Source organism: Schistocerca piceifrons, chromosome X (assembly GCF_021461385.2).
Source record: "Schistocerca piceifrons isolate TAMUIC-IGC-003096 chromosome X, iqSchPice1.1, whole genome shotgun sequence".
Lineage (NCBI taxonomy): Eukaryota > Metazoa > Arthropoda > Insecta > Orthoptera > Acrididae > Schistocerca > Schistocerca piceifrons.
The window spans coordinates 38,361,828-38,506,006 of NC_060149.1; positions in this window are offsets into that span (position 1 = coordinate 38,361,828).

Here is a 144,179-nt window from a genome sequence, read left to right on the forward strand (position 1 = left end):
CCAGCTATCGGTTGGTATCGTCGCTATTGGCCATCGAATTTGACGCCTCCACACATGCGCACTTCCTGCCTAAGACTGGCATAAATAGGGGGCCCTGGTCCTGCCTTAGCAGTGTGATCGTCGTACCTGAAGATGTCGGCCAGTTGCGTTGACGAAATATTGTGGAGTTTTCACTATGACATCCGACGTCTCGCCCGAGAACCATATATACAACATGTCCGTCGGGAAAGCCTCAAGCAACATATCCCAGGCATGTATTATAGGGCTCATGTCTGGAAAATATGCTGTCCACTCCAGTCGACCGATGACGTTATCCTGAAGGAAGTCATTCACAAGATGTGCACGATGGTGGCACGAATTGTCGTCCATAAAGACGAATGCCTCGCCAATATGCTGCTGATATGGTGGCGTTATCGGTCAGAGGATAGTGTTCACGTATCGTACAGCCGTTACGGCGCCTTCCATGACCACCAGCGGCGTACGTTGGCCACCCCCTCCCCTCCCCCTCCTATAATGCCACCTCGTCCGCCCCGATAGCTGAGTGGTCAGCGTGACGGATTGGCGTCCTCCAGCCCGGGTTCGATTCGTGGCTGGGTCGGAGATTTTCTCCGCTCAGGGGCTGGATATTGTGTTGTCTTCATCATCATTTCACCCCCATCCGGCGCGCAGGTCGCCCAATGTGGGGTCGAATGTAATAAGACCTGCACCAAGGCGGCCAGACCTGCCTGTCAAGGGGCCTCCAGGCCAATGACGCCAAACGCTCATTTCCTTTGCCAATGACATCCCAAAATAGCAGGGTACCTCCACCTTGCTGCACTCACTGGACAGTGTGTCTAAGGCGTTCAGCCTGACCAGGTTGCCCCCAAACACGACGATTGTCTGGTTGAACGCATATGCAACACTCATCAGTGAAGAGGACGTGATGCCAATCCTGAGTGGTCCATTCGGCATGTTGTTAGGCCCATCTGTACCGCTCTGCACGGTGTCGTGGTAACAAAGACGGACCTTGGCAATGAGTCGGGAGTGAAGCTGCGCATCATGTAGCCTATTCCGTACAGTTTGGGTCGTAACTCGACGTCCTGTGGCTGCACAAAAAGGATTATTCAACATGGTGGCTTTGCTGTCAGGGCTCCTCCAAGTCGTAATCCGTATGTAGCTGTCATCCACTGCAGTAGTAGGGCTTGGGTGGCCTGAAGGAGGAATGTCATCTACAGTTCCTGTCTCTCTGTATCTCCTCCAAATTCGAACAACATCGCTTTGGTTCACTCTGAGACTGCTGGACACTTCCCTTGTTGAGAGCCCTTCCTGATACGTAAATAGGAACGCCTATCTCAGACAAAAAGTGTCTGCGGCACATGTTAGCTCGGTTACTGCTGCTGCAATACCAGGTTATCAAGATTTAAGTGATTTGGAACGTGGTGTTATAATCAGCACACAAGTGATGAGACACAGCATCTCTGAGGTAGCGATGAAGTGGGAATTTTCCCATACGACCATTTCACGAGTGTACCGTGAATATCAGGAATCCCCTAAAACATCAAATCTCCGACATCGCTGCGCCCAGAAAAAGATCCTGCAAGAAAGGGGCCGCCGACGACGACTGAAGAAAATCGTTCAATGTGACAGAACTGCAACCCTTCCGAAAATTGCTGCAGATTTCAGTGCTGGGCCATCAGTAAATGTCAGCATGCGAAACATTCCACGAAGCATGGGATTTCGGAGGCGAAGGCTCAGTCATGCGCCCTTGATGACGGTACGACACAAAGCTTTATGTCTCGCCTGGGGCCGTCAACACCAATATCGGACTGTTGATGACTGGAAACATGTTGCCTGGTCGGACGAATCTCATTTCCAATAGTATCGAGCAGATGGACGTGTACTGGTATGGAGGCAACCTCATGAATCCATGGACCCTGCATGCCAGAAAGGGACTGTTCAAGCTGGTGGAGGCTCTTTAATGGTGTGGTGCATGAGCAGTTGCAGTGATATAGTGATGTGATACGTCTAGATACGACTGTGACAGGTGACATGTATGTAAGCATCATGTCTGATCACTTGCATCCATTCATGTCCATTGTGCATTCCGACGGACTTGGGCAATTCCAGCAGGATAATGCGACACCCCATACATCCAGAACTGCTATAGAGTGGCTCCAGGAACACTCTTCTGAGTTTAAACACTTCTGGTGACCACCAAACCCCGCAGATATGAACATTATTGAGCAGATCTGGGGTGCCTTGCAATTTGTTGTTCAGAAGAGATGCCCACCCCCTTGTACTCCTACAGATTTATGGACAGCACTGCAGGATTCGTGGCGTCAATGGCCTCCAGCACTACTTCAGACATTAGTCGAGTGCATGGCACATCGTGTTGCGGCACTTCTGCGTGTTCGCGGGGGCCCTACACTGTATCAGGCAGGTATACCGATTTATCTGGCTCTTCAGCGTATTTATCATGGACGCGGATCGCTGGGTGAAGGTCATCGTGCTCCCCACAGATTACAGAGCGGTGCGGAAGGTGAGGGCGGCTCGGATGCATGGGGCGGGGCCGAAGGTACAGGGTTCGGGAGACCTTACCTCCCCTTCACTGGCGATTGTTTAAATAAAGACACATCCTAAATCGGAGTATGTAGAGCCCATACACCTTTGAGTTAATAGTAGGACTGAGCCAGTATCTTACGTCTGAGCTGGAATTCTACACTGTTATAAACGTAACCCAACAGATCTCAGCAAGAAAGTGACATCATAGGTCTAGATCAGTATGCTAGAATTCCACAACGCTACATAAATATCCTGACAGCTCTGCGATGGATTGTAGTATCACAGAGCCGCCTCATATGCCTCTGTCAACAGCTTGTTTCCAGGTGAGACATCCTGAATTCCGACGTCGTACTAATGCCACGCCCATATTCCAAATCTCCGATTGTGACGTCATGGAGGCTGTGTTCTATGTCAACCAGAATGACAATGTACTGTTTAGAATTTCCCGCCAATTTGTACTTAGTACAACAGGTCTACTTCCACATGAAACACACTAGCACAATTTGGCTGTTCTTTTGCATTTTCCACTATAATTTTGAATTTTCCACCAAAATGGGAATTTCCTGGCAAAATGTGACTTACTCGCCATTTTATACATAGGGCAAATGGGCTGGCCTTTGTTAGATGGAGATGGAGGTGGAGGTGGGTAAACACTTAGTCATCGGCGACATCATCGACGTCATTGGTGACCGACTTTTTGCTAGAACCAGCCCTTTTATCCTACTGAAACAAGTAGTATAAATTATAGCCATGCACTGGCAGACATTGCCTTGCTGAAATGTAAGGCGTGATGGCTTGCCATGAAGGGCGACAAAAAGGGACGTAGAATATCATCCATGTGCAGCTGTGCTTTAAGGGTGTCCTGCTATGAAATGAAATGGCACCCCAGACCATCACTTCTGGCTGTTGGACCATATGATGGGAAGGTGTCTGGTTGATATTCCACTGATGTCTGGAGACGCTCCATATATGTCTTTGCTTGTGACTGCGCCTCAGTTCGAAGTGAAACTTATTATTGAAGATAATTCTATTCCATTAAATGAGATTCGAGGCCAGAGGCGTGTCTGGAGACGCCCTGGGTAGCGGTGGGTTACCAATCAGACTGTCGCCCCCTACACGACCTGATAACTAGGAGTCATGGGCGGAGATGCCATTTCTTTTCATAGCAGGACATCTTTGGTTGTCATCTGCGGAACCCTTACAGCACAGCGGTATGTCGGTAACATTCCAGACCCTATTTTGTTGTCCTTCTTGGCAAGCCATCCTGAGATTAGATTTCATCAAGATAATGTCCGCCAGAACATGGTGTAACTTTCTACTGCCTGCCTTCATAATTGACAAACCCTACCCTGGCCAGTTAGGTTGACGCACAATTCTAACCGAGCCTCCTGGATGTGTTGAATGGCAAACTTCCATGTTGACAGTTTAACCCTCGAGCAGATAACCTGATGCATCAAGCCTTGCTGTCGAAAAAGGCCAACATCATTTGGTATTGGATGTGTCAGCCGACATTTCTTTGGGAGGTGGGGAAGGTGATTAACACCATGCCATTGACTGTCACTTGGTTGCTGGATCGAAGTGGTAGCATCTGGTCTCGTCTCCTGTAATGATGAATTTGAAAAACTGTGGATTACGGTCAGACATGTCGATAAAAGCTCAAGAAGTTTCCCTCTGAGTTTGCTTCTGCTCGTCTGTCAGGTTGTGCAGTACAAACCGGGTACAAATCATCTGCATTTTCAAATGCCCTTGAACAGTAGTGCTCACACTGTCTTCACTATCTTTAACTCTTCTACTATTAGTCTCAAACACAACTGGCAATCATCTGCAAGCATCCGCCGTACTGGTTTGATATAGTGTGGCATTGTGCTTGTCGATCCGAAAGCAGCTCATCTTCGAATACTTCCTTTCCATCTCTAAACCATTTCAAGCACTCTAACACAGATGTTTTACTTACTGCTGGAACACGATACACTTACACTAATATTCCATGTGTCTCCATCACTGTTTTTTCCTAAATTGAGGCAAAACGTCTTGTTAATGTATTGCTACATTTCTCACCCTATTTGACAATGATATGAGTTCACACACTGACTGTTAGCTTGGTTCTCAGCGTGCACCACTGCTTCGCTTCACTGATTGATTGAGGTTATGGGAATAAACGGAGAGGCCATCAGTCCTACGATTCCAATGTTACTAGTGAAAGAAAGAGGGTCTGCTAAAAGTGGACAGATCCAGTCAGAGGAGTTAAACTGTAAAACGATGAAGTTAAAACACACACAACCACACACAACCTCACACACACACACACACACACACACACACACACGAAGGCATAAAGGGTAGACCAAATCTAAAAACGGGGAGAGGCAGAGCGATAAAAAACTGTCTTCACACGGGGGAATGATCGTGGGTCCCAGAGCGAGAAAACATGAAGAGAGACCCCAACCCTGGCCCTATTCTAGGCGTAAAGCAAAACCTTATATCCTAAAGAAAAACCACTTTCGTGGAGGAAACTGAGTACCTGTTGAAACATCCATGAATTGTCTGCTAATATTAAAGATAAGGAATCTTGAAGACTGTACTTAGCACGAAGCACCAAAAGAGGGGTGACATACCACTAACACACATGGTACTGTCACTCTGGCCCCACAACCACATTGTGGGGTGACTCATCACTCAAGCATAAACAGTGGGTGAGACTAGTATGAGCAACATAGGCCTGCCCAGTTAGTCATGCAGTCTAACGCACGGCTTTCTGGTTTGGGAAGGACGCCTGGTCCCCGTCACGAATCCACCCGGTGGATTTGTCTCGAGGTCCAGGGAGCTGGCTAGTCTGTGGATGGTTTTTAGGCGGTTTTCCATCTGCCTCGGCAAATGCGGGCTGATTCCCCTTATTCTGCCTCAGCTACATTATGTCGGTGATTGCTGCACAAGTAAGTTCTCCACGTATGCGTACACCACCATTATTCTACCACGCAAACATAGGGGTTACACTCATCTGGTTTGAGATGTTCCCTCGGGGAGGGGGGGGGGGGAGGTTCCACCGGGGGTGGTTCCAGGGGGCTGAACCACCCAATAACCGTGAAAGAGTCGTTCGGTGTGGTACGTCAGAGGGGTGAAGTGGACTGCGGTAGTCGTCATGGTGTTGTGGACCACTGCACCTGTGGTGGGGATGGAGTCTCTACGTCGTTTCTAGGCCCCTGGTTAACATACAATGCAATACAATAATCAACACATAGACGTTATAGGACAGTAGACACCTTCCGAGAGGAGCAGAAGCAAGAGCGCCAAACCACAGTAGCCTTCTTGATTGTGCAGGGTTTATTACTGATAGCAGTAGCGCACCAGATGTCATTCCACTTCTGGGCAAAGAGAGATTTGACGTAGATTCGCACATCTGCAGCTGGAACTGTGACAGGGAATGAGGGTAAGTATCTGCTTCTCCCGTGAAACGGTGAGATGGTTCATTCCATGGGATGCCCACATGATTAAGGACCCAGAGGAAGACAACTGAGCTGGCAGCACATCGGAGGGCAGAGAGAAGGTCATGGATAGCGGAGACCAAAGGGTGACCAGATCAGCATCAGTCGACTGCTTACAGGTCCTCATTCAGTCAGCACATATAAGAACACTGTGGAGTGAGTACCAAAATGGAGGGCCCTGTGAATGGCTAGGAGCTCTGATGTGAACACACTACATGATACCAGCAATAAATAGTATTTTAAGCCAGAAGTACAAGTGAAAGCATATCCCACTTTATCGTTTTAGAATCACCATTTTAGAAGCTTCTACCACCCTAGAACTCTTCGAGGATAGAACTTAGATGATGCCAAAAGACCATAGGTGCGACGGAGACTTTAGTACCATGGGATAGATCAAACCTAATCCATGGTCATGGCACCATCCAAGGGAGTGTGTGGGAATAAATACACAGGGTACATTCCAGTGAGAAGAGATGAATATCCCGAAAGAAGAAAGTGAGAGACATTCCTGCCGGCAGTCTCACCCATGAGTACTTATCAGGAGGGCGGTATGTCTCGTTTGCAAAAATCACAGGGTACCCAGGATGGTCAGGGAATCGGCGAATGGCGATTGTGTAAGAAACCAGGAGTTGGTTCCATCATATTTGTAGATGAGGAATCCCTGCTTCTGTGAGGAGACTGACAATGGGACTAGCCTCAAGCGCAGCAATAGCCCGATACTTCTCACAATGGTGAACAGTATCAATTATTTTCAGAGTGGAAGAAATCGCTGAGCGAAAACAGTGTCTACCATAATCTAGTCTGGACAGGACCCGAGCATGGTAAAGATAGAGAAGAGTAGCACAATCTGCACCCTAAGATGTGTGGGCCAGGAGGTGGAGAGCCTTAATCATCTGCATAGACTTAGTCTTCAGGTGGCGAATATAGGGCAGCCACATCAGCTTTTATAAAAAATAAGGCACAAGTAACGGGACTGTGTTACAACATCTAGAAGCTGGTCGCCTAAATGAAGTTCTGGATCGGGGTGTACTGTTGGTCAGCTGCAAAAACGCATAACCCGCGTTTTGGAGGGAGAAAACTGGAAGCCATGGGAGACGGCCCACACAGAGGCCCATCAGATGGCGCCTTGGAACCGGTGCTCAGCAGATGCTACAGAGTGAGAGCTGCACCAGACGCAAAAATCTACGTTATACAATGCCGGGCTAACCAGAGACCCAACAGACATTACACGCTTATTGGTGGCTATGAGGAAGAGGGGGGCACTTGCACAGAACCCTGTTGGATACGGTTCACCTGAATCGGAAGCTGAGGCAAGTGCCAGCTTGAACCCGGAAGTGCCGGTGGGAGAAAAACTCGCGGATAAAAATCGGAAGGGGGAACGAAAGCTCCAGTCAGGGAGGGTTAACTAAAATGTCAAAGAAGACTGTGAAAATTTGCTGGAAGTCAGTAAACGCTTGTCAGATTTCTGTTTCCAAGCGGTGGAAATGGTCAGTAGGAGATCGTTGGGTTGTTTTGGCGAAGGAGACCAGACAGCGAGGTCATTGGTCTCATCGGATTAGGGAAGGATGGGGAAGGAAATTGGCCGTGCCCTTTGGAAGGAACCATCCCGGCATTTGCCTGGAGCGATTTAGGGAAATCACGGAAAACCTAAATCAGGATGGCCGGACGCGGGATTGAACCGTCGTCCTACCGAATGTGAGTCCAGTGTCTAACCACTGCGCCACCTGGCTCGGTGTAGGAGATCGTTCTTCCCAGAAGTCACAGAGATACAGAGAGAAAAGGCCCCGAGATTCGAGTACACAATGTAATCAGAAACTCTCGAGCTGTTTACAAAGTATGTTCGTCAGGCTAATAGGGCGGTAGCTATCGAGAGACACTGTGTTCTTCCTAGGCTCAAGGACTGGGGCAAGTGTACTGTCTCGCCAATACGAGGGGAAGGCACCTGTGAGCCAAATATGGTTGAAGACTGAGTAGATGTTGCCTCTAGGTAATGTCCAAGTGTTGGATCATATGGTTATGGATGGAATCCAGGCATGGGACCATGTTACACGAAGAGGTAAGAGCTTGCAAGAATACCCATTCAGTGAAGGGTTCATTACAGGGTTCAGCTTGGTGAGGGTTGAAACAGACGGGGTTCTGTTCAACTCAGCGTTTCTGCCAGAGAAAGGTGGTAGGATAGGAAGTGGACGCCGAAGCTGCCACGAAGTGTGTTACGAGGTGTTCTGCAAGGACCAATGGATCAGTACACAGAACACCTTTGAGGATAAACCATTGACAGTTGATTATCGCTGGTGACCCAGTGGGCTACTGAACTTTGACCAAACCAGCAATGAAGAGGCATACGTCCCCAAGGAGGAAACATAGCGCTCCCAGCATTCCTTTTTACTCTGCTTCATAAGATAGTGAGCCTTAGCACGTTTTAAAGCAACAGGGTTGGTCTGTGAAGGGTGTCGTTAACATGGCTGCAAAACCCGTCGACAGTCCTCGATAGTGACTGCTACGTCCTTGGTCCACCACAATACCGGTCGACGACGAGGGGGCCTGTGGACAGGGGGATAGCAGTGCCAGCAGCATGAGGAATAGTGGCAGAGACACCCTGCACGACCACATAAATGCAATTCGAGAGAGGTGTCTAAGTGCACAGCAGTCTTATATAAAGGTCAATTAGCCCTGCAGAATGCCCAACATGCGGGCCTGTCTGCCTGAAGGCGGCAGGAGAACGATAGAACTACTGGAAAGTGTTTACTGTCTCGAAGATCATCATGGGATGCCCAATAAGAGGAAGCCACGAGAGCAGGGGAAGAGATCATGAGATCGAAAGCAGTAAAGGTGCCATCAGCAGCACTGAAGTGGGTAGGGGAATTGTCCTTGAAGCGACTCAAATCTAAGTCTGTAATTACTTGGTCAATTAACAGACAAAGGGGCGGGAGGTGCTGTATTAAGGCAGACAGTTCAATGTAACGAAGTGGCCTACCTTGAGGGAGGTAGACATTTAAAACAGTGACTGCATGGGTCATTTGCATCGTAGCGGCTATTGTTTCCAGATTGGTATGAATGGTGATCCAGTCAGTAATGAAATCAGTGTGAACCAAAGTGCAGACCCCTCCAGATGCTATACTCGGGCTGGCAAGGTTCCGACAGATAACCATGAAACGTTGGAGACTGGTCATCATGGGAGTGCGTTTCTTGAACAGCAGGACAGAAAACACAATAATAGGAAACCAATGCTGTGCTTCCCGTAGGTGACGATAATATCCGTCGCAATTTCACTGGATTATTGTGAGGTGAGAGTCGCGGTTGACATACGGGAGGAGAAGTGAGGTCAGACTCCGGTTCTGATGGGGGAGATGGCACCTACAGGGGCATGGGGGGGATCTTGTTCTGGGACTCTTGTTTCTTCTTCTCTTTCGGAGTTGGAGGAGCACAGGGCACAAAGGGAGAAAAGCCTTCTGCAAGATCCAGAACCAAAGGAGAGCAGGCGACCTTATGGTGCACAGATTTTGCATCTCTTGACTGAGTTGTGGTTTAGGCTTCCTGTCAGAGACGCTAGGGGAGGGCCCTGGGGCCGTGGGAGGGGGCTCCATCACCAGCAGGTGCCGACAAAGGGGAGAGCAGCTCCAAGAGGGGAGAAGTTCCAAGAGGGGAGCAACTCAGAGAGGGGAGCAGCTCCAAGAGGGGAGCAGCTCCAAGAGGGGAGCAGCTCCAAGAGGGGAGCAGCTCTAAGAGGGGAGCAGCTCCAAGAGGGGAGCAGCTCCAAGAGGGGAGCAGCTGCAAGAGGGGAGCAGCTCCAAGATGGAAGCAGCTCCAAGAGGGGAGGGTGTAGGAACTGTAGGCAAGTGGTAAGGGAAAGGTGGCCAGGGGGGGGGGGAGAGTGGAGAGGGGGACATGGTTGAGGTAAGGAAGAGGTAGGATGGGGGAAATGATGTAAGAGAGACAAAAGTTGAAGAAAGTGCCACTGGATGGAGTCTGTCATATATTTGGCGAGCCTCAGCATAAGCCAGACGATCCAGGGACTTGCAGTCTTGGATCTTCTTTTCTGTCTTGAGAGCTGGGCAATCTGGCAAGTGGGGTAAGTGGCGATCGTGACAACTGACACATACAGGTTGTGGAACACAGGGGCTTCCCTCTTGAAGTGGGCATCCACAGTCACCACACAGAGGGTCCGTCGTACAGTGGGAAGACATATGCCCAAAATACATGCACTGAAAGCACGTCACAGGTGATGGGACGTATGGCTTCACATCACATCCGTAGCATCTAAGCTTTACTTTTTCTGGGAGGTTACCTCCCTTGAAAGTGAGGATGAAGGCGCCAATATTGATGCAGTTGTCTTTATGACCCTTCCGCACACTTCAAATAAAATAAACGCCTAGTCGCTCCAGATTAGCCTTGAGTTCCTCATCAGTTTGCAAGTGAAAAATCACTCCCTGGACCATACTCAGATTGGTGAGGGGTAACAGACACTGGGACATTGCCAAGACGATCACAAGCATGAAGAGCTGCATACTGGATGGAAGAAGAAACTTTGATCAACAGAGAGCCCAACTACATCTTACTAACAGACTCCACTTCACCAAACTTGTCCTTTATATTCTCCACAAAAAGATGGCTTTATGGCTGTGATTGTGTCACCGTCTATCTTAGTACAGACAAGGTAGCAGGGGAAGTGTTTCATCCCAAGACAGCGAACCTGGCCCTCCTCCCAGGGTGTAGCTAGGGAAGAGGAGGCTGCTGGGTCACATGAAGCAGCGTTAATAGGTTCTTTATTGTTCGAAGACATAGCAGTTTGAGAACGGCCAGAATTTTGCAGCTTGATACTATTCATGGGCCAAGCATCTGTCCTGATACCACACACTCCTACCAGGGTCTCCCCCCATAGACGCCACCCAGCCACAGCAAGGGTTGCCTGGCACAGCGGCTGTTGCTGGGAGTTCCTATGCTCCAGGAAGACAAGCAACCACTCCTTGGATTACGTGGGTAGGGATCTTTTCAGGTATCGGTAGTGTGATCTCTATGTTGTCAAGGAGCTCAGCGTGATGGGAACGTAACATCTCCACCACACAGACTGGCTACATGTACTGGTGATCTAGCAGGCAGAGGGGGACTACGACAGGGGAGGAATAGGGGAAGGATGGGTGGGCACAGGAATCCATACTACAGACGCTAGGGAGGAAGTTATTTCCCAAATGGCTCACACTAAAAACATAAAATTGAGATGTGGAGGTTAAACCCCAAGTCAGGTAGGAGAAACAAAATTGCCAAGAATACGTGGAACCAGGTGGATAGCCAGGTCGACATAAATCAGAACTCCAAGAGAGGGGAAGGAGGGGACAGTGGGGAAGGAGTGATGATAGGGAGGGAGGAGCATGGTGAAGGAAATACAGCCAGGGAAGGAAGAACAGGCTCCAATAGCTCGGGGCCATGCGTGCACCATGCACGAATTGACGAAAGAACCTTGAGCCTACTGAGGGGGGGGTTCACTTCAATGATATTCATGGTAGGGGTGCTTAGTGGCATGTCTCAGTGCTTATGCCGAGGAAACTCTTCCTATCCAGTGCATTTTTAACGTATTATGGTACCCTTCACAGAACTTTTCAGATGCCTCTTTAAATCTGTAGGCAAACAACTGTGGAATTTTGTTGTTTTTATGGATATTTCATTCAGTAAAGCAGGTGTTCTTTCAAATACTCTGTCATAGATTTCTGTTGTGTTCTTGGTTAAAGTTTTAGATTGGTTGGTTGTTTGAGGTTTAAGGGACCAAACAGCAAGATCATCAGTCCCTTGTTTCAAATGTGGTCCATTCCGCTAATGTGACATCTCAGGAAAGTCAGAACAATAAAACGGAAAAGGCTAAAAACGTAAAGGAGCAGTCATGGTGTCAATGGTAAAAACAAAACGAGGGAAGTCAGCAAGAGAACGAACCCAACGCTGTGCTGAAGCAGCACAGGCAAGACCACCTGTGACTTAAAAGGTACAACCGCTAGAATGTAGAAGTACGTATGGGAAAAGGAGACTAACCAATCCTTGTTAAAAAAAGGGGGTAAAACAGAGTAAAAGGGGAAGAAAAGAGGATTTCGGTCAGGGAGGTGAATCGGGAATCTCTGAACACTGCTTACAGTGGGAGACACCGAAACACTCACCGCCCTGCCCCAATACCACAGAGAGATTAAAAACCTTAAAACTGAGAATAAAAATCACTTTCCCGGAGGAAACCGAGAACCAGAGAGACCATCTGGGAATCGTCAGTAAACATCAAAGGTAAAGTGTGGGGGAGTATGTACTTAGCACACAGAGCCAAAAGAAGGGGGCATTCAACCAAAATGTGTGCTACTGACTGGAAGGCTCCACAACCACAAAGTGTGGGTGGCTCATCACGCAAAAGAAAGCCATGGGTCAGCCTGGTATGTCCAATGCGGAGCCGACACAGTGTGGTCGAGTCCTTTCGGGAGAGGCAAAGGAAGAACGCCACGGGCCTGGTGTCACCTTAATCGCACGAAGTTTATTAGACAGGGGAGTAGCCTCCCAAGAATTGGCCCATGACTGTGCGAAGTGGGATTTGATTTGAAGCCGTAAATCCGCTGCAGGAGGGGTCACAGAAAACGGGGGTAAGTGACTGCTCCCCCAGCCAATCGATCAGCGAGCTCATTACCCGGGATACCCACATGGCCAGGGACCCAAATGAAGTCAATGGAACAAGCAGCACGGTGAATATCAGCGGGATGGTCATGGATGGCAGAGACCAACGGATAGCCCGAAAAACACCGGTCAATAGCAAGAAGGCCACTCATCGAGTCCGTACATAACAAAACGCGGTTGTGTTGGGACTGTTTAATAAAGGTAAGGGCCTGGGAAATTGCCATCAATTCGGCAGTAAACACCCCACACGTAGGTGGCAGCAGATGACTGTCCGTTCCGACAGGGGACGTGAAGGCATACCCCACATGATCCGCAGATTTAGAGCAATCAGTGTAAAAAACAACAGCATCCCGAAACTCTCATAAAATTTGGCGGAAAAAGGAACGGAACACCACCGGGGGGATGGAATCTTTTGGACCTCGGCGGAGATCCATCCGAATTCGTGGCCGAGGAACTAATCAAGAGGGGGTAGAGGGGAGGGAGCGAGGAAGACAGGACAAAGAAGGAAGCTGAAAATCACGGCAAAGAGACGCAAGGCGGAGCCCAACCGGTAAACCCGCCCGAGGGCGGGAGTCGGGTGGGCGACGTCCATGGTCTGGGAACAGGATAGAATAGGAAGGATGAGGGGGAGAGGAACGGATAGCGAGTGCATAAGACACCAGAAGCTGGGACAGCCGAACAGAAAGGGGGGGGGGGTGGGATCCCAGCTTCAACCAGAAGACTGTCAACAGGGCTAGTAGGGAAGGCACCGGTGGCCAAACGGATACCATGATGGTGGACTGGATCCAGCATGTGCAGTGTGGAAGGAGCAGCTGAACCATAAACTTGACAACCATAGTCCAAGCGAGACAGAACTAGATTCAAATGGTTGAAATGGCTCTGAGCACTATGGGACTTCACGTCTTAGGTCATCTGTCCGCTAGAACTTAGAACAACTTAAACCTAACTAACCTAAGGACATCACAAACGTCCATGCCCGAGGCAGGATTCGAAACTGCGACCGTAGCAGTCCCACGGCTCTGGACTGCAGTGCCTAGAACCGCACGGCCACTGCAGCCGGCAGACAGAACTAGAACACGATAAAGACAGAGAAGGAGGGAACGGTCCGCACCCCAAGAGGAGTGGGCTAGGAAGCGAAGGACATTGAGTTTATGGAAACATCCTACCTTCAGATGTCTGATATGGGGCAGCCAAGTGAGCTTGTTGTCAAAAAGAAGACCCAGGAAACGAAACTGTGGGACCACAGGCAATCGTTGGGCATCGAGATAGAGCTCTGGATTAGGGTGGATCGTAGTACGGCGGCAGAAGTGGACCACCGGCGATTTTAGAGACGAGAATTGAAACCCATGTGAGAGGGTCCATGCAGAGGCAAGCCGTATAGCTCCCTGGAGCTGCCGCTCTGTAGATGCCATCGAAGAGGAACTAACCCAAATGCAGAGATCATCCACATACAGGGCAGGGGCGACCAAAGCACCGACAGAGGCCACAAGTCCATCGATAGCAGTAAGGAAAAGAAGGACACTCAAGACAGAACCCTGTGGGATGCCCGTCTCCTGGGCCCGTGGAGAACTAAAAACAGTACCAACTCGAACTCTGAATGACCAATGGAACAGGAACTGGCGGATAAAAATCGGGAGTGGGCCCCGAAGACCCCACTGATGAAGGGTAAGTAAGATGTAATGGCGACAGGCTGTGTCATAAGCCTTGCGAATGTCAAAAACCACTGCAACCAAATGGCGGCGCTGGGAAAAAGCCTGTCGAACTGCGGATTCCAAGCGAATTAAATGATCGATTGGAGACCGTCCCTCTCGAAAGCCGCACTGGTAAGGGGACAATAGATCCCGAGATTCGAGGACCCAATTGAGCCGACGGGCTACCATCCATTCAAGTAACTTACAAACAACATTGGTCAAACTAATTGGCCGATAGCTGTCAACAGATAGGGGGTTCTTACCAGGCTTAAGGACAGGAACCACAATGCTATCCCTCCACTGAGAAGGAAGTCACCCTGGAGCCAGATACGGTTAAACACCCGAAGATGATGTTGCCATTGTGGAGCACTGAGGTGTTGAAGCAGTTGGTTATGAATGGAATCTGGGCCAGGGGCCGTATCATGAGAAGATAGAGCAGAAAGAAATTCTCATTCAGTAAAAGGTTCATTGTAAGATTCTGACTCACAAGGGGTAAAACAGAAGGTGGAAGCTTCAGCCCGCTGTTTCTGGTGAAGGAAAGCAGCTGGATAGGAGGCTGATGCTGATGCCACTGCAAAACGGGTCGCAAGATGTTCTGCAAGAACTAATGGGTCCGTACAAAGGCCATCTGGGAGGTGAAGGCCTGGGAGGGTGGACTGCCGATGGCAACCTTGGAGAGAGCGAAGTGTAGCCCATACTCGTGACAGAGGGACAGTAGAACCAAGGGAAGAAACGAATCGTTCCCAACATATCCACTTGCTCTGTTTGATTAAATAACGGACTTTAGCGTGGAGGCGTTTAAAGGTAGTAAGGCTGGCTATGGATGGGTGCCTCTTAAAGTGTTGCAAAGCTCGACGGCGATCACAGATGGCAATGGCAATAGCCGTACTCCACCATGGGACTTGCCGGCGACGAAATTGTCCAGATGAGCGCGGGACAGCAAGGTTAGCAGCGCGAACAATCGCGTCAGACACGTCAAGTAGGACGTCATCAATATAACCCGACAAAGAGGGAAAAAACACGACCTGTGCAGTGTATAGAGGCCAATCGGCGCGTTGGAAAGACCAAAGAGATAACCTGTCCATCGGGGAGCGGGAAGGGAGCGTGATAATCAACGGGAAATGGTCACTATCACAAAGGTCGTCGTGTGGCGAACAGTGTAATGAAGGGAGGAGAGAGGGAGAAAAAAGAGAAAGATCAATGGCAGAAAAGGTACCATGACCGGCACTGAAATGAGTAGGGGAGCCATCATTAAGAAGGCACAAGTCGTGGTCTGCAATAAATTGGTCTATAAGAAGACCTCGTCTAGATGGAAAGGCACTGCCCCACAAGGGATGATGAGCATTAAAATCCCCAAGGAGGAGGAAGGGAGGAGGAAGTTGCTGAAGAAGGGCAGTTAAGGCAGCAGGTGTAAGAGTCCTGTCAGGAGGGAGATAAAGATTGCAAACTGTGACCGCAGGGTCTAGGTGGACCCTAACAGCAACCACTTCCAATGTAGTTTAAAGAGTAATCCACGTGCTAGCAATGTCTGTACAGACCAACGTACAAACGCCACCAGAAGCCCGCAGCCATGCAGAGAGACAGCCGCAGAAGAACGGCCAAAGTTCTGGACCCGTATGCGTTTCATTTGCATAGCGTCCGCCCTAATACCACCCTCTCTGATCAGGGGCTCTCCTCACGGGCGCCACCCAGCCACAGCAAGGGCCGTCTGGCACAGTGGCCATTGCCGGGAGTTCCGATGCTCCAGGATGACGAGCAACCACTCCATGGCATGCATGAGGTGGTCACAGCTCAGGTATCAGAAGTGTGATACCTGTGTGTTCAGGGGGCTCAACCAAAAGCGTACATAGCGACCCCACCACATGGCCTGGCTACTGTGCTGGCTATGCACCCTAGCATCAGACAACAACATGGAAGAAAAGGTGGAATGTACTAGGAGGGCACACGTCAGAGACACTAGGTAAGGTGCTCTTCCCCAAATGGCTCACACTACGGAGGAGAAATTTTGTAATGGAGGTCAAACCCCCAGAGGGGGACCAAGGAATGCCAAAAGGAGGAGATGATTACGCAACAAAGCCGAATTGTAAAACCAACAGAACCAGGAGGATAGTGGGGGCCAACATAAGCAAGGACACCAAGAGAGGGAGAGGAGAGGGCGATGGGAAAGGAGCAAGGAGGGGAAAGGAGGGGAAAGGAAGGGAAGGGGAAGGAAATGCAGCACTGGAGAGAAAGAAGGCTGCAATAACTCGGGGCCCCGTGCTCGCCACGCACGTATCTACAAAAGAGTTGTGGACCCCCTGGGGGGTAAATTTATAGAATGAGTACCCAGCATATATCCTTTTTCCCAGCTTATTCCATATGTTCAGTCTGCGAGAATATTGCTGTAGAGTTTATAGACATCATCAGTAGCATCTACTTCGTCTTCTTTAGCTTCAGAGAGTTGTTAGAGAGATTCTGTAAGAGGCCTAAATGTTTCGCAGAGTGACTTGTCCGTTTGAAAATGCTATAACCTAAGCAATCACAGCTCTGCACCAACAACAAGCTTGTGTTCATGAACGACTTTATATTCTGTCGACATATTGTGAAACGTCCCCTAGGAAATATTATGAAATATGAAACGCACCGTTAGAAAATTTTTTAACGACAGTGCTGCTAAACCTCTTACGTTATTTGATTTTCAAACAGCTGAGCAAAACTCAACTTACTCAAACAGTTTTCTCTTTACTCATTCTGATCATCATTAAACTGACACACAATATTTTTAGAGCAACGCAATCAGACTTTCAATAATCCTTACAGAAGTATGGCCCTGACTAACAATGACCTATACCTTTGATGAATCACTCACCTCACAAAAATCTTTGTTACTCGAACTACTACAATACAGCGAGCGCCAATACTGACAGATAAATAAAAGATTCTAACTACTGTAGGCACTAACTACTGATAGGCATGGTTAGCAAATGAAAGATTGATAGAGAACAATCAATGTATTTACCTTAATAATGTTCAAAAGCCATCATATATCTATCTATCAATTCATGACATCCATCTTTACAAAATTCCTTTTTCTGGCGGACACGCGTCCAGAGCGTCCGCTTATAGCAACCTCTCAAAACTCTGGCATCTCTCTCCACATATCCACCATTGATGGCGGCTCACCTCCAACTGCCCAGCGCTACGTGCTGCTCACATCCAACCACCCAACACTACAATACCGAATATTCCAACAGTGAGTCCAACCAGCCACAGACTGCACACAGCACAGTCAGTGATTTTCATACAGAGCGCTACTTGGCGTTACCAGCATAAAAACCTAAACCGCCTACTTACATAGCCCCCATGCGCCCCACAAAAAATTTTGCAAATTGTTTTGGGCAGTGGCCAATAATTATTTGCTAATTTTTTTATATTAACGATAACAAATACATCAAATGCACACACTAATTGATACACTGTTGGTCAAAAGCAAAAATTTCCTCACAATCCATAAAGACAGTCCTGATCATTCATCACAGTAGTAATTACATTGCACAAAGTCTGATCAGTAAAAGAAAATGCGTATGGAAGTAGTGGATTTCCATGCAGTCTTGAAGTAGTGTTGTCCTTCCAGTGGAAAGAAAGTGCTGACTGTTGACATGCAGACAGGTAATGGGCCACAACAAAGCAAACCCACAGCAGAGTCAGTCGAAGTTTTGAAGAATATTGGTAGGTAGATCATCACAGAGCAGACCCACTGTAGTCCTGATAGAGATTTTGGTATTGGTGGGCCACCAAAGGTACAGACTCACTGTAGTCCTTGTAGAGATGCCCAGCAGCCATCCGTTTCAACTGTGTGGGTGCACAATCATCGAAGAGTCTTGCGAATAATATAGCAAGTCCATGAACCACCACTTGCGGATACTAAAAAAAATTTTTGAATTGTCGTTAGAACCAACAGTGCTGTTAATCAGTCCCAGGCTGAATTATCAACACCGATGCTGTAGGGAAGCAGCCTACTCACGCCATATAAAACTCATATGCTTTCCACTGTGTGCCAGCCAAGTCCGCTGTAACTAGCTATGACGTCACCAGTGTTGCGCAATACCTTAAAGGTAAAGTAAATAATCTGAAAAATTAATAGCATGTCAGGAGTGATGCTAAAATAATAATGTGTTAACTTTCAGTTTGGTAACTTAGACAGTTTTCGAAATTTGGACGTTTTACATTAAAATTAATCGGCGCAACAGGAAGGAGCTAGAAACTTCAAAATTTGTATTCGGATTCCCTTTTCATTGTTATTTAATGGAAAGAGAATGCTGGATCTCACAAAGCAATATTTTGGTTGAAATTAATGATTTTCTGATTTTGTGTCCTAAGAGTTCAGAAGCAAGATAGATTAAGTAACTGATTAGAAAATGCTACGATATTTAGATTTAGGTAGAAGGGAGATACGCTATAATAATAAAGATGTGAGAGGTTTCAAAAGGGTAGCTATGAAACTATAGCTGTAGCGTCTCTCCAAAGGGCAAGTTCAGAGCTCATCTATTGCGTGCAGTACGACTAAAACAATTCTCTCGCCGAAAGTATTTAACCTAGCCACATTAGAATTTTATTATGGATACTTACCTGTGTGCTGATTGTACAATTAAATAGAGAGCTTCATTGGCCTTTATAAAATGAAGCCATTAATTATTTAGTAACTTGAAGTGGTGTTTTGCTAGCCTTGTGGCTAGTCAGTAAGGTAAAATGTGTCGGCTGCGCCTTTGGCGGTCCATAGTGCGACTGTATAAATAAGAGCACGAGAGCCAGAGTAAGACTTCACCCTACCTCCTTCATCACTCCGATAATCGCCTCCCGATTGTGTGTGGCGGAGTTGCCATTTGTCACCACTGCCAGATCGCGGTTCGGCTCCAACCTCTCCTTCCCGACACCACCGAGCACCTGATCCTTAGTCTCTTCTTCCCCGGCCTTACCGTCACCTGCGCCACCATCTATGTCCGCCCTAATGCCCATATTCCTTTCGACTTCCTCTCCCATATTGACCATACCTTCTCCTCCTACGTGATCGCCGCCGACCTCAACATCCATAGTCGTTCCGCTGCCCAGTTGCGGCGGCGGCATCGGTTCCTATCCTCCCTTCAAGGTGACCTCGTCCCCATTTCCCAGCACACCTGTCCCAAATCCAACTCCACTCCCGAAGTCATCCTCTCCTCCCCCAACCTCCTTGGTTGCATAACAGTGGATGTCCTGGAGCCCATTGGTAGCGACCATCTCCCTGTCCTCCTCACCGTTTCAGACGGTCGTCGCCCCCACCCCAACCCTCGTAATAACCCTCCTCCGAAGTACGTCCATGATTATTCCCGTGCCGACTGGAATGCCTACCGGGATACCCTCTCCACCCAGGTCGATAGCCACCCCTTCACCTACCATCAACCTGACGACGTTACTCATGCCGCCTCCTTTCTCCAGCAGACCTTGTCTGAGGCCATGGAGGCCCACGTCCCTGCTGTCGCCGTCCACCCCCACCATCCTACCTTACCCCTACAGGCCGTCCTCCTCCTCCATGAATCCTGCCATCTCTATCGTGCCTTCCTCCACACGCATGACCCGGACACACTACGACGCCACCGGCAACTCCAGCGACACATCCGAAACTTGCTCGCGGCGAAGAAACGCCGGGACTGGCGACAGACATGCACCCATTTAAATGCTACCCCACCCATAAACTCGTCCAAGTTCTGGTCAGCCTTCCGTCACCTTACCGGAACTAAACCCTCCCCCTACTATCCTCTTCTCCATGACACCCCTTCCCTGACACCCTTTGTATGGCCAATCACTTTGCCTCCTACCTCTCCGATATCTTTTACATCCCCGATGATCCCCAGTTCGTTTACTCTCTCTTCCCGGATGTCTGCGATCGAACTGACACCTCTGTCCCTCCCCTCGCAACTGGTTTCCAGCACTTGGACAACATTGCACATATGGAACTCAGTGCCCCTATCACTACACAGGATCTCATTGCTACACTCTGCACAAAACGCAACACCACTCCTGGTCACAATCGTGTCTCCTACCGCCACCTTCGCGAAGCTCCTGTCTCTTTACTCTCCACCCTGGCCAGGCTCTACAATGTAGTCCTGTCCACCGGCTACTATCCCGACCTGTGGAAAACCTCCCATATCCTGATGTTCCTTAAACCCGGTAAACCGCCGTCTGCCGTCTCCTCCTACCGTCCCATCAGCCATACCTCTGTCTTCAGCATGGTCCTGGAATCCATCCACCAGCATGTCCGCCAGCACCGCCTCCTTCCCGTTACCCAGTGTGGCTTTTGGTTGTCCTTCTCTTCCGATGACCTCCTCCTTCACCTCACACATCTCCTATCCGAACAGCTTAATTCCCGTCGCTCCGCAATTTTCGTCTCCCTGGACCTCGAACGTGCCTATGACTGCGTATGGCATTCCAGTCTCCTCTTCAAGCTCCAAAGCTACGCCCCTCCCATTAACTACATCCGTCTGATCGGCTCGTTTCTCTCCCACCGTCCTTTCTATGTCACCATCCATAACACGGATTCCTACACCTTTCTTCCCTCCGCCGGTGTGCCCCAAGGCTCCATCCTCTCTCCCCTCCTGTACCTTTTGTATACGGCGGACATGCCGCCGCCATCACCCCCCGTCCATCTTCTCCAGTTTGCCAATGACACTGCCTTCCATGCCCTTGCCCCCACCCTGCAGCATTCCCAACACCTTGTCCAATCCCATGTTGACCGGTTCACCGCTTGGTGCAACCAGTGGTTGCTCAAGATCAATCCCTCCAAAACCCAGGCGATCACGGTAGGCAAAACCACCCCTTCCTTCCGCCTCCTCGATTTCTATCTAACCATCGATGGCTGTCCTCTCGCCCTCACCCCCACCCTTAAGTACCTGTGCATCACCCTCGACCGTCGCCTCTCCTAGACCCCCCATCTCCGGACAATCCAAGCCAAGGCACGCTCCCGACTGTCTCCTCAAGCTCCTTTCCGGCCGTACGTGGGGTCTGGACCCCTCCACCATACTCCACACCTATAAATCCCTCATCCGCCCTATCCTCTGTTATGCCCATCAGGCCTGGATCTCCGCCACCCCTACCTTTTATAAATCCCTTCAGATTCTTGAACGCCATGCTCTCCACCTCGCATATCGCATCCGTCTCCCCTCCCCCACACAGGTCCTGGACGAACCAATTCTGTTCCCCCACCTCGTCCTTTTCCTTGAATGGATACGGATCCTCTACACCTCCCGTAAACTTGATCCTCCTCACCCGCTTGTCACATCCATCCTCTCCCACCCCCACCCGATGCTGCGCCTGTATTCCCACGTCCCACCTGGTCTCCATCTCTCCACCCTCCTTACCCTCTCCCAAGGTGGCTTCCGCCAGCTCCCCCTCCCTGATGATGCCCTCCTCCCCTCCATCTACCCCTCCTATCGACTTTGATTCCCCCCTCCCACTTCCTGTGTTTTTTTCCTTTGGGCACCCTCCCTCCCTTCTCTCTTCTTTCCCCACATCCCCCCTTCCTCCACCCCTCTTCCCCCTGGGCTTCCACTGCCCCTTCCTCCCTTCCTTCCTCCCCCCTATCTCCCCTGCCCTTGGCATCTCTGCTCTCCCCTCTCCCTCTCCCATCCCCGTCCTCCTCTCTTGGCACGTCCCCGGACTCATACACGCTCAGTGGACTTTCGTGCGCCGCAGATCATCACCATCAGTGTCTCGTGTGTGTGCCTTCATGTTTGTGTTTAGTGTTATTTCGCCCTCACGCCACCACCATTCACCTGTGCCGTCGCAGTCGTCCGTGTTTTGTGCTCTGTGTCAACAGGTTTTAGTGTTTTTTTCTTGTCCAGCGTGAACAGCTTCGTGTATATTGTTTTCAGTGTCTACAGTTTTTTTTACCCGCCATTTGTATTTCATCATCTGTACCTCCATTATGTTTTATATTGTATCACTCGCGGCTGAAGAGCAGCGTATTATGCTGCTGACAGCCCACCTTAGTAAAAGGTGTTCAAAATAACAATAAAGAAAAAAAAACCAGAGTAAGGCTCCAGTTCTATTCTAGATTCGTATCAGCGTGCACTTCGCGTTGGAAGCCGCGTCTCGTTTGTGCAGTTGCCAGAAACATCCTTGGATGCCATATTATGTAACTCGGTATGCACTAAACAAGGTGTTCGCATTGGGGCAAAGAGTTAATGACGGAATGACTCCAGTGATTTATTCACAGATTATGTATGTCGTATTTTCACGTGTTGCCGCAGGACAGACTTTCTACCATTACTAGAATGGCGTTTGATGAGTATTAACATCAAATTTTGGCGAGCATTCACTTTGAACATTTACATCGATAATGATTATTGAACAGTTTCGTTATCAAGGGATAATAGGATCCGTCCAATAGACTCTGAACAGTTGTAATAGTACAGTAGCTGATATGGGTAATCATTTGTCTGGAATTCCATGCTATATCATTTTCAGAATATAGTGAAAATTGTTATAGTAAACTGCAATTTCTATCAATCCCAGACATCATCCTAAATCCTCAGAGTAATGAACTTCAATAATCAACAACTTTTATTCTCCATCAGAGTGGGCACAGCGAAGTCTAATTACAGGCATCACGCTTTTGCTAATCACAACCTGGTTGCCAACATTGTAGTTAGAGAGCCTGTTTTGAGAAGGCAACAAATAACAAAAATAATTTTCTTTATTTTCCACCTGCCGCCCCACAGTGCGACCACTAGCCGTCCCCCTTTTTTAACTTCTCACATAATGTGCATATACTATGACCAACAGAAACATGTGTAGTGAAATGAAACTTAAGTCGAAGAACTGATGTCTATACAATGCAGTTACAAAGGTACAGAAAACATCATTAAAGAACATAATAACGCATATAATATTTGTAGTAATAAAGGCTTTACAAAAGAATAGAAATAAACATATACATCAGTGTTACGGGATTTATCACATAAGTGTACAGGATGGGCATATAGGAAGGCGGTGGGCGTTATGGAATGATTAGGGTTATTTTTAGAGAAAGGCCATTTATTGGCTAAAGCCTGTTGAAAGGGGCTACATAGGCCTAGGGAGGTGAGAGTGAGCAAGAGCTAGTCTGGTGAAACATAGTTCACGAAGCTACCGAAAGTAGTTGTCTGCCAAAACAAAGTCCACAGTGCCGCAGCACTGGGAGAAGCGGGAGATGTTCAATGCTACAGGGCGCGCATCCGACTCGCGGGTGAGCAAGAATACAAGAGAGCGAACCCGGCGACGGGCGGCCGGGTATATTCGACGCACCACGCGGCTTCCTCCGCCCTGATTGGACCGAGAAAACCGTGCGGGCGGCATGGAACTTTCCAGAGCGTTGTCTGCTAAGCGACGCCTGGGGAGGCGTTACCTCGTAAGCACATGAAAGAGGCGCGTGATCAAATGGCTCTAAGCACCATGGGACTTAACATCTATGGTCATCAGTCCCCTAGAACTTAGAACTACTTAAACCTAACTAACCTAAGGACATCACACAACACCCAGTCATCACGAGGCAGAGAAAGAGGCGCGTGATCTAGGTGCCCTTCCTCGGTGCTGACTTCCTGTTACTAGACCGTGGGACAAAAGAATTTACAGGCAGCTAACACTGCCGGCTGTGGATTGGCCGCAATGGTAAAATGAAGTTACAGTTTGGAAGCACATATAATAAAGTAAAATCCCTTATTGTCTGGCTCATCCTTTACATAAGTAAATAAATAAAATAATGAGAATAGTTTTCGAAACATTAACTTCACACATGAGCATTAAAACAGAACAGAATAAATAATGCCTAAACATCTTTACAAAGTAAGTAACATATTATTAATGCAAATTATATTTGAGTATACCAGTATTCCTCATCATAGTGAATGTAGCTTAGTATTAGAAAAATTCTACAACATAAATCTTATCAGCTAAATACATAAAGACAGGAAGAACAGACATACACAAGGGTACACAAACACATAGTGGAATAACACAAAAGGAAAAGAGAGGGTTTGTTCTCAGTGTAAAATTTGATGCCCCAGTCCAACCCGAAACTTTATTCCATAGATCTTTCCTGTTATTTCATTTGTTCCTCAAAAAATAAAAAGAATAAAAAATCCTATCCAAGCATTCTCTCTGTATTAATATGTTCACATATTTCTTACCTCATTATTTATTTTCCATTATCTTACCTCATCATTTGTTTCCAAGAAAATTCTACATAAACCTGTGGTCCCTACACCCTACTTTTTTTGTTCATATCCTCTTTCAAAATAATTATTCTTCATTGTACACCACGTTTTTGGCCAAACCTTTTTCTTATACATTGTCAATGCATTTCTTCCAATTCATCACAACTCATTCTCTTATATAGCCTACCCTCTCATAAGCTAAATTAAATCTACTGAGCTCAGATGCATAAATTAAGGTACGAGGCAATGCAGCAGCACAAAACAATTAACGCATACAACAACGACAAAAAATGCAAATTGGCAAGGCAAGCAGCCGTGTATCTAAATTAGCAAAGCAAAGCAAATGCAACATTACAACTAATATGAGCCAAAGTGCAGCAACAAGAAAAATAAATCAGCAGTAAAACTGGCTTAGCAGAGTAATACAAAGTAAAACTCAGTAGCACTATGCCTGGCAAACAGCAGCAGCAAATGCAATAACTTACACATAAACCTGACAAAGCTCAAGCAGAAAAAATGTTACACAAAAGATAGGAAATGTCTAACACCAAGTCATTAAAAAATTATGTATGCAATTGCTGTGAAGGGAAATGTCTATTTGTGCTCCCTTTTTTACAGGAAGATTATAAAATTATTATTTACTGCATCTGTAAACAGAAAATATTTCTATTAGTACATCTCTTAAATTTTATTTTAACCAATGCTACAGTGCAGCTACAAACTGGATATTAAACAAAATGAGCAAATACATACATAAAACAAGGCATGCAACGTCATCCACTAGCCACATGGCATTTCATAAGGCAGTAAAAAAATCCTCTCAACTAGACAGAAAGTAGACAAAAGGTTTCTCATCATTTCATTAAGCATTTCAGTAAATATCAGAAATTGTTGTTGTTGTTGTGGTCTTCAGTCCTGTGACTGGTTTGATGCAGCTCTCCATGCTACTCTATCCTGTGCAAGCTGCTTCATCTCCCAGTACCTACTGCAGCCTACATCCTTCTGAATCTGCTTAGTGTATTCATCTCTTGGTCTCCCTATACGATTTTTACCCTCCACGCTGCCCTCCAATGCTAAATCTGTGATCCCTTGATGCCTTAGGACATGTCCTACCAACCGATCCCTTCTCCTAGTCAAGTTGTGCCACAAACTCCTCTTCTCCCCAATCCTATTCACTACCTCTTCATTACGTATGTGGTATACCCATCTAATCTTCAGCATTCTTCTGTAGCACCACATTTCAAAAGCTTATATTCACTTCTTGTCTAAACTATTTATCGTCCACGTTTCACTTCCATACATGGCTACACTCCATACAAATACTTTCAGAAACGACTTTCTGACACTTAAATCAGTACTCGATGTTAACAAATTTCTCTTCTTCAGAAACGCTTTCCTTGCCATTGGCAGTCTACATTATATATCCTCTCTACTTCGACCATCATCAGTTATTTTGCTCCCCAAATAGCAAAACTCATTTACTGCTTTAAGTGTCTCATTTCCTAATCTAATTCCCGCAGCATCATCCGATTTAATTCGACTACATTCCATTATCCTCGTTTTGCTTTTGTTCATGGTCATCTTATATCCTCCTTTCAAGACACTATCCATTCCATTCAACTGATCTTCCAAGTCCTTTGCTGTCTGACTAAATTACAATGTCATCGACGATTCTCAAAGTTTTTATTTCTTCTCCATGGAATTTCTACTTCGAATTTTTCTTTTGTTTCCTTCACTGCTTGCTCAATATACAGATTGCATAACATCGGGGAAAGGCTACAACTCTGTCTCACTCCCTTCCCAACCACTGCTTCCCTTTCATCCCCCTCGACTCTTGTAACTGCCATCTGGTTTCTGTACAAATTGTAAATAGCCTTTCCTTCCCTGTGTTTTACCCCCGACACCTTCAGAATTTGAAAGAGAGTATTCCAGGCAACATTTTCAAAAGCTTTCTCTAAGTCTACAAATGCTAGAAACGTAGGTCAAAAGTGCTCAAAAGTGTAATCATGTGTCTTGCAGTACGAGCGTGTCGTATTTGCGGTAGTTTCTACAAAGAAATGTCAATAGCGAGGTAAATGGCCTCTTTTTTCTCCACCTAATGGCTTTTTTCCAGCTGACTGTCACGCAGCTGGGCGCCCGCAACACATTATGTCAAGGTCACTTACCTTCCTTACAGAAATATTTACGACAGCAGTTTCTGCTACAGTGCCAGTTTCATATAAAAATTTCACAGGTTGAAAAATTTATGTTGCAAATGTGTAGAAACAAAATCGCATAAATATAACAGTGTCCAAAAATTTCTGCCGGCATTGTGGTGCATTCACACATGTACACACATTTCATAACTCAAAGTACGATTCTTGGTTTCCAACATCTTTTTCAAAAACCAGTGTCCCTAACCTCTTCTCATTATTCATATACATATAAACATGTAATCACATTCCTCATATAGCGTCATCTTACTGATCATAAACGTACCTCAGCAGCATAATACACATCGTTGTCATAATAATATCATTATAGGATATCAATAAAATACGAAAATCGTCGTAGCTTCCTCCAATGGTCTCAAAATGTTAAAAAAATGCTCTCTGCTCGTTTCAATAAATTCATCTACCTCAAATGTACTTCAAAAATCATGATCCCATACAAAATACATCACTCAAAGCTCTCACAGTATATGAACAGTTCACAAAGTACAGACAAAACACAATTTCATAAGTGTGAATTAATTTAACTATGTAGTTACGTATATATGTGTCACTGACATATTAAAAAAAATGTTTTTCTCTCTGTTAAATAATCAGATAGCTGTGTAATTCTGTGTTAGAGAAATATGGTATCGATGTGTAAAGTTGTATAAGCAAATACCATATTAGCTAGGGCTCCTAGTGCTTGCCACACGCTTATTACACAAAGTAGGCGTGTACCCGCTGAGGATAAATGTAATTATACCCTCAGATGTTACAGATTACAGCAATCGAGTGAAATATATCGCCGAAAACCTTCTTTGTATCTTTGTAATTAAAAAATCTTTCAAAGAAAGTTACAAGCACAAAAATTAATCACTCAAATACGTGTACTGTAGCGCTAAACTGTGCGTCTTGTTGTAAGATAATCTCTGTCATTATTTAACAGTAAAAATATGCCAAGCGTCGTAATTATCGTTGTCGGTAAGCAAAGTTCTGTAGAAGTCAATGTACTTACTTCACAATGAACAGAAGTGAAATGATCTGCGTATAGATATCGTAGTTATTACATACATTACCGTGATGAAGACCGTACTGTACTGTACTTTTGTGCTATGGAAAAGGCTGTCTCATTGTAGCTATATCAGAAATGTTACTACTAAAACATATCTCACTTTCCAGAAGAATTTAGAAAAACTATGCAGATATAAAACAGATACAGCGCAAAATCAATGATGTAAATTGTGTCACTCATTAGTAGCGTCATGATATAATTGTACAGCTGTTAAATAAACTAACCACTGTCATTTGGTAACTCTCAGAAAGTACTTTAAATCCAGAAGGTCTTTTCAAGTTAACCAAAATGTTGCATTAAACTCTTTGTAGCAGTGTATGTTCTAAGTATGTAAGCCTTATAGTCGTTACGTAATCGTGCACCTAACAAGCAAGAATGTGCATCAGCAACAATGTTCTCCTTGCTGGGAATGTAGACTATTGTGATGTGGAATTCTTGCAGAAACAATGCCCAACGTTTTCACCTGTCATGACTTAGTTTTGAAGACATAAAAAATTGTAATGCAGGATGGTCACTATATATTTTTACGTGTGTACCAGAAAGAAAAAAACGGAATTTGTTAAATGCCCAGACGATAGCTAAAGCTTCTAATTCAGTAACGGAGTAATTCTTTTCAGATTTTGTTAGCACGCGGCTGGCAAAAGCAATGGTTTTCTGCACAGTAGTGTCATTTTCTATGGCTTCTTGAAATAAATGGGCACCATGATCGACTTTCGAAGAATCTGTGCAAGGGCAGAAATCTTGGGACTGCAGACTTTTTTTTTTTTTTTTTTTGATAGAACTGGAATGGCTCTGATTGCTTCTAACTTTTCGGGATCCGGCTGAATGCCTTCAGAAGAAATAATATGTCCCAAAAACTTAACTTTTGACCTACCCAATTAACACTTTTCCAAGTTAACTGTAATTTCAGATTCTACAAAAATACGTAACACACTGTTGATGCGATTATGTTGTTCCCATGAGGCTTCTGCTATCAGAATATCGTCCACATATAAGGTGATATGACGTTTTAAGAACTCAGGTGATGTGGAATTTAGCCCACGAATGAATGCTGCCGAAGAAAAGATGAAACCAAAAGGAAGTTTCCGAAATTGATAACAAACGCCGAAACAAAGAAAAGCTGTGTATTTTCTACATTCTGGATGAAGTTCGATCTGATAAAAGCTGTATCTCAGATCTCTAGAAGACAATACTTTTACACTATTAAAATTCTGAAGAAGTTCTCCTAACGTTTGCGGTCTGTCTGTTTCAGGAATGATTTGTGTCGAATCTAAGACAAGCCTGATCGATTCATTTTTCCTTTCTACAACATGTAATGGATTATTGTATGAGCCACAAACTCCTCTTCTCCCCAGTTCTATTCAATACCTCCTCATTAGTTATGTGATCTACCCATCTAATTATCAGCATTCTTCTGTAGCACCACATTTTGAAAGCTTCTATTCCCTTTCTGTCCAAACTATTTATCATCCATGTTCCACTACCATACATGGCTACACTCCACACAAATACTTTCAGAAACGACTTCCTGACACTTAAATCTGTAATCGATGTTAACAAATTTCTCTTCTTCAGAGATGCTTTCCTTGCCATTGCCAGTCTACATTTTATATCCTCTCTACTTCAACCATCATCAGTTATTTTGCTCCTCAAATAGCAAAACTCCTTTACTACTTGAAGTGTTTCATTTCCTAATCTAATTCCTTCAGCATCACCCGACGTAATTCGACTACATTCCATTATCCTCGTTTTGCTTTTGTTTATGTTCGTCTTATATCCGCCTTTCAAGACATTGTCCATTCCGAACAACTGCTCTTCCAAGTCCTTTGCTGTCTCTGACAGAATTACAATGTCATCGGCGAACCTCAAAGTTTTTATTTCTTCTCCATGGATTTTAATACCTACTCCAAATTTTTCTTTTGTTTCCTTTACTGCTTGCTCAACATACGGATTGAATAACATCGGGGAGAGGATACAACCCTGTCTCACTCCCTTCCCAACCACTGCTTCCCTTTCATGTCCCTCAACTCTTATAACTGCCATCTGGTTTTTGCACAAATTGTAAATAGCCTTTCGCTCCCTGTATTTTACCCCTGCCACCTTTAGAATTTGAAAGAGAGTATTCCAGTCAACATTGTCAAAAGCTTTCTCTAAGTCTACAAATGCTAGAAACATAGGTATGCCTTTCCTTAATCTTTCTTCTAAGATAAGTTGTAAGTCAGTATTGCCTCACGTGTTCCAACATTCCTACAGAATACAAACTGATCTTCACCAAGGTCGGCTTATACCAGTTTTTCCATTCGTCTGTAAAGAATTCACGTTAGTATTTTGCATCCATGACTTATTAAACTGATAGTTCAGTAATTTTCACATCTGTCAACATCTGCTTTCTTTGGGATTGGAATTATTACATTCTTCTTGAAGTCTGAGGGCATTTCGCCTGTCTCATATATTTTGCCCACCAGATGGTAGAGTTTTGTCTGGACTGGCTCTCCCAAGGCTGTCAGTAGTTCTAATGGAATGTTGTCTACTCCCGGGGCCTTGTTTCGACTCAGGTCTTTCCGTGCTCTGACAAACTCTTCACGCAGTATCATATCTCCCATTTCATCTTCATCTACATCCTCTTCTGTTTCCATAATATTGTCCTCAAGTACATCGCCCCTGTATAGACCCTCTATATACTCCTTCCACCTTTCTGCTTTCCCTTCTTTGCTTAGAACTGGGTTGCCATCCGAGGTCTTGATATTCATACAAATGGCTCTCTTTTCTCCAAATGTCTCTTTAATTTTCCTGTAGGCAGTATCTATGTTGCCCCTAGTGAGATAAGCCTCTACATACTTACATTTGTCCTCTAGCCATCCCAGCTTAGCCATTTTGCACTTCCTATCGACCTCATTTTTGAGACGTTTGTATTCCTTTTTGCCTGCTTCATTTACTGCATTTTTATATTTTCTCCTTTCATCAACTAAATTCAATATATCTTCTGCTACCCAAGGATTTCTACTAAACCTGATGTTTTTACCTACCTGATCCTCTACTGCCTTCACTATTTCATCCCTCAAAGCTACCCATTCTTCCTCTACTGTATTTCTTTCCCCCATTCCTGACAATTCTTCCCTTATGCTCTGCCTGAAACTCTGTACAACCTCTGGTTTAGTCAGGTTACCCAGGTCCCATCTCCTTAAATTCCCACCTTTTTCCAGTTTTTTCAGTTTTAATCTACAGTTCATAACCAACAGATTGTGGTCAGAGTCCACATCTGCTCCTGGAAATGTCTTACAATTTAAAATCTGGTTCCTAAATCTCTGTCTTACCATTATACAATCTATCTGATACCTTCTACTATCTCCAGGCTTCTTCCATGTGTACAACCTTCTTTCAAGATTCTTGAACCAAGTGTTAGCTATGATTAAGTTATGCTCTGTGCAAAATTCTACCAGATGGCTTTCTCTTTCATTTCTTACCCCCAATCCATATTCACCTACTATGTTTCCTTCTCTCCCTTTTTCTACTCTCGAATTCCAGTCACCCATGACTATGAAATTTTCGTCTCCATTCACTACCTGAATAATTTCTATTATTTCATCATAGATTTCATCAATTTCTTCATCATCTGCAGAGCTAGTTGGCATATAAACTTGTACTACTGTAGTAGGCATGGGCTTCATGTCTACCTTGGCCACAATAATGCGTTCACTATGCTGTTTGTAGTAGCTTACCCGATCTCCTATTTTTTTTATTCATTATTAAACCTACTCCTGCATTACCCCTATTTGATTTTGTGTTTATAACCCTATATTCACATGATCAAAAGTCTTGTTCCTCCTGCCACCGAACTTCACTAATTTCCACTATATCTAACTTTAACTTACCCATTTCCCTTTTTAAATTTTCTACCCTATCTACCCGATTAAGGGATCTGACATTCCACGCTCCGATCCATAGAACGCCAGTTTCCTGTCTCCTGATAACGGCATCCTCTTGAGTAGTCCCCGCCCAGAGATCCGAATGGGGGACTATTTTACCTTCAGAATATTTTACCCAAGAGGACGCCATCATCATTTAATCATACAGTAAAGATGCATGCCCTCCGGAAAAATTATGGCTGTAGTTTCCCCTTGCTTTCAGCCATTCGCAGTACCAGCACAGCAAGGCCATCTTGGTTAGTGTTACAAGTACAGATCAGTCAATCATTCAGACTGTTGCCCCTGCAACAACTGGAAAGGCTGCTGCCCCTCTTCAGGAACCACATGTTTGTCTGGCCTCTCAACAGATACCCCTCCATTGTGGTTGCACCTACGGTACGGCCATCTGTATCGCTGAGGCTCACAAGTCTCCCCACCAACGGGAAGGTCCATGGTTCATGGGAAGTGTGGGGGGGGGGGCCTTTATCCTTAATTATTTTAATTCTGCCAGAACTTTCTTTACTGTATTTAAGGAATAAATTATTTAAAAGCAAATAGGGTATCTCTGCAGAAAACCTTGCAATGCCATTAACCACAGAACTGCTTGTTGCTCTTGATGACGACAATGGAGTCAAATCTCAAAATCAACAAGAGAATGGTCCCTCATGAAGGAGACTCCAAATGGAACATTCAACAGAGATTTTACTGATTAATCACTAAAGCATATTAATTTTATTAACCCTGTAAGTTACCAGTCCATCGGAAAGAATTGCAACATAACTTCTGACTGAGAAAGGAGTGACAGTGCCCGCATAAAACATTTTACAAAAGGAGTGACAGTGCCCACAAAAAACATTTTACACAAGCTTTATAGTTATCCAGAGAGATGAAAATATCAGTAAAGGAAATGAAACAGAGAAAGATTAAACATGTTATAACAGCTCTTACTAGTAATTAAATTCAGTTAGCAATTAATTCTTGTATGAATATATGGTGTCTGTTCTTTCGGACATGTCAGAAAGAACAGACACCACGCTTTCATACAACTGATTCGCCTTGATGGACAATGAATACACCATCTTCAGTGCATGATGCACAATTACATTTGAACTCCTGCAAAAATCTCAAAGCACTGAATGTGGAAGACATGGAGGGGGACTGTGAATGGGTGGCACTAGGAGGGAATGTGGGTTTGCCAAGAGGAGTACCAAGATAGTCCGCACAATTGCAATAAATACTGTGGCAGAATGGTGCAGTGGTTAATGCAACTGTCTAGTAAGCAGGAGATTCTTGGTTCGAATCCCAGTCCGACACACAATTTCACTCGTCACTGCTAGTTCTGCAAAAAGTCCTGATGCGTCTCACATCAATAGTTCCTTCCCTTTCCTGTCCTTTCTTCCCCACCCCTCCTCCCCCCTCCATCTTCTGTTTACATAATTATTTCTTAGTTATTTCTATGTTGCTTGGATCATAATTGCAACCTATTGCTAGGGTATGTAATGTGTCAGCTTTACAGTTGCAGTCCACTTTTTCAATGAGAAATTCTGAAACATGCTACCTATTTCTTGAGCTACATTTATACTTAGCTATGTTCAATCTCTCTCTCTCTCTCTCTCTTTCTCTCTCTCTTGCAGACACACACACACACACACACACACACACACACACACACACACACAGAGAGAGAGAGAGAGAGAGAGAGAGAGACAGAGAGAATATTTTCATTGCACATTCAGAAATTCTTCTATGGAGTATAAGATCGAGCAGATATAACTTCTGTCTGTTTTTGGAGCTAGTTTTAAATTTTATTGTCCATTACACTTTTTTATTTCCCTTAGCAGTGTTCAAAGAGACTTATGGTTAAACACATCACTCGTTCCTGTTACATGCTATGGCTGAGTGAAAGACAGTGTATGTCTTTTTTCCTCCTAGTACTAGATTTACAAATGAAACTTTTGTTTCCAAATTGTGGTTGGCTGTTGAAAATAAGCTTCATATGGAGTAACTCTATTAAAAGATTGTTGTCAGTATGTCCAGTTGGTTAAAGAGCTTACTATAATGCAGTGTGATAACAACTGTCAAATAAAAGCAAATCAAAATAAAATTCATTATGAATGTTAATCTTGAAAATCGCTGATAACTTGGATTGTTTAAAAAAAATGTAGGTGAAAACTTAGCTCCTTTTTGTTGCTCAGTTGCAGTTGATTCTTCCTGTAAATTTCTTAAATGATAATGGTCCAGACAACACCACAGTTTTCTAGTAATGTAAAAAGTCAAAGGAAGATTCAGGTGTACACAGTTTTATTTGATGTCACATCACATAGTGCATCTCAAAATCTCACACTGTACTTACTCTCCTACATGATCTCTCAAGGGTCTTATATACTTTCACAAACTATTTGAAAATCATTTCACACAGTAATTTTATTAATTACAATCATAGAAGTTGTTCAAAATTACGGAAAAGGCTATCATTCCAAGATTACAAGTGAAATACATGAAATAGGACACAAAGTCAAATACATGTTTGTCATTTTCATGGAAAAATAAGTGAAATGATTCAAATAAACAATGCTGATTACGTTTTAGTAATTATACTGAAACAGAACTAGCCCAAGTATTCTTCCCTTGTTTCCTGCTTGAAATATGAGTGCACTATTTTTTAGTGTAGACAGAATTTCAATACAGAATCCAGTAGCCGAAATAACACTTTTTGCATTATCAGTTAGTTTCATATTGTGAATTACAGTAATTAAGAAATAATTTAGTGCTTTTATGGTAAACAACAGTATAGAATGTTGACAGTATGACAAACAGCGTTGTTACAAGTTTCTAAAATTATAAAGTACAGCACATTTGTTGCTTTATCTGTTATCAAATAGTTTGTAGGTTAAAGGTCCAAATTGCAATCAACAAATTGACTATATATGTTCCTACAAATGGATGGACATAGTATTAACCAATACTTTTTCATGAAGTTGTTGAAAATCACACTGCAGAGTTCAAAAGGGGGACTTTCACAGAAGTGAGTGCACATATAGAGATGGTTATATTATCACCAATATTCTGAGATCCACGAAGTGAAGAGTGTGCTGAGTATACCACATTTCTTTACCTCTCACCATGGACAATGCAATGACCAATGGTTATCACTTAATAACAGAGCAGTGGCATTTGCGTAGAGTTGCCAGTGCTAACAGACGAGGAACACCGAGTGAAATAATTACACAAATCAGTGTGGGCTGTATGATGACTGTATCCATTATGACAGTGCAGCAAAATCTGGCATTAATGGGTTCTGGCAGCAGATGACCAACAAGTGTACCTTCCCTAATCTGCAGCACTTCTCCTGCGAAAGCTGGTGGTGGCTCCATAATGGTGTAGGCTGTGTGTAAATGGAATTGAGTTGCTCTCTCGTCTTACTGAGATGATAATTAACTGGAAATGGCTTTGTTTGACTACTTGGAGACCATTTGCAGCCATTCAACGATGTAATTTTTGGGGACGACAATATGCCATATCATTGGGCTGCAATTGTTTGCGATTGGTTTGAAAAATATTCTGGATAATTTTAATGAATTATTTGGGCACTCACATCACCTGTCATGAATCCCATCAAACATTTATGGAACATAGTCAAGAGGTCATGCACCAGCAAAACTTTTGCAATTATGGATGGCTATAGAAGCAGCATGGCTCCGTATTTCTGAAGGGGACTTCCAGTGACTTGCTGAGTCAATACCATACCAAGTTGCTGCACTGTTCTATGCAAAAGGATGTCCAACATGAATATTAGGAGGTATCCCATGGCTTTTGTCACCTCAGTACACATATATAGGTCCAGCATAATGACTTAAGGGGGGATGTAATGGAAAAATAAACATTTATTTAAAAAATCATTACAGCCATCTTTATTAATGTACAAATCTAAAATTTTGCATGTGTAAAGCAAAAGAGCTGTGTTTTAATAGAAAAACATAATAAAGTATGCAGGATTAACATTTTGAGAGAAAATTTAATTTTCAATTTTTAAATTGTCTTTTTTTATAAAAAGCCATAACTCAAATTATAATGATGCAATTAACCTGAAAATTTTATTGTAATGTCCTGAGAAAATTATAAGAGCACTGAACTACAGTTATTAATTTATGGCACAAATTGTATCAATAACAGAGTTTCTCTTCTCTCCTCTTTGAATCTGCCTGGCCTGTATTTACAAGTAAGAAACTGATTTGTTAGCTTCCTTGATCCTGCTCTCATCGATGGTGTAAAATGCTTTTGTTGTAACCCATCAGGATCTATACCAACTCTCTTCAGCACTCCAATTTTGCTATTATTTCCATTATTGTAACATAAAACTGCATCATAGACACCTATTTTGAGTACTTCAAGTCAGCAGATGTCCATTTTGAGCATCTAATCCCAATTAAATTACTGAGGCTCTCATTTGCATTTTGTGTCTTTCTGTGAAGGCACATCCTCAGTAAATCACGGTTTGCAAGAAACCTGAATGTGGGCTTAATTGCATTCATAACAGTTTCTGGTAATGAGTGTTTGTGTGAATACGTCACACTTCTGTTGTTGAATTTACACCGGTCATCTTTCGGACACAGATTATGCATTAGTGTTTAGTCAGTGGATAGTTTGTGGAAAAAAATTGCCCACACAGCATGCCTCTGCCTCGAAATTATGTGTGTTTTTCCTGATGGCTCTCCCCTACAATAACTGAAGAGAATCAGTCTCTTTCAGAGTAAGCCAGCTTTTTCCTTCTAGTGGTTTTCCATCCTCAAGTACTTCACCTTTCTTCTCTTTCAGCAAGTGACAAAGCCTAACACAAGCCTCTTTTGGATGTGGCCTACACATCCCAACTTTTCTATTGTTGTATTGTATGGATTTTTATTTGTTACACCTTTGAATAAAGAGGAGTTGCCATCACCAAGGTATTTAGTATATCTAACACCATTCTGGTCCTCAGATCTGGAGAACATCCTTATAACTGCAGCAGCCCCCATGCCACCATTTGAGCCACTGCAAGTTTTAGATTATGTTACTGCATGCTTTTCTTGTCACTGCTTCTCACTGTCTTCATTGTTGGACATTTTCCTTGTTGCACACTGGTGGAAGTATTTAGACATAATTTCTACATCTGAAACTTTACCTAAGCCAATACCAATAACAGATGGAACTCCATACGGAAATGTGTGACCCCTTTTCATCCAGGTCCCGTCTACAGACACACACAGGTCAGTAACATTTTAGGAGATTCACTGTCATGAATATCTGCCTCAGGATCTGTTTCTTTTTGGTTTATTTCCACAATTCCTCCACTGCTTTCTTCAGGGAAATTTTGGCAGTATTGCATACAACATCAGACATTTCTTTATTTATTTTTTCAAACCTTGCACAAAGTGGAGGCATGTTCAGAAAACCACACAATAACTTACCTTCTTCCCTGCCCTGTCCAAGGCATCTCAGAGAATATGCTAACCTGAAATTGCTTTTAAAAAATTACAGCTTTTTGGAGGAGGAAAATGAAAATTCATAGCCACATGAATTACAAATTAATTTAGAATCACAAGCTATTCCCACTCTTCTTTCTTTCTTAAACAACAATCATGCATTCTGTATTTTTACAGCTAACACATGAACATGGAAACTTTATAGCTTGGCAGAGAAGCTCTAAATCAATAAGTCTGAATCCACTGGAATCCATATCAACATTATTCAAGCACCTGTACAATTCTCCTGTCCTGAGTTTTGTTGCTGAAGCTTAGACCCTATGTCATTCATTTTGAGGTGCTTCCTCTTTTTTGTTGGTAGAACAATTTTCATGAAACTTCTGTTTCCTAAACACAGTTTTTCCACCACCCGTTATGCATAAATCTTGACTTCGACACAAAGGTTTGTGAATCCAACCTTCCACCTACTAATATTTGTTAGTATTCTCAAAATGTAAATAAACCACATGCAAGAAAGTTTTCAGGCAAAGATATAGATGTCAGCCACAGATATAGACGTCAGCCAAAGGTATCAAAAGAAAATAGCCTTCACACTGACAAAAATTTCACTGAAGCAAGCAGTTTCCCAAATGTTGGAAAAGGTGGGAGTGGCTTCCAGGGCAGAGTTAGACAGTTCAAAAATTTAAAGGCATTTCTAAAGCTGTTATCATGATAACATTCACACACAACATAAATTAAGCTGTGTAGACCAAGAAAATAATGTTTTTGAAAAATTGATTTTTTGGACCAAAATCCATTACATCCCCCCATAACAGTTAAACAAACAATCTATATTAGCTTTGAAATTCTATGAAAAATGAGCTGTTACATTTTGATAACCCCCCCTCCCCCCCCCCCCTCCAGAAATATTTTACAACCACAGCTTGAGCAAAACTTTTGCAGGCAATCCACAAAACAGCTAACAGAGCACAATAACTTCTGCATTCAAACATATGGCAGTAATTACTACACACACAACACATCCTCTAGAAGTGATTGGTCATGTGAAACAGTAATATTATGTATAGAATGAAACTTTTTCAATTTTTCCTCGTATAATACAAGATCAGTCTTTTTCTTTAACGTAACTCATTTTTAGTAGTGTTTAAATGAGGCACATAAATCTAACATTTATCCTAACTTTCCTTTTGAGGCAGGCAAGCACAACTGACATTTCAGTCTTTCACTTCAAACATGACACATAGTGGTAGTATTATAGATCTCCCTGCACAAGTTTTCATAGTCAGTTATCATTTCCCCTGTGTACTCCAATCTCAGATGATCAACCATAAGTACGTCCCCATTTGCTAAAAGCACATACATAAGCTATCAGAATTTCCCAATGCAGATCGTTTGCATCCAAATACATATTTTCTTTCCACAGAGAGCATGTCAGTATAAGTGCTCTTCCTTTCTATGGCAAGGCACTTTAAGTAAAATATCAGTTCTCTCTTTTGTAGCATATCATCAGTAGTGCATATTCCCTATAGATTGACTTCAGTATTGATTTTATTTTACTAATCTAAGTAATCATAACATTGAACAATTTGCATGAATAATTTTGGACAAATCAGTCTGCATTTTTACAAGTAATTTTTACAATTATATTGTTGCAATTTTTATTGTTTCATGAAAGTTTGTTCAATATTACAAGAAAATAATAGACATTACATTGTACTTTCACTTGTTCATACTGGAAGGAAACATCAGTTATAATCAGGCCTAAGTGACCAGTTATTAAGAGATTTATTAACATTTATTACCTTTTTCAAAAAAAATCATTTACTGTGCAAAAGTTTCACACCAAAATAATTTTTTTTTAATTTACATGTTAAAACTCTTGGTATCTGTTTTTTATTTATTTATTTCAGCTGATTGGTTATTATACGTTCATATCCCAACATATAGGAGACTCTTTTGGTATCAAGTTGTTCTGGACTGAAACATATGTAAGTCACAATGCTGTCTTCTTATGTAGCTATGAATGTGGCCATTTAATATTAATGGGCTGTCAATGTTTAATAGTTAGGTTTTAACAGATGACATAATACTGTAAGTGTAAACAGATGGCACTGTCAAATAGCAAGTTTCTTGAAATGTTGCCTACATGGCTTATTATATCTCAGATTGCATATTATACATATCACCTTTTTTTGCACTTTAAAGATATCTCTGCTGCAGGGTGAGCTCCCTCCAGAACACTATCCCATTCTGTAGTATGGAGTGAAAGTAAGAATAATATACCTGTGTGAGAACTAATTTGGTGACTGATTTGCTGAGTACTCTTAGAATACAACACACAGTTGACAGCTTATTTGAGATGTAACTGACATCTGTGTTCCATTTAAGATATTCTTCAAGCCATATACCAAGAAGTGTAATGGAAATGGCACTGGAGAGCTCTTCCTTGTTTAGGAGCAAGTTGGAGATTTCTCATTTCTTAGATGAAAGGCTGAAACTTATGTAGGTTTGTAGCAACCTGCAACTGCCAACATTGTGTGTGTGTGTGTGTGTGTGTGTGTGTGTGTGTGTGTATGTGTGTGTGTGTGTGTGTGTGTGTGTATGTGTCTACAAGTACATTTTTACCAATGGCATGGAAGAGGTCTTAGGACCTTATTCATTTACACTGCAGCTAAATTGGCCATCCCACTCACCTGCGCTGTCACTTGACACACAGGAGGATGTGTGCTGATACCACCAGCATTTTGGGGGATGTGCACAACAATGCTGCATCAATACTGTAACAGTTCTGATACTAAATGTAACACTTCTGTTACTAAATGTAACTGAGTTTTCTCTTTTGATGCTAGTCAGTTGTCAGGATGAGCATTACTGCAATGGGCATTTAATTCTAAAACATTAAGTCAGGGTGAAAATCATAAATAAATTAATTTTTCTGTCTTAACAACATGTGGGCAGGGTGGGTTCTTCCTTGGCTCTTGGAATGTAGGCAAGGGCCTTTGCTCACATATGACAACTGAGAAACACGTGAGCCGGTCAGGCGATGCCCTGACGGCTGAATCGACAGCGTCCCCTTATGTGGAACTTGCTGACTTCACGGTCATTGTCTCTTCTGCTCTGCTGCTCTGCGCTCTGTTTGCCAGTATGTAACTCTCTAAACTAAACTAAGTTTTTCATTTGGTTTCTAATTTCTCTAATTTATTTACTTATCTTAAGTACCACTCAACATTCCTCCACCCTTCAGAGAAATTCACCCTTGAATTTACCACTCAACATTCCTCCACTCTTTACATGGCAAAACCACTAACACAAGCAATGAAAACTCTCGACTTAGACGATTACACACACTTCACATTAAGTACGTTGAAAATACTTTATCACTTTACTAAAGCACTGTACACTCATGAATCACATAGTTCACACATAAATGGTTATAATAAGTGTAACAAATCCTGATTACAATGAATAAACAAGAATAGATTTTTCACTTAGAAAATTACATAACAACAACTGTTTACCCTATATTAATGCAAGAATATCTATTCTACAGTATTGTTTATTTTAACATGAGACTGGTCAATAAAGACTGAAGTACAATAAACAAAATTAATTCGCTAAGATTAGATTAGATTAATACTAGTTCCATGGATCATGAATACGATATTTCGTAATGATGTGGAACGAGTCAAATTTTCCAATACATGACATAATTAGGTTAATTTAACAACATACTTACGTTAATATAACAACTTTATTTTTTTGTGTTTTTTTGTTTTCTTTATTTTTTATTTTTTTATTTTTTAAATTTTTTTAATATTTTTGTTTTTTTCTTTTTTTCTTAATTTATATCTAAAAATTCCTCTATGAAGTAGAAGGAGTTGTCATTCAGAAATTCTTTTAATTTCTTCTTAAATACTTGTTGGTTATCTGTCAGACTTTTGATACTATTTGGTAAGTGACCAAAGACTTTAGTGCCAGTATAATTCACCCCTTTCTGTGCCAAAGTCAGGTTTAATCGTGAATAGTGAAGATCGTCCTTTCTCCTAGTATTGTAGTTATGCACACTGCTATTACTTTTGAATTGGGTTTGGTTGTTAATAACAAATTTCATAAGAGAGTATATATACTGAGAAGCTACTGTGAATATCCCTAGATCCTTAAATAAATGTCTGCAGGAAGATCTTGGGTGGACTCCAGCTATTATTCTGATTACACGCTTTTGTGAAATAAATACTTTATTCCTCAGTGATGAACTACCCCAAAATATGATGCCATATGAAAGCAATGAGTGAAAATAGGCGTAGTAAGCTAATTTACTAAGATGTTTATCACCAAAATTTGCAATGACCCTTATTGCATAAGTAGCTGAACTCAAACGTTTCAGCAGATCATCAATGTGTTTCTTCCAATTTAATCTCTCATCAATGGACATACCTAAAAATTTTGGAATATTCTACCTTAGCTATATGCTTCTGATTAAGGTCTATATTTATTAATGGCGTCATACCATTCACTGTACGGAACTGTATGTACTGTGTCTTATCAAAATTCAGTGAGAGTCCGTTTACAAGGAACCACTTAGTAATTTTCTGAAAGACAGTATTGACAATTTCATCAGTTAATTCTTGTTTCTCAGGTGTGATTACTACACTTGTATCATCAGCGAAGAGAACTAACTTTGCCTCTTCATGAATATAGAATGGCAAGTCATTAATATATAATAAGAACAACAAAGGGCCCAAGACTGACCCTTGTGGAACCCCATTCTTGATAGTTCCCCAGTTTGAGGACTGTGCTGATCTTTGCATGTTACGAGAACTACTTATTTCAACTTTCTGCACTCTTCCAGTTAGGTACGAATTAAATCATTTGTGCACTGTCCCACTCATGCCACAATACTTGAGCTTGTCTAGCAGAATTTCATGATTTACACAATCAAAAGCGTTTGAGAGATCACAAAAAATCCCAATGGGTGGTGTTCGGTTATTCAGATCATTCAAAATTTGACTGGTGAAAGCATATATGGCATTTTCTGTTGAAAAACCTTTCTGGAAACCAAACTGACATTTTGTTAGTACTTCATTTTTACAGATATGTGAAGCTACTCTTGAATACATTACTTTCTCAAAAATTTTGGATAAAGCTGTGAGAAGGGAGATTGGACGGTAATTGTTGACATCAGATCTATCCCCCTTTTTATGCAAAGGTATAACAATAGCATATTTCAGTCTATCAGGGAAAATGCCCTGTTCCAGAGAGCTATTACACAGGTGGCTGAGAATCTTACTTATCTGTTGAGAACAAGCTTTTAGTATTTTGCTGGAAATGCCATCAATTCCATATGAGTTTTTGCTTTTAAGCAAGTTTATTATTTTCCTAATTTCAGAGGGAGAAGTGGGTGAGATTTCAATTGTATCAAATTGCATAGGTATGGCCGCTTCCATTAACAGCCTAGCATCTTCTAATGAACACCTGGATCCTACTATATCCACAACATTTAGAAAATGATTATTAAAAATATTTTCAACTTCTGACTTTTTGTTCGTAAAGTTTTCATTCAATTTGATGGTAATACTGTCTTCCTCTGCTCTTGGTTGACCTGTTTCTCTTTTAATAATATTCCAAATTGTTTTAATTTTATTATCAGAGTTGCTGATTTCAGACATGATACACATACTCCTGGATTTTTTAATAACTTTTCTTAATATAACACAGTAGTTTTTATAATTTTTGATAGTTTCTGGGTCACTACTCTTTCTTGCTGTCAGATACATTTCCCTTTTCCGGTTACAAGATATTTTTATACCCTTAGTGAGACATGGTTTGTTACAAGGTTTCTTACGAGTATATTTAACTATTTTCTTGGGGAAGCAGTTTTCAAATGCATTTACAAAAATGTCATGAAGTAATTTATATTTTAAATTGGCATCAGGTTCACGGTACACCTCATCCCAGTCTAACTGCCGTACGCTTTCCCTGAAATTTGCAATTGTTAAATCGTTGACTGAACGTACTACTTTGGAGGACTGCTTAGTATTGCTGAATGGAGCTATGTCATATATTGTAACCAGCTGTGCATCATGATCAGAAAGACCATTCTCAACAGGCTGAGCATTTATCTGGTTAAACTTATCTTGGTCTATATAGAAGTTATCTATCAGTGAGCTGCTATCCTTTACCACCCGAGTAGGAAAATCAATAACGTGTGTCAAATTGAAAGAACCGAGTAATACTTCAAGGTCATTTTTCCTATTACCCTCTTTCAGAGAATCTACATTGAAGTCCCCACAAATAATAATTTGCTTCCCCCTGTCTGACAGATAGCACAACAAGGAGTCCAAATTTTTCAGAAATAAATGAAAATTTCCTGATGGGGACCTATATACAGTTACAATTATAAATGTGCCTTTATTTAATTTAAACTCACAGGCACATGCTTCTATATGTTTCTCTACACAAAACTTTTTTGTTTCTATACTTTATGCACAATGATAATTTTTGACATATATGGCAACTCCTCCTTTCTCCATATTTTCTCTCATTACATGTGCAGAGAGCTTATAACCACTTACATTTACCTTATCCATATCAGTAACAATGTGATGCTCAGACAGGCATAGTATATCTATTTCATTCTCAGCTTCTAAATCTTCTAAACAAACCAGAAGCTCATCTACTTTATTCTTTAAACTCCCAATATTTTGATGAAATATACTTACATTATTTTTAATTATACTTTTATGAGAACCTTTCCTTATTCTAACATTTGCAGTACTCTCCTGTCTGAGTTTCTCATTGTGCTTAGGCCTAGTTCCTATACCAGTGGTCACATGGTGTTCAGAGAGGCAGATTATGTCAATTGGGTTGGGTGACTTTAATTCATCAATGCAATTACCTAGGACTGAGATACAACATGGTGGAGATAAAATTTCTGGTGACTGGTGAAAATTTATAATTGATAGCTGTGATTGGTAATCCAATGTGCTAGAATTGTGCTGTTTGATTTCTTTCCTAAACTGGAGATTTGTTTCAATCCTGACCTCTCGTAGAACTTGACATCTTTCTGTCTTACCTATCCTAAAAAAGGTGCTGCTCCAACACCTGTAACCACTGGTATTTTACCATTCATGGCAGTGCCTCCCCCCCTCAAATTTCCTGCTATTACCCCAGCCAGTTTCCCCTTCCCTTTCCTGTTGAGATGTAGGCTGTGCCTGGTATAGTCCCACCTACTGAGATAATCAACAGGAACCACACCAATATGAGCCCCCGCGCCCGACCCAAGCAGCCGTTCCAACTCCAAATTAACTCTCCCAACAGAAGAGTTCAAATGAGGCCAGTCATGGCGTCTCAGGACAGATACAAATTCGACATTGGTGTGTCTCAATGCCGACGCAATCTTTTCCAGGTCACACTCTATACTGTACCCAGGATCTCTGTCGATGCTGTTCCCCGGCCCTCCCACAATAACCACGGTGTCTTCCCTGGTAAATCCTTTACAAAGTGAACCTAAATCCTATGTCACCTGATCCAGACTAGCACTTGGTTTGAAAAAATTTGTGACCTGGTATTCTGGTCCTAATTCCTCCTGCAGAAGTTGGCCTACACCTCTGGCATGAGAACTGCCTAACAACAAAACTTTCTTCCTTTTCGATGACTTTCCTACATTCTTCTTCAATTTCCTATTGAAAGTTTGTTGTGTCCTGTCTACACCTACCTCTGCTTGAGGCTCATCAGTTTCTAACTGAAGCAACAGGTCAAACTTATTTTTGACATTCACCACAAAACTGTCAGACTTAGTTCTAGGCCTGTTCCTTCTGCTACCTGTTGCCACTTCCCACCTCTCTTTGCCCTTCTCCCTCCTTAACCTGTCCAGATCTTCCCTAGCCTGATCTAGCTTAGCCTGAAGGGCAGCAATTTTCCCCTCCTGTTCCACTATCTTCCTATCTCTGCTGCAAATCCTACATGACCACTGATGAGCCTGATCCACTTTCCCAATACTCACGCCACTGCAGTCCCCCCCAGCGAAAAAAACTACTGCATCCATCACACCAAACCCCGGAACTAACAATTCTACGGCAAGTCAGGCACTTCTCACTCATGGCAAAAATAATACTTTAGCTAGAATAAATCAATTAAATTACCGAAAATCAAAAAAGACGTTACAAGAATTAAGCCTATTCACAAATGTATACAAGCAAGTTTCTGATTTAAAATTCCGCTGTTTTTCTGAGATCTGTATTAAAACAACGAAGGTATACGCTATTTATTATATATTTCACTCGATGGAATGAAAAAAGGGCAATTAAACGAGATACTTTAACTTTGATTCTCCAAAAACGTTACGAGAATTAGGCCTATAAACAAATGTATATAGACAAGTTTCTGATATAAAGTTACGCTGTTTTTCTGAAATCTGTATTAAAACAATGAAGTTATACGCTATTTACGGTAGTTTACTTATTTGTTACCGAGAAACTAGTTAAATTACCTTGAAACAAGAAACAAACACGTTTACAAAATTTAAGCCTAAGCGCGACTTCGCGAAGTTACGATCTTTTCGTGTTTTCTGAAAAAATACGCAAAGAAAAGTCAAACCTTTAACGGCAAGACTAAACGATACACTAATGCACGTATTTCATTTGTTGTCAGCGTTAAACTAAATTATATTCCTGTCTAAATCACTTAGCTTTCTGGAAATGGTTTCTAGCGTCACTTACTCGGCGGCCATCTTGTAACAGATTGCTAATGCTCACAAATAACCACTGAAGTACACCAGTTAAGAGTGTGGTATCCTGTTAACAGGGATTTGATGAAGTGTCATATTACGATTTGGCTTATTTTTTGCCTTAAATAAAAGGTAACTGTACAAAGCAGAAACACCAACACAAAGGTTCCAGATATACCTGTTCCTAGCATTATAATTTTAGTTTTGTGTTCACTTTTTAATTTTAAGACATGTTGCATCATAACATTGGCATCAGTTTTGCCTTGCTCTCAGTTTATGAACATATCTAATGACTTCAGAAGAGAACTGTCAAGGGAGTCATTGAGGTAGGAGAGGTTTTGTGTAGGAAATGCTTGCATGGCATTTTCTGAAAATGCAAACAACATGGTTATGAACCTACCAACCTAGTAAAAACAAAAAACAAAGAAAAGAAGAAATACATTGTTAACTACAAGATCTACAAGTTTCTACGTTCAACTTTAAAAAAAAAAACCATTATAATGTATTAATTATTTACATTTGTATACTATCCGCAGTCTACTATGATTGAACTATTACAATCGCACCCTTGGTAGAAGATTGAATGGTGCCATGTCTGTATGTTGTGCTGGCGTGGCCACTCTTTTTCCTTTTTGGGTACTTCCTCCACCCTTCGGAAAAGCAGACACTATTGTTGAAGGAATTACATCTGGAGCGCTCTTAAAAGGTTTTAAATGACTTGCATGGACAATAGTAGTTCGGGTGGGCAGTTGCAGTTTAACATTGACTGGTGACGTGATATCAATAATTTGATAAGGACCTCTGTAGTTTGTTACAAATTTCTTCGTTTTTCCTTTCGCAATGTATGGGGTTGACAGCATCACCTACTGACCGATTTTGTAATTTGGATATTTAGCTTAGGCATTACCTAATCTTTCCGGTCATTCCAAAGCCTTTGTATTAGATTTTTGAACCTTTTTCCATACAACCACATCATTCGACTGAAATCTTTTACCGTTTCACCGACTTTTCCGTTTTTCTGCCTGATTACATGAAAGGGGGACGGCATTTTACTCCCATAGACTTCTTCATAAGGTGACATGCCAGTTGCTTTATGCGTTTTGGCATGGTATACTGACACGATTATTGCTAAATACATATCCCAATTAGAATGTTGTTTGTTAATATAATAACTAAGCATCTTGCCAATTGTCCGATGAATTCTTTCTGTGCGCCCGTTGCACTGAGGGTGTAATGGAGTTGTGCATAATTTACGTATTTTTAGTAAGTGACATAGCTGTTTCATTAATTCAGACATAAAATTAAATCCCTGATCTGTGATAATAGCTTCAGGTACGCCAAATTTAAGTATCCAGTTGTTAACTAAAGCTTGGGCAACTGTATTTGCTTGCTGCTCTGGGAGACTCACCATAGCTAGATAGCGTGAAAAGTGATCTATAATTGTAAGAACATACTTATTACCAGCAGGTGTTTTATGAAATGGCCCGTAGAGATCCACTCCGCAGATTTGAAATGTACATGAAGCCTCGGGGAGCCTCTGTAAGGGTATTTTTGAACAAGAAAGTTCAGCTCGTTGTGCGCACGCAATGCAATTACGAACGTACTGCGCAACATCCTGCTTTCTGGTTTGCCACCAAAATCGCTCTGCTACAAGTCTTTCGGTTGTCTGTTGTCCACCGTGTCCTGCAAGGATATGATCATGGGCCTCTGCCATTATTTCTTGTGTAAGGTGTTGGGGAACAACAATTCGCGGTCCAAGTTTTGTTTTACGGCATAATACACCATCTTCAAAGCAAAATTGGTTTTGAGTTGTGTATTTTTTGCATTCTGTATCCTCATCTTGTACCTTTCTCCAGTACTCAGTATCTCGGCCTGTTGCTTCCAAAAGTGCTATTTTCCAACTTAGGCAATCTGCATTCGTGTGTTTTTTGCCTGGTTTATGGATAACTTCGAAATCCATTTCGGAAAGACATAGGGCCCAACGGGCGAGATGACTAGATGGATCCTTTAATCCAAGCAACCATTTTAAAGCTTCGTGGTCTGTAATAACCTTGAATTTCCTACCATACAAGTAGCATTTAAAGTATTTGATACCATAAATAACGCTTAACAATTCTTTCTCCATTGTGGAATAATTTCTTTCTGCCGTTGTTAGTTGTCTCGAAGCGTAGGCTATGGGGTGTTCCGCGCCATTAATATTCTGACCCAAAACAACTCCTACTGAATGACCACTTGCGTCACAGGATAAAATAAATTCTTTATTATTATCTGGGTAGGCTAATACTGGGCTGTGTGTTAACTTATCTTTAAGGGTTTGAAATGCTGTTTCACAATATTCAGACCAATGAAATTTTGCACCCTTTTTCAATAATTGGGCCAAGGGTCAGGCAATTTCAGCAAAATTTTGAACATATTTTTGGTAATACGATGTGAGACCAATGAAACTTTGTACTTCCTTAACGCATTGTGGTGTTGGGAAGTCCTTAACTGCCGAAATTAATCGAGGATCTGTTTTAATTCCTTTTTCACTAATGACGTGCCCTAGGTATGTAACCTCTGTCAATGCAAAACGATATTTTTCCATATTTAACGTTAATTTAGCTTTTCTAAGTCTCTGAAAAACATTACGCAGACGCACAGCATGTTCATTAATGTCTTTGGAGAATACGATAATATCATCTAGATATACACAACATTGCTGAGTTTTGAGTCCTCGCAATGCCCCATCGAGTAGTCTTTGAAAAGTTGCTGGTGCATTTTTCAAACCGAAAGACATTCTTTTAAATTGCCAGTGGCCTCAAGGGGTAGAAAATGCTGTTTTATACCTATCTTCAGGTGCAACTTCCAATTGATGATATCTGCTATGTAAATCGATTGTTGAAAAGTATTTACTGTTACCCAAACTGTCAATGATATCTGTAATGTTTGGAAGAGGATAAACATCTGAGATAGTTTGTTTGTTAAGGTGTCTGTAGTCACAACAAAATCTATATCGTTTCGTACTGTCGGGAGACTTCTTTGGAATAATTACAATATTTGAATTATAAGGCTACTCAGAATATTCTATAATTCCATCTTTTAGATACTGTTCTAAAAATTCATCCAGTACTGGCTGTAAGTGATGCGGAACTCTATAAGGCTTCCTATAAACTGGGGGGCTATTTCCTGTTGCAATCCTATGCTGTGTGATATCTGTTGCTGGCAGTTGACCTTCTGCATTAAATAAATCTTGGAGCTCAACTAAAACTGCTTCTATCGTGTCTCTGTCATTTCCTTTCAAATGCTCAATATTCTGGCGTAATGCGGTTTTATAGGTGTCTGGTTTCTGACCATCATCAATATCCGACCAAATGAAATCTTCTTCTTCAAAAGTACTGACTGTAGCTACTAATATTCCCATATGCAACTCTTTGTCCTCCACTCCGAAATTGTCAATATGTACCGGTACTTTTCTTTCTCCCTCAACGTCTTGAACCCGTACAACACTTCTACGTACAAAACAATGTGATCCATCTAATTCCTCATTTTCCTCTAATGGCTCTATTAGACATATTGTATCTGTAGGTACATCGGGGTCAACGGTCATCCAGAAAAGTTTTCCTGAGCCAAATGGTATCTTATCCCGTGAATCAACCTTCAAGGACGTTGCACGCAGTGTAGTTGATTTCGCCTTCTGGTTGGGGAAATCTTGCGGCAGCGAGCCCTTTGCAGCAGTGTCACCTAGCTGAAACACTATTCCGCTAAGTTCTACAGTTTGCTGTCTGAGGTCGATTTTAGTGTGTTGTTTATTCAGGAAATCCAACCCTAGGATCGTGTCGTACCCGTCAGTTACCTTTGTTACCACTTCTACATCTTCTTGAAATTGTACACCGTGAATATAGAAAATCAATGATGTACATCCTAATGACTTCACTGTACCTCCTCCTACCCCACTCAATCTGTACCTTGGAGGGTCATATTTCTTTTCTCCAATGCGTTCATTACTCACTATTGATACGTTTGCGCCTGTATCCACCAGTATCCTTGCCTCTTTATCCTGTATGGCAGCAGATAACCAGCATTCTGCCTTCACATTCGCCTTAAGGGCATGAAATTTTATTGGGAATGCCTGGCGGCGGCTCCGACATTCCCGTTGGAGTTTAACTGATTTCTATTTCCAAAAACTTTCTTAGACCTGCATTCCTTGAATGTGAGACCTATTCTTTGACAATTAGTGCATTGAGGTTGTCTGCAGTTTTTTGCTATATGTCCCTGTCGATCGCAACTAAAACATCGTACTCCCGCTGAAAATACATTTCGCTTCTCCTTGTATCTGGTGGCAATGTCTATTTCTTCGAAAGCTGTCACCACAGATACAGCTTCCACTAAATTTTTGGGAAACTCTACCCTGACACGACGGGACATTTCAGGAGGTAACCCACGTAAAAATGTATCCAGAGCTCTATCTTCTGCCTCTTGTAAAATAACTTTATTTGCTTCATCACTAGTTGTCAACTGATAGATGTTAATATTAACTTTTCTAATCCTATCTACAAAGCTTTCTAATGACTCGTTTTGCCTCTGAGTGATAGTGTTTAATTTTTCCCTATAAAATCTACAGCTTTTCTGTTTTTGAAAACGTTTAAGTAATCCTTTCTTCAATTCCTCAAATGTTGGAGCATTCCGTAATTCTTCATGGTATAATATGTGTGCTTTAGCCTCTCCTATCAATCTTAACTTTGTCATTTGTAAGAGCTGTTCATCTGACCATGATCCTAACTTTGCAGCTGCTACTAAATCATCAAAAAAGGCTCTTATGTCCTAGCCAGGTTTACCTGGAAAAGGAGTTACCAAGGCTGCTGCTGAGGAATCTAGGGTGGGGGGGATTGAACTGGTTTGCCTGACCTCACTCAACTGTTTAAATATTTATTTATTTATTTACTCATCCGTGGAACAATAAATATTGTATGGATGTCCTCAGATTACAACACATGAGCACACATTTACATTTACAATTAAACAGGTTTCTCATATTTTGTGTAGTTTTTATAACTAGTCATACACATATTTATAATTACATAATGTTTTGGTGATAATGTCATATGTTGCTAATAATCTACATCTATGTTAAATATTCTTTTGCACTATAACAACTTTTACTTACTAAAAAGGTTTTAAGCTTTTGTCTGAAAGTGAGGGGCTCATTTATTTCTTTAATTTCTTGTGGTAATTTGTTGTACAGTTTTATCCCATTGTAAAATATACTTTTTTGCGTCTTTGCCTTGTTCTTTCTGTCTAGGTGGATGTGGTGACAAGCTCTTGTTTCATGGCCATGAATTAGGCTGTTTGTGTTGTACATGTTGAGATTTTTCTTAATGAACATTATGTTCTGAAAGATATACTCACAAGAAACAGTTAAAATTCCTAGCTTTCTAAATAATTCTAGACAGTGGACCCTGTTGTTGCTATTTGTTATTATCCTTATGGCTCTTTTTTGTACTTTGAACACAGTTTGTATGTTACTGGCACTTGTTCCCCAAAACATGATCCCATAGCTGAGGACTGAGTGTAGATATCCGTAATATGTTATTTTAAGACAGGTATTATTGCATACCGGTGCAAGGATTCTAAGAGCATAGCATGCTGTGGATAATTTCTTTGCCAAAATGTTGACATGGTTTGTCCATTTCAGTTGGCTGTCTACATTCATCCCTAAGAATTTGGTACTTGTTACACATTCTAATTCATTATTATTAACTTTTATTCTAGTGGCATTGTGTTTTTTGTTCAATTGGAAGTTAATATAGATAGTTTTCTTTACATTTAGGGTTACTTTATTTTTTAATGACCAGTTGTGGACATCATTGAGAGCCTCGTTTGCTCTTTCTGACAGTTGTGTTGGATTTTCACCTGTTATTACAATGTTGCTATCATCAGCAAAAAGTATTTTTTCGCCATGTCTGATACTTTGTGGGAAGTCGTTAATGTATATAAGAAACAATATTGGGCCTAATACACTTTCCTGTGGGACGCCTATATTCACATTTTCTGGGTCAGACAGGTGTTTTATAAGGGAATTGTTTGAAACTTGTGATATCTCAACTCGTTGAACTCTGTTTTCCAAGTATGATTTAAACCACTTCTTTGTCACACCTCTTATTCCTATTTGCCCTAATTTATGAAGTAAGATTTTGTGGTCAACTGTATCAAAGGCTTTGGACAAGTCTAAAAAGATACTACTTACATTTTCACCTTTGTCCAGTGCTTCTAAAATTACTTTAGTGAACTGTGCTATAGCATATTGTGTGCCTTTTCCGGGCCTAAAACCAAATTGGTCATTGGAAAGAAGATTATATTTATTCAGGTAATTTAGCAGTCTCTTTTTGACTAGTATTTCTATTATTTTAGAAATAATAGACAGTATAGAGATCGGCCTGTAGTTCTCTACATTTTCCACATCTCCGTTTTTAAGGATAGGTATAACTTTTGCTTGTTTTAGGTACTCCGGAAAGTATCCAGATTCGAAAGATTCATTAATTATGTCTGTTAATGGGCCCTTTATGGAGTCTATACAATATTTAATTACGCACACTGGGATTTCATCAAGTCCTACTGAAGTTTTATTTTTTAGTTGGTGTACTACTAGTGCCACTTCCCTTTCTGTAGTTGGCAAGAGCACCATTGAGTTTGTTGGCTGGTTCTGAGTAAGTAAATCATACGTATCTGGAAATTTCTGCTGTAATTTTTTTGCAATACTACTGAAATATGAGTTTACAAAATCAGCAAATTCTTTAGGGTTACCTACTGGTACATCTTTGTTTTTAATATGTGAATTGAGGTCCTTTTTAGCAGAGTTAGATGTTTCCTGTTTGACGATGTTCCAGGCTGCTTTGCTCTTGTTTTCAGCTTCAAGTAATATTTTGTTGTTTGAAAGTTTTTTTGCGGCTAGCAACACCTTTCTGTATATTTTCCTGTACTTTTTGTAGGATTGCAGAACTTCTGGGTTAGATTGATTATTTTTTATGGAGTTGAGATATCTAAGAGTTTCCGAGGATTTTTTGATACCTGTAGTCACCCACTGATTTCTCTTTGTAGTTTTAATTTGATAAAGAGTTTTGGGAAACATCTCTTCAAATCTGAGTTTAAAAATTGACATGAACTTGATAAATTTCTGATTTGCGTTGGTTTCTGCATAGATTTCCCTCCAATCTTCATATTCTAGCTGGGATTTAAACTGATGCAGAGCTGATTTGGAAAACATTCTTTTGTATGTACAAAGTTTAGGAGGAATTTCTACATGAATGTTAGTTTTTAAGATCTGGCAGAGGTGGTCTGCTAGGCCCAGGTTTTGGACAACAATATGACATTTTTTACTATCAATATCTGTAGCTACATGATCTATAGATGAGGAGGATTCTTTCGTTATTCTAGTTGGACAATTAACAAGGGAGGATATTCCATAACAGCTTAGAATATTCACATATATGTTGCTAGCCTTATCAGGCTTCATCATATTAATGTTTAAGTCACCACAGATAATTACATTTGCTTTTGGTCCAGAAACCTTGTCTAAGCTTTGATTCAGTTTTGAGAAGAATATATCAATGTCTCCACTAGGAGAGCAGTACACACAAAATATGACTAATTTTTTTGCTATGCCAGGTCCTATTATTTCAACAGCGGTAAGTTCGAAATGTTTGTCCTCACCTAGATCTAAAAGATCATATCTTACTTTAAATGACATACCTTTTTTTACATAGATACATGAACCTCCACCATTCATTGAGATTCTGCTATAATAACATGCAAGGTCAAATGAGGCTAATGCAATGTGTTCAATTTGCTTCCCTTTGCACCAGTGTTCAGTGATACACAAAATTTGGCTATCAAATTTTTCCAATTCTACTTCCAGCTGTTGTGCTTTGTTCTTTATGGCTTGAATATTTTGGTGAAACACTGTTAGGCATTTGTTTTCACTTATCTTGGTGGCGCCTTTCCCTTTAGACCTGATGCTAAAAAATACTTCAGATGAGCTGGTGGCATGGTTATTCTTCTGTTGATGACAGTGGAGGTGAGTCTGTTGCCGGTTTGACTTGGAAGTTGGTGTATCTGAAGGTATCTGCCTTATGTTAGTCTTGTAACTGAGGCCGCGTACCAAAAATCCTGCAGAGTTGAAAGTTTCCTGGTTCTTGTGCTTCTTCTGTTTGCTTCTGTTACTGCTGATGATGGTGAAGCTGGTGAAAAGTCTTTCACTGTTGAAGACTGAGGAGCGGCCAATACTGATGAAAGGTCATTGGCTGTTGGCACATCAGGCGTTTTTTTTTTCTTGTTAATGATGCAGTTGCGTAGTATGTAGCTGCTTCTGCTGAAGCTGCTTTGGAAACTTCTGTCCTAGTTGACTCATTTATCTCAGCTGTTTTTGACGAAAGTGGAGATTCTAGTCCTGGACCTGTTGTCAGTGATTCAGTTTCATTTTCTTGTTGGAAATTTTCAGTTGCTGTGTTTGGTGGTGGAAGTGGTATGGTCGTGCTATTCTTGTCCTTAACTGGCTTCACTGCATTAAGGATTTCTCGACTAATGAATGATTTTCCGAGTTTATTTCTGTGAAGCCCATGCCTTGTAAAATGACTTCTCTCTGCGGATGGTACGTCCACATACGTGGCATTTGGGAGGCTTCGGCAGATTTTCTCAAATTTCCTATTCGTAACTGTGATTTCTTTGTTGACACAGGATTCTTCTATAAGATCATGTCTTTGTGGGATACTGGCAATGAAGAAGTTAACATCTGTAATTTTCTGTAATGTACTTCTTAGAGCTCTTGTGGCGAGTTTGCCCTCATTCCTATAAACATCATTAGCACCTCCTATTATTAGACAGTTGCTTCCAAGCTTCAAAGAATGTTCACAGTCTTTTAAAACTTCGCGCAAAAGGGCCCCCGGTTTCGTTATTCCACTAACCTTGAATATAGTTTGCATGTTACACAAAATGTCGGCTATTATTATTATCATTTTTAAGCTGTGCTATCTGATTAACTAAGCTCTGAATAGCTTCCTCAGTAGAAACCGCTTGTGGTGCTGACTCTGACTTTGTACGATTTCGTGTCATCATTTTACAAACTATTAGTTACACAATCTTACTACACTGAATTAAAAAGATGTTTAAATATTTTCGACAAACTCTAAAAATTATGAGAGAGAATACACTTCTAAATAAAGAAAATATTACGACTGGTATGCAAATATCTATCCTTTCACACATTAAACAATACTAACTATGGACCTTCAGTGACTGTCATTCACACCTCATATTGAGCCAAGGGCTTTTCTCTGACACGAAATGTAACAGTTCTGATACTAAATGTAACACTTCTGTCACTAAATGTAACTGAGTTTCCTCTTTTGATGCTAGTCAGTTGTCAGGATGAGCATTACTGCAATCGGCATTTAATTCTAAAACATTAAGTCAGGGTGAAAATCCTAAATAAATTAATTTTTCTGTCTTAACAACATGTGGGCAGGGTGGGTTCTTCCTTGGCTCAGATATGAGGTAGAACGAAAAAGCATTTTTACATAAAATCACTTTTATTGCAAGTTTCGTACAACAGTTTCCTTACTCGATGTTCTGGCTCGGAGAATGGCAGCTGTGTCATTTGCGAAGCCTTCTGTTGCGGCAGCCACGGCGTCTGATTATGCGTGGCAGTGTGTATCTCGTGTCGCCGTCTCGCCCAGCTGACTGGAGACGTGCAGCACGAGGTGGCCCTTTTAATTATTGCGAGCGAAGTCGTGCATTGGATGGTGATACCTTGGATGTGGCATCCCAGTGTTTCTCTTCTCTAAGCGGCCGCGTGTGTTGTGCGTCGGCCGGTGGAGCGGCGCTGTGGGGGAAGGCCAGTGTCCCGGACTCAAACAACGGACTCCCGCTTGCCAGTCTTCGGCTGTCAGATCTTCATCCCAGCTCACAGGTGACTGCTGATGTGAGACCGTCTCCTTCCTGTCCTCATGAGTCACCCGGGTACGTAAAAATCAGACTTCAAATACCTTTTAACTTCTGTCTTCTCGCGCCGAGGCTGCTGCTTGCTATTCCATTACAGCGGCGGACTTGGTGCGTCTGTGTATGATGTAGTCTCTTCTTGCATGACGGTCTTCAGCACCGAAACTGACTGAAAACAACTGCTACTCTTCTCTTCTTCCTTCGTCTGTGGGGCCCACTGCGTCTCGCTTATTTATTCACTTCAGTTTACTGGAGGTGAACAACTTCATGGTCATTGCCTCTTCTGTCATGTTGAAAAGCTTCTCGAAGAATCTTCTTAACATCGGTCATTGGCTCTTGGAATGTAGGCGGGGCCTTTGCTCACATGTGACAACTGAGAAACACGTGAGCTGGTCGGGCGATGGCCTGATGGCTGAATCGACAGCGTCCGCTTATGTGGAACTTGCTGACTTCACGGTCATTGTCTCTTCTGCTCTGCTGTTCTGCCCGCTGTTTACCAGTATGTAACTCTCTAAACTAAACCAAGTTTTTCATTTAGTTTCTAATTTCTCTAATTTATTTACTTATCTTAACAATACCGTGCATGTTCCCAAATTCCAGTGGCAATTGAACATAGGCAATTCATCCGATTCCCATTCTCCTATCAGCTGATGGGCATTTTGTGACACAGTGTAGCTGTCTAATTTGTGTTAGGGGTCGCAGCACCTGAAGGGATCGCATACGGATAGTTGAAGACAGAATTGATCCACCACCTATCTGCATTACAAGAAGAGCACATCCATCAGGTATTAACTCAAGAAGAAATTGGAGACCAAAGACTGGCACGGTATCTGTCACACACACACACACACACACACACACACACACACACACAATATGCAGGTGGGAGATGCTGGCATAGTTAGTGCGGGTGACTGGGTCATTTCTGTTATTCTGTTGCTTGGGTTGGCGCTGGAACAGGCAGTGGGTGAGGCAGCAGTTGTCTATTTGCTGGGGCTAGCTCATGGAAAACAGAGGTTGGTTTGACTCTGTCAAAAGTGACAGTGGTACGTTTCCCATTCAGGAGACTGTGCAGTGTGCGGTCTCCTGTGCTGCCAACCTGATGTGGACCAATGTAGAGTTGCTGGCGAGCCGCCAGTTTTATGCTGTTGCTATGTAGCATCACATGAGAGCACGAGCTGATGTCCTTATGCATGAACAGTGGGCCAGTGCCATGCCTGAATGGCTGTGGGGTGCATATCTTCTGGATGTATTCTCTGAGACACCTAACAAGCGTAGAAGGATCCTCTTCTCGTCTTGGAGCTGCTTCTATGAAATCACAGGGTAGTCTCAGAGCTTCCCCATACACTAGATCAGCTGAGGAATCGCCCATGTTGGGTCTGTATTTGTTTTTGGAGTCAGTGTAAGGCAATTGGTAAACCCTCAGTCCACTCAGTTGCATGGCACATCAGGGCTGCTTTTAGGGTGTATTGCTATTGTTCCACCATTCCATTGCTTGCCAGGTACTAGCTGGTTGCCCAGAGATGGTTCACGCTGTGAAGTACTGACCGTTTTGTTAACAATTCTGACTTGAATTGTCTGCCTCTGTCGGTTGTAACATGGAGTGGGCAGCCAAACCGCGATATCCAATGAGACAAATTGGTACTGCTTCTAGCCAATGAGTGAATCTGTCTATGATGGTGAGCAGGTAGCATTCACCGTCTGAAGGCAGCCCTGGTCCGATGATGTCAATGTGAACATGTGTGAACCACACTGTGACGTCAGGGAAATTACCTACTGGTGTATGTAGGTGTCTGCCGACTTTACTTCATTGTCACTGGAGACAACACTTCGTCCACTCTCCAAAATCCTTCTTTGCTCCTGACCACACAGAGCAATCTAGAACCAGACAGAGTGTATATCATGTACCTGGGTTGCTCAGACTGTGTAGGGATTCGAACGCTTGCCATCGGAAGTTCATAGGCAGGTATGGATGTGGTTTGGCTGTGGACACATCACAATACAGTTGCGCACCAGCGCCAGGAATGTATACAGGCTGTAGTTGTAATGGAGCCTGTGCATCATGTAAAAGGTATTGCAGCTCTTGGTCTGACCTCTATGCTTCTGTGAGTGCCATGCAGTCCAGTGTAGAGACACTGCCGATGCAAGAGAGACTGTGCACCATGATGTTGTCGATCCCAGAAATGTGTTGAACATCTGTGGTGAACTGGGCAACGTATAGCAGTTGATTGTGTTGCCTCGGCAAGCAGTTCAGATTATTTTGCCGGAAGGTGAATGTCAGTGGCTTGTTGTCTGTAAATATTGTGAAGGTGTGTGCCTCGACATGTGGTTGAAAGTATTTGGACAGCCTCATACATTGCCAGCAGTTTGTGGTTGTATGCACTCCATTTTTTTTTTTTTTTTGTGAGGTTGTGAGCTTTTTTGAAAAGAAAGCTAGCAGGTGCCAGGCCTCATGAATGTGTGGTTGAAGCACGATGCGTACCGATGTCTGGCTTGCATCTAAAACCACAGCCAACAGTGCATTCGGCTCAGGATGTACATCCACTATCACTTACTTTGTTTTCCCAAAAGCTGCGATCATGTCGTCCATCCAGGTAATTGTCGAATTGCCTTTAGCCTTCAGGTACACCAGCATGGCTGTCAGTGGCTCTCTCTAACTTCAGCTGCATGCGGCAGATGCCGCCAATAGAAGTTCAGCGTGCCTAGGTAGCATTTTAACTCCTTACGTGTGTCCGGCCGGGGCAGCTGGCAGATATCCTCTATTTTGTCCAGCAAGGGTAGCGAGCCTGAAGGAGTAATGTGGTGGCCTAGGAAATCAACTTGTGACTGTCCAAAGATACACTTTACCACATTCAGCACAATTCTGTACTCACTTAGTCAATGAAAAATCTTGATGAGATGCAGGCGATGTTCTTCTGGTGAGGCTGAGAAGAGCAAAACGTCATTGAGGTAAGCGAAACAGAACGACCAGCCTCCCAACATTGAATCGACAAACTTTTGCCACGTTTGCGCTGCAATTTGTAGACTCAGATTCGCAAATTTACTTTCAAATAAGCCAAATGGCCTAATAATGGCTCTCTTCAGTGTATCTTCATCAGCCACCAGACCTGTGTGTAGGCCTTGGCACAATCTAGTACACTATACACGCAAGTGGCGCTCAACGTGTTGTTGGAGTCATGGAGCAGAGGTATCAGGGACTCCTCTGCCAGTCGTTGTGATCGGCAGGAGATCAGCACCCCTCAGTTGTCTTAATATAGTGCACAGTGTTGTGTCTGACATCCTCTGGTATACCCGGTAGATTTTTTAATGCTGGAAAGTCCTAAAATAGCACGGTGTACTCATCGTCAGTGTCAGTAATCAGCTGGGCAAGTGTCACCATTCTGGCCACAAAATCCAGTACTATGGTTTGCCCAAGTAGAGGCAAATTATTTTTATTCAGGCATTACCAAAGATGCAACTAAATTTGCGTTGGTGGTGAGCCAATTGGAGCAGCAATATGGAGCAGATGTGCAAAATATCATCGTCGCACCACCTGAAGGGAATGTATATGAACAGTTGAAGATGGAACTGATCTGCTGTGTACTGCATCACAAGAAGAGCACATCCATCAGGTAGTAATCAAGAAGATATTGGAGATTGAAGACCATTATACTATCTGCGACATCTTAGAAGTGAAATTGACACTGTTATCATACCCAGTCATCTGCTGTGTACCATCTTGAGCAGTCGCTTATCTCCATCTATCAAGGTGATTACTGTGACAAAGTCGGAGATGTTGTTAGTCGTCATGGCAGAATTGACCAACAAGGTGCTGGATGCCGTCTCACCAGTGCCTATTATGCTATCAGCCACACAGTGCATGAGTACAGCCACCACAGTAGCGCAAGCTGAGTGCAATGCATTAACGGCAAAGGTTGATCAACTGATGCAACAGATTAGCTGGCTGGTTGCACGTTGTGGTATCCATGGAGATCGCAGTTGGCCAAGATACACGAGACACTCCCGCAGCAGGGCTGTGTCCCACTCGCCTGCACCATCACCTGATGTACAGTAGGTCATGTGCTGGTACTACTGGCATTTTGGGGAACATGTGCAACATCGCATCAAACTGTGTGTGTTCCCAAATGCCAGCGGCAATTGAATGTAGGCGCTTTGTCTGATTGCCGTTCTCCCAATAGCTGACTGCACATCTAGTATCTAGTGGTCATTTTGATGTGGAGTGTAGCTGTCTTGTGTGTGTGTCAACAGTTACATTTTTACTAATGGCATGACAGTATCACACAAGACCTAATTCATTTACACTGTGGCTAAAGATTGTTTTTGGCATAATTATAATGAGATTGTGCTCATTGAACCATTCGTTCAGTAATGACATAAGTGGTTTAATGTTTTGATCTTGGTCAGCTTTGTCTGCACCTGTTACCAGAATACGTGTGTCATCTCCAAGTAGCGTAGCATGCCCTGAAGTAAGCTTTGTGATAATGTGGTCAATATATAACAGAAACAGTATGGGTCCCAGGATTGAGCCTTGTGGAACACCATATCTAACCAGCACTTTCTCAGAGGAGTGCACAGTACACTGGTGAAAATTAGCATTCTTTTTTTTTCAAATTTCATTTCAACTTTTTGCACTCCGTTTCTTAGATATGATTCTAACCATTGGTTTGTAGTTCCTCTCCCACCTTTGTTAGCTAAAGTTCTAAGGAGGATGGTGTAGTCAGTAACATCAAAAGCTATAGACACATCTAAACAAATACCAGTAGTAATTTCTTTTATTTAAAGATTGTAAGGTTGCGTTGAGATATTCATACGCTGCTGTGTCATTGTTTTAGCTTTTCTAAATCTGTACTGGTGCTCTGATATTACAGAGAATCTGTTAAAAAACTGTCTAATCTGGTGTAAAACAATGTCTCAAATATTTTTGAAAATGTGCTGAGTTGTGCTATTGGGCTGTAATTAGCTACATCATTTTCTCATCCCTTTTTGTAAAGTGGGGTAGCTTTAGCGACCTTTAGGATGTCAGGGAAAAGTACATTACTAAATGATTCATTAATTATAACAGTTAATGATTCTACAGTGTATTCCCCACAATTCTTTACAATAAAATCTGGTATGTTGTCACTGTCATTGAAGTATTTATTCCTTAGTCTTTTTGAAACTGTGAGTTCTTCAGTGTTTGAGGCTTTTTGGAGAAACATTGACACTTTCATGTGTTGGGTGTTGAGCACTGGCTCTATGGCAGTTATCCTTTATCAGGTTTCAGCTATGGTACTGAAATAGCCATTAAAAGCATTTACGATTTTTTCTAGTTATGATGTCAACTCATCATTTAGATTCAGTTTCAAATTTTTGTATATAGGATGTTGCTTGTTGTTGGTTTCATTTTTCACAACTTTCCAAATGCCTTTCATTTTATTTTTTGATTCTGTTATTAATTTATAACTGCATAATTTTTTGCTTGCTGAATGACTTTTTTATAGATAGAACAGTGAGACTTACAGTATGTTCTTGACTGTTATCCACCCCATGCTGTTTCAGATAGTTCTTCAGGTAGTACTTTTTTTGGCTAGAGATTTTTATCCCTTTTGTTACGCATGAATTTGCCCATTTTTTCAAATTCTCCTTGACTATAATGAAAATGCAATATTGAAATAGTGAAGAAATGTTTTGTGAAATTAATTAAACATGATATTACAATCATTTTTTCATAGTAAATAATATAAATCAGTAGTGTTCATAACAGTTGTGCTAATTCAAATTCCAATACAAACATTGACTACTAATTCAATACATATATGGCCACCTACCTAATAGCTGGTATGTCCTTTCACATGGATAATGGCTGCAACTCATTGTGGCATGGAAGCAATGAGGTCTTGGTAGGTTGCTGGAGGGAGTTGGTACCACATCTGCACAGACACATCACCTAATTCCAGTTGGGGGTCGATGAGCTATAATGCCACATTCAGATCTGACAAGTTGAGGGTGGGGGGGGGGGGGGGGGGAGCAGCACATCAACTGGAAATTGCTATTGTGTTTCTCGCATCACTCCACCACACTTCTGGCCTTTAACATGGTGCATTATGTTGCTGAAAAATGCCACTGCCATCGGGAAACATGATTGTCATGAAGGGAGGTACATGGTCTGCAACCAGTGTGTCATACTCCTTGGACACCATGGTACCTTGCACAAGCTCCATTGGACCCATGGATGCCCAGCTGAATGTTCACCAGAGCATAGTGGAGCTGCTATCAGTTTGTCTGTCACTCAGTACAGGTGTGAAGCAGCTGTTCCCCTGGAAGAGGGCAGATTTGAGACCTCCCATTGACATGATGAAGAATATATCAGGATTCATCAGACCATGCAGTGCTCTGCAACTGTGTAACATAAAGTGCTGGTGGTCACTTGCCCATTTCAGTTGTAGTTGCCAATGTTGTGGTGTTAACATTGGCACATGCAGGGGTTATCAGCTGCAGAGGCCCATCATCAAATGTGTTTGGTGCACTGTGCATTCAAACACACTTATACTCTACCCAGCATTAAAGTCTGACGTTAGTTCTGACACAGATCCATATCTGTCGATTTTTACTGGTCTACCCAGCCTATGACATCTGACATCTGTAATGAGGGATGGTTGCCCAACCCCAAGGCGTCTGGATGTAGTTTCACCACACATTGAAGACATTCCACACAACATTCCCTGAATACCTGACAAGTTATACAGTTTCTGAAATGTCCATGCCAAGTCTCTGTGCCATCACAATCTGCACTCGGTCAGACTCAGATATATCATGCACCTTCCCTATTCTACACATGGACCACATGCTCACTGATACTACATGCACCATGCATATGTCTGAGTAGCAGTCATTCCTCGCCAGGTGACACTGCTATTTCCTGGATGAGTTTATATCAATAGTAGGTTGTAGGTTAGTCATCATACAAACATGGGTGAGGAATAAACAGGATCTACTTTTCCTATCTCAGAGTTTCTGCATTGATGAAGTGCAAAGTTGAGTACAGAGAAGTGCAATGAAATGAGAGATCTACTTTGTATCAGTGAATGTGTCAATAATACCATGTTATATATCTGGTTGTGTATCATAGTGTCTTCCTCCAAATGTAAAGTCTGTAGCTTGTAGTCTAGTGGCTAGTGCTGCTGTCTCTGGAACATGGGGTCCCGGGTTCGATTCCCAGCCGAGTTGGAGATTTTCTCTTCCTGAGGGCAGGCTGTTTGTGTTGTCCTCATAATCATCATCATCATTCGTGACAGTGGCTCGATTGGACTGTGGAAAAAATTGGACTGTGTAGAAATTGGGACTTTCTACAGGCACTGATGACTGCGCAGTTTTGCGCCCCACAAACCAAAAATCACCATCATCATCATCATCATCATCATCATCATCCGAATGTAAAAATTTCTTGCCACATCATAATCAATACCACTTTTCCTCAGTAATATACATAAACAACAACATGATTCATAAAAGCGAATATGTATGTACATACTACTGGTAATAAGTACATCAATTCGTCAAGCTTACTAGTAAGTTTAGAATATGTAATCATAAGAATAATGCCAAAATGTCTATATCAGTTTATGTCTCCCATTCTCTTATGGAGAAATGACCAATGAACATACCATAATACAATGTGTCATCTATGTTTATCACATATATTGCAGCTTGTAAAACAGAAGGATAACCTTCACTCTAATTGTGTATAACTCACAGCACATTGCATGGGTAGGCAGTGGTACAACACCTACACTCCCTATGTGGAGAAATGAAATGTAAAGCAGTACATATTCTGGTACAGTTTAGACCAGGCCGGGTGTTGACATCAACAACTTTTCATCACTATCATTAGGAAATCAGGTACAGTTTTGCCTTGCTAAGTGATTCCTGCAACTGTTAAATTCTAACTTGTCTTCCATATAATGGTACATATCCCAAAGTACAGCAGCATAGTTCACAAATCTATTGCCAATGTCTCTCCTGTGTGTTAATTGCATAAACCATAACTCATAATCTCATAAATAAAATGTAAAGTACTTTCAGTGCTGATCATCGTTCTTTATCTGTATATGTATCTATTCATTGAGCATCTTACATGACAATACAAAACCGAATGCAATACTGATCTGAACAACAAACATAGCAGCATCTCTTCCTTTGCATGAACAAAGCACCATAATGTAGTGTAATGAATAATATTCACAGTGTATCACTATGCTCAACATAGCTAAATTAATCTTCCACTCATAAGTAGCTGTGTGCTCAAGGTATGCATGCAGAATCCACCCAGTATGTATTAAACTTAAAGTAATCTCAATGTAAATAATTAATTATCTTAGTATGTTATTCAAAAGATTTGAAAATACATGGCTTATCAAGACAAATACAATGAGACTATTCATGATTGATTAATTGATTTTTATTGCCCAAAAACAAAACATTTACAGGGACGTAAAGCTTGTATAAGCAGCGTCAATAAGTGTACAAACAACAATGACAATAAATACACAAATAATTAATCTATGTTAGAAATTATGCTCACAGAAATCTGCCATTGTATGAAAACAATTTTGAATTAATAAAGTTCCTACAAATATCTTAAATTTTTTCAGCTCCAGACTCTTAACTGACTCTGGTAGTTTATTAAATAGCTTTACAGATGTGTGTTTGAAGCTGTTTAGAGTTATGGTATATAAGCAGTAGTCTTTCCTTACATCATTACAGTGTCGTGTGTTATAACTATGTTCATCAGAATTCAGATCAAAACTACACAAGTTCTTTTTAATGTACAAGAGGCATTGAAATATGTATATACATGGCAAGGTCATAATACTAAGTGTAATAAATAATTCTCTACAGTGAGTTCTAGGTGGTACATTACATATCAGTCTGACAGCTTTTTTTCTGGGTTTGATCCAATACTGATCCAATACTGTTTAACATTGAGGTCTGAAGGGCAGATTCATTCCTGGTACAAATATTAGAGGAGCAGTATACGTGTGTAGGGAAAACCAAGTACATCTTCATAATCAAAGTTCCATCTTCTACCAAGTATACTTATATCCAAAACATCAAAGTGTACATACATTGAGGTGACAAAAGTTATGGGACAGTGATATGCAGATGTACAGATGGCAGTAGTACATAATGTATAAAAGGGCAGTGCATTGACAGAGCTGTCATTTATACTCAGATGATTCATGTGAAAAGGTTTCTGATGTGATTGTGGTCACAGAGTGGGAATTAACAGACTTTGAATGCAAAATGGTTGTTGGAGTTAGACACATGGGACATTCCATTTTGTAAATGGTTAGGAAATTCAATATTCTGTGATCAACAGTGTCAAGAGAGCACTGAGAATACCAAATTTCAGGCATTACCTCTCACCACGGACAACGGTGTGACCAACAACCTTCACTTAATGACCAAGAGCAGCCATGTTTGCTTTGAGTTGTCATTGCTAACAAACAAGCAACGCTACATTAAATAACTACAAAAATCACTGTGAAGTATACAGTGGAAGTATCCATTAGGACAGTGTGGTGAAATTTGGCATTAATGGACTATGGCAGCAGATGACCATCACAAGTGCCTTTGCTAACTGCATGAGATCAACTGCAGCACTTCTCCTGGGCTAGTGACCAACTTGGGTGGACCCTGCATGACTGCAAAACTGTGAACCACTCAAATGAGTCCAAATTTCAGTTGGTAAGAGCTGATGGTACTTCAAATGTGGTGCAGAGCCCATGAAACCATGGGCCCAACTTGTCAATAAGGCACTGTTCAAGCTGGTGGTGGCTCCATAACGATGTGGGCTGTCTTTACATGGAATGGACTGGGGCTTCTGGTCCAACTGAACGAATCATTGACTGGAAATGGTTCTGTTCAGCTACTTTGAGACCATTTTCAGCCATTCATGGGCTTCATGTTCCCGGACAACAATTCAATTTTCATGGATGACAATGCACCATGTCAGAACATTCTGGACAATTTGAGTGAATGATCTAGCCACCCAGATCACCTCACATGAATCCCATCAAACATTTATGGGACATAAACAATAGGTCAGTTTGAGCACAAAATCCAGCACTGGCAACACTTTCACTATTATGGATGGCTGTACAGGCAGCACAGCTCAATATTTCTACAGGAGACTCCCAACACCTTGTTGAGTCCATGACATATCATGCTTCTGAACTACACTGGGCAAAAGTAGGTCTGGTATGATATTAGGAGGTATCCCATCACTTTTGTTGCCTCAGTATACATAGCACTCCATCTTCAGACCATAAGTGGCCCACCAGGCCCATCCAACCACAATATTATTCTCAGTTGAGGATGCAGATAGGAGGGGCGTGTGTCAGCACACTGCACTCCCGGTCGTTATGATTGTTTTCTTTGACCACAGCCGCTACTGTTTGGTCAAGTAGCTCCTCAATTGGCATCATGAGGCTGAGTGGACCCCAAAAAATGGCAACAGAGCATGGCGACCTGGACGGTCAACCATTCAAGTGCCAGCCACACCCAACAGCACTTAACTTCGGTGATCTGATGGGAATCAGTGTAGCCACTGCGGCAAGGCCGTTGCCTCAGTGTACATAGGTGTGGAAGTTACGGATGAAGGATAGTCTTAGAAAATATGTGACATCAGAATTGTGTTCCTGTAGAAGAAAATGTCACATAGGTGTGGTCCTGCATTTGCCACATGCATGATGCTCACATGTGTGTGCCTTCTCCGAGTGAATGCAAAATATAATGTCATGAAATTTCAAGTAAAAAATACTCGTATATATCAGTCATCAGTTCAGTTTGTTTGTCTGTACAACTTCAGTTGTGTTACATTCCCAAGCCCAAAAAGTTGTTTCCTAGATTTTGGATAGATATGTCTATACCCATTTGGACGTTGACTTTTTAAAATTTCAAATGGTCCAATGTACATGTTGAAAACTTCTTAATCTCACTGTTTATAAACTTTGACTTGGAATAGCTCTTAGTTAACACAAGGTCTCCACTCTTGAAATGTATGGGTTTCACTCTGCTGATGTTTTACTGTTTTCTTTTCATATAGCTTTATTCCATGGTCTTCCTAACTATGTCTTCTCTCTCTACTGCAGAAATACTCTTACATGGTTGAAATTCAACTAATTCAATGATAAGGTAGCCAGGTTTCTTATCATATAAAATTTCATATGAAGAGAAAAAATCAGTTGAGGTGTGTTGTTTACTGTTAAGTACATCTTTAAACCAACCAGTATAAACTATCCACTTTGAGTGATCTTCGCTACAGCAAGTTCTGAGCAGATGGCCTATCTCCCTCGTATATGTCTTTGTTGGATTACAAGATTGAGAATAAACAGAAATAAGTATGTATTTTATGTTATAAATCATCAGCAAAATCCTTCCAACTTTTGATTTAAACTGATTCACACTGTCAGATAGAATAGTATTGGGAATCTCAAAAGTGTGAAAATAGTCTTGAGTAATTTTGGTTGTAATTTTTTTACTACTATCTTTCTTAAAAGGATAAAGTTTAATGAATTTAGAAAATAAATCTACCATGACAGACACATAACAGTATCCTCCTTTGGCTTTAGGCGATTGGCCTAATAGATCAGTACCAACTAGGTCCACATGTTTGTTAGGAATTACACTTGGCAAATAACCTCAACATATTTGGTTGTTAGCTTTGACACTCTGATATCTATCATAGATGGCAAGACATTTCCTGACTCTCATAGCAATATCATGGAAGTAAACACTTTGTTGAAATTTCTGCATGAATATCTGTGAATTGCAGTGACCAAAGCTTTCATGTGTCTCCTTATTAAGTGTCTCATTGTTCTGCTCAGGCCAAAAAAGTTCCAATCTGGCACTATCTAGGATGTGTCTATAGAATAATATAACTTTGAAAACTCGATAATATAGCTGTATTTTCTCATAACCTTTCTTTCCCAAGCAATTTTTAACTAATTTCCAATGAACATCATGATTTTGGATTCTCTTGAATTGACTACAAATTCTTCTAATATATTTCTTATCTTTCACTCCATTCATATAAATAATTTTGAAATTTCTCTCTTGATTTCCATTTCCACGTTCATCATCAAACCGCACCTCTCTCAGGTAGCCTAGACGAAGCATCAGCAATAGCATTCTCCCTTCCTTTAATGTCCTCTATTGAGTAATCAGATTAGTGTAAATAATGTGCCCATCTCCTGATGCTCCCTTGAATACAATTTACATTCCTGAATATAACAGGACTTTATTATCTGAATAAAGTTTATGACCAAGTAAATAATTCCTGAAGTTTTTGAACCCCCAAACTGTTGCTAAAAGCTTCTTTCCTGTGATGATGTAATTCTTCTCATGTTTCTATACATTTCTCATTTAAAATTCAATTGAATCATGTTATGCACCACCATGTACTAATTTTTCCTGGAAAAAACAAATGCTCAAGCCTGAATCATTATCATCAGTTATTAAACAGAATGGCAAAGAAAAATGTGGTCTGTGTCGAATTTCACTCTTACTAAGTTGCTCTTTTATTTCATCAAGGGCAATCTTACAATCTTAATCCATTCCAATTCGACACTTCTCACTCCATTGCCATACAGTATTCTTTTTCAATGGATTGATTAAGCAAGGTGCACTTAAAGTGGGAATCTTGACATATATTCTATAGAAAACTACAAGACTCAAGAATGATTATAGTTTCCTCTTGGACAAAGGCTTTGGAAATTTTGGAATGTTTTGGATTTTTTCTATTATCAGACAAAATTTCCTCCTCTGTTATTCTGTGGCCAAAAACACAGCAGATTTGCATTTCTCTAACTTCAAAGGCATACCTCCCTGTCTCAGTTTCTCACCAATTTCCCTCAAGGCATTCGTATGCTCTTACCAGGTCTTAGTGGATTATAGAACGTCTTCTACATAAATAGACAATCTTGTTAACATTTTCTGCCCTAAAATGAATTCCAGTTCAGTTACAGAAACATCCAACCCAAATAGAACCAAGCAATACTGAAAACACTTACCATCATATAAAAATGCAGATTAATTTCTACAGACATATTCTAATTCAATTCGATAAAAATCAGAAGTTAAGTAAAGACTAGTCACGTATTTTACACTTTCAAATATGCAGTAACTCATCTATGTTTTGTGGGTGATCAACCTCTCTTCCTCAAAGTACTTCTTCAGATATCTAGAGTCCAGAACTAACCTAATTCCACCATCTCATTTAGAAACTATAACTAACAGGTTATTATATTGGTTACAGCTTATTTCCACACTTTCCACTACCCTCCACTTTTGTATTTCCTGTAACTCCTTTTTCAACTACTTTTCTTATACAGACAGGCACACCAAACAGCTTAATGAAAAGTGGGTCATGAGGTTTTAGCTTTAGTTTACATTGATAATCCTTCACTGCATTTGGTCTCCCCCCAAAAATACCATTACATTCCCATAAAAAATTTTCTAGTCCCATTTTATCCTATGTACTCAAAACTTCAGCTTCCCCTATCATTTTTACTACAAGCTCACTGTAAAAATTGTTTCTCCATTACAAAATCCTTTATCCTCCTCATAGTATCCTCTATCATTAAATTCCTCTACCCTCCCCCCCCCCCCACCCAAATTGATTGTAGTTAATCTTATTTATCATCATGATGTCAGTCTCCCAGAAATTCCCCTCTTAGGATCAGTGAATAACAATTTCATCTCATTTAAATTAAAACAACTTTAGCCTTTACAATCCAATTCATACCAAGTATTAAACTTTCATTCAAATTCTCAGTCATCAGTAAAATTTCCTACACAAAAGAAAGATACCATTTATCTTTAAAAGCAATAGAACTTATTTGGTAACCAAATTTTACTTTTTCAGTGGCACCTTCAGTCTTCACTTCAGATACAGGAAACCCGTAGTCAAGCATTTCAATGAAAGCCACCTAAATGTAAGTGCTTGAAAGACTGCAATAATGGAATTTGACACAAAGAAACAAACAGAATTTGACACGAAACTATCCATAAGAAATTACATTGTAAAAAAGGAAAAATAGATACAATTCATGGGAATCACAATACAGGACTACCTCAAATGGGACATGCATACAGATTCCTTAGCCTGTAAGCTGTCAAAGAATGTATTTGCCATAAACATGATTACAAAATATTGTAGTGATATGTGTGTACTAAAGACTGCTTATCACAAACTATTCTCATCAAATTTAAACTATGCTGTAGAAATATAGGGTGCAACAATTCAAGCCAACCTAAGCACATTATTAACACTACAGAAACAAGTTATCAGAATTATTTGTGATGCCAAACCTAGAGAATCCTGTCAGAACCTGTTCCCAAAATTAGGTATGCTTACCATGTACGTGTAGGAGGTGCAAGAATAAAGTAATAAAACTGATTTTCTTTGCAAGCTATGGCAACCCTGCATGCTTGCGTAGGTACAATATCTTTGACCTTGGTCTGTAAGCTGCTATTAGTCCTAGCGGCACATCGATGTAACTGCTCAGTCATGAGTTATGCTGTAATAAGTTAACATGTGTTTGTGTCTCTCATTACGAAAATGGAACCGCATAATTTTGCGCAATAGTAAGCCATTTCTTTTTGCATTAAGTTGGGTGAAAACACGACCACAACTTACAGTAAGCTCCAGAAGGCTTTTAGAGAGGAGGTTATGTCAAGAGCTCAAGTTTTTCATTGGCATAAAATGTTTAGTGAAGGCAGAACGAATGTTGAAGATGAAGACCGCAGTGGATGGCATGGATGTGTGTGATGTCCTTAGGTTAGTTAGGTTTAAGTAGTTCTAAGTTATAGGGGACTGATGACCTCAGAAGCTAAGTCCCATAGTGCTCAGAGCCATTGGAACCATTTTTTTGAAATATATGCTTTTGTGCTTCTTTGATTCCAAGGGAACTGCTCATAAAGAGTGGGTGGCTCCTGCGCAAACAGTTAACCAATATTACTACAGAGACGTTTTAGAAAGACTTCGTAAAAGAGTTCTTTGTGTCCGTGCCAACATTGCTGATAATATGATTCTGCATCACTACAAAGAGCCACACCATACTGCTCTGCCAATACAGCAATTTTTAATCTCAAATCAAATTTCAGTACTACCACAACCACCTTATTCACCATATATCACTCCATGCAACTTTTTTCTATTACCAAGAGTCAAAACAGTGGTCAAGGGATACGATTTTCAAACAACACAAGATGTCCAAAAGGCTGTCGCGAGGGTCTTGGAGGATATTACAGAAGATGAGTTCCATAAATGTTACCATCAATGGCAGAAGCACTGGAAAAAGTCTGTAAAATCAGAAGGGAACTACTTTGAAGGAGGCAACACTAAATTTGACTAAAATGGTAAGTAACATTATTTTCACATCAGTCTCATTACTTTATTGTCACAACTCATATACATACTGAAAGTTATATTGCTTGTGAAAACAATAAACCCAAATTTCAACTGTGACCTGCACCAGCATGATACAAGACAAAAATTCAGATACCATATAAATAACCACAGAACAGCTTTATACAGAAAAAAATGCACTTCATTCCAATGCCATACCAAAAATTTTCACAGCCCTTTCTACTAACAAATTAAAAGACCAAACCCTAGTTGAAAACCATTTTTATTCAATGGATGAGTACTTTATCTTTATAAAAAGTGCTTTGTAAGTGTGTCAAGCACTTCGATTTAAGTAACTCACAACTGATCTAATGTTGGATAACAACAATGTTTGTAACATTGTTATTTGTACATTACCTGCATTAAAATGTAAAATTTACTAGCATTGACAGTCATTGACCACCAGAATTGAGTGAAAATGCAACATTCTATCTTTGAACTACCAAAATCTTTGACATTTCAAATGTGTGCCGCCATTGCAGTTTGCTCTTTAGTCTTATTCCGGCACTTGGCATGTGATTGTGTGTTGTGTACAGTGTTCTCAATAAATATACAGTTTATATACAAAGTGGTGGTCAGGCTTTTAGTATGACAATTGTATGACCTGTTCCCCACAATTTAAATGGAAATTTTCTGGCATCACACAAAAGGTACAACAGTAACGAGTTCACTTGCGAGCATGTGCTTCAACTAGTTTATGCACAGTGACGCATACTGCAGACAGTCAGGATTATGACTTTTTATGTATGCAAAAACTTTAACATATAGTACTGGATTATTAGATGATAGCTCTTCGAGCCTTGAAATTATTTACTTCCTCATCCTTGTTGAAGACAATGTTGCGGTGTCCAGTCACAGATACTGGTGAGACAGACAGATAGAGAAGGTGAAATAAGGAACTAGCAAATGAAGTTGACTTTGTACTACAAGAATTAATGTATTTCACATTATTGGTGACCTAAACAGAAATCCACATCCTCTCTCTATCAAGGACGGGAAAACGGGAAACGGAAAACGGGAAAAGACAAACAGTGTCTATCTAAGTTAACATGTGTTTGTGTCTCTCGTTACGAAAATGGAACCGCATAATATTGCACAATAGTATGCCATTTCTTTTTGCATTAAATTGGGTGAAAACACGACCACAACTTACAGTAAGCTCCAGAAGGCTTTTAGAGAGGAGGTTATGTCAAGAGCTCAAGTTTTTCGTTGGCATAAAATGTTTAGTGAAGGCAGAACGAATGTTGAAGATGAAGACCGCAGTGGATGGCATGGATGTGTGTGATGTCCTTAGGTTAGTTAGGTTTAAGTAGTTCTAAGTTATAGGGGACTGATGACCTCAGAAGCTAAGTCCCATAGTGCTCAGAGCCATTGGAACCATTTTTTTGAAATACATGCTTTTGTGCTTCTTTGATTCCAAGGGAACTGTTCATAAAGAGTGGGTGGCTCCTGCGCAAACAGTTAACCAATATAACTACAGAGACATTTTAGAAAGACTTCCTAAAAGAGTTCTTTGTGCCCGTGCCAACATTGCTGATAATATGATTCTGCATCACTATAAAGCGCCACACCATACTGCTCTGCCAATACAGCAATTTTTAACCTCAAATCAAGTTTCAGTATCACCACAGCCACCTTATTCACCATATATCACTCCATGCAACTTTTTTCTGTTACCAAGAGTCAAAACAGTGGTCAAGGGATACCATTTTCAAACAACACAAGATGTCCAAAAGGCTGTCGCGAGGGTCTTGGAGGATATTACAGAAGATGGACGTGACAATGCGACTTCATAAATAATGCAATGTACCCACATGGGCCCTCTTTCACCACAACCACAAACCAAGCACCACGCCAACCTACATTACCACATCTCCTCGTGCTCTGCACTACGGAGGGGGGGACGGCTCTATGGCACTCATGTACCACCAGAATCGAGTGTTGACACAACAAGTTATCTTTGAACTACCAAAACCTATGACATTTCAAATGTGTGCCCCCATTGTGGTTTTTCCTTTAGTCTTATTCTGGTGCTTGACATGTGATGGTGTGTTGTGTACAGCGTTCTTAATAAATATGTGGTTTATATACCAAGAGATGTTCAGGTTTTTAATATGATGATTGTATGACCCGTACCCCATAAACACAAACAAATCTTTAGCTTTTAACTCATAAACTGACATATTCACAAGAATAATCTGTATCATGTCCCAAAATTGGATTATTACTAAGGATTGTATTTCTTTATTTGATGTTGAATAATAATAACTACTGCTACTACTACTACTATTATTATTATTTCTTTCTTTTCTCAGACGTTATGTCTGGTCAAAAGTGGAAAGTGACATGGACCTTGATCAAGCGTGACTTCCTTTTAACTGTACGGTATATGTTATATTGCATTTAGGAACTTTCGGGTAATTGAACATGTATCAATAATTACTGATTTCTGAAGTTGTATATATAAGTTTGGATGTAGCTGTATTGCATTCATTTACTGGTGGATATTGTGTGGTATGACTCCTGTAGTTAGCCGGCCACAGTGGTCTAGCGGTTCTAGGCGCTCAGTCCGGAACCGCGCGACTGCTACGGTTGCAGGTTCGAATCCTGCCTCAGGCATGGATGTGTGTGATGTCCTTAGGTTAGTTAAGTTTAAGTAGTTCTAAGTTCTAGGGGACTGATGACCACAGATGTTAAGTCCCATAGTACTCAGAGCCATTTGAACCATTTGACTCCTGTAGTTGATAGTATAATTGGTATAATGTCAACTTTATCGTGATGCCACATTTCCTTGACTTCCTCAGCCAGTTGGATGTATTTTTCAATTTTTTTTCCTGTTTTCTTTTGTATATTTGTTGTATTGGGTATGGATATTTCAATTAGTTGTGTTAATTTCTTCTTTTTATTGGTGAGTATGATGTCAGGTTTGTAATGTGGTGTTGCTTTATCTGTTATAATGGTTCTGTTCCAGTATAATTTGTATTCATCATTCTCCAGTACATTTTGTGGTGCATACTTGTATGTGGGAATGTGTTGTTTTATAAGTTTATGTTGTAAGGCAAGCTGTTGGTGTATTATTTTTGCTACATTGTCTTTTCTTCTGGGGTATTCTGTATTTGCTAGTATTGTACATCTGCTTGTGATGTGATCTACTGTTTCTATTTGTTGTTTGCAAAGTCTGCATTTATCTGTTGTGGTATTGGGATCTTTAATAATATGCTTGCTGTAATATCTGGTGTTTATTGTTTGATCCTGTATTGCAATCATGAATCCTTCTGTCTCACTGTATATATTGCCTTTTCTTAGCCATGTGTTGGATGTGTCTTGATCTATGTGTGGCTGTGTTAGATGATACGGGTTCTTGCCATGTAGTGTTTTCTTTTTCCAATTTACTTTCTTCATATCTGTTGATGTTATGTGATCTAAAGGGTTGTAGAAGTGGTTACGAAATTGCAGTGGTGTAGCTGATGTATTTATATGAGTGATTGCTTTGTGTATTTTGCTAGTTTCTGCTCGTTCTAGAAAGAATTTTCTTAAATTGTCTACCTGTCCATAATGTAGGTTTTTTGTGTCGATAAATCCCCTTCCTCCTTCCTTTCTGCTTAATGTGAATCTTTCAGTTGCTGAATGTATATGATGTATTCTATATTTGTGGCATTGTGATCGTGTAAGTGTATTGAGTGCTTCTAGGTCTGTGTTACTCCATTTCACTACTCCAAATGAGTAGGTCAATATTGGTATAGCATAAGTATTTATAACTTTTGTCTTGTTTCTTGCTGTCAATTCTGTTTTCAGTATCTTTGTTAGCCTTTGTCTATATTTTTCTTTTAGTTCTTCTTTAATATTTGTATTATCTATTCCTATTTTTTGTCTGTATCCTAGATATTTATAGGCATCTGTTTTTTCCATTGCTTCTATGCAGTCGCTGTGGTTATCCAATATGTAATCTTCTTGTTTAGTGTGTTTTCCCTTGACTATGCTATTTTTCTTACATTTGTCTGTTCCAAAAGCCATATTTATATCATTGCTGAATACTTCTGTTATCTTTAGTAATTGGTTGAGTTGTTGATTTGTTGCTGCCAGTAGTTTTAGATCATCCATGTATAGCAGATGTGTGATTTTGTGTGGGTATGTTCCAGTAATATTGTATCCATAATTTGTATTATTTAGCATGTTGGATAGTGGGTTCAGAGCAAGGCAGAACCAGAAAGGACTTAATGAGTCTCCTTGGTATATTCCACGCTTAATCTGTATTGGCTGTGATATTATTTGAATTTGTTTGGATATTAAGTGTGGTTTTCCAATTTTTCATTACTATGTTTAGGAACTGTATCAATTTAGGATCTACTTAGCATATTTCCAATATTTGTAGTAACCATGAGTGGGGTACACTATCAAAAGCTTTTTGGTAATCAATGTATGCATAGTGTAGCGACCTTTGTTTAGTTTTAGCTTGATATGTCACCTCTGCATCTATTATCAGTTGCTCTTTACATCCTCATGCTCCTTTGCAACAGCCGTTTTGTTCTTCATTTATAATTTTGTTCTGTGTTGTATGTGTCATTAATTTCTGTAATGACTGAAGTTAATATTTTGTATATTGTTGGTAGGCATGTTATGGGGCGATATTTAGCTGGGTTTGCTGTGTCTGCTTGATCTTTAGGTTTCAGATAAGTTATTCCATGTGTAAGTGTATCAGGGAATGTGTATGGGTCTGCAATGTAACTGTTAAATAATTTAGTTAGATGTGAATGTGTTGAGGTGAATTTCTTTAGCCAGAAATTTGCTATTTTATCTTTTCCAGGGGCTTTCCAATTGTGAGTAGAATTAATTGCTTGGGTGAGTTCATGTTGCAAAATTATCACTTCAGGCATTTGTGGTATCATTTTGTATGTATCTGTTTCTGCTTGTATCCACCGTGCACGCCCGTTATGTTGTACCGGGTTTGACCATATGTTGCTCCAGAAGTAATCCCTGTCTGTTATGTTTGGTGGATTGTCTATTTTAATGTGTGTGTTATCTATTGTCTGGTAAAATTTCTTTTGGTTTGTGTTGAATGTTTGGTTTTGTTTCCTTCTATTTTGTTTGGCCAATGCTTGTAATTTCTGCTTCTTTTCATCTAATTGCTCTATCACTTCTTGTCGTGAGGATTTACCTAACCTTTTTCGTTTTTTTTCTGACATTTCATTTCTTATAAATTGTGTTAGCTGTTCGATGTCTTTTCTCAGTTTTTCTATTCTGATCTGTAGCCTGTGTTGCCATGCTGGTTTTGTGGGTTTCTTCTGTGTGTTGGTTGGTTCTGATCTCTACCTAGTGTGTATAGTTAGTGTAGTGAGTGCTCCTATATAAACCAGTAGTTGTAACTCTTCCATAGTTGTGTTTTCATTTATTTTGTTGTATATGATTGTGTTGATAGTTTTTATTGTTGTTTCGACTTGTGGGTTATTTGGCGGTCTATGCAAGAATGGTCTAATATCTGTATTTGTGTCTTTGTATTCTATATATGTCAGCTGAAATTTTTCTTCTATATCTAACATGTGTGTCACTTCGTGTTCTATTTGTGCTTGTTCTGGTGGCTGTCTTAAGATTTCGTTTTCCTCTGATTGTTTAATCGATGTGTGTTGTTCTTTGTTTGTTTGCTCTGGGATGTTTGAGTCCATTACTGTATTTTCTTCTTCTTCTTCTGATTGCACATTAATTTTTGTTCCAGTATTTGTTGTACTTGTTGTTTGACGTTTTCTAATTCTGACTGGGGTATCCTGTTATTTTTTATTATTACACGGATCTGATCAGCTAGTCGTTGTTCTGTTAAAAATTTTAATTCTGGGTATCTGGTAATAAATGTTGTGTATACTTGTGATCTGTATCCAGTTGTGTTGGTTCCTAGGTTTGTTGCTTGGTAATAACAGAACATGAGGTGTCGATTAACTTCATCTGACCATCTCATCCTCTGTCTTTGTTTTCCTTCTAGGGTGGTTGCAGGAAGCATATCCCGCAAAACACCTCTATTTGGATTTGAATCATTTTCCAGTTGGCTAGCAGTGTAGTTACCATTGTGGGCGGGCATAGGGTTCAAGCGTCGTCCCCGACCGTGACGGCGCTTGTCCGAGGCTTCTTTAGTTCTGTCCTGAACCAACTAATCACACTAAAAGGGGGGTTAGTCCTATTAGTGGTTTGTTCTTTTCGTTGCCTTTTATGACTGGCAGAACATTATTATTATTATTATTATTATTATCATCATCATCATTATTATTAAACTTATTTAAGATCTGTGTTTACATATGTTTTAGACACTTTTAACTACAATTCTATTCCCTCAGTTATCTCTGCAGTTTTCTGTACCTAAACTTTGAGATCATCTAAATCTCCTCTGACACATTATAGTGCTTGACCCTGCCTCTTTAAAATTTTATCCAAACAATCTATTTTTTGGTCTAATTTTTCCCTCTATTTTTCAAGTTTCAAGCTTCTGACTTTGTTTATCCAACTTCTCCTCAATGAGTTTCGAAATCATATTAAAAAGGTTGCTATTAACATCCCATATATTCTCATGAATGAAAATATGCATTGGTGAACAGATAGCTTCATTTCCCCCCATGTGTCACAACATCCCCACTTGCAGCATCCAGAGAACACTCCCTGTTTTGTTCAATAACAAAACATGAAGCCAGATTAACAGTCTGATTAGCAGATATGGGTAGCTGAATATAGCAGAAAATTTGGACCTGATGACCTCAGCTATGGGCAGCTGGATATTGTGGAAAATATACACTTGGTGCCCTTGGTTGCTAAATTCAGAGGTCAATAAGTCAATAAATCTTTGTCATTGCAATATCCCACTTTAGCATACAAAGAACATACCTTCTTTATTTCAGTAAGAAAACATGAAGCCAGCTTGACTGTCCAAGGGTGAGATATCTGTAACTAAATTTAGCAAACAATATGAGGTGTGGGTCCTCTGTCTGAAAAAGGTTAATTGTCGCAGCTATAGGCTATACCTGGTATTTAGTTCACTCTAGGAGGACACATATAAAAGGAAAGGGGGAAGATGTCCTGAGCAAAGCTAATGAATCAATATTTAACACTGAAATTAGGCAACAACTTGAATAAACATTTCACTTTCTCAACTGATAGTGCTAACAACATGTTTACTTTGGGCAACTGATAATTACAGGATTGGATATACAAATCTGAATAACAGTATAGGAAATGTTTGTAAGGCAGAAGACATAGATTTCTTTAATTTTCCATGAAAGTGAGGTACTGAAAAATGTGTGGGGTTGGTGGGCTGGATAGCCTGGATGTGGGTTTCAGGAGCTTTTCCGCACCCCACTAGGTGAATACCAGGTTTTAGGAGCTTGGGGTCGGTGTGCTGGCCAGGCTGGATGTGAGTTTTAGGCAGTTTTCCACACCCCACTAGGAAAATACTTTACTTGTTCCAATGTTTTGCCTCAGATAGAACCTACGCAAACACTGAAAACATTTTCTCACACTTGCAAACAAAATTTGATCTGTATGTAGACAGAATCAGTACACTGCTTCCATCATGGGGGATGAATAGGAGTCTAATGACCTTTGCTATTTGGTCGTTTTAAACACCTAAAACAACATTTGGTTCATATTTCTTATTTAACCCCTACAACCCATTACTACAGTTTTCATGAAGAATAAAATTAATATCTTTTGAGCACTAATGTAAAAGTTATATGTGCTTTCCTATTATCTTTCAAGGATATTCTTTCACCATCTGGAAGGCCCTTTGGTGTCTTTTCGCTCCATTTACAACTGCTCTCCAGCATGATTTCCTTTCCGTACTACAAACATATGTACAGTTACTATCTCAATCTCAGCTATAGCCTCACTAAAACGTGCTCTTAAGAAACAGTAGCAGAATAACTGGGAACATATATTATCTTTTTTTACCAGAAGCTATCTTACAGTGTGAGGCGCAGGGTACTCAGTATATCGCTTCCTCTCTTTCCTGTTTCAGTGGGCGGAAAGAAAGCCTGTTGATAGTTTGTATATGAGCTCTAATCTCTATAAATTTTGAGTAACAATCTTGTGTGAGAAATGTCTAGACTAGGAGGGAGCAATATGCTGGTTGATTCTTCTAGGAAAGTAACAGTCAACACATTGCCGTGTACAATGCCTGTCTTTTAGTGTCTATCAGAGGGTTTAAATTATACAGATTTAATAATGGGTAATAAAGGTCATTTTTCTATATACTGTTGTAGGTGTGGACCTAACTGTTCCTCTTAAATTGAGATGGATTCTTTATGATAAATTTCATTAGTGAGTATACTGTATGTACCGTGACTGCACAGTTAAAAAGTGGGGGGAAGGGGGTGTCCCACAATTTTTGCTGTTCCATGACCTAAATGAAACTAAATCTGCCACTGGCCACAACTCAAGGAATACAGTGCTTTGGTGTCGAGGAGTATGAGTTTACCAAATTTGTTATGAGAAGTCAGTGTAAGCAATGGCAGTATTCAAAATCTTATTTCATCCCATTACTTAATTACATGGATATTAGGAATGCTTATGTGGCTGATATCATTCATAATGCATCTACTCTGTTGAAAATAGTAGTTCAAAACATAGTAACTGTAACAGAATTGCTGCAGCTTCCACATCACTCAAGAGGTAGGCCTACGCAGCCCAGTGCATTACCGTACTGTTATTGGTAAGTGGTGGATTTGCCGGTAGCCATTTAATCACACTGCTTGCAGACAGATGGAGAAACACATTTTTCACTCAGAAAGAGGTGCGGCATTGTTTGCCTTACAAATGAACTTAAAGCTTTCTGCATCGTTGAGACTGCATAATCCATCACAGCATTTGTCAGGCAGCAGTCACCTGCTTTTTCAGCATTTCACACCTTGGTGAATATTAGATTCTAAACCACAATTAATATATCTAGCGAGTACATTTAGAGACATCTCTAACAGCTTTGGTTGCCTAAACTATCTCGTATCAGATGGATGGGCTATACCCCTTCGGTATGTGACTTTCCTACAGAAATGTTATTCAAATCGGTAATGACAAACAATCCACAGCTCCAAGCATCTTTTTGGCTTGAATGTTCCATCTTAATCAATTTCAAGTCCCTACTGGTCATTTTATCGAATAAAGACAAGTAATTCCACACCTAGAAAAGTTTGTGAACATTGACTTTTCTCATCTTGCTGTGGCAAGAAAACAGCAAACAGGCACCTGTGATTTCCATTTAATGTACTGGAATGAAAAGTCTTTCAGAATCATTGAGATTCTTCTGATATGTTAGATTATTTCCACAATTTTTACGTGTCCAGATGCTGTCGGCTGTCTGAGAGCCAATGTAGAAATCCTTCTCATGAAAAATAATTTCTGCACAATAATCTAACATAACATTTGGCAGACAATTGTTACCAAAGAGAGATTTATAATTCTCACTTAGTAAGAATGGTTCTTTTTGTGGTTTAACCATGTCACGGAAAATAGCAACAACAAAATCCGGTTACACCCTTTTTAATAGTGGGCTAGATACTTGGGCAAGCCATCATTTAAACTGTTACACAGTTTGGAAGGTTATTGCTTTATGTGCATTCAATTCCTTTGTAGCCATTCACAGAACACTGAACAGCTGCGACATCAAAATTAAATCTGAAATAAGAAAATGTGGTCTTCTTTTTTTGCCAGAATTTCTGTGCAGTTGGCCCATCATTATTTTCAAATTTCTTCTGTCTTCTCTTTCCTTTTGACTCTCCCGCAACTTCTTCCAGTGAATGGGAATCATTAATTTTAAAGTACCTGAAAACAGATCGTATTTGAGTCTCCATGATCTCTATGAATCGCCCGACTTTCTGCAGGCAGGAGATCTGTAACAGTTCCAAACCGCAAAGGCACAAATGGCACATATCTCCTTAAAGTATACGTAACAAAATCTTCGTGATGAAAAGGATTCTGGGCAGTGTCAACTCCCAGAAATATTTGTTCTCTTATTTCTTCTACCTTCATTTTGAAAAACCAGTAAAATCTACTCCGTTCGTACAATGCTGATGCTGGCATAAGATGACCTGATTTGCTTTCGGGGGCATCTGTACAGTGCAGCCTTTGGACATTTGTGTGAAACTGATTTAGCACATCCAATTTCTGCACACGTGACGTCACTGTGCTGTTCATCAAGAGTGACAAAATGTTGAAAAATGCAAAGCAGTTCTGGCCACTTTGTAGAAACCACTGTGGCCATTCCCACCATAATAAACTCCTTGTTTCATTTCAGAAACCCTGTTTTCTTGAGATGGGCTGGTATAATGTTCATGAAATGAGCAAATAAATATGGAGTGTAGCTGAACACTGGTCCTTAAAAGAGGTAATACCTGATACAATGTCCAAGTATACCTCTAAGTTCACACGATCAAATTTTTCCAAAACAGCATATTAATTAGTCCTACTCCAGTCAACTACAATCCTACAAAGAATCCGCTGAGGAAGAAGGCCAGTGCTGTTTACGGCACTTGACAGCCCACATATTGAGTACGATGCAACAACAATATTGACTGCTAATGGCAACAGGGGATGGGGCTTGAGGTATGATCCAAAGGTGTGCACAGCATGAGGATACGGAGCGTAGTTGAATTGCTTAGTAGAAAAGTAGCACACAAAAGTGCTAAGGTGCTAGTGGTTTTGATACAAAGCAGAACAACGGCAATGATAAACAAAGCAAACATAGCATTATATCTGCAACAACAGTTGCCGAAGTTGACATTTCATCAGAAAGGAGTCTGAGGAATTTTGCAGGATGAAAAAGAAGCCTTATATGGTTGCAACAAAGTAACCTATTCGGAGGAAATCATGAACACCTGAAGCGGCACTTATACATGTTGAATGTACTGCACTTTGTCTGAGGTACCGTAGTATCACATTAAGATAATCGTTCTCATCCAAATCACGATCACAAAAAGCTTCTGATCTGGCTTTCTGCAAAACACACAATTTCCATACATATTCCATATTATCGCTCAAAGCAAAACTTTTGTCACAGAGGTATATAATTCCAGATACAACTGCTGTGGGGAGACATCTCAAAGAATACTTTTCATCCTTTTTCTCTTGGAACTTCTGAGGGCATAGAAATTTTTTATCCTGATTTGTGTGATTTCCGATTACATTAGTTGTAGTCATATAAACAGGGACAATTCCATTTTCAAGGACACAGTTGGACTTGAAAGTCATACAGCTGTTATATTAGCTCTTTCCTTAGCAGACATAACTTAAATTCTGTTGGTTTTGTACCTACCGTTTTTGTTGTTGAATTCCTTGAAGCATACGACGCAAGATAATTTCATCTCAGTAAGCATGAGTCTAAGGGTTATTTATATATGTATTTATTCCATGTGATCTGATGGTACACAGTGTGTTGCAGATGTGGGAAAATATCAGTTAACATTGTTAACATATAGTATCCTAATGTATTATATTGCAAAGACTGGTTAAGTTTACTTCACTCCAATTGCTCAATGTTTTCAATTTAACATGTATAGTAAGATTATTGTTCTAAGTATTCATTTATAGAGTAAATACAGTGACACAACAAATACAACTTTACAGCTTTGCGAAATTTTATGTTGTCTTTGATGGACTTCAAACCAGTGGGAAGATTGTTGAACAGATGGAGGCCAATTTGGAATGCTCCCTTTTTTCACAGTTGAATGTTTATACATAAAACATGCAGATTTGAGTTTTTCCTAGTGTTGTGTTTATGTATTTTATTATTTTTTTACCACTCTGGAGGCAGTTGACACTATGTGGTTCCCGAAAAATTTTAGAGCCTCAAGAATGTATAGGCAAGGCAGTGTAAGGATTTCCAACTTTCTGAAGATGGGTTTGCAGGAGTCTCTGGGTTTGCTCCCAGTAATAATCCTCATTGTTCTCTTCTGGATTTTGAATTTGCTCTGGACAGTTGGAGAGTTTCCCCAGAATATCACACCGTATTTTAGGTGGGCTTGTATGTAAGCATAGTATGCGCTGGTCAATGTTTTCAGGCTAGCACATGATTTAAGTACACTCAATGCAGGAATTTGATAACAGTGTCAGTATCTATTGGCTGGTTATTTAAAGTGACATGTGGCTGAAAGGAATTTGCATTTTGTGTTGTGCGAAAGTTCATGGAAGCTGTCTTTTTGGTGTTGATAGTTAATCTGTTGATTTTAGCCCAGTTGCTAAATTGTTCAGTTTCCAAGTTCACAGGTTTTTCCACAGACTCTGTATTCTCCCCTTTGAGGAGTACAGTTGTATCATCAGCAAATATTATTGATTTGTGTGCATCTACATTCAGGCTCAAGTCATTAATATACAGGAGGAAAAGTAGAGGTCCCAATACTGAGCCCTGTGGTACACCTTGCTTTACAGTTTTATTACTCAATAGGATTTCGGTTATTGAGTTGGTTTGTCTATTAGTGTATTTCATGCTAACTCTCTGAATCTGATTGGTTAGGAATAAAGCAATCCAATTGTTTTCAATTCCTCCGATACCATAGTGTTCTATTTTTTTCAGCAATATTTTGTGGTCAACAGTGTCAAAAGCCTTTGACAGATCCAGAAATATGCCTGTTATAGGCTGTTTTTATCTAACAGATCTAATAGCATATTTATGCAATCATATTCTGCAGTTTCAGCAGATTTGTTGCTTCTGAACCCATGTTGAGCTAAACTTAGTAAACCTTTCCTTTCAATGAAATCCATCAGTTTTTTGTACATTAGTTTTTCAAAAACTTTAGAAAAGCAGTATGAGATTGAGATAGGCCTGTAGTTATTCATATCTTTATTATCACCTTTTTTGAAAGACAGGAGATGAGGTTGTCCAAGCCGCTAGGAGAGGTTTAATTTCCTGGAGCTTGTTCCCATGAAAGGAGGACCAGTGGTGTGGCCAACGTGCCATTACCTGCTGACAGACGGCAACACAGATATCATTTGAGGGATTAGAAGAACTAGAAGGCTGGGGTACGACGACAGTAGCATTGGCAGCATCATCAGCAGCCTTGTCTCCCATCAGATCAACATGTCCTGGAACCCACATAAACATCAAATTGGCTCCCTCAATAGTGAGAAAGTGATGGCTTTCCTGGGGCCTTTGAACTAAAGGATGTATAATGTACAGCACACAGAGGCTCTGAGTGGCACAGAGAGAGGTGGGATGTACTGCACGGCCCTACACATGGTGAAGACCTCTGCTGTAAATACTGAACAGTGTTCTGGAAGCTGATACCAAAAAATGTCAGTGCCAGTGACAAAGGCGCACTCAACACTGTGGTCAGTCTGAGAGCCATCAGCATACAGAAAGATACTATTGCCAAGTTCCACGGGAATGTCATGAAGCTTACGGCGATAGAGTGAAGCTGGAGTATTGTCCTCCTGAAGTGAATGAAGGCCAAGGTGAATACAAGACACTGCACAAAGCCAGCATGGTAGGGGTTTCACACCCATTAGGAAAGTGTCAGGTAGCATGAAGTTAAGCTACTGGACCAAGTGCCAAAAGTGAAGTCATCTTCAGCCACTGTAAAACAATGTCTCATCAGTTACTGACATTTGGTACAATATGTGGCCTACGATTACCAATATTTCCTTTTCAACTGTCAAAACTACTATACGTTAAATGATTTTTCCATTGGGGCACATAGGATCAATGAAACTTAACAGCAAAGTACTGACAGCCCACAAATGCATGAAATCTTGCAACTGCATAAACCTTCTGGCACACATGAATCTTCTTCAGGTTTGAGTCCATGGCAATTTTTGTCCTACATATGAATCTACTATGAAGTGGCCCCTCACTTCCAATTGAAAATACAATGACCTCGAGTATCCAAAAGCAAGCATCATGTTTGTGTCACCTCTAACCGCACTAGCCACCAACACATCCTTATTCTTCCACCAACAATGTAAGGAAAACTATAGATTGCTACTCACTGTAAAGATAACGTGTTGAACTGTGGACCAGGACAACAAAAAGAGTTACCATTTTCAGCTTTCAGTCAAAGCCTTCTCCAGTAAAAGGTACCTGTCATGTGTGTGTGAGGCGTATTTGCTTGTGTGTGTTTCCTTTTCAGAAGATGGCATTGTTGTGCCTATATGCAATTCAATATGTCATCTTTATGGTAAGCAGCAGTCTGTCCTTTACCTTATATTGTTGATATTACAGACTGGAGTTTCCATTGTTTGCTTATTGATGGTTGTAGTGTAATCAACAAGATATAGTAATCCACAAACTTCAGAAGATTCAGGTTGTTCTGTAGAAGATAACACGAAAAAGCAAAGATAAAGATTATTTGAATCAGGGTGGTATTGACAGTGAAACAGTGATTACAGTCCTACTAGTCATACTTTTTACATATATTGTCTCTCAGCGACATTAAAGGAGGTATCAAGTGACAGCCATGTCTCAAGGTATGTATGATTCAACCAAAGCTCGGTCTAAATATGTTTGTTGCATATTTGGGAAACCAGGTCATGTTAGTGCACAACGCTCAGTTAAATTGTCCCAAAAGCACAAAAATAACAATTCTGGAAACGTAGCAAAAAATGTGCAAGAGATAGGTGGAAGTGAAAATAATTTTTCTTTCTCAGTTGTTACTGGAGGTTTTGCAGATAGCAAAGTAGAGTCGTTTCTGAACTTGTGGCATAAAACATTTAATTAATGAATCTGTTCCTATGATGCATGTGACAAACTGGAAAATCCAATAGAATAAAGGTTGCCAAAACAGATGCAATTTTGATTGCCAGAAATGTTGTAGTAGTTGATATTTAAAGCATTGTTTCTGGAAAGAAGTGTCAAATAAAAATAAAAGACGTTCTTACAGTGTCAAGTTTACTAAATAATTTGTCAGTGCGTAAACTAGAGATGACTGGACACTACATTGTTTTGGAAAATTCAGTGTATTCAATTCAAAAGGGTAATAAAGTTGTAGCTCAAAGAAGAGTTTCAGTCATGTATACCCTTTTGTTAGAACATACTAAGAGTTCTATTTGGCTTGGCTGTGTTTCTGACAGTGGTGTAGAGCTGTGGCATATGTGCTTAGGACACTTGAACCTTGAAAATCTAAAGAAACATAATTATCTAGCATTGGGAATGGACCGAGCATTATCGTAAAGTTTTATAAACCCATAAACAAATGTTTGACCTTCACGGATGGTAAACAGACATAATTACCACATATTCAGTCTTTTGTTTGAGCCAGACAACCATTTGGATGGATACATAATAATGTGCTTGGTCCTATAATGATTGTTTCTTTTGATGGAAATAAATAAATAGTGACTTTCACTGATGACTGTACTCACTTTACAACAGATTACTCTCTTCAGGCAAGCCTGAGGTGTTTCATTATTTTAAAGTATACTATGGGATGGCTACTGCTCAATTTAAGAAGAAGATAAGCAGGTTTAGATGTGACAATGGTTGTGAAAACATTTCAAATGAAATGATGGCAGAATGACGCATCATACTATCATTGAAAAGTTTCATTGGATGCAAACTTGGAAAGCAATTTTTGTCAGAAACGGTACTGGCAATTGTTTCTATCATTACCTGCATTCCAACCTCAGCTATACACGGAGAAATTCCAGCAATGTTATGGTATGGAAGGAAGCCAAATTTGAAGGAACTGTGTGTGTCTGGGTGTGATGCATACTTGCAGATCCCAAAGGAAATAGGGGCTTGTAACTTTCGCACCAGGTGATTAGAATATTTAATGATGAGATATTGTCCAAATGATTACAGATTATAGTGTCCCATACAATACAAGATTGCATTAGTAATGATGTAATTTTTGAAGAAGGTAATTTTCTATTTGAGGGTCAAAGTAGTGGTGATTGGGTCTTTAAGCAGACTTTTCAAATTGACAACATAACACATAATATAGCAGATGACAATATCATCAGAATGAAACTAACTCTGAGGAATCTGAACAAACTGTTGAAGATAACTCAGAGCCCTTCACTTCAGAAGAAGTGAAGAAAGTAGGAGCCGCTGCTGAAAAGCAGTAGAACAACAAGAAAACCTAGATACTTTGAAGATTATGTGATATTAGCCTTGAATGCAGAAGCATTTGTGAATAACTTATCTCAGAAGTCTGAAGATGTGAAGTGTGACCATGATAAAGACGAATGGACAAAAACAATAAAGGAAGACCTGGACTCTGTCATCTAATGGAACTGCACCACTTCCAGCAAATAAGAAAGTCATTAACAGTATGTGGGTGTTCAAAGTAGAAAGAGATGCATCTGAAAATACTGAAAAATATAAGGGACCTTCAGTTATTAAAGGTTGTGTTCAGGTAAAAAGACAAGACAATGAGGAGACATATGCTCCAGTTGCCTGACTCCCAACAGTGAGAACTTTTGTTAGTCTGGTGAATGAACATGATTTATTTATGGAACAAATGGCTGCACAAAAAGCATTCCTGCATGAGGAACTGACTGAAGAAATTTATACAAAAGTTCCACAAGTTGTAAAGAGTAAGGAAGGACTTGTATGCAAACTCAACAATGTTTTATATGGGCAGAAGCAGGAATCAAGAACTTAGAACTTTAAATTTGACAGTTTAATGAAGGAAATCAGGATTCAAAAATCTGAGGTTGATAGATGTCTCTCTGTTAAAAACACTGATAGTTATAATACTTATTTGCTACTGTATGTAGATTATATTTGAATTGTTGGAAAATCATTGATACTAAGAAGTAGTAAAAATTAAGTGTATTAAAGGAACACTTGACATTCATCTGTGTCACAAAAAGGGAATTTCAAGTGTTCATCTCTGACTGGGCAAGTGAAGAAGATTGAATATCTGCAACAGCATACATAGTCCAGGTATTTCGAAATACTGTTTGTTGGGCTAAAAGGAGGCAGGAGCATAACATATTGCTTCAGCAACTGCTACACAGACACCCTGTGCCTGACGAATCTTCTTGAAGAATTTAAAATATTTATGAAAACTGAACACTGTATCATGCATGTGTCTATTACAGAAGTGGAAACTTGGTGGGTTGAAGCATGTGAATATTAAATTCGATCTCATACATCAGCTGCTTAACGAAAGACATCTGAATTTTCAACACATCAGCTATGAGGAATGAGAGACCGATATTCAACAAAAGCTACTATGAGTGCACAGTTCAATAGACCGTGTCCAAAGATGGGATTAGTGAAATTTGCAGATACTTAATGGAAGTATCAAATTGAGGTGAGGGGTGTTGAAGTAATTATTTTTTAATAATCATACTTGGAACTTTTCTTCTTTTTTTTGTGTGTGCTTTTCTGTGTTTTCTCACCCCATGATTGTTATAGCAGTAACTAATAAACTGATGTTATGTATCTACATACCCGGTAATTCCTAGCATTAATGACACACATTTCAGCCCCAGTTGTATATATACTAGTTATGCACAGTTAAAGTATCAATTATTGATTTTTTTTTTATCAACAGACTTTCAGAAATTCACCAAATTTACAGAGGGCGCAAATTCAAAAGTTTTTGCAAGAGTTATGGAAAAAACCCACCCTACACTGCAAACACACTATACCCAAGGTTTTAATACCTTCCACCATACAACATCAGGTTAGGCCTACATATACAAAATACTGTATTAAAGCTCATGGCGAATATTCGAATGTGGGGATACGAATTCTCATATATTTTTCACTAATGCATGATGTTTACACTGCCGCAGACGTTAATTTTCACCGGGCATTTAACCAATTCCACATTACAATATCAACAAGCAAACACAAAACATTAAATATCTCAGAATATCATGGCTTTTTGGGCATAAAAGGAGGCAGCAAACAAAGTTTCAATATTTGCCGAACAGGTACGAATTGTACCTTTTGCAACTCCCAACCGTTTCGTAACTAATATTACTTTTATTCCTCCGATCACACAATAAAAGTTTTGTCAACGCCAAAATTTAATTTACAGTCGATTCACGCTATACGGTATCGTTGGTTGATGGTAGCTCAATTCTCATTGGTTGACGGCACTGTTGAGGCTTAACTTTCTAATGGTATGTACGAGGGCTGTTCAATAAGTAATGCAACACATTTTTTTTCTGAAACAGGGGTTGTTTTATTCAGCATTGAAATACACCAGGTTATTCCCCAATCTTTTAGCTACACAACACTATTTTTCAACGTAATCTACATTCAATGCTACGGCCTTCCGCCACCTTGAAATGAGGGCCTGTATGCCTGCACAGTACCATTCCACTGGTCGATGTCGGAGCCAACGTCATACTGCATCAATAACTTCTTCATCATCCACGTAGTGCCTCCCACGGATTGCGTCCTTCATTGGGCCAAACATATGGAAATCCGACGGTGCGAGATCGGGTCTGTAGGGTGCATGAGGAAGAACAGTCCACTGAAGTTTTGTGAGCTCCTCTCAGGTGCGAAGACTTGTGTGAGGTCTTGCGTTGTCATGAAGAAGGAGAAGTTCGTTCAGATTTTTGTGCCTACGAACACGCTGAAGTCATTTCTTCAATTTCTGAAGAGTAGCACAATACACTTCAGAGTTGATCGTTTGATCATGGGGAAGGACATCGAACAGAATAACTCCTTCAGCGTCCCAGAAGACTGTAACCATGACTTTACCGGCTGAGGGTACGGCTTTAAACTTTTTCTTGGTAGGGGAGTGGGTGTGGCGCCACTCCATTGATTGCCGTTTTGTTTCAGGTTCGAAGTGATGAACCCATGTTTCATCGCCTGTAACAATCTTTGACAAGAAATTGTCACCCTCAGCCACATGACGAGCAAGCAATTCCACACAGATGGTTCTCCTTTGCTCTTTATGGTGTTCGGTTAGACAACGAGGGACCCAGCGGGAACAAACCATTGAACATCCCAACTGGTGAACAATTGTGACAGCACTACCAACAGAGATGTCAAGTTGAGCCCTGAGTTGTTTCATGGTAATCCGTCGATCATCTCGAACGAGGGTGTTCGCACTCTCCGCCATTGCAGGAGTCACAGCTGTGCACGGCCGGCCCGCACGCGGGAGATCAGACAGTCTTGCTTGACCTTGCAGCGATGATGACACACACTTTGCCCAACGACTCACCGTGCTTTTGTCCACTGCCAGATCACCGTAGACATTCTGCAAGCGCCTATGAATATCTGAGATGCCCTTGTTTTCCGCCAAAAGAAACTCGATCACTGCCCGTTGTTTGCAACGCACATCCGTTACAGACGCCATTTTAACAGCTCCGTACAGCGGTGCCACCTGTCGGAAGTCAATGAAACTATACGAGACGAAGCGGGAATGTTTGAAAATATTCCACAAGAAATTTCCGGTTTTTTCAACCAAAATTGGCCGAGAAAAAAAATGTGTTGCATTACTTATTGAACTGCCCTCGTATTTTAGGTTGAGGAAATATGTGGGCATAGGGATTGCTAGCTCAGCAGTTCTACAAGCAGAGCTACCCCAGTCTGGATGGGGCGCTGGTAAGGAGGGTGGAGGGGGGGGGGTAATTCGGAAAAACTGGTAGTTGTACATTACTTTAAAATAAAATAAACTGCATCACAATAAAATACCTAATTCTGATATTGTGTGTTTTTCCGTTAATTGTTACTGTTGGTTCATGACTTTTTATTTATTTATTTATTCCATGTGATCTGATGGTACACAGTGTGTTACAGATGTCGGAAAATATCAGTTAACATTGTTAACATATATTACCTTACAGTATCCTAATGTATTATATTGGTTAAGTTTACTTCACTCCAGTGCTCAATGTTTTCAGTTTAACATAAATAGCAAGATTAGTGCTCTAGGTATTCATTTACAGAGTACATTCAGCTACGCAACAAATATGACTTCACAGCTTAGCTAAATTTTATGTTGTCTTCAATGGAATTAATACTAGTGTGAAGATTATTGAACAGTTGGAGGCCCATGTGGAAAGCTTCCTTTTTACACAGTTGGTATTTGTACGTAAAACATGCAGATTTGAGTTTTTCCTAGTGTTGTGTTTATGTATTTCATTATTTTTTACCACTCTGGAGGCAGTTGGCACTATGTGGTTTCTGAAAAATTTTAGAGTCTCGAGAATATATAGGCAAGGCAGTATAAGGATTTCCAACTTTCTGAAGATGTGTTTGCAGGAGTCTCTGGGTTTGCTCTCTTCTGGATTTTGAATGCGCTTAGGGCAGTTGGAGAATTTCCCCAAAATATCACACCATATTGTAGGTGGGCTTGTATGTAAGCATAGTACACCTTGGTTAGTGTTTTCAGGCTAGCACATAATTTCAGTAAACTCAATGCATAACAGCCAGTACTAATTCTGGCATTTACCTTTCCTGTATGTGTATTCCATTTAGGTTATCCTGAACCCACAGACCCAGGAATTTGAAAACAGTGTCAGTATCTATTGGCTGGTTATTTACAGTGACATGTGGCTGAAAGGAATTTGCATTTTGTGTTGTGCAAAAGTTCATGGAAGCTGTCTTTTTGGTGTTGATAGTTAATCTGTTGATTTTAGCCCAGTTGCTAAGTTGTTCAGTTTCCAAGTTCACAGGTTTTTGCACAGACTCTGTATTCTCCCCTTTGAGGAGTACAGTTGTATCATCAGCAAATATTATTGTTTTGTGTGCATCTACATTCAGGCTCAAGTCATTAATATACAGGAGGAAAAGTAGAGGTCCCAATACTGAGCCCTGTGGTACACCTTGTTTTACAGTTTTATTACCCAATAGGATTTCGGTTATTGAGTTGGTTTGTCTATTAGTGTATTTCATGCTAACTCTCTGCATCTGATTGGTTAGCAATGAAGCAATCCAATTGTTTTCAATTCCTCTGATACCATAGTGTTCTATTTTTTCAGCAATATTTGGTGGTCAACAGTGTCAAAAGCCTTTGACAGATCCAGAAATATGCCTGTTATAGGCTGTTTTTATCTAACAGATCTAATAGCATATTTATGCAATCATATTCTGCAGCTTCAGCAGATTTGTTGCTTCTGAACCCATGTTGAGCTAAACTTAGTAAACCTTTCTTTTCAATGAAATCCATCAGTTTTTTGTACATTATTTTTTCAAAAACTTTAGAAAAGCAGTATGAGATTGAGATAGGCCTGTAGTTATTTATACCTTTTTTGAAGACAGGAATTAGGCCTACTTTAGAAAGTTTCAGAGCTTCAGGGAAAGTACCTGCCTGGAAAGAACCGTCACAGAGATGAGTTAATGGTTCAGTAATTGTGTGTACACAATTTTCGATGACAGCTACTGGGATAACATTAATTCCAGCTAAATATGCCTTTTTTAACTCTCTGAGGACTTTTGCAACATCATTTTCAGTGACTCTGCACATGTGTGATATTTTTGGTTTGCTGGTCTGTAGTTTGTGTTAGGATTATTTTTGACTAATTTTTCAGCTATGCTTGCTAAGAATTTGTTGAGAGTTCACCACAACTAAGGGATTAGATATAGATTCATTGTCGAGTTTGATTTCTATGTTCATGTTTGTCAATGTACTCATCATTTTGCATCCTTTTTGCCTGTCTCTTCTTATGATACATGTGTAGTTTTTATAGTATTCTGTTAGTTGAGGGGAGTCACTACTTTGTTTACATAACATGTGGAGTATTCTTTTATGTTTGCAAGAGATTTTTATAGCTGGTGTAATCCAAGTCTTGTTTCCCTTATTATTATTTATTCTTACTGGTTTTTGTGGAAAAGCCTCTTCAAAGTGGTGGATCATTGTGTCAAGAAATATGTTGAATTTCATGTTGACATCATTGGCTGTGTACATCGCTGTCCACTTTTCTTTACTAAGGAGGGCATTTTGCTTGTTGAAGTTATCTTGAGTGAAAAACCTTCGTAAAGTTTTAGGTGGGACTGGGTTTGAGGTATCTTTGCTAACATCGACCTTTAGAATGACAGCTCGGTGGTTGCTGAATCCTGCATTGTAAAGGCCTACTTCTAATGTTGGGTTAAGTTTATTCCTATTTGCAAAAATTTCATCTAGAGCTGTCTTGGATGTGGGTGTTATTCTAGTGGACTCATTTACAAGGCCATGCAGATTATAAGTTTTTGCAATGTTAATCAATGTCTCCCTGTTTCTGTTGTGGGTGAGAAAGTCTATATTAAAGTCACCACATATAATGACATCCTGTTTCCACTGACTTATTTTGGATAGAAACAAGACCATTTGTAACACAAAATCACTAATACTACTGGAGGGGGGAAGGGAAATTGTAGCTACAATTAGATTTAGATCTGTAAGCTTTATGGCTGCACATTTAAAGATCTTCTCTGTTCCTATTTCCTTTAGGGTAGGAAGTGGGCTATATGCAATGCGTTGTTTTATGAAGATAGCAACCCTACCATGTCCATCATTTGATCTAGAGTAGTGTTCACACAATTGCTACAATGCCGAATTACAAGAGTAAATACAAGGCAGGGACATAGTAAAATTTGCCAAATCACAGCGAATACGATGGCTAGGACACTTGGAGAGAATGGCAGAGGATAGAATTCCAAAGAAAATGATGAAAGGTATGATCCATTCAGTTAGGCGAAAAGGGAGACCTAGAAGATGGATTGACGAGGTAATAATGGATATCACCAATATGGGAGTCCGGGGGTGGAAAAGAGCAGCAAATATCCGAGAAGTGTGAAGGAAGATTGTTGAAGGAGCCAAGACTCACCAAGGGCTGTAGCGCTACTGAAGAAGAAGAAGAAGAATTGAGATTAACTCAACTACATCAGTGCAGAGCCAGTGCTCTTCTAGGCATACTATGGATATATCACTGAGTTTACTGGACAGCAAAATGCGTAAGTCATCAGTTTTGTTGCTTAAGGATTGGTCATTGTGACAATAGATTTTCAGGTCGGGGGTGGGGGAGGGGGGCGGGGGGGGTGGGGGTTTACTCAGGGGGCTCGAAGTCATATTTACTGTGTCACTGACCTCCAGTTTAAATTGTGCTGTATTCCAGATATGTTGACTTCTGAGCGGTTGTGCTGGCTCTGTTGGTCGTCCTTGGCAGAGGGCTCATTTTCCAGGTGGTCCTGGAAACTATCCACATGCACATCACACTGCTGAGGCGTCACATTGTCATTTTGGAGGGCTGTCTCGATAATGTTCACCATCACATTATGGATTGTTTCAGGTTCCTGACCTTTTTTGAGGGGTCAGGGAGTTTGTGTGTCATCTCTGTGACTTCGTGACCCATTTGTCTAGTGTAGTTTGCATTGGATGGCCACTATTACTCTTTTTATTTCCCATCTTGTTTGTCTTGATCCAATTGCTTATAAGCATCTGTTTATGGTTTCTGACTTTTGGTTTCTTATTGTCTCCCATAATTGTCAGGAATGTCAGTCTATTGCGGATAATCTCCTTGGCACATTTGTTTAGGTGGAAACCATGTGTTCTGAAGTGGTTTCTGGCTAGTCTCTATATTTCAAAGTTACAGCAATTCTTTTTTGTAGGCATGTTTTGATAATTCAGTGCTTGTAACAGGTTAATGTATATTTCAAGATTTAATTGTGCATGGAAATGCTGGCTGCAGTTATTACAGTATTACAAGAACATAAATAGATTTTGTACGAAAGAAGGGCTCACACAGCTCGTGGCAACAACAATAAAAGTAGACGAAAAATTTCTGCACTACTAATGCCGAAGCGGCGACTCATTAAAATCGGATGCAGATGAATGACAGACAGTACCGTAATTTCAGAGTCATAGATTCAGTGAGAGATAATAACGAGTGGTAAATATAAATGAAATTAATGTTAATAGTAAAGTTTGTTGCCCACAAATGTTGCATACGTTCCCACGAAAGTGAATACTGAAACAAAGAACTTTCGCCTATCTACCATTCGGCGCATGTCTGACGTTTGCATGGCAGATGGCACTCAATGGAGTCTGGACCTAACTAGCCACGCCATCTCTTTAACCGGGCTGGCGGCAAAGTACTTCGCTGTGTAACCGCTGTGCGGCGCCACCATTACTTCTCAGCTATGACACAGAAAATAAAAATCTGCGATCTTACGCAGCACGACTACATGTGTTACCTCATAAGAAATTGCTTACAATCAAAATTGGTAAGCGTATCAGCTCCCTTGAGAACGTATATAATTATTACCGAATGCAGAAAAAAAAAATTGTACCCATTCAAGTATCGTAAAGGATTATATTTATAGGTCGTAGATAGTGCCATAAGGATGGGATCTCCGGCGGTACACCGCAAGGTTACCGCCCTTCGATTGTGCCTTTTTCGCGCTAATCGAAGTGTTAGGGGTTCCAGCCAGCCAGCCAGCCAGCCAGCCAGCCAGCCAGCCAGCCAGCCAGCCAGCCAGCCAGCCAGCAGTTCCCGGTCCCGGCCTGCAGCAGTGGTCCCGCAGCCAGCCAGCCAGCCAGCCAGCCAGCCAGCCCGCCAGCCAGCCAGCCAGCCAGCCAGCCCGCCCGCCCTCCGGTGGCAGCAGCAGTCCAGCCAGCAGCAGTCCAGCCAGCAGCAGTCCAGCCAGCAGCAGTCCAGCCAGCAGCAGCAGCAGCAGCAGCAGCAGCAGCCGCCGCAGCCGCCCCGGCCCCGTCCGCGGCAGCAGCGTCCCTGCCTCTCGCCGTCGCCGTCGCCGTCGCCGTCGCCGTCGCCGTCGCCGTCGCCGTCGCCGTCGCCGTCGCCGTCGCCGTCGCCGTCGCCGTCCGTCGTCCCCCAGTGTGTGTCCTGTCCTTTTAGTGCTGTGTTTTTCTTTCTTCTTCTTGTCGTCATGTCCGCCCCCACCACCACCGTCACTACTACCACCACCGCCATCGTGTATACGTCCCCTTCCGCCGCCTCCACCACTATCACTTGGTGTGCCCAATCCCACCCCCCTCCTTCCATCCCTCCCCTCCTCTCTATCCCTTCGCCCTCGCTCTTTGTCTCCCCGTCTCCCGCCTCTTCCTCTCGTTCTGATCCCTTCCCCCCACTCCCCCGGCCTGTCACTGCAGCTCCGGCTAGGGTGGTGGCCCGTCGGGCCACTGCCCACGCCCAGCTCTCCCCATCGCCATCGCCATCGCCATCACCGCCACCACCGTCATCTTCGTCACCATCACCATCACTGCCACATTCGCCTGCACCGTCACAGTCACTATCTCCGGCGCCGCCTGCTGCGTCCGTGCCGGGACCTGTCCCTTCCCACCACCTCCCCATCGTTCCCGTCCCTCCTGTCACCACCCGCCCATCTGCCGCTGTCAAACGCCCTAGTGGCGCCTCCACTTCCTCTGCTCCTAAAAAGGCTCCACCCCGCCCGCCATCCCCACCCCAAAATGCCATGGACGTCTCCCCACCAGGCCCCGCTCCCTCCTCCTCCTCCTCCTCCTCCTCCCCACCCGGTCTCTACAAATATCTCCTGTCCCGTCCCGATCCTTCCTTCCTCGAGGCCCGGAATCTCTCCCTCCTCCTCCGCCAACATTTCCCTGGCGTCCCCATCTCTCTCCTTACTCCCAGACGGGATTCTGTTCTTATCTCCTCCCCCAGCCCAACCCTCCATACTGACATCCTCTCCCGCCTCCCCATCACCCGTTTTGGTCCTCACGCCTCCCTCACCCCTGCTCCCTCCCCATCTCCTACCCGCCAACCCCAACCCCCGCGTCGCCCGCCGACCCTCACCGCCGTGATCACTCGGCTTAGCCCGTCGATCACGGAGGAGGAGGTGCTGGCGGAGCTGAAGGCCCATCCCACCCTGGAGGTGCGGGCGGTCCGCCGCATTTTCAACGCGACCGGCCCCACCCGCCTTATGCGGGTTTTCTCTGAGGACGCCCCCTCCATTGACCGTCTCCTGAAGGAGGGTGCCCTCCTCTTCAATCAGCGGTACAAGGTCGACCCCTCCCGTTCCCCCCCTCAATCCCTGCGCTGCCAGAGATGTCTGCGCTACAATGCACATCCAACAGCAGAGTGCCGCGAGGCCCCCACCTGCCCACATTGTCGGCAAGCGCACTTCCTCCGGCAGTGCCCCAACCTCCAATCCCCTCCCTCCTGTAATACCTGCAGCCTCCCCCACCCCACCTACTCCCAAAAGTGCAAAGCCCGACCCCCTCCCACCACTCCTGAACTCACCGTACCTGTCCGTCCCCTGGACGCCCCCACCCCTCCTGGCAATTCCCTTCGTCCCCCCCCCACTGCTGAGGACATCATCAGGTTCCTCACCATTGTCCTTCAAAACGTCCATCCCTTTCAGCGCCCCCACACCTTACGACAGATCTCCCTCGCCGCCCGTTCCATATTCCACCTTAAAATGTACGCCACCTTTTCCAATAACCAGGCCCATTTCACCTTCTCCCGCCTTGACACCCTCGTCTAAGTCCTTATCATGGCGCGACAGCATCGTATCCTTTTCAACAATATCCGCTCCCTTCCTGCCAACAAGAACCTCTTCCTGCACACCCTTGCTACCCACCGTGTGGATGCCTTCCTCCTCAATGAAACCTTCCTCCAACCCCACCACTCCATCCACACCTCCCCCTATCTCCTCCACCGCTCCGATAATCCCCTCCCAGTTGCACGTGGCGGAGTTGCCATTGGCCACCACCGCCAGATCCCCGTTCGGCTCCAGCCTCTCCTTCCCGACCCCACCGAACACCTGATCCTTAGTCTCTTCTTCCCCGGCCTTACCATTACCTGTGCCACCATCTATGTCCGCCCCAACGCCCCTCTTCCTTTCGACTTCCTCTCCCACATCGACCGTACCTTCTCCTCCTATGTGATCGCCGCCGACCTCAACATCCATAGTCGCTCCGCTGCCCAGTTACGGCGGTGGCATCGGTTCCTCTCCTCCCTTCAAGGCGACCTCATCCCCATCCCCCAGCATACTCGTCCCGAATCCAACTCCACTCCCGATGTTATCTTCTCCTCCCCCAACCTCCTTGGTCGCATTACGGTGGATGTCCTGGAGCCTATTGGTAGCGACCATCTCCCTGTCCTCCTCACCGTTTCAGACGGCCGTCGCCCCCGCCCCGACCCTTGTCATGACCCTCCCCCTAAGTACATCCATGACTATTCCCGTGCCAACTGGAATGCCTACCGGGATACCCTCTCCACTCAGGTCGATAGCCACCCTCTCGCCTACCGCCGTCCTGATGATGTCACCCATGCCGCCTCCTTTCTCCAGCAGACCTTGTCTGAGGCCGTGGAGGCCCACGTCCCTACTGTTGCCATCCACCCCCACCGTCCTACCTTACCACCACAGGCCGTCCTCCTCCTCCGTGAATCCCGTCGTCTCTACCGTGCCTTCCTCCGCACGCGTGACCCGGACACCCTACGACGCCACCGGCAACTACAGCGACACATTCGCAATTTGCTCGCGGCCAAGAAACGCCGGGACTGGCGACAGACATGCACCCGTTTAACTGCTACCCTCCCTATAAACTCGTCCAAGTTCTGGACCGCCTTCCGTCGCCTTACCGGAACTAAACCCTCCCCCTACTATCCTCTTCTCCACGATGATCGCCCCTTTCCTGACGCCCTTAGTAAGGCCAATCACTTTGCCTCCTACCTGTCCGATGTGTTTTCCATCCCTGATGATCCCCAGTTCGATTACTCCCTCTTCCCAGATATCCGCGATCGAACTGATACCTCTGTCCCTCCCCTCGCTCCTGGTTTCCGGTACTTGGACAACATTCCACACACGGACCTTAATGCCCCCATCACCACACAGGATCTCATCAATACACTCCGCACCAAACGCAACACCGCTCCTGGTCACGATCGTGTCACCTACCGTCACCTTCGTGAAGCTCCTGTCTCTTTTCTCTCCACCCTGGCCAGGCTCTACAATGTAGTCCTGTCCACCGGTTACTACCCCGACCTGTGGAAAACCTCCCGTATCCTCATGTTCCTCAAACCTGGCAAACCGCCGTCCGCCGTCTCCTCCTACCGTCCCATCAGCCTTACCTCGGTCTTCAGCAAGGTCCTGGAATCTATCCTCACCCGCCGCATCCACCAGCATCTCCGCCAGCACCGCCTCCTCCCCGTTACCCAGTGTGGCTTTCGGCCGTCCTTCTCTTCCGACGATCTTCTCCTTCACCTCACTCATCTCCTTTCCGAACAGCTCAATTCCCGCCGCTCCGCAATCTTCCTCTCTCTTGACCTCGAACGCGCATATGACCGCGTATGGCACTCCGGTCTCCTCTTCAAGCTCCAAACCTTCGCCCTTCCCATTAACTACGTTCGTCTGATCGGTTCCTTTCTCTCCCGCCGTCCTTCCTATGTCACCATCCATAACACCGATTCCTACACCTTTTTCCCCTCCGCCGGTGTGCCCCAAGGCTCCGTCCTCTCCCCCCTTCTGTACCTGTTGTACACGGCGGACATGCCGCCGCCGTCACCCCCCATCCACCTTCTCCAGTTTGCCGATGACACCGCCTTCCTCGCCCTTGCCCCCACCCTGCGACGCTCCCAACACCTTCTCCAATCCCATCTTGACCGGTTCACCGCTTGGTGCAACCAGTGGTTGCTCAAGGTCAATCCTTCCAAAACCCAGGCGATCATTGTAGGCAAAACCACTCCCTCCTTCCGCCTCCTTGATTTCTATCTCACCGTTTATGGCCGTCCCATCGCTCTCACCCCCACCCTTAAGTACCTTGGCGTCACCCTCGACCGTCGCCTCTCCTGGACTCCCCATCTCCAGACAATCCTAGCCAAGGCACGTTCCCGACTCCGTCTCCTCAAGCTCCTTTCCGGCTGAACGTGGGGTCTGGACCCCTCCACCATCCTCCACACCTATAAGTCCCTCATCCGCCCTATCCTCTGTTACGCCCATCCCGCCTGGATCTCCGCCCCCCCTTCCTTTTATAAATCCCTCCAAATCCTTGAACGCCATGCTCTCCGCCTTGCCTATCGCATCCGTCTCCCTTCCCCCACGCGGATCCTGTATGACCTTATCCCCTTCCCCCACCTCCTCCTCTTCCTCGAAAGGATACGAATCCTATACACCTCCCGTAAACTCGATCCTCCTCACCCGCTCGTCTCCCCGATCCTCTCCCACCCCCGCCCACTGCCGCGCCTGTACTCCCACGTCCCACCTGGTCTCCATCTCTCCACCCTCCTTACCCTCTCCCAAGGTGGTTTCCGCCAGCTCCCCCTCCCTGATGATGTCCTCCTCCCCTGCATCTACCCCTCCTATCAACTTTGATCCTCCCCCCCCTCCTGTGTCCTTTCCTTCAGGCACCCTCCCTCCCCCCCTTTTCCCTTCCCTTCTCTTTCCTTTCCCCCCTCCCTCCTACCCTCTCCTCCGGGCTTCACTCCCCCTACCTCCCTCCCCCTCTCTCCTTTGCCCATGGCATCTCTGCTCTCCCCTCTCCCATTTCCCCTTCCTCCTCCTCCACCTCCTCTCTTGGCAGGTCCCCGGACTCGTACACGCTGAGTGGACATTCGCGCGCCGGAGATCGTCGCCATCAGTGTCTCGTGAGTGCCGTCGTGTTTCGTGTTCAGTGTTCCCGTCATCCTCCATCGTTCACCTGTGCCATCGCCATCTTCAGTGTTAGTGCGTCGTGACAACAGTTTGTAGTGAATTTTCGTCAAGTGTGAACGGCTCCGTGTTTGTCTTTATGTGTCTACTGTTTTATTACCCACCGTTATGTCACATTTGTGTATTCTTTCTGTTCTATCTTTATCTCCTCTACGGCTGAAGAGCGGCGTACCATGCTGCTGACAGCCTGCCTGTTTGTACGGGTTTGAAAATAACAATAAAGAAAAAAAAAAAAAAACCATAAGGATGATTACCCACCGTTATGTCACATTTGTGTATTCTTTCTGTTCTTTCTTTATCTTCTCTACGGCTGAAGAGCGGCGTACCATGCTGCTGACAGCCTGCCTGTTTGTACGGGTTTGAAAATAACAATAAAGAAAAAAAAAAAAAAAAAAACCATAAGGATGCATCTCCGGCGGTACACCGCAAGGTTACCGCCCTTCGATAGTGCCATTTTCGCGCTAATCGAAGTGCTAGGGGTTCCAGGTGCCAGCCAGCCAGCCAGCCAGCCAGCCAGCCAGCAGTTCCCGGTCCCGGCCTGCAGCAGTGGTCCCGCAGCCAGCCAGCCAGCCAGCCCTCCGGTGGCAGCAGCAGTCCAGCCAGCAGCAGTCCAGCCAGCAGCAGCAGCAGCAGCAGCCGCCGCCGCCGCCGCCGCCGCCGCCCCCGGCCCCGTCCGCGGCAGCAGCGTCCCTGCCTCTCGCCGTCGCCGTCGCCGTCGCCGTCGCCGTCGCCGTCGCCGTCGCCGTCCGTCGTCCCCCAGTGTGTGTCCTGTCCTTTTAGTGCTGTGTTTTTCTTTCTTCTTCTTGTCGTCATGTCCGCCCCCACCACCACCGTCACTACTACCACCACCGCCATCGTGTATACGTCCCCTTCCGCCGCCTCCACCACTATCACTTGGTGTGCCCAGTCCCACCCCCCTCCTTCCATCCCTCCCCTCCTCTCTATCCCTTCGCCCTCGCTCTTTGTCTCCCCATCTCCCGCCTCTTCCTCTCGTTCTGATTCTTTCCCCCCACTCCCCCAGCCTGTCACAGCAGCTCCGGCTAGGGTGGTGGCCCGTCGGGCCACTGCCCACGCCCAGCTCTCCCCATCGCCATCGCCATCGCCATCACCGCCACCACCGTCATCATCGTCACCATCACCATCACTGCCACATTCGCCTGCATCGTCACAGTCACTATCTCCGGCGCCGACTGCTGCGTCCGTGCCGGGACCTGTCCCTTCCCACCACCTCCCCATCGTTCCCGTCCCTCCTGTCACCACCCGCCCATCTGCCGCTGTCAAACGCCCTAGTGGCGCCTCCACTTCCTCTGCTCCTAAAAAGGCTCCACCCCGCCCGCCATCCCCACCCCAAAATGCCATGGACGTCTCCCCACCAGGCCCCGCTCCCTCCTCCTCCTCCTCCTCCCCACCCGGTCTCTACAAATATCTCCTGTCCCGTCCCGATCCTTCCTTCCTCGAGGCCCGGACTCTCTCCCTCCTCCTCCGCCAACATTTCCCTGGCGTCCCCATCTCTCTCCTTACTCCCAGACGGGATTCTGTTCTTATCTCCTCCCCCAGCCCAACCCTCCCTACTGACATCCTCTCCCGCCTCCCCATCACCCGTTTTGGTCCTCACGCCTCCCTCACCCCTGCTCCCTCCCCATCTCCTACCCGCCAACCCCAACCCCCGCGTCGCCCGCCGACCCTCACCGCCGTGATCACTCGGCTTAGCCCGTCGATCACGGAGGAGGAGGTGCTGGCGGAGCTGAAGGCCCATCCCACCCTGGAGGTGCGGGCGGTCCGCCGCATTTTCAACGCGACCGGCCCCACCCGCCTTATGCGGGTTTTCTCTGAGGACGCCCCCTCCATTGACCGTCTCCTGAAGGAGGGTGCCCTCCTCTTCAATCAGCGGTACAAGGTCGACCCCTCCCGTTCCCCCCCTCAATTCCTGCGCTGCCAGAGATGTCTGCGCTACAATGCACATCCAACAGCAGAGTGCCGCGAGGCCCCCACCTGCCCGCATTGTCGGCAAGCGCACTTCCTCCGGCAGTGCCCCAACCTCCAATCCCCTCCCTCCTGTAATACCTGCAGCCTCCCCCACCCCACCTACTCCCAAAAGTGCAAAGCCCGACCCCCTCCCACCACTCCTGAACTCACCGTACCTGTCCGTCCCCTGGACGCCCCCACCCCTCCTGGCAATTCCCTTCGTCCCCCCCCACTGCTGAGGACATCATCAGGTTCCTCACCATTGTCCTTCAAAACGTCCATCCCTTTCAGCGCCCCCATACCTTACAACAGATCTCCCTCGCCGCCCGTTCCATATTCCACCTTAAAATGTACGCCACCTTTTCCAATAACCAGGCCCATTTCACCTTCTCCCGCCTTGACACCCTCGTATAAGTCCTTATCATGGCGCGACAGCATCGTATCCTTTTCAACAATATCCGCTCCCTTCCCGCCAACAAGAACCTCTTCCTGCACACCCTTGCTACCCACCGTGTGGATGCCTTCCTCCTCAATGAAACCTTCCTCCAACCCCACCACTCCATCCACACCTCCCCCTCTCTCCTCCACCGCTCCGATAATCCCCTCCCAGTTGCGCGTGGCGGAGTTGCCATTGGCCACCACCGCCAGATCCCCGTTTGGCTCCAGCCTCTCCTTCCCGACCCCACCGAACACCTGATCCTTAGTCTCTTCTTCCCCGGCCTTACCATTACCTGTGCCACCATCTATGTCCGCCCCAACGCCCCTCTTCCTTTCGACTTCCTCTCCCACATCGACCGTACCTTCTCCTCCTATGTGATCGCCGCTGACCTCAACATCCATAGTCGCTCCGCTGCCCAGTTACGGCGGTGGCATTGGTTCCTCTCCTCCCTTCAAGGCGACCTCATCCCCATCCCCCAGCACACTCGTCCCGAATCCAACTCCACTCCCGATGTTATCCTCTCCTCCCCCAACCTCCTTGGTCGCATTACGGTGGATGTCCTGGAGCCTATTGGTAGCGACCATCTCCCTGTCCTCCTCACCGTTTCAGACGGCCGTCGCCCCCGCCCCGACCCTCGTCATGACCCTCCCCCTAAGTACATCCATGCCTATTCCCGTGCCAACCGGAATGCCTACCGGGATACCCTCTCCACTCAGGTCGATAGCCACCCTCTCGCCTACCGCCGTCCCGATGATGTCACCCATGCCGCCTCCTTTCTCCAGCAGACCTTGTCTGAGGCCGTGGAGGCCCACGTCCCTACTGTTGCCATCCACCCCCACCGTCCTACCTTACCACCACAGGCCGTCCTCCTCCTCCGTGAATCCCGTCGTCTCTACCGTGCCTTCCTCCGCACGCGTGACCCGGACACCCTACGACGCCACCGGCAACTACAGCGACACATTCGAAATTTGCTCGCGGCCAAGAAACGCCGGGACTGGCGACAGACATGCACCCGTTTAACTGCTACCCTCCCTATAAACTCGTCCAAGTTCTGGACCGCTTTCCGTCGCCTTACCGGAACTAAACCCTCCCCCTACTATCCTCTTCTCCACGATGATCACCCCTTCCCTGACGCCCTTAGTAAGGCCAATCACTTTGCCTCCTACCTGTCCGATGTGTTTTCCATCCCTGATGATCCCCAGTTCGATTACTCCCTCTTCCCAGATATCCGCGATCGAACTGACACCTATGTCCCTCCCCTTGCTCCTGGTTTCCAGTACTTGGACAACATTCCACACACGGACCTTAATGCCCCCATCACCACACAAGATCTCATCAATACACTCCGCACCAAACGCAACACCGCTCCTGGTCACGATCGTGTCACCTACCGTCACCTTCGTGAAGCTCCTGTCTCTTTTCTCTCCACCCTGGCCAGGCTCTACAATGTAGTCCTGTCCACCGGTTACTACCCCGACCTGTGGAAAACCTCCCGTATCCTCATGTTCCTCAAACCTGGCAAACCGCCGTCCGCCGTCTCCTCCTACCGTCCCATCAGCCTTACCTCGGTCTTCAGCAAGGTCCTGGAATCTATCCTCACCCGCCGCATCCACCAGCATCTCCGCCAGCACCGCCTCCTCCCCGTTACCCAGTGTGGCTTTCGGCCGTCCTTCTCTTCCGACGATCTTCTCCTTCACCTCACTCATCTCCTTTCCGAACAGCTCAATTCCCGTCGCTCCGCAATCTTCCTCTCTCTTGACCTCGAACGCGCATATGACCGCGTATGGCATTCCGGTCTCCTCTTCAAGCTCCAAACCTTCGCCCTTCCCATTAACTACGTTCGTCTGATCGGTTCCTTTCTCTCCCGCCGTCCTTCCTATGTCACCATCCATAACACCGATTCCTACACCTTTTTCCCCTCCGCCGGTGTGCCCCAAGGCTCCGTCCTCTCCCCCCTTCTGTACTTGTTGTACACGGCGGACATGCCGCCGCCGTCACCCCCCGTCCACCTTCTCCAGTTTGCCGTTGACACCGCCTTCCTCGCCCTTGCCCCCACCCTGCGACGCTCCCAACACCTTCTCCAATCCCATCTTGACCGGTTCACCGCTTGGTGCAACCAGTGGTTGCTCAAGGTCAATCCTTCCAAAACCCAGGCGATCATTGTAGGCAAAACCACTCCCTCCTTCCGCCTCCTTGATTTCTATCTCACCGTTTATGGCCGTCCCATCGCTCTCACCCCCACCCTTAAGTACCTTGGCGTCACCCTCGACCGTCGCCTCTCCTGGACTCCCCATCTCCAGACAATCCAAGCCAAGGCACGTTCCCGACTCCGTCTCCTCAAGCTCCTTTCCGGCCGAACGTGGGGTCTGGACCCCTCCACCATCCTCCACACCTATAAGTCCCTCATCCGCCCTATCCTCTGTTACGCCCATCCCGCCTGGATCTCCGCCCCCCCTTCCTTTTATAAATCCCTCCAAATCCTTGAACGCCATGCTCTCCGCCTTGCCTATCGCATTCGTCTCCCTTCCCCCACGCGGATCCTATATGACCTTATCCCCTTCCCCCACCTCCTCCTCTTCCTCGAAAGGATACGAATCCTATACACCTCCCGTAAACTCGATCCTCCTCACCCGCTCGTCTCCCCGATCCTCTCCCACCCCCGCCCGCTGCCGCGCCTGTACTCCCACGTCCCACCCGGTCTCCATCTCTCCACCCTCCTTACCCTCTACCAAGGTGGCTTCCGCCAGCTCCCCCTCCCTGATGATGTCCTCCTCCCCTGCATCTACCCCTCCTATCAACTTTGATCCTCCCCCCCCCCTCCTGTGTCCTTTCCTTCAGGCACCCTCCCTCCCCCCCTTTCCCTTCCCTTCTCTTTCCTTTCCCCCCTCCCTCCTACCCTCTCCTCCGGGCTTCCCTCCCCCTTCCTCCCTCCCCCTCTCTCCTTTGCCCATGGCATCTCTGCTCTCCCCTCTCCCATTTCCCCTTCCTCCTCCTCCACCTCCACTCTTGGCAGGTCCCCGGACTCGTACACGCTGAGTGGACATTCGCGCGCCGGAGATCATCGCCATCAGTGTCTCGTGAGTGCCGTCGTGTTTCGTGTTCAGTGTTCCCGTCATACTCCATCGTTCACCTGTGCCATCGCCATCTTCAGTGTTAGTGCGTCGTGACACCAGTTTGTAGTGAATTATCGTCGAGTGTGAACGGCTCCGTGTTTGTCTTTATGTGTCTACTGTTTTATTACCCACCGTTATGTCACATTTGTGTATTCTTTCTGTTCTTTCTTTGTCTCCTCTACGGCTGAAGAACGGCGTACCATGCTGCTGACAGCCTGCCTGTTTGTACGGGTTTGAAAATAACAATAAAGAAAAAAAAAAAAAAAAAAACCATAAGGATGCAAAGCCCGACCCCCCCCCACCACTCCTGAACTCACCGTACCTGTCCGTCCCCTGGACGCCCCCACCCCTCCTGGCAATTCCCTTCGTCCCCCCCCCCACTGCTGAGGACATCATCAGGTTCCTCACCATTGTCCTTCAAAACGTCCATCCCTTTCAGCGCCCCCACACCTTACAACAGATCTCCCTCGCCGCCCGTTCCATATTCCACCTTAAAATGTACGCCACCTTTTCCAATAACCAGGCCCATTTCACCTTCTCCCGCCTTGACACCCTCGTATAAGTCCTTATCATGGCGCGACAGCATCGTATCCTTTTCAACAATATCCGCTCCCTTCCCGCCAACAAGAACCTCTTCCTGCACACCCTTGCTACCCACCGTGTGGATGCCTTCCTCCTCAATGAAACCTTCCTCCAACCCCACCACTCCATCCACACCTCCCCCTATCTCCTCCACCGCTCCGATAATCCCCTCCCAGTTGCGCGTGGCGGAGTTGCCATTGGCCACCACCGCCAGTTCCCCGTTCGGCTCCAGCCTCTCCTTCCCGACCCCACCGAACACCTGATCCTTAGTCTCTTCTTCCCCGGCCTTACCATTACCTGTGCCACCATCTATGTCCGCCCCAACGCCCCTCTTCCTTTCGACTTCCTCTCCCACATCGACCGTACCTTCTCCTCCTATGTGATCGCCGCTGACCTCAACATCCATAGTCGCTCCGCTGCCCAGTTACGGCGGTGGCATCGGTTCCTCTCCTCCCTTCAAGGCGACCTCATCCCCATCCCCCAGCACACTCGTCCCGAATCCAACTCCACTCCCGATGTTATCCTCTCCTCCCCCAACCTCCTTGGTCGCATTACGGTGGATGTCCTGGAGCCTATTGGTAGCGACCATCTCCCTGTCCTCCTCACCGTTTCAGACGGCCGTCGCCCCCGCCCCGACCCTCGTCATGACCCTCCCCCTAAGTACATCCATGACTATTCCCGTGCCAACTGGAATGCCTACCGGGATACCCTCTCCACTCAGGTCGATAGCCACCCTCTCGCCTACCGCCATCCCGATGATGTCACCCATGCCGCCTCCTTTCTCCAGCAGACCTTGTCTGAGGCCGTGGAGGCCCACGTCCCTACTGTTGCCATCCACCCCCACCGTCCTACCTTACCACCACAGGCCGTCCTCCTCCTCCGTGAATCCCGTCGTCTCTACCGTGCCTTCCTCCGCACGCGTGACCCGGACACCCTACGACGCCACCGGCAACTACAGCGACACATTCGAAATTTGCTCGCGGCCAAGAAACGCCGGGACTGGCGACAGACATGCACCCGTTTAACTGCTACCCTCCCTATAAACTCGTCCAAGTTCTGGACCGCTTTCCGTCGCCTTACCGGAACTAAACCCTCCCCCTACTATCCTCTTCTCCACGATGATCACCCCTTCCCTGACGCCCTTAGTAAGGCCAATCACTTTGCCTCCTACCTGTCCGATGTGTTTTCCATCCCTGATGATCCCCAGTTCGATTACTCCCTCTTCCCAGATATCCGCGATCGAACTGACACCTCTGTCCCTCCCCTCGCTCCTGGTTTCCAGTACTTGGACAACATTCCACACACGGACCTTAATGCCCCCATCACCACACAAGATCTCATCAATACACTCCGCACCAAACGCATCACCGCTCCTGGTCACGATCGTGTCACCTACCGTCACCTTCGTGAAGCTCCTGTCTCTTTTCTCTCCACCCTGGCCAGGCTCTACAATGTAGTCCTGTCCACCGGTTACTACCCCGACCTGTGGAAAACCTCCCGTATCCTCATGTTCCTCAAACCTGGCAAACCGCCGTCCGCCGTCTCCTCCTACCGTCCCATCAGCCTTACCTCGGTCTTCAGCAAGGTCCTGGAATCTATCCTCACCCGCCGCATCCACCAGCATCTCCGCCAGCACCGCCTCCTCCCCGTTACCCAGTGTGGCTTTCGGCCGTCCTTCTCTTCCGACGATCTTCTCCTTCACCTCACTCATCTCCTTTCCGAACAGCTCAATTCCCGTCGCTCCGCAATCTTCCTCTCTCTTGACCTCGAACGCGCATATGACCGCGTATGGCATTCCGGTCTCCTCTTCAAGCTCCAAACCTTCGCCCTTCCCATTAACTACGTTCGTCTGATCGGTTCCTTTCTCTCCCGCCGTCCTTCCTATGTCACCATCCATAACACCGATTCCTACACCTTTTTCCCCTCCGCCGGTGTGCCCCAAGGCTCCGTCCTCTCCCCCCTTCTGTACTTGTTGTACACGGCGGACATGCCGCCGCCGTCACCCCCCGTCCACCTTCTCCAGTTTGCCGATGACACCGCCTTCCTCGCCCTTGCCCCCACCCTGCGACGCTCCCAACACCTTCTCCAATCCCATCTTGACCGGTTCACCGCTTGGTGCAACCAGTGGTTGCTCAAGGTCAATCCTTCCAAAACCCAGGCGATCATTGTAGGCAAAACCACTACCTCTTTCCGCCTCCTTGATTTCTATCTCACCGTTTATGGCCGTCCCATCGCTCTCACCCCCACCGTTAAGTACCTTGGCGTCACCCTCGACCGTCGCCTCTCCTGGACTCCCCATCTCCAGACAATCCAAGCCAAGGCACGTTCCCGACTCCGTCTCCTCAAGCTCCTTTCCGGCCGAACGTGGGGTCTGGACCCCTCCACCATCCTCCACACCTATAAGTCCCTCATCCGCCCTATCCTCTGTTACGCCCATCCCGCCTGGATCTCCGCCCCCCCTTCCTTTTATAAATCCCTCCAAATCCTTGAACGCCATGCTCTCCGCCTTGCCTATCGCATCCGTCTCCCTTCCCCCACGCGGATCCTGTATGACCTTATCCCCTTCCCCCACCTCCTCCTCTTCCTCGAAAGGATACGAATCCTATACACCTCCCGTAAACTCGATCCTACTCACCCGCTCGTCTCCCCGATCCTCTCCCACCCCCGCCCGCTGCCGCGCCTGTACTCCCACGTCCCACCTGGTCTCCATCTCTCCACCCTCCTTACCCTCTCCCAAGGTGGTTTCCGCCAGCTCCCCCTCCCTGATGATGTCCTCGTCCCCTCCATCTACCCCTCCTATCAACTTTGACCCTGCCCCCCCCTCCCTCCTGGTGTCCTTTCCCTTCGGCACCCTCCCTCCTTTCTCTTCCCTTCCCTTCCCTTTCCCTTTCCCCCATCCCCTCCCTCCCCCCTCTTCTTCCGGGCTTCCCCTCCCCCTTCCTCTCTCCCCCCTCTTTCCCCTGCCCGTGGCGTCCCTGCTCTCCCTTCTCGCTTTCCCACTCCCCCTCCTCCTCCTCCTCCTCCTCTCTTGGCAGGTCCCCGGACTCGCACACGCCTCGTGAACTTTCGCGCGCCGGAGATCATCGCCCTCGTTTTAGTGTCTGTGCCTTCGTGTCTGTGCCTCAGTGTTTTTTCGCCGTCCACGCTCCTTCGTTCACGTGTGTCATCTACATCGTCAGTGTTTGTGCCCAGTGCCGACGGTTTTTCTTGTTTGTTTCATCAAGTGTGAACGGCTTCATGTTTTTTAACTATTGTATCTCCTGTTTTTTAAACCGCCATTCTGTTACTTGTCTGTCTCCCTTTCTTTTTTATTGTACTGCTTATGGCTGAAGAGCGAAGTACACTGTTCCGCTGCCAGCCCACCTTGTATGGGGTGTCCAAATTACAATAAAGAAAAAAAAAAAAAAAAAAAACCATAAGGATGATCTCCGGCGGTACACCGCAAGGTTACCGAACTTCGATAGTGCCATTTTCGCGCTAATCGAAGTGCTAGGGGTTCCAGGTGCCAGCCAGCCAGCCAGCCAGCCAGCCAGCCAGCCAGACAGCAGTTCCCGGTCCCGGCCTGCAGCAGTGGTCCCGCAGCCAGCCAGCCAGCCAGCCAGCCAGCCAGCCCGCCCGCCCTCCGGTGGCAGCAGCAGTCCAGCCAGCAGCAGTCCGGCCAGCAGCAGTCCAGCTAGCAGCAGCAGCAGCAGCCGCCGCCGCCCTCGCCGCCGCCGCCGCCGCCCCGGCCACGTCCGCGGCAGCAGCGTCCCTGCCTCTCGCCGTCGCCGTCGCCGTCGCCGTCGCCGTCGCCGTCCGTCGTCTCCCAGTGTGTGTCCTATCCCTTTAGTGCTGTGTTTTTTCTTTCTTCTTCTTGTCATCATGTCCGCCCCCACCACCACCGTCACTACTACCACCACCGCCATAGTGTATACGTCCCCTTCCGCCGCCTCCACCACTATCACTTGGTGTGCCCAGTCCCACCCCCCTCCTTCCATCCCTCCCCTCCTCTCTATCCCTTCGCCCTCGCTCTTTGTCGCCCCCTCTCCCGCATCTTCCTCTCGTTCTGATCCGTTCCCCCCACTCCCCCAGCCTGTCACTGCAGCTCCGGCTAGGGTGGTGGCCCGTCGGGCCACTGCCCACGCCGAGCTCTCCCCGTCGCCATCGCCATCGCCATCGCCATCACCGCCGCCACCGCCACCACCGTCCTCATCGTCACCATCACCATCACTGCCACATTCGCCTGCCCCGTCACAGTCACTATCTCCGGCGCCGACTGCTGCGTCTGTGCCGGGACCTGTCCCTTCCCACCACCTCCCCATCGTTCCCGTCCCTCCTGTCACCACCCGCCCATCTGCCGCTGTCAAACGCCCTAGTGGCGCCTCCACTTCCTCTGCTCCTAAAAAGGCTCCACCCCGCCCGCCATCCCCACCCCAAAATGCCATGGACGTCTCCCCACCAGGCCCCGCTCCCTCCTCCTCCTCCTCCTCCCCACCCGGTCTCTACAAATATCTCCTGTCCCGTCCCGATCCTTCCTTCCTCGAGGCCCGGAATCTCTCCCTCCTCCTCCGCCAACATTTCCCTGGCGTTCCCATCTCTCTCCTTACTCCCAGACGGGATTCTGTTCTTATCTCCTCCCCCAGCCCAACCCTCCATACTGACATCCTCTCCCGCCTCCCCATCACCCGTTTTGGTCCTCACGCCTCCCTCACCCCTGCTCCCTCCCATTCTCCTACCCGCCAACCCCAACCCCCACGTCGCCCGCCGACCCTCACCGCCGTGATCACTCGGCTTAGCCCGTCGATCACGGAGGAGGAGGTGCTGGCGGAGCTGAAGGCCCATCCCACCCTGGAGGTGCGGGCGGTCCGCCGCATTTTCAACGCGACCGGCCCTACCCGCCTTATGCGGGTTTTCTCTGAGGACGCCCCCTCCATTGACCGTCTCCTGAAGGAGGGTGCCCTCCTCTTCAATCAGCGGTACAAGGTCGACCCCTTCCGTTCCCCCCCTCAATCCCTGCGCTGCCAGAGATGTCTGCGCTACAATGCACATCCAACAGCAGAGTGCCGCGAGGCCCCCACCTGCCCACATTGTCGGCAAGCGCACTTCCTCCGGCAGTGCCCCAACCTCCAATCCCCTCCCTCCTGTAATACCTGCAGCCTCCCCCACCCCACCTACTCCCAAAAGTGCAAAGCCCGACCCCCTCCTACCACTCCTGAACTCACCGTACCTGTCCGTCCCCTGGACGCCCCCACCCCTCCTGGCAATTCCCTTCGTCCCCCCCCCACTGCTGAGGACATCATCAGGTTCCTCACCATTGTCCTTCAAAACGTCCATCCCTTTCAGCGCCCCCACACCTTACAACAGATCTCCCTCGCCGCCCGTTCCATATTCCACCTTAAAATGTACGCCACCTTTTCCAATAACCAGGCCCATTTCACCTTCTCCCGCCTTGACACCCTCGTATAAGTCCTTATCATGGCGCGACAGCATCGTATCCTTTTCAACAATATCCACTCCCTTCCCGCCAACAAGAACCTCTTCCTGCACACCCTTGCTACCCACCGTGTGGATGCCTTCCTCCTCAATGAAACCTTCCTCCAACCCCACCACTCCATCCACACCTCCCCCTATCTCCTCCACCGCTCCGATAATCCCCTCCCAGTTGCGCGTGGCGGAGTTGCCATTGGCCACCACCGCCAGATCCCCGTTCGGCTCCAGCCTCTCCTTCCCGACCCCACCGAACACCTGATCCTTAGTCTCTTCTTCCCCGGCCTTACCATTACCTGTGCCACCATCTATGTCCGCCCCAACGCCCCTCTTCCTTTCGACTTCCTCTCCCACATCGACCGTACCTTCTCCTCCTATGTGATCGCCGCTGACCTCAACATCCATAGTCGCTCCGCTGCCCAGTTACGGCGGTGGCATTGGTTCCTCTCCTCCCTTCAAGGCGACCTCATCCCCATCCCCCAGCACACTCGTCCCGAATCCAACTCCACTCCCGATGTTATCCTCTCCTCCCCCAACCTCCTTGGTCGCATTACGGTGGATGTCCTGGAGCCTATTGGTAGCGACCATCTCCCTGTCCTCCTCACCGTTTCAGACGGCCGTCGCCCCCGCCCCGACCCTTGTCATGACCCTCCCCCTAAGTACATCCATGACTATTCCCGTGCCAACTGGAATGCCTACCGGGATACCCTCTCCACTCAGGTCGATAGCCACCCTCTCGCCTACCGCCGTCCCGATGATGTCACCCATGCCGCCTCCTTTCTCCAGCAGACCTTGTCTGAGGCCGTGGAGGCCCACGTCCCTACTGTTGCCATCCACCCCCACCGTCCTACCTTACCACCACAGGCCGTCCTCCTCCTCCGTGAATCCCGTCGTCTCTACCGTGCCTTCCTCCGCACGCGTGACCCGGACACCCTACGACGCCACCGGCAACTACAGCGACACATTCGAAATTTGCTCGCGGCCAAGAAACGCCGGGACTGGCGACAGACATGCACCCGTTTAACTGCTACCCTCCCTATAAACTCGTCCAAGTTCTGGACCGCCTTCCGTCGCCTTACCGGAACTAAACCCTCCCCCTACTATCCTCTTCTCCACGATGATCACCCCTTCCCTGACGCCCTTAGTAAGGCCAATCACTTTGCCTCCTACCTGTCCGATGTGTTTTCCATCCCTGATGATCCCCAGTTCGATTACTCCCTCTTCCCAGATATCCGCGATCGAACTGACACCTCTGTCCCTCCCCTCGCTCCTGGTTTCCAGTACTTGGACAACATTCCACACACGGACCTTAATGCCCCCATCACCACACAGGATCTCATCAATACACTCCGCACCAAACGCAACACCGCTCCAGGTCCCGATCGTGTCACCTACCGTCACCTTCGTGAAGCTCCTGTCTCTTTCCTCTCCACCCTGGCCAGGCTCTACAATGTAGTCCTGTCCACCGGTTACTACCCCGACCTGTGGAAAACCTCCCGTATCCTCATGTTCCTCAAACCTGGCAAACCGCCGTCCGCCGTCTCCTCCTACCGTCCCATCAGCCTTACCTCGGTCTTCAGCAAGGTCCTGGAATCTATCCTCACCCGTCGCATCCACCAGCATCTCCGCCAGCAACGCCTCCTTCCCGTCACCCAGTGTGGCTTTCGGCCATCCTTCTCTTCCGACGACCTTCTCCTTCACCTCACTCATCTCCTTTCCGAACAGCATAATTCCCGCCGCTCCGCACTCTTCCTCTCCCTGGATCTCGAACGTGCATATGACCGCGTATGGCATTCCGGTCTCCTCTTCAAGCCCCAAACCTTCGCCCTTCCCATTAACTACGTCCGTCTGATCGGCTCCTTTCTCTCCCGCCGTCCTTCCTATGCCACCATCCATAACACCGATTCCTACACCTTTTTCCCCTCCGCCGGTGTGCCCCAAGGCTCCGTCCTCTCCCCCCTTCTGTACCTGTTGTACACGGCGGACATGCCGCCGCCGTCACCCCCCGTCCACCTTCTCCAGTTTGCCGATGACACCGCCTTCCTTGCCCTTGCCCCCACCCTAAAGCGCTCCCAACGCCTTCTCCAATCCCATCTTGACTGGTTCACCGCTTGGTGCAACCAGTGGTTGCTCAAGGTCAATCCTTCCAAAACCCAGGCGATCATTGTAGGCAAAACCACCCCTTCCTTCCGCCACCTTGATTTCTATCTCACCGTCTATGGCCGTCCCATCGCCCTCACTCCCACCCTTAAGTACCTTGGCGTCACCCTCGATCGTCGCCTCTCCTGGACTCCCCATCTCCAGACAATCCAAGCCAAGGCACGTTCCCGCCTCCCTCTCCTCAAGCTCCTTTCCGGCCGTACGTGGGGTCTGGACCCCTCCACCATCCTCCACACCTATAAATCCCTCATCCGCCCTATCTTTTGTTATGCCCATCCAGCATGGATCTCCGCTCCCCCTACCTTTTATAAATCCCTCCAAATCCTTGAACGCCATGCTCTCCGCCTCGCCTATCGCATCCGTCTCCCCTCCCCCACGCGGATCCTCTACGATCTCATCCCCTTCCCCCACCTCCTCCTTTTCCTTGAAAGGATACGGATCCTGTACACCTCCCGCAAACTCGATCCTCCTCACCCGCTCGTCTCCCCGATCCCCTCCCACCCCCGCCCGCTGCCACGACTGTATTTGCACGTCCCACCCGGCCTCCACCTCTCCACCCTCCTTACCCTCTCCCAAGGTGGTTTCCGCCAGCTCCCCCTCCCTGATGATGCCCTCCTCCCTTCCATCTACCCCTCCTACCATCTTTGATCCTCCCGCCCTCCTCCTGTACTTACTCCTCCGTGCACCCTCCCTCCCTCCTCTCCCTTTTTCCCTCCCTCCTCCTTTTCTCCCCCCCTCCTCACCCCGGGCCTCCACTGCCCTGTTCCTCTCCTCCTGCCCCCGACTCCTCAGCCATTGGCATCCTTTATCTCCCCTCTCCCCCACCTCCCCCTTCTACCCCTCTTGGCAGGTCCCCGGACTCGCACACGTTACGTGGACATTCGCGCGCCGGAGGTCGCCGCCATCAGTGTTTTGTGTGTTTAGTGTTTAATGTTTAGTGTTCACCGTCCCCTCCATCGTTCACCAGTGCCATCATCATCTTCAGTGGTTGTGCGTCGTCTCATCAGCTAGCAGTGTGGATTATCGACGAGTGTGAACGGCTCCGTGATTGTCTCTATGTGTCTCCTGTTTTATTGCCCACCGCTCTGTGACTTATGTGTCTTCTCACTGTTTTTGCTGCTTGTGTCTTCTATGGCTGAAGAGCAGCGTAGTGTGCTGCTGACAGCCTGCCTGTTGTACAGGTTTTAAAATCACAATAAAGGAAAAAAAAAAAAACCATAAGGATAGGTTCACCGCTTGGTGCAACCAGTGGTTGCTCAAGGTCAATCCCTCCAAAACCCAGGCGATCATTGTAGGCAAAACCACCCCTTCCTTCCACCTCCTTGATTTCTAGCTCACCGTCTAAGGCCATCCTATCGCGCTCACTCCCACCCTTAAGTACCTTGGCGTCACCCTCGACCGTCGCCTCTCCTGGACTCCCCATCTCCAGACAATCCAAGCCAAGGCACGTTCCCGACTCCGTCTCCTCATGCTCCTTTCCGGCCGCACGTGGGGTCTGGACCCCTCCACAATCCTCCACACCTATAAATCCCTCATCCGCCCTATTCTTTGTTACGCCCATCCAGCCTGGATCTCCGCCCCCCCTACCTTCTATAAATCCCTCCAAATCCTTGAACGCCATGCTCTCCGCCTTGCCTATCGCATCCGTCTCCCCTCCCCCACGCGGATCCTGTATGATCTCATCCCCTTCCCCCACCTCCTCCTTTTCCTTGAAAGGATACGTATCCTGTACACCTCACGTAAACTTGATCCACCTCACCCGCTCGTTTCACCGATCCTCTCCCGCCCACGCCCGCTGCCGCGCCTGTATTCCCACGTCCCACCTGGTCTCCATCTCTCCACCCTCCTTACCCTCTCCCAAGGTGGCTTCTGCCAGCTCCCCCTCCCTGATGATGTCCTCGTCCCCTCCATCTACCCCTCTTATCAACTTTGATCCTCGCCCCCACCTCCTGTGTCCTCTCCTTTAGGCACCCTCCCTCCCTCCCCTCCCTTTCCTCCTCTTTCCTTTCCCTCCTCCCTCCTCGCCTCTCCACCGGGCTTCCCCTCCCCCTTCCTCCCTCCCCCTCTCTCCTTTGCCCACGGCATCTCTGCTCCCCCCTCTCCCACTCCCCTTCCCATTCCTCCTCCTCCACCTCCTCTCTTGGCAGGTCCCCGGACTCGTACACGCTCAGTGAACATTCGCGCGCCGGAGATCATCGCCGTCAGTGTTTCGTGTGTGTGCCTTCGTTTGTGTGTAGTGTTGTTCGCCGTCACGCCCCCACCGTTCACGTGCCGTCGCCATCATCCATGTTCTGTGCATCGTGTCGCCCAGTGTTAGTGATGTTTCTCGTCCAGCGTGAACGGCTACATGTTTTTTCGATTTTTAGTGTCTACATTTTTTTTTGCCCACCGTTATTACTGTCTACTCTGTGCCACCTTTCTGTACTACTTGTTGTAACACTCAAGGCTGAAGAGCGGCGTATTGTGCTGCTGCCAGCCCGCCTTTGTATAAGGTGTTAAAATCACAATAAAGAAAAAAAAAAAAAAAACCATAAGGAAACCTACCGTCACCTTCGTGAAGCTCCTGTCTCTTTCCTCTCCACCCTGGCCAGGCTCTACAATGTAGTCCTGTCCACCGGTTACTACCCCGACCTGTGGAAAACCTCCCATATCCTGATGCTCCTTAAACCTGGCAAACCGCCATCCGCCGTCTCCTCCTACCGTCCCATCAGCCTTACCTCGGTCTTCAGCAAGGTCCTGGAATCTATCCTCACCCGTCGCATCCACCAGCATCTCCGCCAGCACCACCTCCTTCCCGTCACCCAGTGTGGCTTTCGGCCGTCCTTCTCTTCCGACGACCTTCTCCTTCACCTCACTCATCTCCTTTCCGAACAGCTTAATTCCCGCCGCTCCGCAATCTTCCTCTCCCTGGACCTCGAACGTGCATATGACCGCGTATGGCATTCCGGTCTCCTCTTCAAGCTCCAAACCTTCGCCCTTCCCATTAACTACGTCCGTCTGATCGGCTCCTTTCTCTCCCGCCGTCCTTCCTATGTCACCATCCATAACACCGATTCCTACACCTTTTTCCCGTCCGCCGGTGTGCCCCAAGGCTCCGTCCTCTCCCCCCTTCTGTACCTGTTGTACACGGCGGACATGCCGCCGCCGTCACCCCCCGTCCACCTTCTCCAGTTTGCCGATGACACCGCCTTCCTTGCCCTTGCCCCCAACCTACAGCGCTCGCAACGCCTTCTCCAATCCCATCTTGACCGGTTCACCGCTTGGTGCAACCAGTGGTTGCTCAAGGTCAATCCTTCCAAAACCCAGGCGATCATTGTAGGCAAAACCACCCCTTCCTTCCGCCTCCTTGATTTCTATCTCACCGTCTATGGCCGTCCCATCGCCCTCACTCCCACCCTTAAGTACCTTGGCGTCACCCTCGATCGTCGCCTCTCCTGGACTCCCCATCTCCAGACAATCCAAGCCAAGGCACGTTCCCGCCTCCGTCTCCTCAAGCTCCTTTCCGGCCGTACGTGGGGTCTGGACCCCCCACCACCATCCTCCACACCTATAAATCCCTCATCCGCCCTATCCTTTGTTATGCCCATCCAGCATGGATCTCCGCTCCCCCTACCTTTTATAAATCCCTCCAAATCCTGGAACGCCATGCTCTCCGCCTCGCCTATCGCATCCGTCTCCCCTCCCCCACGCGGATCCTCTACGATCTCATCCCCTTCCCCCACCTCCTCCTTTTCCTTGAAAGGATACGGATCCTGTACACCTCCCGCAACCTCGATCCTCCTCACCCGCTCGTCTCCCCGATCCTCTCCCACCCCCGCCCGCTGCCGCGCCTGTATTCGCACGTCCCACCCGGTCTCCACCTCTCCACCCTCCTTACCCTCTCCCAAGGTGGCTTCCGCCGTCTCCCCCTCCCTGATGATGCCCTCCTCCCTTCCATCTACCCCTCCTACCAACTTTGATCATCCCGCCCTCCTCCTGTACTTACTCCTCCATGCACACTCCCTCCCTCCTCTCCCTTTTTGCCTCCCTCCTCCTTTTCTCCCCCCCTCCACCCCCGGACCTCCCCTCCCCTGTTCCTCTCCTCCTGCCCCCGACTCCTCAGCCATTGGCATTCTTTTTCTCCCCACTCCCCCACCTCCCCCTTCTCCCCCTCTTGGCAGGTCCCCGGACTCGCACACGTTACGTGGACATTCGCGCGCCGGAGGTCGCCGCCATCAGTGTTTTGTGTGTTTAGTGTTTAATGTTTAGTGTTCACCGTCCCCTCCATCGGTCACTTGTGCCATCATCATCTTCAGTGGTTGTGCGTCGACTCATCAGCTAGCAGTGTGGATTATCGACGAGTGTGAACGGCTCCGTGATTGTCTCTATATGTCTCCTGTTTTATTGCCCACCGCTCTGTGACTTATGTGTCTTCTGACTGTTTTTGCTGTTTGTGTCTTCTATGGCTAAGAGCAGCGTAGTGTGCTGCTGACAGCCTGCCTGTTGTACAGGTTTTAAAATAACAATAAAGTAAAAAAAAAAAACCATAAGGATTCACCCTCGATCGTCACCTCTCCTGGACTCCCCATCTCCAGACAATCCAAGCCAAGGCATGTTCCCGCCTCCGTCTCCTCAAGCTCCTTTCCGGCCGTACGTGGGGTCTGGACCCCTCCACCATCCTCCACACCTATAAATCCCTCATCCGCTCTATCCTTTGTTATGCCCATCCAGCATGGATCTCCGCTCCCCCTACCTTTTATAAATCCCTCCAAATCCTTGAACGACATGCTCTCCGCCTCGCCTATCGCATCCGTCTCCCCTCCCCCACGCGGATCCTCTACGATCTCATCCCCTTCCCCCACCTCCTCCTTTTCCTTGAAAGGATACGGATCCTGTACACCTCCCGCAAACTCGATCCTCCTCACCCGCTCGTCTCCCCAATCCTCTCCCACCCCCGCCCGCTGCCGCGCATGTATTTGCATGTCCCACCCGGTCTCCACCTCTCCACCCTCCTTACGCTCTCCCAAGGTGGCTTCCGCCAGCTCCTCCTCCCTGATGATGCCCTCCTCCCTTCCATCTACCCCTCCTACCAACTTTGATCCTCCCGCCCTCCCCCTGTACTTATTCCTCCGTGCACCCTCCCTCCCTCCTCTCCCTTTTCCCTCCCTCCTCCTTTTCTCCCCTCCCCCTCGCCCGGGCCTCCCATCCCCTGTTCCTACCCTCCTGCCCCCGACTCCTCAGCCATTGGCATCCTTTTTCTCCCCTCTCCGACACCTCCCCCTTCTACCCCTCTTGGCAGGTCCCCGGACTCGCACACGTTACGTGGACATTTGCGCGCCGGAGGTCGCCGCCATCAGTGTTTTGTGTGTTTAGTGTTTAGTGTTCACCGTCCCCTCCATCGTTCACCAGTGCCATCATCATCTTCAGTGGTTGTGCGTCGTCTCATCAGCTAGCAGTGTGGATTATCGACGAGTGTGAACGGCTCCGTGATTGTCTCTATGTGTCTCCTGTTTCATTGCCCACCGCTCTGTGACTTATGTGTCTTCTCACTGTTTTTGCTGCTTGTGTCTTCTATGGCTGAAGAGCAGCGTAGTGTGCTGCTGACAGCCTGCCTGTTGTACAGGTTTTAAAATCACAATAAAGGAAAAAAAAAAAAGAAAACCATAAGGATAGGTTCACCGCTTGGTGCAACCAGTGGTTGCTCAAGGTCAATCCCTCCAAAACCCAGGCGATCGTTGTAGGCAAAACCACCCCTTCCTTCCACCTCCTTGATTTCTAGCTCACCGTCTATGGCCGTCCTATCGCCCTCACTCCCACCCTTAAGTACCTTGGCGTCACCCTCGACCGTCGCCTCTCCTGGACTCCCCATCTCCAGACAATCCAAGCCAAGGCACGTTCCCGACTCCGTCTCCTCAAGCTCCTTTCCGGCCGCACGTGGTGTCTGGACCCCTCCACAATCCTCCACACCTATAAATCCCTCATCCGCCCTATCCTTTGTTACGCCCATCCAGCCTGGATCTCCGCCCCCCCCTACCTTCTATAAATCCCTCCAAATCCTTGAACGCCATTCTCTCCGCCTTGCCTATCGCATCCGTCTCCCCTCCCCCACGCGGATCCTGTATGAACTCATCCCCTTCCCCCACCTCCTCCTTTTCCTTGATAGGATACGTATCCTGTACACCTCACGTAAACTTGATCCTCCTCACCCGCTCGTTTCCCCGATCCTCTCCCACCCCCGCCCGCTGCCGCGCCTGTATTCCCACGTCCCACCCGGTCTCCATCTCTCCACCCTCCTTACCCTCTCCCAAGAAGGCTTCCGCCAGCTCCCCCTCCCCGATGATGTCCTCGTCCCCTCCATCTACCCCTCTGATCAACTTTGATCCTCCCCCCCACCTCCTGTGTCCTCTCCTTTAGGCACCCTCCCTCCCTCCCATCCCTTCCCTCCTCTTTCCTTTCCCTCCTCCCTCCTCGCCTCTCCACCGGGCTTCCCCTCCCCCTTCCTCCCTCCCCCTCTCTCCTTTGCCCACGGCATCTCTGCTCCCCCCTCTCCCACTCCCCTTCCCATTCCTCCTCCTCCACCTCCTCTCTTGGCAGGTCCCCGGACTCGTACACGCTCAGTGAACATTCGCGCGCCGGAGATCATCGCCGTCAGTGTTTCGTGTGTGTGCCTTCGTTTGTGTGTAGTGTTGTTCGCCGTCACGCCCCCACCGTTCACGTGCCGTCGGCATCATCCATGTTCTGTGCATCGTGTCGCCCAGTGTTAGTGATGTTTCTCGTCCAGCGTGAACGGCTACATGTTTTTCGATTTTTAGTGTCTACATTTTTTTTGCCCACCGTTATTACTGTCTACTCTGTGCCACCTTTCTGTACTACTTGTTGTAACACTCAAGGCTGAAGAGCGGCGTATTGTGCTGCTGCCAGCCCGCCTTTGTATAAGGTGTTAAAATCACAATAAAGAAAAAAAAAAACCATAAGGAAACCTACCGTCACCTTCGTGAAGCTCCTGTCTCTTTCCTCTCCACCCTGGCCAGGCTCTACAATGTAGTCCTGTCCACCGGTTACTACCCCGACCCGTGGAAAACCTCCCGTATCCTCATGTTCCTTAAACCTGGCAAACCGCCGTCCGCCGTCTCCTCCTACCGTCCCATCAGCCTTACCTCGGTCTTCAGCAAGGTCCTGGAATCTATCCTCACCCGTCGCATCCACCAGCATCTCTGCCAGCACCGCCTCCTTCCCGTCACCCAGTGTGGCTTTCGGCCGTCCTTCTCTTCCGACGACCTTCTCCTTCACCTCACTCATCTCCTTTCCGAACAGCTTAATTCCCGCCGCTCCGAAATCTTCCTCTCCCTGGACCTCGAACGTGCATATGACCGCGTATGGCATTCCGGTCTCCTCTTCAAGCTCCAAACCTTCGCCCTTCCCATTAACTACGTCCGTCTGATCGGCTCCTTTCTCTCCCGCCGTCCGTCCTATGTCACTATCCATAACACCGATTCCTACACCTTTTTCCCGTCCGCCGGTGTGCCCCAAGGCTCCGTCCTCTCCCCCCTTCTGTACCTGTTGTACACGGCGGACATGCCGCCACCGTCACCCCCCGTCCACCTTCTCCAGTTTACCGATGACACCGCCTTCCTTGCCCTTGCCCCCACCCTACAGCGCTCCCAACGCCTTCTGCAATCCCATCTTGACCGGTTCACCGCTTAGTGCAACCAGTGGTTGCTCAAGGTCAATCCTTCCAAAACCCAGGCGATCATTGTAGGCAAACCACCCCTTCCTTCCGCCTCCTTGATTTCTATCTCACCGTCTATGGCCGTCCCATCGCCCTCACTCCCACCCTTAAGTACCTTGGCGTCACCCTCGATCGTCGCCTCTCCTGGACTCCCCATCTCCAGACAATCCAAGCCAAGGCACGTTCCCGCCTCCGTCTCCTCAAGCTCCTTTCCGGCCGTACGTGGGGTCTGGACCCCTCCACCATCATCCACACCTATAAATCCCTCATCCGCCCTATCCTTTGTTATGCCCATCCAGCATGGATCTCCGCTCCCCCTACCTTTTATAAATCCCTCCAAATCCTTGAACGCCATGCTCTCCGCCTCGCCTATCGCATCCGTCTCCCCTCCCCCACTCGGATCCTCTACGATCTCATCCCCTTCCCCCACCTCCTCCTTTTCCTTGAAAGGATACGGATCCTGTACACCTCCCGCAACCTCGATCCTCCTCACCCACTCGTGTCCCTGATCCTCTCCCACCCCCGCCCGCTGCCGCGCCTATATTCGCACGTCCCACCTGGTCTCCACCTCTCCACCCTCCTTACCCTCTCCCAAGGTGGCTTCCGCCGTCTCCCCCTCCCTGATGATGCCCTCCTCCCTTCCATCTACCCCTCCTACCAACTTTGATCCTCCCGCCCTCCTCCTGTACTTATTCCTCCGTGCACCCTCCCTCCGTCCTCTCCCTTTTCCCTCCCTCCTGCTTTTCTCCCCCCCTCCTCCCCCGGGCCTCCCCTCCCCTGTTCCTCTCCTCCTGCCCCCGACTCCTCAGCCATTGGCATCCTTTATCTCCCCTCTCCCCCACCTCCCCCTTCTGCCCCTCTTGGCAGGTCTCCGGACTCGCACACGTTACGTGGACATTTGCGCGCCGGAGGTCGCCGCCATCAGTGTTTTGTGTGTTTAGTGTTTAGTGTTCACCGTCCCCTCCATCGTTCACCAGTGCCATCATCATCTTCAGTGGTTGTGCGTCGTCTCATCAGCTAGCAGTGTGGATTATCGACGAGTGTGAACGGCTCCGTGATTGTCTCTATGTGTCTCCTGTTTTATTGCCCACCGCTCTGTGACTTATGTGTCTTCTCACTGTTTTTGCTGCTTGTGTCTTCTATGGCTGAAGAGCAGCGTAGTGTGCTGCTGACAGCCTGCCTGTTGTACAGGTTTTAAAATAACAATAAAGTAAAAAAAAAAAACCATAAGGATACCTACCGTCACCTTCGTGAAGCTCCTGTCTCTTTCGTCTCCACCCTGGCCAGGCTCTACAATGTAGGCCTGTCCACCGGTTACTACCCCGACCTGTGGAAAACCTCCCGTATCCTCATGTTCCTTAAACCTGGCAAACCGCCGTCCGCCGTCTCCTCCTACCGTCCCATCAGCCTTACCTCGGTCTTCAGCAAGGTCCTGGAATCTATCCTCACCCGTCGCATCCACCAGCATCTCCGCCAACACCGCCTCCTTCCCGTTACCCAGTGTGGCTTTCGGCCGTCCTTCTCTTCCGACGACCTTCTCCTTCACCTCACTCATCTCCTTTCTGAACAGCTTAATTCCCGTCGCTCCGCAATCTTCCTCTCCCTGGATCTCGAACGTGCATATGACCGCGTACGGCATTCCGATCTCCTCTTCAAGCTCCAAACCTTCGCCCTTCCCATTAACTACGTCCGTCTGATCTCGCTCCTTTCTCTCCCGCCGTCCTTCCTATGTCACCATCCATAACACGGGTTCCTACACGATTTTCCCCTCTGCCGGTGTGCCCCAAGGCTCCGTCCTCTCCCCCCTCCTGTATCTTTTGTACACGGCGGACATGCCGCCGTCACCCCCCGTCCACCTTCTCCAGTTTGCCGATGACACCGCCCTCCTTGCCCTTGCCCCCACCCTACAGCGCTCCCAACGCCTTCTCCAATCCCATCTTGACCGGTTCACCGCTTGGTGTAACCAGTGGTTGCTCAAGGTCAATCCCTCCAAAACCCAGGCGATCATTGTAGGCAAAACCACCCCTTCCTTCCGCCTCCTTGATTTCTATCTCACCGTCTATGGCCGTCCCATCGCCCTCACTCCCACCCTTAAGTGCCTTGGAATCACCCTCGACCGTCGCCTCTCCTGGACTCCCCATCTCCAGACGATCCAAGCCAAGGCACGTTCCCGACTCCATCTCCTCAAGCCACTTTCCGGCCGCACGTGGGGTCTGGACCCCTCCACAATCCTCACAACCTATAAATCCCTCATCCGCCCTATCCTTTGTTACGCCCATCCAGCCTGGATCTCCGCCCCCCCTAACTTCTATAAATCCCTCCAAATCCTTGAACGCCATTCTCTCCGCCTTGCCTATCGCATCCGTCTCCCCTGCCCCACGCGGATCCTGTATGAACTCATCCCCTTCCCCCACCTCTTCCATTTCCTTGAAAGGATACGTATCCTGTACACCTCACCTAAACTTGATCCTCCTCACCCGCTCGTTTCCCCGATCCTCTCCCACCCCCGCCCGCTGCCGCGCCTGTATTCCCACGTCCCACCCGGTCTTCATTTCTCCACCCTCTTTACCCTCTCCCAAGGTGGCTTCCGCCAGCTCCCCCTCCCTGATGATGTCCTCGTCCCCTCCATTTACCCCTCTTATCAACTTTGATCCTCGCCCCCACCTCCTGTGTCCTCTCCTTTAGGCACCCTCCCTCCCTCCCCTCCCTTTCCTCCTCTTTCCTTTCCCTCCTCCCTCCTCGCCTCTCCACCGGGCTTCCCCTCCCCCTTCCTCCCTCCCCCTCTCTCCTTTGCCCACGGCATCTCTGCTCCCCCCTCTCCCACTCCCCTTCCCATTCCTCCTCCTCCACCTCCTCTCTTGGAAGGTCCCCGGACTCGTACACGCTCAGTGAACATTCGCGCGCCGGAGATCATCGCCGTCAGTGTTTCGTGTGTGTGCCTTCGTTTGTGTGTAGTGTTGCTCGCCGTCACGCCCCCACCGTTCACGTGCCGTCGCCATCATCCATGTTCTGTGCATCGTGTCGCCCAGTGTTAGTGATGTTTCTCGTCCAGCGTGAACGGCTACATGTTTTTTCGATTTTTAGTGTCTACATTTTTTTTTGCCCACCGTTATTACTGTCTACTCTGTGCCACCTTTCTGTACTACTTGTTGTAACACTCAAGGCTGAAGAGCGGCGTATTGTGCTGCTGCCAGCCCGCCTTTGTATAAGGTGTTAAAATCACAATAAAGAAAAAAAAAAAAACCATAAGGAAACCTACCGTCACCTTCGTGAAGCTCCTGTCTCTTTCCTCTCCACCCTGGCCAGGCTCTACAATGTAGTCCTGTCCACCGGTTACTACCCCGACCTGTGGAAAACCTCCCGTATCCTCATGTTCCTTAAACCTGGCAAACCGCCGTCCGCCGTCTCCTCCTACCGTCCCATCAGCCTTACCTCGGTCTTCAGCAAGGTCCTGGAATCTATCCTCACCCGTCGCATGCACCAGCATCTCTGCCAGCACCACCTCCTTCCCGTCACCCAGTGTGGCTTTCGGCCGTCCTTCCCTTCCGACGACCTTCTCCTTCACCTCACTCATCTCCTTTCCGAACAGCTTAATACCCGCCGCTCCGCAATCTTCCTCTCCCTGGACCTCGAACGTGCATATGACCGCGTATGGCATTCCGGTCTCCTCTTCAAGCTCCAAACCTTCGCCCTTCCCATTAACTACGTCCGTCTGATCGGCTCCTTTCTCTCCCGCCGTCCTTCCTATGTCACCATCCATAACACCGATCCCTACACCTTTTTCCCGTCCGCCGGTGTGCCCCAAGGCTCCGTCCTCTCCCCCCTTCTGTACCTGTTGTACACGGCGGACATGCCGCCACCGTCACCCCCCGTCCACCTTCTCCAGTTTGCCGATGACACCGCCTTCCTTGCCCTTGCCCCCACCCTACAGCGCTCCCAACGCCTTCTCCAATCCCATCTTGACCGGTTCACCGCTTAGTGCAACCAGTGGTTGCTCAAGGTCAATCCTTCCAAAACCCAGGCGATCATTGTAGGCAAACCACCCCTTCCTTCCGCCTCCTTGATTTCTATCTCACCGTCTATGGCCGTCCCATCGCCCTCACTCCCACCCTTAAGTACCTTGGCGTCACCCTGGATCGTCGCCTCTCCTGGACTCCCCATCTCCAGACAATCCAAGCCAAGGCACGTTCCCGCCTCCGTCTCCTCAAGCTCCTTTCCGGCCGTACGTGGGGTCTGGACCCCTCCACCACCCTCCACACCTATAAATCCCTCATCCGCCCTATCCTTTGTTATGCCCATCCAGCATGGATCTCCGCTCCCCCTACCTTTTATAAATCCCTCCAAATCCTTGAACGCCATGCTCTCCGCCTCGCCTATCGCATCCGTCTCCCCTCCGCCACACGGATCCTCTACGATCTCATCCCCTTCCCCCACCTCCTCCTTTTCCTTGAAAGGATACGGATCCTGTACACCTCCCGCAACCTCGATCCTCCTCACCCACTCGTGTCCCCGATCCTCTCCCACCCCCGCCCGCTGCCGCGCCTATATTCGCACATCCCACCCGGTCTCCACCTCTCCACCCTCCTTACCCTCTCCCAAGGTGGCTTCCGCCAGCTCCCCCTCCCTGATGATGCCCTCCTCCCTTCCATCTACCCCTCCTACCAACATTGATCCTCCCGCCCTCCTCCTGTACTTATTCCTCCGTGCACCCTACCTCCCTCCTCTCCCTTTTCCCTCCCTCCTCCTTTTCTCCCCCCCTCTTCCCCCGGGCCTCCCCTCCCCTGTTCCTCTCCTCCTGCCCCCGACTCCTCAGCCATTGGCATCCTTTATCTCCCCTCTCCCCCACCTCCCCCTTCTGCCCCTCTTGGCAGGTCTCCGGACTCGCACACGTTACGTGGACATTTGCGCGCCGGAGGTCGCCGCCATCAGTGTTTTGTGTGTTTAGTGTTTAGTGTTCACCGTCCCCTCCATCGTTCACCAGTGCCATCATCATCTTCAGTGGTTGTGCGTCGTCTCATCAGCTAGCAGTGTGGATTATCGACGAGTGTGAACGGCTCCGTGATTGTCTCTATGTGTCTCCTGTTTTATTGCCCACCGCTCTGTGACTTATGTGTCTTCTCACTGTTTTTGCTGCTTGTGTCTTCTATGGCTGAAGAGCAGCGTAGTGTGCTGCTGACAGCCTGCCTGTTGTACAGGTTTTAAAATAACAATAAAGTAAAAAAAAAACCATAAGGATACCTACCGTCACCTTCGTGAAGCTCCTGTCTCTTTCCTCTCCACCCTGGCCAGGCTCTACAATGTAGGCCTGTCCACCGGTTACTACCCCGACCTGTGGAAAACCTCCCGTATCCTCATGTTCCTTAAACCTGGCAAACCGCCGTCCGCCGTCTCCTCCTACCGTCCCATCAGCCTTACCTCGGTCTTCAGCAAGGTCCTGGAATCTATCCTCACCCGTCGCATCCACCAGCATCTCCGCCAACACCGCCTCCTTCCCGTTACCCAGTGTGGCTTTCGGCCGTCCTTCTCTTCCGACGACCTTCTCCTTCACCTCACTCATCTCCTTTCTGAACAGCTTAATTCCCGTCGCTCCGCAATCTTCCTCTCCCTGGATCTCGAACGTGCATATGACCGCGTACGGCATTCCGATCTCCTCTTCAAGCTCCAAACCTTCGCCCTTCCCATTAACTACGTCCGTCTGATCTCGCTCCTTTCTCTCCCGCCGTCCTTCCTATGTCACCATCCATAACACGGGTTCCTACACGATTTTCCCCTCTGCCGGTGTGCCCCAAGGCTCCGTCCTCTCCCCCCTCCTGTATCTTTTGTACACGGCGGACATGCCGCCGTCACCCCCCGTCCACCTTCTCCAGTTTGCCGATGACACCGCCCTCCTTGCCCTTGCCCCCACCCTACAGCGCTCCCAACGCCTTCTCCAATCCCATCTTGACCGGTTCACCGCTTGGTGTAACCAGTGGTTGCTCAAGGTCAATCCCTCCAAAACCCAGGCGATCATTGTAGGCAAAACCACCCCTTCCTTCCGCCTCCTTGATTTCTATCTCACCGTCTATGGCCGTCCCATCGCCCTCACTCCCACCCTTAAGTGCCTTGGAATCACCCTCGACCGTCGCCTCTCCTGGACTCCCCATCTCCAGACGATCCAAGCCAAGGCACGTTCCCGACTCCATCTCCTCAAGCCACTTTCCGGCCGCACGTGGGGTCTGGACCCCTCCACAATCCTCACAACCTATAAATCCCTCATCCGCCCTATCCTTTGTTACGCCCATCCAGCCTGGATCTCCGCCCCCCCTAACTTCTATAAATCCCTCCAAATCCTTGAACGCCATTCTCTCCGCCTTGCCTATCGCATCCGTCTCCCCTCCCCCACGCGGATCCTGTATGAACTCATCCCCTTCCCCCACCTCTTCCATTTCCTTGAAAGGATACGTATCCTGTACACCTCCCGCAACCTCGATCCTCCTCACCCACTCGTGTCCCCGATCCTCTCCCACCCCCGCCCGCTGCCGCGCCTATATTCGCACATCCCACCCGGTCTCCACCTCTCCACCCTCCTTACCCTCTCCCAAGGTGGCTTCCGCCAGCTCCCCCTCCCTGATGATGCCCTCCTCCCTTCCATCTACCCCTCCTACCAACTTTGATCCTCCCGCCCTCCTCCTGTACTTATTCCTCCGTGCACCCTCCCTCCCTCCTCTCCCTTTTCCCTCCCTCCTCCTTTTCTCCCCCCCTCCTCCCCTGGGCCTCCCCACCCCTGTTCCTCTCCTCCTGCCCCCGACTCCTCAGCCATTGGCATCCTTTTTCTCCCCTCTCCCCCACCTCCCCCTTCTGCCCCTCTTGGCATGTCCCCGGACTCGCACACGTTACGTGGACATTTGCGCGCCGGAGGTCGCCGCCATCAGTGTTTTGTGTGTTTAGTGTTTAGTGTTCACCGTCCCCTCCATCGTTCACCAGTGCCATCATCATCTTCAGTGGTTGTGCGTCGTCTCATCAGCTAGAAGTGTGGAATATCGACGAGTGTGAAGGCTCCGTGATTGTCTCTATGTGTCTCCTGTTTTATTGCCCACCGCTCTGTGACTTAAGTGTCTTCTCACTGTTTTTGCTGCTTGTGTCTTCTGTGGCTGAAGAGCAGCGTAGTGTGCTGCTGACAGCCTGCCTGTTGTACAGGTTTTAAAATAACAATAAAGTAAAAAAAAAAGCCATAAGGATACCTACCGTCACCTTCGTGAAGCTCCTGTCTCTTTCCTCTCCACCCTGGCCAGGCTCTGCAATGTAGTCCTGTCCACCGGTTACTACCCCGACCTGTGGAAAACCTCCCGTATCCTCATGTTCCTTAAACCTGGCAAACCGCCGTCCGCCGTCCTCTCCTACCGTCCCATCTGCCTTACCTCGGTCTTCAGCAAGGTCCTGGAATCTATCCTCACCCGACGCATCCACCAGCATCTCCGCCAACACCGCCTCCTTCCCGTTACCCAGTGTGGCTTTCGGCCGTCCTTCTCTTCCGACGACCTTCTCCTTCACCTCACTCATCTCCTTTCTGAACAGCTTAATTCCCGTCGCTCCGCAATCTTCCTCTCCCTGGACCTCGAACGTGCATATTACCGCGTATGGCATTCCGATCTCCTCTTCAAGCTCCAAACCTTCGCCCTTCCCATTAACTACGTCCGTCTGATCGGCTCCTTTCTCTCCCGCCGTCCTTCCTATGTCACCATCCATAACACCGATTCCTACACCTTTTTCCCGTCCGCCGGTGTGCCCCAAGGCTCCGTCCTCTCCCCCCTTCTGTACCTGTTGTACACGGCGGACATGCCGCCACCGTCACCCCCCGTCCACCTTCTCCAGTTTGCCGATGACACCGCCTTCCTTGCCCTTGCCCCCACCCTACAGCGCTCCCAACGCCTTCTCCAATCCCATCTTGACCGGTTCACCGCTTGGTGTAACCAGTGGTTGCTCAAGGTCAATCCCTCCAAAACCCAGGCGATCATTGTAGGCAAAACCACCCCTTCCTTCCGCCTCCTTGATTCTATCTCACCGTCTATGGCCGTCCCATCGCCCTCACTCCCACCCTTAAGTGCCTTGGAGTCACCCTCGACCGTCGCCTCTCCTGGACTCCCCATCTCCAGACAATCCAAGCCAAGGCACGTTCCCGACTCCATCTCCTCAAGCTACTTTCCGGCTGCACGTGGGGTCTAGACCCCTCCACAATCCTCACAACCTATAAATCCCTCATCCGCCCTATCCTTTGTTACGCCAATCCAGCCTGGATCTCAGCCCCCCCCTACCTTCTATAAATCCCTCCAAATCCTTGAACGCCATGCTCTCCGCCTTGCCTATCTCATCCGTCTCCCCTCCCCCACACGGATCCTGTATGATCTCATCCCCTTCCCCACCTCCTCCTTTTCCTTGAAAGGATACGGATCCTGTACACCTCCCATAAACTTGATCCTCCTCACCCGCTCGTGTCCCCGATCCTCTCCCACCCCTGCCCGCTGCCGCGTCTGTATTCCCACGTCCCAGCCGGTCTCCATCTCTCCACCCTCCTTACCCTCTCCCAAGGTTTCTTCCGCCAGCTCCCCATCCCTGATGATGTCCTCCTCCCCTGCATCGACCCCTCCTATCAACTTTTATCCTCCCCCCCACCTCCTGTGTCCTTTCCTTCAGGCACCCCCCCTCCCCCCCTTTCCCTTCCCTTCTCTTTCCTTTTCCCCCTCCCTCCTACCCACTCCTCCGGGCTTCCCTCCCCCTTCCTCCCTCCCCCTCTCTCTTTTGCCCAAGGCATCTCTGCTCTCCCCTCTCCCATTTCCCTTTCCTCCTCCTCCACCTCCTCTCTTGGCAGGTCCCCGGACTCGTACACGCTGAGTGGACATTCGCGCGGGAGATCATCGCCATCAGTGTCTCGTGAGTGCCGTCATGTTTAGTGTTCAGTGTTCCCGTCATACTCCATCGTTCACCTGTGCCATCGCCATCTTCAGTGTTAGTGCGTCGTGACAAGAGTTTGTAGTGAATTATCGTCGAGTGTGAACGGCTCCGTGTTTGTCTTTATGTGTCTACTGTTTTATTACCCACCGTTATGTCACATTTGTGTATTCTTTCTGTTCTTTCTTTATCTCCTCTACGGCTGAAGAGCGGCATACCATGCTGCTGACAGCCTGCCTGTTTGTACGGGTTTGAAAATAACAATAAAGAGAAAAAAAAAAACCATAAGGATGATCAGAGGGTTGGATCCCCTCAGTCGACGACGTCTGGTTGCAACGCCTGGGCTACTCTCAGGTTGTAATCTCCGTCTTCGACGGTTGTGTCTGTCTGTCTGTCTGACTGCCCGTCGCTTCCTGCTGTAGCTGCTCGTCCGTCTGTCCGCCTGCCTGTCTGCCTGCCCATCGCTTCCTGCTGTAGCTGTTCGTCCGTCTGTCCGCCTGCCTGCTCGCTGTCCGTCCGTCCGTCCGTCCGTCTTCCTGTTCGCCGCCGTCTGCTGTCCGTCTGTTCGTCGCCGCCGCCAGCCGGTGCCCGCCGCCGCCGCCGCCGCCGCCGCCAGCCGGTGCCCGCCGCCGTTGCCGCCTGGTCGCCGACGTCGCCGCCGTCCTGACCCTGGTCTACGGCCGTCTTCGTCTTCCTCCGTCTTCGTCTTTGTCTGTCCCCAGTTTCTGTCCTTTCCTCTTCGTTCTGTTCGTTATCGTTTCTCCCTACCGTCATGTCCGCCCCCACCACCGCTGCCACCGCTACCACCACCGCCATAGTTTATACTTACCCTTCCGCCGCCTCCACCAATATCACCTGGTGTCCCCAGCCCCACCCCCCCTTCCATCCCTCCTCTTCTCACTCTCCCTTCGCCCTCACTCTTTGTCGCCCCCTCTCCAGCTTCTTCCTCTCGATCAGATCCTTTCCCCCCACTCCCCCAGCCTGTCACTGCAGCTCCGGCTCAGGTGGTGGCCCGTCGGGCCACTGTCCATGCCCAGCTCTCCCCGTCGCCTTCGCCATCGCCGCCGCCGCCGCCACCGCCGTCGTCACCGTCGCCTTCGCCTTCACCGTCACCGTCACCATCTCCGGCGCCGACTCCGGCCCCGGGACCTGCCCCTCCCTGCCACATTCCAGTTGTTCCCATCCCCCACACCTCCTCCACCGCCGTCAAGCGCCCAGTGGCACCCCTGCATCCTCTGCTTCCAAAAAGGCTCCGCCTCCTCCTCCTTCCCACACCCATGATGCCATGGAAGTCTCCCCGCCCGTCCCTGCCCCCTCATCCTCCTCCTCTACCCCCTCCTCCTACCGCTACCTCCTCTCCCGTCCTGATCCCTCTCTCCTTGAAGCCCGGAACCTCACCCTGTTCCTTCGCCAGCATTGTCCTGGTGCCCCCATCTCCCTCCTCATCTCCTCCCCCAGCCCAACCCTCCACACATACCTCCTTTCCCGCATCCCTGTCACCCGCTTTGGCCCTCATGCCTCCCTTACCCCTGCTCCTTCTCCATTTCCTACCCGCCAACCCCAACACCCGTGTCGCCCGCCGACCCTCACCGCCGTGATCACTCGGCTCAGTCCGTCGATCACGGAGGAGGAGGTGTTGGCGGAGCTCAAGGCCCATCCCACGCTGGAGGTGCGGGCGGTCCGCCGCATTTTCAACTCGGCCGGCCCCACCCGCCTTATGCGGGTTTTCTCTGAGGATGCCCCCTCCATTGACTGTCTCCTGAAGGAGGGTGCCCTCCTTTTTAACCAGCGTTATAAGGTTGACCCCTCCCGTTCCCCTCCTCAATCCCTGCGCTGCCAGAGGTGTCTGCGCTGTAACGCGCACCCCACAGCTGAGTGCCGGGAGGCCCCCACCTGCCCGCATTGTCGGCAAGCGCACTTCCTCAGGCAGTGCCCTAACCTCCAATCCCTTCCTTCCTGCAATACCTGCAATCTCCCCCATCCCACCTACTCCCAAAAGTGTAAAGCCCGACCCCCTCCAACCACTCCTGAACTCACCGTCCCTGTCCATCCCCTGGACGCCCCCACCCCTCCTGGCAATTCCCTTCATCCCCCCCCCCCCCGCTGAGGACATCATCAGGTTCCTTACCATCGTCCTCCAGAATGTTCATCCCTTTCAGCGCCCCCACACCCTCCAGCAGATCTCCCTTGCCGCCCGTTCCATATTCCAACTCAAGATGTATGCCACCTACTCCAACAACCAGGCCCATTTCACCTTCTCCCGCCTTGGCACCCTCATCTAAATCCCTATCATGGCGCGACAGCAACGTATCCTTTTCAATAACATCCGCTCCCTACCCGCCAACAGGAACCGCTTCCTGCACACCCTTGCCACCCACCGCGTGGATGCCTGCCTCCTTAATGAAACCTTCCTCCAACCCCACCACACCATTCACACTTCGCCCTACCTCCTCCACCGCTCCGATAATCCCCTCCCAATTGCGCGTGGCGGAGTTGCCATTGGTCACCACCGCCAGATCCTCGTTCGGCTCCAACCTCTCCTTCCCGACCCCACCGAACACCTGATCCTTAGTCTCTTCTTCCCCGGCCTTACCGTTACCTGCGCCACCATCTATGTCCACCCCAACGCTCCTCTTCCCTTCGACTTCCTCTCCCACGTCGATCGTACCTTCTTCTCCTACGTGATCGCCGCCGACCTCAACATCCATAGTCGTTCCGCTGCCCAGTTACGGCGGTGGCATTGGTTCCTCTCCACCCTTCAAGGCGACTTCGTCCCCATCCCCCAGCATATCCGTCCCGAATCCAACTCCACTCCTGATGTTCTCCTCTCCTCCCCCAACCTCCTTGGCCGCATAACGGTGGATGTTCTGGAGCCTATTGGTAGCGACCATCTCCCTGTCCTCACCACTTCAGATGGTCGTCATCCTCGCCCCGATCCTCGTACTGACCCTCCCCCTACGTTTGTCCACGACTATTCCCGTGCCGACTGGAATGCCTACCGGGATACCCTTTCCACCCAGGCCGATAGCCACCCCTTCCCCTACCACCACCCTGACGATGTCACCCATGCCGCCTCCTTTCTCCAGCAGACCTTGTCTGAGGCCGTGGAGGCCCACGTCCCTACTGTCGCCATCCACCCCCACCGTCCTACCTTACCCCCACAGGCTGTTCTCCTCCTCCGTGAATCCCGTCGTCTCTACCGTGCCTTCCTCCGCACGCGTGACTCGGACACACTACGACGCCACCGGCAACTCCAGCTCTTGTCTCTTTCCTCTCCACCCTGACCAGGATCTACAATGTAGTCCTGTCCACCGGTTACTATCCCGACCTGTGGAAAACCTCCCGTATCCTCATGTTCCTTAAACCTGGCAAACCGCCGTCCGCTGTCTCCTCCTACCGTCCCATCTGCCTTACCTCGGTCTTCAGCAAGGTCCTGGAATCTATCCTCACCCGACGCATCCACCAGCATCTCCGCCAGTACCGCCTCCTTCCCGTTACCCAGTGTGGCTTTCGGCTGTCCTTCTCTTCCGCCGACCTTCTCCTTCACCTCACTCATCTCTTTCTGAACAGCTTAATTCCCGTCGCTCCGCAATCTTCCTCTCCCTGGACCTCGAACGTGCATATGACCGCGTATGGCATTCCGGTCTCCTCTTCAAGCTCCAAACCTTCGGCCTTCCCATTAACTACGTCCGTCTGATCGGCTCCTTTGTCTCCCGCCGTCCTACCTATGTCACCATCCATAACACAGATTCCTACACCTTTTTCCCCTCCGCCGGTGTGCCCCAAGGCTCCGTCCTCTCCCCCCTCCTGTATCTTTTGTACATGGCGGACATGCCGCCGCCGTCACCCCCCGTCCACCTTCTCCAGTTTGCCGATGACACTGCCTTCCTTGCTCTTGCCCCCACCCTGCAACGCTCCCAACGCCTTCTCCAATCCCATCTTGACCGATTCACCGCTTGGTGTAACCAGTGGTTGCTCAAGGTCAATCCCTCCAAAACCCAGGCGATCATTGTAGGCAAAACCACCCCTTCCTTCTGTCTCCTTGATTTCTACGTCACCATCTATGGCCGTCCTATCGCCCTCGCTCCCACCCTTAAGTACCTTGGCGTCACCCTCGACCGTCGCCTCTCCTGGACTCCACACCTCCGGACAATCCAAGCCAAGGCACGCTCCCGACTCAGTCTCCTCAAGTTCCTTTCCGGCCGTACGTGGGGTCTGGGCCCCTCCACCATCCTCCACACCTATAAATCCCTCATCCGCCCTATCCTTTGTTATGCCCATCCGGCTTGGATCTCCGCCCCCCCGCCCAACTTTTATAAAACCCTCCAAATCCTTGAATGCCATGCTCTCCGCGTCGCCTATCGCATCCGTCTCCCCTCCCCTACGCGGATCCTGTACGATCTCAGCCCCTTCCCCCACCTCCTCCTTTTCCTTGAAAGGATACGGATCCTGTACACCTCCCGTAAACTCAATCCTCCTCACCCGCTCATCTCCCCGATCCTCTCTCACCCCCGCCCACTGCCGCGCCTGTATTCGCACGTCCCACCCGGTCTCCATTTCTCCACCCTCCTTACCCTCTCCCAAGGTGGCTTCTGCCAGCTCCCCCTCCCTGATGGTGTGCTCCTCCCCTCCATCTACCCCTCCTATCAACTTTGACCCTGCCCCATCCCCCACTTCCGGTGTCCTTTCCTTTAGGCACCCTCCCTCCCTTCTCTTCCTTTCCCTTCTCTTTCCTTTTCCCCCATTCCCTCCCTCCACCCCTCTTCCCACGGGATTCCCCTCCCCCTTCCTCCCTCCCCGCCAATCTCCCCTGCCCGTGGCATCTCTGCTCTCCCCTCTCGCTCTCCCACTCCTCTTCCTCCTCCACCTCCTCTCTTGGCAGGTCCCCGGACTCGCACACGCATAGTGAACATTCGCGCGCCGGAGGTCATCGCCATTAGTGTCTCATGTGTGTGCCTTCGTTTGTGTTTAGTGTTTGTTCGCCGAAACGCCGCCACTGTTCACGTGTACCATCGCCATCATCCCTGTTTTGTGCGCCGTGTCAACTAGTGTCAGTGTTGTTTTCTCGTCAGGCGTGAACGGCTCCGTGTTTTTTGTTTTTTGGTGTCTACATTGTTTTGCCCGCCATTTTTGACTGTATTCTCTGTGTCCACTCTATTTATTACTTATTGTAAATCTCAAGGCTGAAGAGCGGCGTACTCAGCTGCTGACAGCCCGCCTTGTGTAAGGTGATAAAAATTACAATAAAGGAAAAAAAACCATAAGGATCATCTAGAGGGTTGGATCCCCTCCTTCGAAAGCGTCAGATTGCAAAGCCTGGGCTACTCTCAGGGTGGAATCTCCGTCTTCGAAGATTGTGTTTGTCTGTCTGTCTGTCTGTCTGTGTGCCCGCTGCTTGCTGCTGTCGCTGTTCTTTCGTTCGTCCGTCTGTCCGTCCGTCCGTCTGTCCGCCTGCCTGCCTGCTCGCTGTCCATCGCCGTCGTTGTGCCCGCCGCCGCCGCCGCTGCCGCTGCCGCCGCCGCCGCTACCGCCGCCTGCTGTTCGTCCGTCTGTTCGCTGACGACCATCGCCGACGCCGACGCCGCCGCTGCCTGCTACACGTCCGTCTGTCCGTCGCCGTTCGTCTGCAATGAGTACTCCCACCTCCACTGTCATCTACACCTCCCCCTCCCCCTCTCCCACAGTCACTTCCTGGAGTGCCTCTCCTGGCCTCCCTCCGAACACGTCCCCTGCCCTTCCCCCACTTACCCATCCCCCTATCTCCTCCCCTGCTGTATACCCACACCTCTACACCCTTTCTCCAGCCTCCACACCCTCAACAGTTCCCACTCCTACCCCCGCCCTCACGTACGCCTCTAATGCCGTCTCTGCTGCCACCGCTCAGGTGGTTGGCTTCCCCTCTCTCACCGACCCCGTCGCTTCGTCTTCTGCATCTCCCGCACGCATCACGTCGCACCGAGCCACCATCGCCACCACTGAACCAGCTGCTTCTCCCGGTGCCTCCACTACGCCACAGGGATCTGCCACCCACCACCTCCCTCTCCTCCCCGTCCGTCTCCCCTCCTCCCAGCCTCCAGTCTCCAAAAAACCCCAAAAGCGCGTCCTAACTGACTCTGCTCCCGCCACTTCCCACAAAAAATCAACACCACCTCCCCCTCCCCCTGCCGTCACCATGGACACCAACCCTCCTCCTGCCACCGATACCTTGGCCCCCACCCTCCACACCTTTGTCCTGTCAACTCCCAATCCTAAGTTCCTCGACGCTAGTACCCTCACCAAGGAAATACGAAAGTACTTACCTGGTGCTCCCATCTCCCAACTCATTCCCCGCAGGGACTCAGTCCTTAACAAGTCCCCGTCCCCATCCTTTCACGCAGACCTCCTGCGAAAACTCCCACGAGTTCTGTTTGGCCCCCACGCCTCTCTGACACCCTTCCTTTCCGCTTCCGTTCCTTGTCAGCCCCAGCCTCCCCGTCGCCCCCCCTCCCCACCTACACCGCTCTGATCACCAAGCTCAGCCCGGCGATCACAGAGGATGAGGTGCTGGTAGAACTGAACTCCCACCCGGACTTGGAAATCCGCTCTGCCCCGCTGTATCCACAATGCCTCTGGTCCCACCTACCTCATGCGGGTATTCTGAGTCCGCCCCATCCATTGACCATCTCCTCACCCAGGGTGCCCTGATATACCACCGTCGCCACCCTGTTGAATCCTCCAAATCCCCTCCCCAATCCTACCGTTGCCAGCGGTGCCTGATGTACAATGACCACCTGACTCCCAACTGCAAAAACACCCCCACCTGTCCCCATTGCAAGGCCTCCCACTTTCTTAAGAACTGCCCCAACCTCGCTGCTCCTCCTTCCTGTAATACCTGCAATGGCCCCATTCCACATACTCCCACAAGTGTAAAGCTAAACCCCCTCCAGCCACCACTGAACTTACAATCCCAGTTCGTCCCCTCGATCCCCCTGTCCATCCCAGCAATTCCCTCCGTCCACCCCCCACGGCCGAGGACGTCATCCGGTTCATTACCGTTGTACTCCAAAACATTCACCCTTTTCAGCGCCCCCACAACTTCCAACAAATATCCCTTGCTGCTCGCTCTGTTTTCCACCTGAACACCTTCGCCACTTACTCCCACAACCAAGCCTACTTCACCTTCACCCGCCTCGACACCCTAGTTTAAGTCTCTTCCCTTCCCTCTCTTACCCCCCCCCCCCTCCTTCCCATCATGGCGCGGCACATGTCTCGCATCCTCTTCCAGAACATTTGCTCCTTCCGCTCCAACAAATACCTCCTCATGCACACCCTCTCCCACCACCAGGTCGACACCTTCCTCTTGAACGAAACCTTTCTCCAGCCCCACCATTCTATCCGCACCTCCCCCTATATCCTCCACCGCACTGACGCTCCTGGTCCTCGTGCGCAGGGTGGAGTCGCGATTGGCCACCTTAAGCATATCCCTGTCCGGCCACAACCTCTCCTCAATGACCCCAGTGAACACCTTATCCTTAGCGTCTTCTTCCCCTCCCTCACCATTACCTGTGCCACCATCTATGTCCGCTCCACTGCTCCTCTTCCTTATGACTTCATCTCACACATTGACCACACCTTCTCCACCTATGTGATTGCCGCCGACCTCAACATCCATAGCCGCACTCCTGCTGCCCTTCGGTGGTGGCATCAGTTCCTCTCCACAATCCAAGGTGACCTTGTTCCCCTTCCCCAGCACACCCGACCCGAAAGTAACACCACCCCCGATGTTGTCATTGCCTCCGCCAACCTCCTTGGGCGATCACTGTCGCCGTCCTTGACCCCATAGGTAGCGATCACCTCCCTGTCCTTCTCACCATAACGTCTGCAAACCGCCCCCCTCCGGCTCCGCACCCTTCACCCCCTCCCCAGGTCGTCCATGACTATCGCCGTGCCATCTGGGATGCCTACCGGGACTCCATCTCCACCCAGGTCGGAAGCCACCCTCTTACCTATTGCCATCCTGACGACATCATCCACGCCTCGTCCTTCCTTCAGAAGGTAATTACTGACGCCGTGGAGGCCCATGTTCCTATTAAAACCATCCACCCACACCGTCCCACTCTCCCTCCGCGGGCTGTCCTCCTCCTCCGTGAATTCCACCGCCTCTATCGCTTCTTCCTGCGCACTCGTGACAGTGATACACTCCAACGCCACCGGCAAATACAGCGACACGTACGGAACTTTATTACAGCAACGAAACGCCGAGACTGGCGCCAGACCTGCACACGACTCAACGCCACCCTCCCTATCAACTCCTCCAAGTACTGGTCCGCCTTCCATCGTCTTACTGGTTCCCTTTCCGCTCCCCACTACCCCCTTCTCCATAACGATCGCCCCCTTCCTGACAACCTCAGTAAGGCCAACCACTTTGCTTCCCACCTTTCCGAGGTCTTCTCCATCCCCGATGATCCCCACTTTGATTATTCTCTTTTCCCCACCGTCATGGAACGTGCCGACACCTCGGTCGCTCCCCTTGCTCCTAGTCTCCAGTACTTGGGGCAGTTGCCCTCCTCCGACGTCAACACTCCCATCACAGCACAAGACATTGACCTTATCCTCCAGTCCAAATGCAACACGGCCCCTGGTCACGACTGTGTCACCTACCGTCACCTTCGAGAAAGCCCCTATTCCTTCCTGACTGTCCTCGCCCATCTCTATAATGTCATCCTCTCTACTGGCTTCTACCCTGACCTGTGGAAGACCTCCCGTGTCCTCTTATTCCTCAAACCCAACAAACCCCCTTCTGCCGCCTCTTCCTATCGTCCCATCTGCCTCACCTCCGTCTTCAGTAAGATCTTTGAATCCATTCTCTCCCGCCGTATCCATCAGCATCTTGATCAACACCGCCTCCTCCCCCTTACCCAGTGTGGCTTCCGACCTTCCTTCTCTGCTGAAGACCAACTCCTCAATCTTGTTCACCTTCTGTCCCTCCAGCTAAACTCCCATCGCTCCGCCATTTTTGTTTCCCTTGACCTCCAAAATGCCTATGACCGTGTATGGCATCCCGGTCTCCTCTTTAAACTCCAAACCTACGCCCTGCCTATCAACTTTGTCCGTCTGGTCACTTCCTTCCTCTCGCACCGTCCTTCCTATGCCACCCTCCACAACACCAACTCCCGTATCTTTTATCCCACGGCTGGCGTGCCCCAGGGTTCTTTCCTCTCCCCTCTCCTTTATCTTTTGTATACAGCTGATATGCCCAAGCCACCCCCACCAGTCCACCCTCTCCAGTATGCTGATGACACCGCCTTCCTGGCTCTCTATCCTACCCTTCAATGGTCTCAACGTACCCTCCAAACCCACCTTAAACAGTTCACCACTTGGTGTAACCAGTGGTTCCTCCGTCTCAACCCCTCCAAAACCCAGGCGATCATCATAGGCCGCACCACTCGCTCCTTTCGCCTCCATGATTTCTACCTCACCCTTTATGGTCGTCCTATCCTGCTCACCCCCACCCTGAAATACCTTGGCCTCACCCTCGACCAACACCTCACCTGGACCCCTCATCTCCTGACCATCCAGCAGAAAGCCCATTCCTGCCTCCACCTTCTGAAACTCCTGTCTGGTCGGACATGGGGATTGCATCCCTCTACCATCCTCCACACCTACAAATCCCTCATCCGTCCTATCCTCTGTTATGCCAGCGTTGCCTGGATCTCCGCCCCACCCGCTTTTACAAGGCCCTCCAAATCCTTGAACGCCATGCGCTCCGCCTTGTCTTCTGTATCCGCCTTCCATCCCCCACACGGCTCCTGTATGAACTGATCCCCTTCCCCCACCTCCTCCTATTCCTCCAACATCTCCGAATCCTTTACATTGTTCGCAGGCTTGATCCCCCCCACCCTCTGGTTTCCTCCTTTCTCTCCACCCCCCGCCCGTTGCCGCGCCTCTATCGCTGTATCCCTCCTTCTCTCCACCTCCACACCCTCCATCTCCTTCATCAGGGCAATTTCCAACACCTCCCCCTCCCAGACGACGAACTTCGCTGTGACATCTACCCTTCCCTCCAACTGTAACCTGGCCTTGTCCCCCCCCCTCCCCTCCCCAGGGCCCCCTTTTTTCCTCTTCCTTCCCTCTCCCAGAGCGGATTTTCCTCCATTCCCCTCCCTCCTGAGACCCTGCACCTCATACTTGCCTCTTTTCTTCCCCCATCCCTCCCTACCTGGCCCTCCTCTGTGCGCCCACCGCTCATCTCCCCCATCTGTTCCCCTCCCTCCCTTCTTCAGGTCTCCCTCATCTCCTTGCGCCTGGCAGATCCTCTGTATTGATCATCATCAGTGTGCCTCATCAGTGTTGTGTTTAGTGCTGTTTCTCCTGTGCGTCAAGAGGTGTGATTTTAATTGTGTATTGCCTTGAGGTCCGCCGTCAGTATTACGTTATGTGCTACGCCTTCCGCCGATACCTTATGCTTCAGTCATACTGTGCCTTGTGTTCTTTTAATCGTCGCCGTGTGTGGCTTTTTGTGTGTGCTACTTTTAAACAGTTTTTTATCTCCATTTTACAGTCACCCCGTTTTTTGTCTATTGCCTTCCGTGATGTTCCCCCTTTGTTGTATCTATGTCACCTTATTCTCTCCTTTGCTGTTTTTAAATGTCTTCTATTGTTTTGTTCTATGTCTTTCGGCTGAAGAGCAGCGCATATGCTGCTGCCAGCCCGCCCCGATGGGGAATTGAAATACAGTAAAGAAAAAAAAAAAAAAAAAAAAGCATAAGGATTTGACAGTACACGTCCTGGGTAGGGCAATCACATCTCAATTTTTGGAGGCCTCGGATCATATGTGATCTGCGGCGATAATCGGAATATAAATATGGTGAACATACCCTGGGTAGGGCAATGATATCTCAATTTCTGGAGGCCTCGGATCGTATGTGATCTGCGGTGATAATCAGAATATAAATATGGTGTCTGTCATGAAGATCAATAGCGTAACTCATCTGTAGCGTTCCCATTTCCGTCTTTGTGATGGTGTCTTCCATTCCGTAATGGTGGTTTCATGAAGTGCTTGATCGCAGTTAACGAATTCGCGTCTTGCATCCCTCTGTTAATGCTAACTGCCATTTACCAACGTAAATTAATCGCAAGTAACAACTAGAGGCACCTGCAAGTACAATACTAATTATCTGCTAACTGGTATTTCTGGCCAGGTGAACAATGCCAGTGCAAACAAATGATATGTTTTCGCCTGTAAATACAACTATTAGTACTTGTCAGGACCTAAGATTAACGTCTTCCGTTACCAAAGGGGCAAAATGTTACGTGAGATCGTGTTGTTTATATTTGCAACTAATCTTCCTCATTTGTTACATGATATACAAAAGTTACGCTTGTGCACAGAAAAAAATTCTCTGAACAAAACAGTCAGAAGTAATTATGTTTTAAATTTCTTTTTTTTTCATTTATTCTTTTTTAATACCCCTGCTCATGCGGGCAGATGTGGGCTGGCAGCAGCACAATTCACCGCTCTTCAGCCAAGAGACTACACAGGAGTAACGGTACGTATGTAAACTATGGAGATAAAAGATGAAGTTTCCACATGAAAAGGTGGAACAAAGGGCGTTAAAATTTACAAAACAGGGGTAGTTTCACGAGTCATGTTTATATAAAATCCACATATAATTAAAATGACACTTGACGAAGACGAGCACATAAACACTGGTGGCACAAAGAGTACAATTAAAAACGCTAATCACAGCAATGAGAGCCACACGGGACGACGACACTGACCACACACTGCACACGGCGAGCGCCGAAACGCGATAGCATAACTTACAATAAAATCAGAAGGACCTGCCAAAGGATGGGAGGTTAGAGAGGAGGGTGAGAGGAAAGATAGGTAGATGGTAGGTGCATGAGGGGAGGGCGCAGGAAGGGACAGAAGGGGAGAGCCGTTAGCACACCATTGGCAGGAGATAGGGAGGGTGGGGAGGGAGCAGCCTAGGAAAGAGCGCAAGGACTGGGAAAGGAAAAGTGAGAATGATGCCAGGGGGGGGGGAGCAGGAGGGAGAAAACAGCAGATAGGGAGGGGAAGGAGGTTAAGTGCAAGGGAATAGAAGAGTGGAGGCCAGTTTCAGACTTGGAAGGAAGGATAAATATTGGGGTGAAGCACGTCATCCAAGATGGGAGATGTTAGAAGTTCCTTTTGGATAAGAGGTGGAGGGTGAAGACTTGGAGAGAGGGTGGGACACATCAGTAAAGGTGCAGTAGGAGGTGGGGAATGGAGAGGAAAGGAACACCAGGGGGTGAGGGGGATCGAGGCGGCTGTTGGTGTAGAGGATACAGATATGTTTAATGAAATGGAGGAGATGTGGGAAGGGGATGACGTCATTCTGGATCCTCATGGGGGACAGGAGACAGATACAGAAAGTGAGGCAGAACACATGGCATTCAAGAATTTGGTGGATTTTATAGAAATTAGGAGGGGCAGAGATCCAGGTGACACTGGCATAACAAAGGATGGGACAGATCAAAGATTTTTAGGTAGGAAGAATGCAATCCCCAAGTCCACCTGGAGAAGAGTTTCAGGAGGTGGAGTCTGCTGTGGGCTTTGCATTGGATGGTACAGAGATGCTGAGTCCAGGTGAGGTTGCAGTCAAGGTGAGGCCAAGGCATTTCAAGATGGGGTTAGGATAGGGCAGTAATAGATGGGGAGGTAGAAATCAGGGAGTCAGGAGTGGGACGAGAATACCTTAATGAGTGCATGGTTTTGGAAGGATTGAATTGATGGAGCCACTGGTTGCACTAAGTAGTAAACTGGTTTAGGTGGGTTTGGAGGAAACGCTGGGACAATTGAAAGTTAGGATAGAGAGCAAGGAAGGCGGTGTCATCAGCATATTGAAGGAGATCGTGGGTGGGATGGTTTGGGCATATCAGTGGTCTACAGGAGATATAGAAGAGGAGAAAGGATGGAGCTCTTGGGGCATACTTGTGGTAAGGTAGAAGATATGGGAATTGGCATTGTGAATGGTGACATAGGAAGGACGG